Consider the following 110,142-nt stretch of genomic DNA (forward strand, 5'->3'; position numbering starts at 1 on the left):
GAAGTGCCACTGATTGCAGCGTCGGAGACTCAATCCTCTTCATCTCCTCCAGAAAACGAGTCGGCGGCGGAAATATTTAAGTCCGAGAGAACCCGGAAACCGGAAACTGGAAACGAAAGGAAGGGAAAGGTTAAAAACGATGAAATATTTGAAGGGAAACATCAAACATACAGGGGAGTAAGGATGCGCCAATGGGGCAAATGGGTATCTGAAATAAGGGAACCTAAGAAGAAATCAAGAATTTGGCTCGGCACATTCGAAACAGCTGAGATGGCAGCTCGAGCACACGATGTAGCAGCGCTGACGATTAAAGGTGAATCGGCTTATCTCAATTTCCCCGACTCAGCTCACGAGCTTCCCCGTCCACGTAGTTCGTCGCCGAAGGATATCCAAGCTGCCGCCGCTAAAGCAGCCGCCATGAGCTTCACGAAAAGCAGCCATAAACATGATGACGATGGTGCTGATCAATTGATTCCTCATCGAGACTCATCGTCATCAAGCTCACCTTTAATCAATGATGATGCATTTATAGACCTTCCGGATCTGTTGATGCACATGAACCATCGGATTGATGAGTTCTGGGTCTCATTTCCATGGCCGGTCACTGCAACCGATGATGATATTGTTGAAAATGGCTTTGGATATTCAGAGTCGCGCCTTAGGGAGTATTTCTAGGCCAAAGAGATCGTCTCCCAGCTTATAGCTACAACAAAAAGAGTTTAAGCGACGGTTTAAAAATATTTTGTTGCCTAATTAATAATGGACAATTAATATTAAAAAACAATTTGTATTAATATATTTTATCCTATTATAATCGTGTTTAAAATGTATTATTAATGTGTAAATTTTAGGGAATTTGTGTAAATTATACTACATTAATAATTTATACTTGATAGACTTTAATATATTTTTAATGTGTCAATATTTTTCCTTAATTTTGTAACTCTCTCATCGTGTGAAATCTAATCATATTTCTTTTAAGTAAATGGTTAGTTCTTATTTTTGCTAATAAAATTATAATATTAAGCAATGTTAATATAGGATAATAAAATGTGATGTTTATGCCATGCCTTTTCTTTTAATAAATAATCATTTAATAAAAAGGATTACAATGGAGGATTAAATCTTGGACAATTGTATAAACAATATAAGATAAATTGTAAAAATTATTACATTAAATTCGATACAAATTTTAGAGATAGAACAAGACAAAATCTAAAGACCTAAAAAATAATTAAAAAAAGAGTATAGTTCACGTAAATCAAGTCATCGTTGTTTAATAAGAAGAAGCAAATGAGAAAATTCCCACTTATACGTTAATATTTAGACATCAGGGTGTAAAAATCACCGTGATGTGAAAAAAAGAGAGAGAGAGAAAGAGAGAGAGAGGAAAAAGGCAAGGAAACGAGAAAGGATAGAGAGGGGGAGAAAAAAAAGTAAAAAAAAAGGTCGATGAAGAGAGGGGAGGAGGGCCTCCTTGACGTTACAAAATGAAAGAGAGTATTAGAGAGCCCTACTGCACTTTTTTCCCTAAAGAGTTGATGAAAATTTATTCGCTTAAAACAACATATATAACATTATTGTTGACTTGGCTCTATACATTTGGGTTATATTTTTAACTTTGAGTCGATCCGGCCAAGCCGATTTTACTGTTTTAAAAATAAAGATATTTTAATGATTAATTTAAATTATTTTTTAAATAGTAAACAAATTATTTGTGGGTTTAGATAGATTGGCTTTTGGCTAGAATTTTTTTTGGAATTAATTCACAATTAGACCTGACTCATAAATAATTCTAATTAGTTAATATTGTTTTTATTGTAACAATCTAAATGATGTAGATTTGAGTACGTTTAAGTGCATATAATATTTTTTAACCCATACATACTGTATTGTATTGATGTTCTTAATATATTTTTTGAATAAAGTTAATTTTCATGTCTTCTGTGATTATCTTTTCCCATAATGTTATCCCTGATATTCGAATTCGAATTCTCCTCGTGAACCCAACTATTGTTAGTAGGATTAGCTGTTAATATATGTTGACTGAATTTTAACTTGGTTGGCATTGATGTTGTTTCTAATATAGGAGGACGTGAGTTTGAGTGCATCGAAGTGCCTTTATTCACTTATTTAAGGGTTGGGAGAGGTTATGTCTAATTGCAGACATTCTGAAAGTAGATGTATCACATTAAAAAATTAAGTTTAGTTGACTTTTCCTGCAAAATAATGCCACATGACAGTATATGATTGGTCCACGTAGCAATTTTGTCAGTATGTACTAGATTGGTAAATGGAAATTAAGTTCAGGTACCATATGGACATTTTGAAACTAGAGGTACCACAGTAAAATTTTCGTTAAAGTACAGGGGGTTTTTTGGCATTATCCCTAGAAAAGACGGTTGATATTCTCAAACGACGTCGCCTTCTCCTTGACAAAACTCAAACACGACGAGACTTTCGATTGCAACCAATAAGATATCGCCTTGTCAGCAAAAGATTCAACTTTGACCACATCTAGAATTAAAAGGAGTCCTAACTCAGTAATTTGAAACTCCACCTATTTAATGTCAGCTCGTCCATCGCCCGCTTCGATAAAGAACAGAAGTGGAACGGTGAATTTTCAAATAATCTAATTTTGTTTTTTAATTTCATTTTCCGCTTCTGAATTAGATTTCAGATTAAAACCTCGAAAACTTCAAGGATTTGATTTCATATTCGAGATCATTCAATGACTGCCCCTTTTCTTTCTACTCCTTTTCAACCCTACGTTTAACAGGTAATATTTCCTTTTTTTCGAAAACTCTTTTTACTCTTGTATTGGTTTTCTGTTTGTTTCATGATAAATTTGAGGTAAAATTGAAGAGACTCAACCTTGTTTCTTTGCAACTGGCTTGCAGTTCAATGGAATTTAGGTTATGTTATGCCATTTGATCTGTTATGTTTAACTCGCATCGTTGAGAAATAACGATTGGGGTTCCCTTAAATAGACTTGACATTGATTTCACTATTGAAGTTGACCCGTTTGTAAATTTTTTTTATATCACGTTGTTTATTCCTAAGACTTCAGTGATCAAACTGTGAGAGTAGCTAGTATAAGTGCTGAATTCGGTGAACAACAAATATTTTGTTAGCTTTAGTGGAAATTAGAATGTTAATCTTGTGTAGTCTAAATGCCTCAGCATGTGTGTGTAAATGGATCTTATATATATATATATATATATATCCATAATAGTCTCTTTTTGGTATAAAGTTGTGTAGAGTCAACAAGATGCTGTGATCCCATTTCAAATATTGGGTGGTGAGGCTCAAATACTTCAGGTACTTCCATGTTCCAAGCTTTTATCTAGAATATTTCATTGAATTTATGCCTATGAGACCCCATGTCTAGGTTTTGAAACCTTTACTTATTTCAATCTTGGTATTGGTTCTTTCTTTTACAAGATAATGTTGAAGCCTCAAGAAGAGGTTATTGCGAAACCTGGTAGGTGGTTGCTTTGCTCTCTGTTGTAGTCCTTGGTTTTGTTACTGCTGCTCTAGTTTTATGCTTTATAGGAAGCAGGGTCTTAAAATTACTGTGATAGGCGTTCATTGAAGTTTAAATGGGGTGAGTCTTTCAAGATGGTTTATAACTGTGCTATTGGTTGCTTGGAGTTCAGATCTGTGTTCTACAATGTTATGACAATTTTATATTGCCAAGAATGTATTGTAGTACAAGTATAGTGGGCAGAGGTGTCAGAAGTTCAATAAAACCAAGAAGATATTTTACTAACAATTTAAACCATTTATCTCTATCATACTATTCTTCTTTATAGACACAATCATGATACTTCTATGAATTGGATTGTCTGCTAAAGGCGGACAGCTTAGTCAATAAGATGATACTCTTGCTACATTCTGTTAGTTGTTGTTTGTTACATGTAGACGTCAGTTCATGCAAAATTCATATGGAAGGTAACAAAATGCAGGGTCCATGTGCTTCATGTCTGGGTCTATTGAAATGGAAAACACTTATGTTCCTGAACATGAAGTAGGCATGTGGCAATGGCTTTTTGGCAAGAGCATAACTAGTATTGCTCTTCGAAACCCTGGTCCAAATGATGGATTTGTTGGAATTGCTGCACCTTCTCTTGCAAGGATTCTTCCGGTTTGTGTTTCAAACTTACCAAATTTTACATATACTTATTATTATATGTTGGAATTGTTGGAATTGTTATTTTACGATGGGCTTAAGCTTTTTTTTTGTCCCTGCTTCATGTTATTTTAACAGATTGATTTAGCAATGTTTGGTGGACAGCTTTTACGTCAGGTTCCTAACTTATTCGTCAGTCATTCTCTTTTTCTTTCCCCTAAGCATTAGTCTCCTTTCTTTCTACTCATCTTTTGAAGGAGAGAATTCCGATAACTGCATGGAAATTCAATTTTGATGCATAATTAGCTTGTTTTTCATTCCATTAGCTTGAATCTTGATGCCGTTTTGTAAACTTATTTTTTAGCTAGATGCATTTCTTTGCTCCATCAATGATGTGAAGGTCAACAATACAGTTGATCAGTGACCACGGAATGTTGTAAATGGTGTAGAGGTGACATACCAATAAATTTTAACATCTCAGTTATTCTCTTGGATGCATACTGAAGCTGCATTCAAATATATTTTTCTGATATATATTTCTGTTGCATAACAGGGGTGTCTGAGGCAGAAGTTATCTGGCCAGGGGCTTGCATTTATCATTGCTGGCGGATCTGGTATATTTTCTAGTACATCCTTTAATCTTTTGTTAGAATTACTTGAGTTCAAGGGATACCACAAAAAAAGAAAATTGTTTTCTTGTCATTTGGTTTTATAACATGTGTCAAGCAGAGTAACATGCTATAATTTATTCTACGCAAATTAAAATGCCTGTTTTATGATCTCTTTGTTCTCCCCTTCCCTCCTAGGAAAGTTAAAAAGGAAAACAAAAATACTTCTCACTGCTTAACCAATCATTTAAAACATATCCCTTTGCTAGTTTCAAAAAAATATTGCAATTGATTTGATTTTGCTAGGTAAATTGATCTCTGGAATTCTGTGGGGGTTAGGGTTTCTTTCTTTTGCTAGTTGTGCAGAAAAATCTTGAGGTGGGTGAGGTATTAGCAGTTGATATGTCGTGCATTGTGGCCCTTACTGCTTCAATCAATGTCCAAATCAAGTACAATGGTCCTATTCGACGAGCAGTCTTTGGAGTAAGTCGCTTGCAGTTGGTTTTTTATACACTCAGAGATGTAACGATGGTTAAGCTCTCTGAATAACTTGGTTGACAACCTTATTTGCACTGTCTCGGTTACACTGCTTCTTATTCTTCACTTGAGGCCGATGACTTCTTATTGCCTATACATGGCCTTGTAATTCTTTTATGTTCTTTGGTTGTGAAACTGCAGAGTGAGAATTTGGTGACAGCCGTTCTAACAGGACCTGGCATTGTATTCATCCAGAGTTTGCCTTTTCATCGACTTTCACAGCGATTTGCTAGGTAATATCTGATCACAGCATAAATTCCACCGTAAAAAAAAGAAAAGAAAAAAAAAACATTTGCTGAATCATAAGGATTCTGGTTTGCAGGGCGGTTACATCTACAAACATGAGGGGAAATCCTAAGTTTTTTCTTCAGATAGTCATTATCTTTTTTCTGGCATATGTAGTAATCGTATCCTCATTAATATTGACCGATGTATGATATTTTTTCATTCTTTTTTCTTTTTTAGAAAAAGAGTTCTCCTAAAATTTAGATTAAATAGATCACAGTGTTTGATGTAAAACTTCAGGATAAGATATTGAAAGAAAATAAATTTTGGGTAACTAAACTGTTTTGGTTTGAGTGGGAATTTCATGTACTGCCAATTCTTCCGTTGCTTATATACCTATATTTGTGTTTGCCACATCCCTTGTCTCCCACAGGTCAAGGGCCATTGCTATTGGGTACCATGTGTATGTCCAAAATCTTGCACTAAATTTTTTTGAAAAAGACTGAATTTTTATACACTTTTCAATCTATTTCTATCCTCAATTTCTTAATTAGTTATACTCTACAACTATGGAAATTTAACAAATTTTTTTTTGGCAGACTTGGTCCTTAACATTCCATTAATAGATGGACTTTTTCATTTTCAGATTATCATAGGTTTTAATTGTTTTGAGTTTAGATACTTTAAATCGGTTTAATTTAGCTTATTATTAAAATAATATAAGATTATGTCATTCATATTTATACATATATTAAGTTTTGATTGAGTTAATATCTTGACTCAAAGAGTCAATCAAACATTAACCCAATTGAGAAATTATTAAAATATTCTTAAATATATAAAGTAATAAATATGATGATATTTTTATCTTTTATATTTTTAATAAAATAATGCTATGATGGGATTTGAACTCGACATCAAAATTTTAACAAAACAATTTCAATCAAAGCCTTGCTTGAATTTAATTTAAATTTTCATAAATATATTTTTACATATATTATGTCGTATTTATTATGTAGGTGAAAAGTAAAATTTTATGTTAAAACATGATTATAAAAAAGGTATACATTTAGATGAATTAATGGTGAAGTGATAAAGGTTTTGTGCACAAATTTTCATCAATTTTAAGTTAAATTTTTGGACATTGTGTATAAAATGCAATTTTATAATTGTTTTATTTAAAGGTTTTATATAAAAAAGATAAAAAGATAAAAGTATCTTTCTTAATTAAGTTGTGTTTAGTTAACTTGCGGTATTAATTTAATAAAAAATATTATGGTATTATAAATTGATTATAATAATATTTATTACTTTTTAAAAAATGTTTTTAGGGTAGTTTCTAATTGTATATAAATAAATTATATTATTGGGCCTGGGCTGAAGGATGCTGCTGCTCAATGGAGGTTAAAGATACTTGGATTGCCTGTTTGGGCTGGCATCCGTTGCCGCCCATGGGTGTAATAGCGGGCCGCGACACAATCAGGCTTGTCATTTATAAAATGTCATTTACCCCGCTAGCGCTCGCCATCCATCTTCTGTTATTTGAGAAAACCCTAGCCAACCTTTCCGCAGCTCGCTAATGGGTACTCTTCCAAGCTCAATTTATTTCTCTGTTCACTGTTTATAGTTACATATTGTTTCTTTCCTTTTCTATGAATCATTTTCTTCTATGTTTCTCTTAATTTTTTTTGTCACATTTCTACTAAGGGGTTGATCCCCGTTTTATTCTTAACGTGTTTCAAATAAGTTAAAGATCATGTGAGATTTTTCATTTTTTCTTTGGTTATTATCTTTGTTTGAGCTCGTTTTAATAGGTTTTTTTTTCTCAGATTTTTAAAGAAAGTATTTTGCAGATTCATAAAATATATGGGCTTTTATGGCTTAAAATCAGGACCATTGAAGTGTATAGTGATTTCTCTACGGCAAAAAAAAGGCCTTAATTATTTTAATTGTTCTGGTGATTTATGTGGGATGATTGAATGTAGGGGCTTACAAGTACGTGTCGGAGCTATGGAGGAAGAAGCAATCGGATGTGATGAGGTTTTTACAGAGGGTGAGGTGCTGGGAATACCGTCAGCATCCAGCCATTGTTAGGGTCAACCACCCTACTCGTCCTGATAAGGCTCGGCGCTTGGGTTACAAGGCTAAGCAGGTACTGTCGAATTCCGTTTCATTCTAAACAACATAGCTCTGGATCTTGATTTGCTTAGGGCTTTCTCTCAAAATTTAATCAATGTATGTTCTTTAAATTAAACAATTAACTGTTTGCAAATGCCATATGCTATATCTTAATACTTAATTTTGGGTGTAAGGTTTGGGTATTTTAGTTTGTCTAAGCTTATTCATGTATTTGGAAGATGTTTAGAGTATGGTATCCCTAAGCGCTTGTCTAGTGTCGGACATGGGTGTTAGATATGAATGCTTTGAGCTAAATGGTATAAGGGAATAGTAAGGCTCTCTGTACATAATTTGACTTAAATTTTCCCAAATAAAGTAGATGTGTATTTTTACAGGGTTATGTAGTTTATCGTGTTCGAGTTAGAAGGGGTGGTCGAAAGAGGCCTGTTCCCAAAGGTATTGTCTATGGTAAGCCCACAAACCAGGGTGTTACCCAATTGAAGTTCCAGCGCAGCAAGCGGTCTGTTGCAGAGGAGCGAGCTGGTCGAAAATTAGGAGGTCTCAGAGTTGTTAACTCATACTGGATCAACGAGGTTTGTAATAGTTGCTAAATGTTCTGGTTTCTCCATTTACTGGATGATTCCATTGCCCTCATTGCTTTGTGCATGATCTGATCTTTGTAGGATTCTACTTATAAGTACTTTGAGGTTATCCTTGTTGATGTTGCACACAATGCGATCCGCAACGACCCGAGAATTAACTGGATCTGCAATCCCGTTCACAAGCACAGGGAACTTCGAGGACTCACATCTGCAGGTAAGAAAAACAGGGGTCTGCATGGAAAGGGTCACTTGCACCACAAGAATCGGCCGTCTCGAAGGGCTACCTGGAAGAGAAACAACACCCTTTCCCTTCGTCGTTACCGTTGAGTTTAGTAGGCTACTTTCAGACGTATTAATTGCTTCTATCTTTGTGGGATTTTGGAATTCCTTTTACTGAGTCTGAAATTTTTGCAAGTTTATTTGTGTTTGAGTTTTATTCAATTTCGATGAAAAGAAATGTCGAGTCTATTTCAGTCTGAAATATGGTTCCAGATTCTCTAATATCTTTGGGGAAAAATGGTTTTCATTTTTCAAGTGAAGCTAACTTGGAGGGCCTTTTACAACCAAAATTAATACGTAGTAGGCTAAGTATTTGAATTGAGTTTTTTTTTATTTAATTAATTATTTTTTATATTTTTAAGATTAATATTTGATAATATATATTTATGCTGTATGAGTAAACTGTAAATAAAATAATTTCGCCTCACGGTATCATTGCATCATCCTCATTCAAAATTTATATTGGATTATCATCTAATTTAGGGTTGGTCTGATAGAACAACAAACTATATTTTCGGACCGTATTTTTCACAAAATTATGTTTTACATTAACTGAAATTAGACGAGTCTGTTAACATTATCTGAATGGTTCTTCACTTTACGTTGGTTTAATTATGTGAACATATTTAAAGATAAGAGTTAAAATTATTACAATATGCACTAATCTTTGAATAAAATTTGTATGAAAATGTCAAAATTAAAATATATAAAATGAATCTCAATTTTAAAGTAATATAAGGATCAGAACCATAATTATCAATAAAGACTAAATTCTACAACTAGTCACTCAAGTTTTTATTCTGCTTATTTAACTAAAAAAATTCTAATTTGGTGATTAAAATTGTCAAAATTATTTTTTGGTCACTTGATGGTTAAGTGGTATTTTTTTAGTTGGTATAATAATAAATTTAGTTTTCGATTTTATATTTTGTCAATTTAACTCGATCATGTATAAAATGATAAAATTGAAATTATTTTAAAAATTTTAAAATTTAAATTAAAAGTCAATAAAATTTCAAAAATAGATAAGTGAGGAGAAAAATTGTTTTAAACCCTTCAAGTTTTCTCTTTTATTATTTGTATAGAAGTATTTGATACCCATTCGTTAATAAACATAGAAAAATTATGGTATATTTTTGCTTTTTTGCTAAAATATGGTATGAGAGTCGGTTTCACAAGCCTCTATAATATTAGTAATGGATTTTTTAGGTGCATGAAACTTGACTTAAATATATTATTAATTTGGTATAAAAATGTTGAGGAACATATAATGATTGAACTTTTTTTTGTTATATTTTTAATCTGTGATTGGATTCTATTAAATGATAAATTTGTTTCCTATAAATACTAGTTTTCGGTAAAAATATTTTCAAGAATTTATTTTTTAGAATTTTTATATACAAATTTCTATTTTTAAATAAATTCTAGTTTTTATAATTTATATAGAATTAGGGTCAAATTGATAAAACATAAAATTGAGGATTAAAATAATTATTAAACCAATTACATAAATGTCGCTTAACAGTATAGTGAAAAACAATAATTTTAAATAGTTTATGGTTAAATTATAACATTCTTTTGATTAAGTGATGAAATGAAAATTTATAATTTAGTGATTACGAAAGCTTATAATATATATTAGTATTGATTATTTGACGTTTTATCAAGCGCATAAGAACAAGGCAAGTGTGACATTGCGAAACATTGAGGGCCATCTAATGGTCTCCGTTTATTTAGAGCTTTATTTTATTTAATTTATTAAAATTTCAAAATTACGATTCACCATCCCCTCGTTTTCATCATTTTTCTCATTTTCTCAAGCGAGAAAACCATTTCCCTCTCTTTCTTTAACTGACTTTCCTTTTTTTACTCCTATTCCCCGGAACCCTAACTCGATCCGCCGGAGAATTCAAGATTCCGGTGAGTCAGTTACTAAATAATTATTCAATTAATTTCATCCTCCGTTAGCTTAGGTTTTATTCAAGCAATTTTCATTTTTCATTTTTCGTTTTTAACTTTTATCTTCTATTCTTTGGTTTTCTTTTTGTTCTTAGTTTGATTTCGTCTTGTTGTTATGTTTTTGGTTGGAGTGGTGTTGTTCTGAATTGGAGTTTTCTGGTGCATTAGATGACCGTACGATTAGGGAGGAGTTGATATCAAATCGCCTGGGTTTCATCACCGGATGGAGGGAGGTAGCGTCTCTAGACTTACTTGCTCTGGTAACTGTTCATATTCCTACTTGGTTTTTCAATAAACAAATTATTTTTTAGGTTTTTCTTTTGTCATTTTTTTTATAACTTGAACACATTTGTGTATATTTTTGAAATTGTGAGTTTAGTGTGAAAGTTTAGAATGATGTTCTTGTGGGTTTCCGCTTAATTAGATTGAAACGAACTTCTTTTCTTCTCTTTTCTAGTCTGACTTAAGCTCGGTCTGTTATGTTATATCATTTTCGTTCGCTTAGTATAGTTTTATGGTTAATGTGTTCGGGCAAGAGGTTTTGTTTAATTCGTTTCAGAAGAAAGGTTGTGTTTTTTTTACATGTTTACATGCAATTAAAATTTTGCAGACATTATCCTTTTTTGAATTGACTTGCATCAAACTTCATAATTGTAGTATATCAGGTTTTCATGCTATATTGGGAAAGTAAAAAAAAGGATCCATACACGTCATTTATTCATTTTTACTCGTCAAATTTTTTATGGCATTGGGCCATGCAATGTGAACAGTTGGCATCTTTTTCAGGCTTTGCATTAATTAATCCATTTGAATTTATGTTCTTTGAACTGTAAGTTAGTATTCAACTCTATGGGAAGTAGTAAACTGGGTAATGTGGTTGGAGAAAGTTTCATAACTTTACACTTTTTGTAGGCAATTCACATTGTACGAGGATACTCTTACAACCTTAAGGCCTGATCTCATTATCTGTGTATTATTTGAACTGCAATTCCACAACCCATTTTCTTCTTCTAAGTGTTTTCTGTTGTAGGGATACACTCATGGATTATGATGACAATGATTTCCAAAGCCCAAATCTTCATTTAGCTGGCGAAGGGAACAATAAATTTCCTCCTGTTTTACGCCCGTATGCTCTCTCCAAATTTGATTTTGATGATAACCTTCATGGACGCTTAAGATTTGATAGTTTGGTTGAAACTGAAGCTTTTCTTGGCATTGAAAGCGGTGAAGATAATCAGTGGATTGAAGATTTTTCACGGGGGAGTAGTGGGATTGCATTTAGTTCAAGTGCAGCTGAGCCTTGTTCAATTTCTAGGCACAACAATGTCTGGTCTGAGGCTGCCTCTTCTGAATCAGTTGAAATGCTATTAAAATCTGTAGGACAGGACGAAAGTGTTATTGGTCAATCTATTAGTAAGGATTCAGATGCCTGTGATGAACTGGGTGGCATAATAAGGAAGATGGAGCCTAGTTTGGAACATGGAGATAGTGGTCTTTCTAAAGTAGGCTTACAGCCTGCCTTACAGACAGGTGAGATTCCAGGAAAATTATCTGGGTTGGAAGGTGATGTGTTGGGAGATCATGGCGATGTCGCTCAAACACATAAATTTGACCCCTCTGTTGATGGGGCATTGAAAGCTCCAAATATAAGAAATACTGACATATCTGAGAGAGAGAGGTCTAAAGATGGTGAAGAAATTGTTGTTAATGAGAATCAAGTGGAAGTTTCGGTTGATGAATTTGTGGATAACAGGGAACAGGTAGATAACTTTGCTTCTGGGTCTCAAACTGATATTGTGATTCCCTCTGTGAAAAACACCTGTGCCAGTAGTAAGGATTCAGATGCCAGTGATGAACAAGGCGGCATAATAAAGCAGATGGAACCTAGTTTGAAACATGGAGATTGTGGTCTTTCTGAAGTAGACGGCGGCTTACAGCCTGCCTTACAGACAGGTGAGATTCCAGGAAAGTTTTCTGGGTTGAAAGGTGATGTATCAGGAGATCATTTGTTGGTTGAAGATGTTTCTCAATCACATGAATTTGAGCCCTCTATTGATAGGGCATTGGAAGTTCCAAACATGAGAAATACTGACTTACCTGAGAGAGATGAGTCTAAAGATGGTGAACAAATTGTTGCTAATCAAAATCAAGTGGAAGCTTCGGTTGATCAATTAGTGGATAACAGGGAACAGGCAGATAAATTTGCTTCTGGGTCACAAGTTGATACTGTGATTCCCTCTGTGCAAAACACCCGTTCTAGTAGTGCATTTTTAGAGAGTCAAGATAAGATACCTTTTAAAAATGATGTCATTGATGAAACTGTTGTCAGTTTAGCAAGGGAAAATGTTGATTCAAGCCAAGAAGTTCACATTGATAGTGAGAACTTGATTGGAAATGCAGGTGCAAGTGTTACCTTGCATGTGCAGAAGCATTCGGCCTTGGACATTCAATCTAAGGAAGAAGGACATGCTATTGGAAATATTATACCTACTGTGGGCAAGCCATCTGATAGGATATTGAAAGAGAATTCTGACCTCCATATGGTGGAAGGGTGCAGCGAGGCCTTGGGTGTAGAAAGTCCTCCTCGAACTGGCATATCCAAAGATATTGTCTTGTCTGTAGGAAAATTACATAACATATCACCAATGCCCTTTGTTGGTGATACTAACCTTAAGGAGAAGGAAAGCGAAACCAGCAATACTGATGCTCAAATTTCTGTGAGTCGAGAGTCAAAGTTGGATAACTTGGATTCGATGGTGCAGGTAGCATGTGATGCCATTGAGAAAGATTTGTCAGAAAGTCATTGCCACTCTGATTCAAAAATCTTGAGCAGCAAGCCTGAGAAATATTTGTTGTCAGTGCAAGATGTTAAAGGTTCTAAGGGTGAAGGTGATGGTGCCCACAATACTTTGGGAGCAGAACGTACGAGAATAGATGAGGAATTTACAGTCTCTGAACATAATGATGATTATAAATTTGATCAGAGTGTTTCAGCTGCTGCAAAGCAGAACACCCAATTGCCTTCTGATTGTAGTAAAACAGATCACGGGGAGGGTGGGTCTCCGGTTGTAATAAAGGGAGTTGATTCCTCTTCCTTTGGCACAGGTGACAATGTTGCCATCAGTGGGAAGTCAGGTATGTTTATTTTTAAGCTTTAATTTTGATAACTGAGCTTTTTTGTTCTTTTGTTTTGCCGTCTTTTACAGTCCTGCATCATTTGCTAACTTGGTATTACCATGATACAGTGGATTGTGTTCTTTTGCCTTATGGTAAGAGTCTCCCTTCTGCTGCTGTTTTTGATCAGAAAGAGGTTCAAGTGTCATCTCCAGAGGCAAGTCTCTCAATTATGAAGAGTACTGAAATGAAAACAGTAAAAGGTGCACCTTGTGAGACTGGTGAACAGTCCTCTTGTAAGAAAGTTGATCAGTCCTTGTCAAGTGAGGATACCTCTAATGCTGTCGGCCAAAGTGGGGACCAGACAGTTCATGGTGTCAGTTTGGAGGCTGTAAAGAATATGCATGCACCTTCTAATGTCTCTGATTCAATTGTGAGAGAGACTGATGGTGCCGAAGCTGAAGTTGTTTCCAAAAGGGGTTCTTCAGTATCTTCAGGTGACCCTTTATGATTAACATAGGTTTTCTTGGTTTGCCTAGTAATCATCTCAAGTCCCCAACTTATAGACTTTCTTGTTGTCAATTTCATACATATTAATCCTGTAGGGTGTATGCAAATTCTATTTGGTAGTCTGCTATAGCTAGAGCAGTTTTAATGGGAAGTTTTACTGTTATTCATACCTTGCCATTATGGTGCTGTTTCCTTGCTTCATTGTAGTTCGTTCTGCAATGTTTTCTTTTTTTGTGTTGATGATTGTTTGGTTATGAGCCACTGTTTATACTTCATGAAACACATACCCTTGCATTTTTGTTGCTCGAGTCTTCACAAGATTAATGTCCACTACAATAAAATTCCCCCAGGTGCCGTATCAATTCAAGATAATAACAAAACATTAACAAATTCAGAGCCTTCAACTTCAAAGGAACTGTCCCATAACGCTGACCAAAATCATCCTGAAGATGGTGACCACAAATTACCTTCTGAACAGATCAGTGGTCAAATTGTTGTGCATCATGCTGATGGTGAGTTTCTTTATCTTTTTAAAAAAAAAATTGTAATTAGATATTTTAAGCTTTCATGGTGGAATCTTTCATCATTTACCCTCCGAGTCTTTTCCTTTAGATCCGTTCTCTGTCATGTCAGTAAAAGTTGGTTTGTTTTCTTCTGTTGTTGCCACCCCCTTCCATTTCTCCCCAGATTATTGGGATGCATCTCTTTTGCTTATAATTTCTGCTCGTGAAGTTATGTCCTGTTCAAGGGTATTTTATGAAGTCTGGAACTTGTTTCTAGAGATGTACAGTCCTTAAATTAATTGCATGTTTAGCCTCTTCAATGGCTCTATTTCTTTTTGGTGAGACTATTTCATCAGTTTTCCTTTTTCCCTCCCACATTATTTCATGTTATTCTTATGATGGATTAATTTGATGTTGAAGGTGATCATGTGAAGACACATAATAGTACCTTTCCTTCTGCACCTTCATCCGAATCTCAAACTAAGATTCACATAATGGAATGTGGAAGTAGTAGTGCTGATCTAGACAATCCTTCCTGTGGATCTCCAATTCTCGTTAGAATTTCTGAGCAGCCAGAGAGTGAAATCGGAACACCTACTGTGAAAGGATCCAAAGATCTGGGTGCTTCAGTGTCTGGGGTCACTAATGGGGAAGGAAATAAAGAGATGTCTATTTCTCAGGATACTAAAGGACATGTTGCATCTTCAGGAGATGGAAGTTTCACCTTCGAGGTATCTCCATTGGCAAGTTTGTCTGAAAAAGCAGCTGGCAAGAATTGGCAACCTTTTTCTACTGTTCAACATGACAAAACATCCTCTGTAAGTGATGCTTTATTTAAGTGGACCTTTTTGTGCTCTAATAATAGTTTCCTGATTGTATATTCTAGATGATTTTTAGAACTATTTTGTGCTGCTATATATTACCATTTCATCCCGTTCATGCTCTGTCTGTGTTGCATTTGCTCTCTCACTCTTTGTGTTCATACAAGAAGGTTGTTGAGCGAATTCCATCAACCTCTAAAAGGGAAAATTTGGGTGGTGGCTCCAAGGGGACTTCTGAGCGTAAAACAAGGCGAGCTGGTAGTAAGAGCACAGGAAAGGAAGCTGCTAAAAAGGGTGTTGTTGCAAAAGATACAACTCCTGCAAGACAATCAGAAAGAAGTGGTAGAACGAGTAATGTGTCACTCAGTAAATCTGAAATTGGCCAGCTTGTGAAATCCAATGAGATGCAGTACTTGGGACACATGGAAGGTGGTAATATGAAACCATTTGGTGTTCTTTTTACTTCAGTATCTAGTTTTCCAGACTTCAAAACCTCAGCTTCTTCGTATGCAGTGTTTAACCAGCCTTTTACAGACTTGCAACAAGTTCAATTACGTTCTCAGATTTTTGTATATGGTGCTCTGATGTAAGTAGTGACACTTTTGTTCATTTTGGTATATATCTGTACTACATCGACATGTTTTGGCATTATACTGAGGCTCTGTTATATCCTTTTCCTTCCCTCTGGGTTGTTGAAAATTAACAATGATTAGTTTATAGGGTTAAGGCAACATTTAATCCCTGAACTTGACAATTTTTCACTTGGTCTCTGAAATTTTTTTTGGTCCGCATTAGTCTTGGAACTTGGCAACTTTCCCAAATTTGTTCCATGTGATGATGTGGCACTCCAAGGTTGTGCCAACTCATCACAATTTTTTAATAAAAACTTATAATTTTTAGGCAATGATGTGGCCAAATATAAGAGTGCACATCATCACATGGACCAAAACTGGGAAAAGATGCCAACTTCCAGGACTATTTTGGACCAAAAATATGTTCAGAGATTAAGTTGGGAAAAGTTGCTGAGTTAAGGGTCTAAATGTTGCTTTATCCCTAGTTTATATGTATGGAGCACGTATTGAGATTTTTCATAAATGTACCGTGATATCATTGTCAAATCTAGTTGTCTATGGTGTTTGCTTTTCTCTTTAGTATTTCTAGTCATTTGAGTGTATCCATCTAATACATTGTTTCTGCAGTCAAGGAATTGCACCTGATGAAGCTTATATGATATCAGCATTTGGGGGACCTGGTTAGGTTTTCTTATCTCTAACAATGTTTTACGTTGGGCTTTGCTTTTTTTGTTTTTTAAATATAGATTTAGTTACTATTTTTGTATCTTTTGCAGATGGTGGAAGAACCATATGGGAGAAAGCTTGGCAAGCATGTATGGACAGGGTACATTGTAAAAAATCTCTTGTTAGCCCTGAAACTCCGTTGCAGACACATATAGGTATCTATCTTGACCTTACATAGTTGAATCATTTTCTTTGCTGTTATCTATTAACTGCATACCTCGGTGAAATGCTCAGGTGCTAAAACTCCCGATCAATCAATCAAACAAAATGCACTTCAGACTAAGACTACATCCTCACCTGCCAGTCAGTCCAACAGCAGGGGTACTTCAACAACAATTGTAAAGCCAATGATCCCACTTTCCTCACCGCTTTGGACTATTCCTACACCTTCCAGTGACGCCCTTCAACCAGCTAGTATTCCAAGAGGTGCAGTTGCGGACTATCAGCAGGCACTTTCTCCGTTGCATACTCCACCTATAAGGAATTTCGTTGGACATAATGCTCCTTGGATGTCCCAATCCCCTTTTCGTGGCCCCTGGGTTCCACAGAGTTCTGCATTTGATAACAATACCCATTTTCCTGTACTTCCTATCACAGAAGCAGTTAATTTAACTCCTGTAAGAGAAGCATCTGTGCCTAATTCTTCCATCATGAAACAGGTTTCAACAGTTCCTATGGTCCAGAGTGGTAGTCCTGCCAATGTCCTTGCAGGGACTCCCCTGCTTGACAACAAAAATGCAACATTTAGAACTGGTCAGCATTCTGCTGATCCAAAGCCTAGGAAAAGAAAAATATCTACAGTTTCTGAGGACCATGGGCAGATTATACTGCATTCTCAAACAGAGACTCTTTTGGATACTGTTGTGAATAGTCATGCCTCTACGCCTGCTGCTATTACAACCCCTGCTGCCATTGTTTCAAAGTTGGCCACTGACAAATTTATTACGTCTGTCTCTACTGATTATCTTGAAAAGGGTGACAGAGATTCAGATCCGAAGGCTACTTTGTCTGAAGAGACCCTTGGTAAACTCAAAGAGGCTCAGAAGCAGGCGGAGGTTGCTGCTGCCCTTGCTGCTGCTGCTGTTAGTCACAGTCAAGAAATATGGAATCAGTTGGACAAGCAAAAAAATACTGGGTTGGCACCAGATGTTGAAACTAAGCTGACTTCTGCAGCAGTTGCCATAGCAGCAGCGGCTGCTGTTGCAAAGGCTGCAGCTGCGGCTGCCAATGTTGCCTCAAATGCTGCCCTACAAGCAAAAATGATGGCTGATGAGGTGTTGGTTCCTAGTGGCTGCAGAGATCCTATTCCAATTAATGCTCTGTCTTCTGATAGTGTGAAGAAGCTTGGCAGGGCAACTACTGCATCCATCTTGAGGGGTGAAGATGCTTCTACTAGTTCAAATTCTGTTATTGTTGCTGCAAAGGAAGCTTCTAAAAGGAGGGTGGAAGCTGCTTCAGCTGCCTCAAAGCAAGCTGAAAACATGGATGCCGTTGTTAAAGCTGCTGAGCTGGCAGCCGAAGCAGTATCTCAGGCTGGAAAAATTGTTATGGGGGAGCCTTTCCCATTGACTGAATTGGTAGAAGCTGGTCCAGAGGCATACTGGAAAGTATCCCATGCATCTCCTGAGCCAAATGCTGCTATCAGAGAACACTTAGACAAAGGTGGTAATGTGGAGGCTCCTGGTTCAGTTGTCGGGCATTCAGAAGAGGTTCCCACAGATAAGAACGAAAACCAAAGTAATAACCATGAAATATCACTGGTTCTTAGAGAGATGGCCAGAGATTCCGTGCAGGATCATTCCAGGTTGACAGATGGCATTTTGGGTTCTGCTGCAACAAGTGGAAATGACAAAAAGGGACAAAAGGGTCGCAAAGCTTCAGATATTGCCAAAAGTAAAGAGGTGTCCACTAATACTGAACATGGGAAAGCAAAGGAAACTTCTAATGATAACAATGTGAAGGAAGGTTCCCATGTTGAGGTTTGTAATTTGAGCTTGATATATAAGTTGAGCTTTTTAATCTTTAGTTGAATGATATATCTTTACTGAGTTCTAATGATGCAGCTTTATTCGATGGAAATATGTACATATAGTAGTGCATTTGAAATTTTTTGTGCGTTTCCTAGTTACCTTAGGGAATTGTTGCAGTTGTACATGTTTTTTTTTTATCTTATGTTCATATAAGATCTTTTACGATTTACCATTTCCTGATTTCTAGGTATTGAGAGATGGAGATGGAGGTGGCTTGAAAGTAGCATGGTTCCCTGCTGATATTCTGGAGTTGAAAGATGGCAAAGCTTATGTGTGTTACAATGAACTTCGATCAGAGGGTGAGCTATGACACATAACTTGCTTTGGTTGAATCAACTAAATGATGATAATTAGCAAAGCAGATCTCTATGACAATCCTTGTCCTTAATTTTTAATAAATTCCATGTTGGTGTCTATCCAATTTCACTTTGCTTGCATGATGTGTACTTTTATTGTGGGGAGATAGAAAATATGATTAAATACACCGAAATGAGGATCTCTTCCTGTTCTAATGTATTTGTTTACGCATCTAGTGTGTTCCAATTTTCAGTTTCTCATGTAAAAGCATATTCTTGCAGAGCTGATTAGAAAGTTTGTCGTGTGAACATCTGATGAGGATGCTTTTTTAACTAACTTTAAGCAACTGCTGGTCTCACAGATGGTGATAGGCTAAAGGAATGGGTGGAGGTTGAAGGTGAAGGGGATAGAGCACCCTGGATACGCAGTGCTCGTCCTATTACAGCCATGCCTTTTGAAGGAACGAGGAAGAGACGCAGGGCTGCCATGGGGGACTATAATTGGTCCACTGGAGATAGGGTTGATGCATGGATACAAGATAGGTATGCATTCACTATTTCATATACATTCTTGCAGTGCATCGGACAAGAAAGGAATGGTACTGTTGAAGATAATGGAGGCATAAAAAAATCTATGTGAATTATGAGTATGTAGTGCAAGGATAATTTGTCATGATTTGCTAGCCAAACTAGCAACATGAGTGGTTTGTCATATTGCCCTTAACAATACTACATGGTGAAATCATAATTTTGTATCCATATTCAGAACTCTCGTTGGTGGCACAATTGTGAAAGCTGTTAAAATTGTTTCCTACAAAGGGGTTAGATAAACTATGCAAATAATTTGTCACTTGGATAGGTTTAACAGTTGAAAGTTTCTTGGGAATTCATCTAATAGGTTGTGCTTTGTTGTTGCAAAAGTCATTAAATAAAACAATGATCCAGTGTTTAAGAATCTACATAGATCTTCTTGTGGCATCCCAAGTCTTTTCATTTTTTAATCTGATAAGTTGTTATTATCTTTTGAACAAACTGATGTTCAGCCAAGGTCTTAACTTATAAGCTATACTTTAAGCCCTCTTTTGGGGATGGCTTTGGAATCAAATGCTGTGCACTCCCATGCGTCCTCCATTTTCTTGATCTTTTAGTTAGAGAGGGATGAAGAACGTCAATTGCACGAAGTTCTTCAGCCTTAATTATCAAGAAAATAACCATGTTGAAATTATTATTTTTATTTTTCTTTCAGCTGGTGGGAGGGAGTTGTCAATGAGAAGAGCAAGAAAGATGAAACATCATTTACCATCCATTTTCCTGGTATGTATGATGGTGTACAACATTTTGTTAACAATCTCAATTGCAATGTGCTCAGTATTGAAGTCTGTGCAGCCTCTGCTTTGGGAATAATAAAGGTCTCTTTTTATTATTTTTGTTGCAGCTCAAGGAGAAACATCTGTGGTCAAAGCATGGCTTCTTCGTCCTTCTCTGATGTGGAAGGATGGTAATTGGGTTGAATGGTCCTGTTGTGGGGATAATGATGGCTCTTCCCACGAGGTTATATGTTGTTTAGATTTCTGATTGATGTTCCTCTGATAATACTTTAATGGCTGCTTTGTACTAAGCCTTTGATCTGTTTTTCAGGGTGATACCCCACTGGAAAAGCGACCAAGGATAGGCAGTCCTGTGATACAGAACAAAGAGGATAGTACTAAATGTTTTGACAGTAAGGAATCTGAGAAACCTGACAACACAAGATTGCTGGATTTAACTGCTGGTGAAAAAATATTTAATATCGGTAAAAGCACCAGAGACGAGAGTAAGCCTGGTTCACTCAGAATGAAACGTTCTGGTTTAAAGAAAGAAGGATCAAGGGTTATTTTTGGTGTTCCTAAGCCAGGAAAGAAAAGAAAGTTTATGGAAGTAAGCAAACATTATGTTGCGGATCGGAGCAGTAGAACTCTTGGAACAAGTGATTCAGCTAAATTTACGAAGTATTCAATGCCTCGGGGATCTGAGCCTGGAACAAAAAATAAAACTGAACCGAAGGAAAAAAGAAATGTTATATCCAAGCCTAAGGTTCTCAAGTCTGGAAAACCACCTAGTGTTTCCAGTAGAACTATTCCTCAGAAGGACAGCTTATCAAGCATTGTGGGTTCTGAACCTGATGATGCTGTCACTGCAGATGTATCAAAATTCAAGGATTCTGCTAGCGGTGCTGAGAATATATCAGGAGAGCATAACTTGGAGTTGAGATCTTCAAGTTCTGATGGAGCTGCAGAGGGCCAGGTTTTATTTTCTTGTGCTGCTCTCCCATCAGATGCACCCCCCGAGAAAGCTTCCACATCAAATGCTAAATCCGAATCTATTAGTAAAGGGAAACTGGCACCAGTTTCTGGGAAGTTGGCTAAAGTTGAGGAGGAAATGAAAATTGTATCTGAAGCTGTTGAACCTCGTAGATCTAATCGGAAGATTCAGCCAACATCAAGAGTAAGTAAACAGTTGTGGACTTTTCTTCTTTTGATAAGTTGAAACAATTTATGCATTTAATATTGCACATATACAAGTGGCTGTTGTCGTGCCGCTTAAAGATCTTGTTTGTTGTCCACAGCTCTTGGAAGGTATACAAAGCTCATTGATCATCTCAAAAGTTCCAGTTTCACATGACAAAGGTCAGAAAGGTCAAAGCAGGAGTACTAGAGGTGAAGCTTAATTTCTCATCAATTTTGTATTCTTGAAGTAGTAATACCATTCTTATAGACCTTGTTTTTATTGCCAAATGTACTGTTTGGTGAATGTAACTTAACAGTCTCGGCTATATAACAGGAAGTAACCAAGGTTGAGAAGCGAAAAACGAGCTGTTTTACAACCTGGGAACCCAGTCCTCTCAAGATTTATTGGATGAACAACAGGCGACATTCAACGGTGTAGCTTGTGTAAATTATGACATTGACAGATAGAGCTAGGAACCAAAATTTTTTCTTTGGCTTTTGAGATGTAGCAGTAGATATATATAAAAATATTTATTTTGAAATGAATTTTAGTTTTGTTTACAATTATAATATTATAATCTAATCTCTCTTTGGTCCCCATGCCTTTCTAGGTTAAGTGTGGAAGAAAGTCTCCTTGTAGTTTGGCTTGGCTTGCTTTATTTGCAAGTGAACAAATCCATAAAATTCTCTTGCTACCAACTTCTCATAAAGCTTATTCAGCTTTCTTTTCTCTTTCACTCTCTGCACTTTAAGGATCAGACTTTACCCAAAGACATTTATGATTTTTCTAACTTCATTTTTTAAGACAATATGTTTTGTGATTGCATCTTGATAAGTACTCAATACTATTTTCTCTTTGAATTTAATTTAATTTACTTTTTTTCTTCGATTGAATCTATAAGGTATAAAATTGTTGTTGACTCATTTTCTTTCATTGTAATGATTTATTCGTCAAAAGTTCCTCTTGAAAATAAAACTAAAATAAAATATTATTGAGCTGCATTTTAATAAATTGATCGAAATGAATATAGTCCACCAAACGGAACAATATCCAGTATCCGACTTTAATAAATTAAAAATTACTACTACATACCTATTTAGTATTTTTCCCAGCAAATATATATATGTAAAGAGAATAGCATTTTTTCTTAAACTCCTCTCTCACTGTACAAAGAAATAAATTTTTCATGGATCAAACCGGAGAAAACGAGAAGAAACAAAAGAGACTTCCCTCTGACCTGACCAGGTTTTGGCTCTCAAAATGTACCATTTTTTTCTTAGTCAGGAAATACATCTTCATCCTCTTTGGCTCCTAAAACAGGCTCTTCTTCATTACTTCTCTTCCTTAATCCTTCATTTTCTTTAAATTGTTGTGATTGATGATGATCTCCATCACCACCACCATTGTTGCCTGCTGCAATAATATCACTTGCCGGCTTCTCGCAGATACAAGAATAGGGATACTCATGAAATTCACCGCGTCCGGCTCTCATCTCATCTGGCTCTCCCATGAATCCTCTTTGAACCGCTTTCACCTTTTCCGCAAAGGTATTCCAATCCATCTGATCCCTTTGCATCAACAATGAACTCAACCTCTTAGAATTCGGTCTTATGGTCCTCTTATGCCCCATGTACCTCCTTTCATTAACAAAAAGAACATAGATTCAAGCAAAAAAAACAACATTATACTAAATACGATGGCATTACATGCTGAACCATGTAAAATGCAAAGAAATAATCAAAATAATATTTTAAGATAAAAATTGAGCAAGAAAAATAAAGAACCAATCTGAATATTCAGGTGTGTGAATAGTTTATGAAATATAAGTTAAAAAAATCACAATTGAAATGAATATCATTTTTGTTTTAATTGACAATTGATTAGAACTTTGGTTAGAACACCCTCTAACATTTAGATTACATGAGTTCAAACTCTCTTAGCTTCTTCTCCTTCCTCCAATATTGTAAAAATAAAGTTATAATTAAATTTAAATTATGTAAAATAAATATTTTATATTTAAAATAAAATAATTTAAAATTATATATAATTTTTAAATATATATATAATTTATTGATTATTTTTATTTACCTGAAAAATTATTTTTAAAATTTTAAAATATTTTATCAAATAATATTCAAATGTTATAAAACAAAACTCATTTTGTTAAAAAAGTCCAAAATTTTAAAAAATTATTATGAAAAATCAAGAAATAAATTATAGTAGGTGTTAAAAGAAATTCGACTAAAACATAAACCGAACCGATTTAAATATTAAACGTAAAAGCTCCACAGATATGTCATATAGGTATGTAAAATCAACACATGGTCATGGTTGATATGTTTGGAGCCTTTCTAGATCAACTTAAAAAAATTAGCAAGAAAGAAATAGCTCAGATTTCTCACCTTCGACCTGCAAGAATCTTGGCCATATTTCCATTATTATTGGTGACGAAAACATCGCTTTCATCACAAACAATGTAGTCAATAGTAGCAAGGCAAGAAGAGAAAGGAAGAAAAGGTTTCAGGTCTTCATTAGCAAGTATCTCTTTTGTATACAAGTTTGGAAAGAGATCTTTTAGTGGTTCCAGAGTCTCTTCTCCACCATATATTTCTCCAGATGCAACATAGATGTATGCGTCGTTTTCAAAACCAAGTGCTCTTAACATCAAGCCTACTTCATGAGGAGTAAGTGGACATTTACCTCGCCTTCTCTCTCCAACAGCATCTATATCCTGCATGAATATGAGGATGGATGCAGTTTAACTAAATAGATGCAGGCAATGTTTATAAATGGTTCTGAAATTATAAAAGAGGGAATCTTACAGGCAATGTTTCCCATCGTATCTCTCTAAGCTCGTATCTTTCCTTGTCTCCTCCACCAATCTAACAACCAGAAAATGCTAGCATATCGGGTTCAAGCCAGTAATTAAAAGAGTGAAAACAGGCCCTGCGGAGTTTAAACTTTAAAATCATATTTAAGAATGTTTCTCTATGTATGTACACGAACCAATGTGCTATAATTGAATACGCATACACTCAGAAGTTCAAATGCTGCAGGAGTATGCCTTTGTTTCTACTCTTCATTTTTTGCCATAAGAATCTGTATCTGACACCCGTTTTCAATACATATTCGAACATGGGTATAGGTCATGATTCTCCAAAAATATGGAAAAACTAAAAAAAAAAAAAGCATCTTCATATCTAAAACTCACCCGAGCCTGAGTAACATATAACTTAGTTGGATAATAAGCCAAGACGCATTTCCCAAAATTTGAGGATTGGGCACTTAAGGGAAAGGCATTCTATATCTGGTTTAAAGGTCTTAGGGGTTACCACCTGAAAGTGAAGGAACTTCAAAATAAGTACATCCACTCGTGAATTACTGACAAATCCCAATTTCAGGTGGTATATCAACAAGTTACAGTGTCAAGTTCCTACTAAATTTAGCCCTTCTAGAATTCGGAACAAACCTCAAATGGACTGCCATAAAACGGTTAGCCATCTGACGCATTTTCTTGACCAGTTTTTGTCCAAGTGCTTGAATAGGTTCTGTAAATCTTAAAGCATGAAAATTAGACCGGCAACGCAACTTTTGAAGGTCTTCATCGATGTTGTTGGCCAGTCTGTAATCAAACTTTGTCAGTTGCAGGACCTACAAAATTTTCAATTTAACTGCTGCACTCCCCCATACTAACCATATAAGATCCTAGAAAATGCTCTATAAAAATAATATTCTACGAACATGGTGCCTGGAATGGAGAGATGCAGAGAAGATAACAGGATAAGTTGTTAAAACTATCTTCTAAGCTACTAATCAGATTCTCTAGAAGTGGAGAAACAAAACATAGCTGAAAAATGTGAAATTTTTATTTGTCTTTTTTCTTCTTTTAAGCCGAAAGTCCGAAACAACTAAAAGGGGATTGAAGTTAATAACTTCTATCGCCACTCTTCTTGTTTAAAATCTCTCTTAATGACATGGAAGGCTAGATATTTTGTGGAACTAAATGCATTTAATTTCACAAATTTTTGGGTTTATATAGAACACTGAGGGAATGAACAAGAAACAGAAAGTTAAAAATTGTGGAAACCATTCCTTATAATCAACCTAAAATAGCATTAGTGTGGAGTATCTGCAAGTAGTCTTACGTGTCTTCTTTTAAGTATTGGCAGAACTTGGTCTAGATAATATTCCGGAGGGGATTTCCTTGGGACACGCATAGTGTATGGAGGTTTTTCCATGGACCTCATGAATTTATCAGGAACTCTTCTGACAACAGTAACATCTTTTGCAAGGTAAGAAATGAACCAGTCGACATAAAAAATGTTGACGAAGTCACTGCATGTTAGTAAAAAAAACACTTGATAAGGTAACAGAGGAATACGATGATATCAATTTAGCAGAACTTCTAATAAGTTGATTCAACTTACCTATCATCTTTCCAATAGGAATTATGATCCAACTCAGGTACCACTAAGGTTGCATTAAGAATTCGTGCAACAACTACAGCATCTGATATCTGTGTGGCAGAAGCAAATTATTAATTTATACTTATTCAGACTCGGATGTAAGCAATGGAAATGGAAAAGCAGGCAACGTATGTTTAATGTTTTTCTAAGATTTTTCATGTATTAGAGGATTTTCAGAAGATCATATCCTTATACACATTTCTGGATATACGTTGTATATGGGTGTTTGGTACAAATACTTTAAAGAAAAAATGAAATGTCAAAGTAACTCAGCTTAGCTGGTGACAAATAATTTCACTTACTCCTGTTCTTTGTTGATTCAGTCCTCCACTTGCAGCAATAAGCAAATAACCATTTGATGATTGCTCACTAATAGCATCTAGATATAAAATTATCAATGTAAACGAAGAATCAGTAAACTTAAACAGACGGACTGGTGAAATATAAATGAAAACACTGTCGAATGGGTTCTTTTCTAAAAAGTGAAAACAGATGATACATGATATCTGGTAGTTTGAATCATTTTACAGAAAACTTAAGCTGCAAAGAAAAATAAAGCTCCAGCAAATTGCTCAGACCAAGTTAATTTCATCTTATTCAACTCCTGGAAGAAATCATATAAAATTTAGTTTTAGCCTTCAAAGTTAATACACCAGTAGCATCAGTTGACACATTATACACATAGGCAAATTCTAAGTACTAAGAAAGAGCTAAACATTGTAGTAACCGATTAACTTTCTGATATATTAAGGACTCATCCATTTCAACATGACCAACTACACATATAAATAAGAGTACCATAGAGTCGCATTTGCAAGCTATGCTACTCGTACTCGAGTATGTTCAGTTTTTTAAGTTTTCTGAGACATCTTCAAACTCGTATCCAGAGATACATCAAACAAAGAATACTTCAGGAAAAGAAATAAAAGTTGAAAGTCTAGACGCTGAAAAAAAGATCACATAGCTAAACAATAACATAATGTAATTTTGCTAACCTCAGAACCAAGCATTTTAGTGACTGTCAACAAAAGAATCTAAAGCTGCTGCCATCTTCTAAACTCACAAACTTAAAGAGATGCAGACAATTGGAAACTTCAAACAAAAGAAATGAGAACTTTGCATAACAAAGTAAAGAAACATAAACATCTAAAGCAACAATTTTGCACCAGTTAACACTCTGCTATGAATTGATACCGAAAAACGAGTGTTGAATTACAGATATAAAACTACAAATCCTGTTAGGATTAAAAGTTCAGTCTTATTCCAGTTTAAGTGAAGAATATCAAAATTTCCAAAAATAAACCAAATGCATTTAAAAATAAATAACTAAATACAACGTACCAGGAAATGTAGCACTTCTTACGCTGCATCCATAGAAGTATTTTGCATATTCAGATTCCCATATATCAATCGGTCCTCTATTGTTTTCATCCTACAGAATTTGCATCAAGATAACAAAAAATGTTCAAAAAATGAAAAGAAATTTTCAAAACTTTAAACATAAACGATTAATTTTTACAGTTTACCAAATTGAAGAGACTTTGTTTCATAAATCGCTGGGAGTACCGGTCGAGATCAGACGCCATTTGGCCAGTGAAGAGCGAAAGCATGCCTAAGCAGAAGAGCATCATGCCACAGAGGAGCGGCATTGAGATCGGCTTCCTCTGCGACGCAGCAGAGGATCGCCGCCTGCCAAACACATGCTTGTTGCTTACGACGCTGCCGTTTTGGTAATGAAACAGCGGCTTGTTGGCCATACCACGCTAAACCTCCACTCCTTATCCACGCCCATCACGGACTCAACGAAACCGACTCCGCCATTAACTTCACCATATTAATTACATGAAAACGCCACGTCTCCTGTCACTATCCCCCAAAGACTACGACCATCAATGAGTATACAATAATTAGGGTATGTTCGTAAATAACACGATAACGGAGGTCAAATTTGAAAAACAATCACGGTTCTTCTTTCCGTCCTGCGATCAACATTCTCAAAGCTTTTCCGAAATGCTGCAGATTTTAGAGGTTTCTGATTTTGTTTACAGATAGGGGGGAAATGTGAAAGAAAATTCAAAAATAAAATTGAAGAATAGAGATTAGAGAGAGAGGGAGAGATGCATGGGATTGCTCAGGTTTATAAGGAAGTTGATGAATGAAGAAGAGGATTAACGGTTTTTTAACATAAGCTATAATTATGATAGAAATTTCGGTTAAGACGAGGGTCAATTTAGTAATACCGTTAAATAAATGTGTTTGCCGCCAAAATAAATATGTGTTAAGTAATCTTACTTTAATTTGTTTAAATTATTTTATTTAATTCCATCCAAAAGAAAAGCAAAAATAAACTATTTTTGCCTACTTTTAAAAATAATAATAATTACATATTATTTATAAAATATTAAATTAGTAATAATAAAATTATACTTTGACCCTAAAAAATAATAAAATTTAATTTAACCCTTTAAAAATGACAAAGATATAAAATATTAAAATAATAAAATTAATTTTTACTATTGTAGAAATATACAATTTAATTCCACCTAAATTTTTTTCTAAATCTACTACTGATGTTATATATAATTCATGACTAAATTAAAGTAAACTTGGATAATCAATTTTCTTTATAAGAGAAATGGATGTCATAGTTCATTAATCAAACCCAAATTTAATTATTAATCCAATAAACCCATGGAAGCTAATTTTTTAATCCCAACTTTTTACATTTTGAACAATATCAATTGAGTTTGTTGAAGGGGTCAATTCTTTTGGAAGAAATCTGTTAAACATATCGTTCATTTGGAGTTACTAAGTTCCTCAATAAGTTGGTATTGTCTCCAAATCAAGTGGCGCATTATCCGACCTTGCTAGAGGCTTTTGCTCTATGTACACAGGACTCAAGTAGTCTCTTCAAGTACTTGAGTTTTTTGAAAAGTCGAGACAAATCCCTAAACGGACCTGAGGATGATATCAATCTATTGTGGGATATATTGATTATGGATGAACGACACTTCGCAAACTATTCAAAAAAAAATTAACATTCCCTATCAGTGTTAACACTAATTTAATTGATCGAAAAACTCAAACATTTGGAGATCACTTTGTTTAAGATATTAAAGTTCTCTTTGGATTATTTATTGTCTCGATGTCTAACTGAAATGAAATTTTGAGGTATAATATTTTTCTAAAACCATAATAATTTTTATTGTTCTACAAATTTTTTAAAAAAAGTTATACAACAATATAATAGTTAGATATTATCATTGCAAAATTAAATTAATTAATTAAAACAAATATTTTAATCAATAATGGAAAAAGTATAACATATTATTTAATATTATTTTAATTAATATTAATGAAATTATTATTCAACATAAATATAATTTTATTATTTATTAATTTCAAAAATTAAAACAAATTAAAATTTTGATTGTATTAATCTTTGAATTTATAACTTCTCACTTAATTCATTTTATGGATATCATTGTATTTAAATCTAAATACATGCATCGTTATTAATTTTAACTTTTACCATTATAATATCAAAGTTCACCATTATTATTATTTATAATTTTACCGGAAATAATCTCATGAGTCTAAATCCAAGGTGTATTCCCCAAGAAGGAGACAGCATATGTTCTATAACTACCTTATCTAATCAATGGAATCAAATAAAACCATTCCAAAGAAACCGATATGAAAGGAAAGCAAACACGGGCATTGGACCATTTGGGGTATCTCCAATGACTAAGTGACAAATGAAATAAGCAATAATAAGAACAATTCATAAGACAAGTAGCACCCGCCACTCCCGATTTTTTTCCACGTAACTCAACTTCTTTGCACTTTGAAAATCGAAAATGTCGATGACATCGTTGAACCAAAAAATATATAGAGGTGTGTAAAATTCGGGTAAAACCGAAAAATTTCGGTTAACTGACCGAATTCGGTTAATCGAATTTTTTCGGTCGGAGGTCGGTTAATTATTTTTTGATTTTTCGGTTAACGGTTAATTCAGTTCGAAACCGGTCGGTTAACCGAAAAAATTCGGTTAACCGAAAAAATTAATAAATAAAATTATAATATATAAATAGGTCCACTATTCATCTAAACCCAAGTATTTAACCCAACCCAACCCAATTACCCAACCCAACCCAATCATAAAATTAAATTACAAATAATTTAATAAATAAAAACAAAATTTTAAAACTAAGACTAAAACTAAAGTCTAAAAGTCTAAAAATAATTTAATTATGTAGTGATTCAATTTGGTTAATTCGGTTAATTCGGGTAATTCGGTTAATTCGGGTAATTCGGTTAATTTGGTTAATTTTTAACCAAAAATAAAAAAAACATATAATTTTCGGTTAATTCGGTTAACCGACCGAATTAACCGAAAAATTTCGGTTCGGTTAATTTTTTTGAAAAAAATTTCGGTTCGGTTAACGGTTAAAGATTTTGAAAGGTGGGTTAATTCGGTTAATGTTATTTCGGATCGGTTAACCGATCGGTTAACCGAATGAACACCCCTAAAAATATATATTGATGACATGTTGCTTTGTTGGTAACGAGGAATGCTTTTAAAAGAGTTTAAATATAGTTTTTTCTCTTATTTTTATTGAGTAATTAAAGTTAAAAGTTCTAATACAGTCGTCGTTGTTGCCCGCCCAATTTAGTTTGTGTCCGTGTTAATATGCACCGCCCGTGTTTTGTTTTGAATAAATTTTTTGTTGTTTTTTTTAAAATATATATTTTTCTTTTAATAGTTTCCAATTTTTAAGTTGTTATAATTTTGAAAAAATTTGGCTTCTGGCAGTTAGATTAACCCTGCAAGTTACAATTTTTCCTTTCAGAATGTTCTATAAATTGCTCAATATTCTCTTCATTTCATACAACAATACACAACAATAACTTATCTTTTCTCCCATAGCTCACCTGTTTCTTTTCATTATATTTTCCAATCAATTTTCCAGCTCTATTTTCCAATTATTTTTCTGTTTTTTTAAGAAGAGCAACATCAATTTTGTTCTATCTTTTTTATTCAGATGTACAAATATTAAAGTATTACGTTAACATTGAAGGGCAACGTCTACTATACAATTACACCGATTAAGGGGAGAATTTTCTTCTAAAGCAGTGATTTTTCACGACACAATTATTATTTTATTTATTTACACAATTTATTTATCCAGACAATACTAATGATTTTATTTTATAATAGTATATTTTTTTACAGAATTAACGAGGTTTTTGGACTGCAAATATAAAAAGGATAATGTAGAAAGGAGTAAAAACAATTGAAAAAATTGTCTTGACTTGTTGGGTGGAGTTGTTAAAATAATTAAATGTGAATATTATGATAAATGTAATGTTGTTTAGTCTATTGTATTTTTATATTAGTTTATTTTTTTATTATAGTTAATTTAACTTGTATTGTATTTGTAATAGTGAATTTTAAAAATAAAAGAAAACAAAAAAGCGGTTCATGTTTAAACCAGTCTACAAGGTGTTGAAGTTGATTAGTGGGTCGATCAATAATATTATCATTAGTGGGTCGATAAATAATAATATCACTTATCTCAAACAATCATTACATTTACCTGCCTTTTTTTTAATGCTCGAAGCTGAATATCTCTGTAGATTTGAAAGTGAAACCAATCAACAATTGTAAAAAGTAATGTGTGGGTATAAACCAAATACTACGGAAGACTTCTAGCCTTAAAATGCCATTTGCCATACCAAACTGAAAAAGCAGCCCCCCTCTTCTCTTTCTTTGAAATGTCCAGGTGATGGAGATGTTCATCCCAGGCCCGGCTCACAATTCCTTAATTTTATTAAAGTTAAATAAATATAAATATTAAATAATAATTTGAATTTAGACTTTAGACTTTCGAAAAATATGGTTGTTTTTGGATTATTTAAAAAAATGATAGATTTAAAAAAAAAAGTGATCCAATCATATTAGATTACAAATTTATTGTAAATGTGCCACATGTTATATTTTAAAATTTAAAATAATAATATTGGATTGGACTGTACTCATTTTAAAAAAAATTGTGAAGTATGATACGTATCTTACGCATAATGAACTTACCATCTACATGTTGAGATCACTTTTGGAGAGAAAATCACCATATATTTTCAAATAATCTAAAATCACCATGTTTCTTAAATATTTTTAAAATACAATATTTTTACAATACATTGTTGAATTTACAATTTGGGTACTTTATTATATTAGCACGTATATATTTCTAATTAATTATGGTTTTCCTATGATTTGCTTTAATACTTCTTTAAATTTCTTTGAAAGCAAAAACAATTTTGGCAAATTGAAAAGTTATTTCTAAATAAAACAATTTGAATTAAAAATTGGACTCCTTTTATATTCTTAATAAAAGTGTCAAAATGAACCTTATATGTTAGTCTAATGATCAGCATGTTCATTATTTTAGGTGTGACTTAAATTCCATCGCTAATCATTTTACTATTAGTGTTTTGTCCTCATCTTATAATTCAAAAAATCTAAAATTGCATCAATAATAATTTAGTTGCTTATTTATCTCATTCTAACATATTAATCTAATATCTTTCATTTAGAAATGAATGCTAGCATATGAGGTCAATTAATTATGTAAAATTTATTTGAAAATAGAAAAATACTATAGATAACTTAGTTTGGGCCAAAAACCAATAAAAGCCCCTTCATTTTTAAAATTATCGAAATGGACCAGGTCTTGAATTAATTACCGAAACGGACTATTCCTCTCAAAAACGCGTCCACGTCAGCGCGTTGTCAGGGGATAAAGCAGAAAAACGCTTCCTCAAGGAAGCTCTTTGTCCACGTGGACACAAAGCGCGCCCTCAAGGAAGCGTTTTCTGTCCACGTGGACAAAGCGCTTCCTTCCCCGTTTTTTAGGATTTAGGGTTTTTTGCAATTACAGTTAGGGTTTTGGAATTTCTGAGTTTTTAGATTTTAGGGTTTTAAGGAAAAAATTAAATAAATAAGAGTTTAGGGTTTCTTAATTAAATTAATTATAACTTTTAAAAATTAGATTAGGGTTTAGTGTTTATGGGTTTTAAGGAAAATTCAAATAAATTAGGGTTTAGGGTTACTTGAGTAAATTAATTATAAATTTTAAAAAATTAGATTAGGGTTTAGTGTTTAGGGTTTTAAGGAAAAAATCAAATAAATTAGGGTTTAGGGTTACTTGAGTAAATTGATTATAAATTTTAAAAAATTAGATTGGGGTTTAGTATTTAGGGTTTTAAGGAAAAATCAAATAAAGCTAGTTGTTATTCGTTATATATTTTAAACTCTTCTAAAAAATAAACTAATAAAATTAAATGTTTTAGTAAAAATAAATTTATTAAAAGAATTTTTAATAATAAATTAAAAATAAAATATATAATGAATTTTTGTATTTTCAAATTTTAAAATAGAAAAAAGTTTTTTATGAAAAACAAAAAAGAGTTAAAAGTTTATATATATATATATATTAAATTGATCTTTTACTGTAATTTTAAATTTATAATAAATTAAAAATATTAATATAATATAATATGCAAAAATACATGAAATTTATTATAATACAATCATATTAATAATAGAATATTTTAGGGATAATAATTCCTTAAGGTCTTAAGATAATGGGTAAATATTTTATTGATTGTTAGTGAATGATTTATAAATAAGTATTAATAACTTTATTTAATGGAATTTAACATAAATTTTAATATTTAATATATATTTTAAACTGTAGAAGTTTAAATTCAAAATTCGAGAAAACTATAATAATTGTAATTAATATTTAACTATATTTAAATAAAGTTAGACTTAATAATTAATTTATAATTAATTTATAATTTTTTAAAATTTATAATTAATTTAATTAAGAAACCTAAACCCTAAACTCTTGTTTATTTATTTTTTCCCTTTAAACCCTAAAATTTAAAAACTAAAAACCTCCAAAACTCTAACCCTAATTGCAAAAAACCCTAAACTCTAAAAAATAGGAAAAGTGCTTCCTCAAGGAAGCGCTTTGTCCACGTGGACACAAAGCGCGCCCTCAAGGAAGCTTTTTCTGTCCACGTGGACAAAGCGCTTCCTTGAGGAAGCGTTTTCCTGCTTTATCCCTTGACAACGCGCTGACGTAGACGAGTTTTTGGAAAAAATGGTCTATTTCAGTAATTAATTCAGGACCTGACCTATTTCAGTAATTTTAAAAATAAAAAGACTTTTATTGATTATTTGCCCACCTAGTTTATTCAAACTGAATTTCAGCTATTTTATTTATAAAATAAAAACCGAAACAAACACGACAATTTTTTTAAAATTTCTGGAATTCTTTTTCCTTGAAGTGGGCGTATAGACTGGTGCATGGCGTGAACAATTTTTTTCAAATGCTGAAAATTCGTGTCCACTTTCGTCTGACTTGGAATTTTCTCAGTGAAGGCTTTTAAATTGTGAAGTACGTTAATGGATCTCATTTTCAGGAAATACTACCGAACACTTGTCAAAATGATGGGAGAATGAAACACGTAATTAAAGATGTTCCAGTCAACCGGCTGTATTTGTCTGTCTGTGTTATAGGTAATTTGTACAAAATAGAAAGTTGTCTGAAAAAAAAAATTGAAGTGATGAATGATGAAATCAAGTAATTTGGTCAACAAACAATAATAAACAGTTCATCAACCTAATTTGAACCAAATCAAGTTTAAAATAAGATCATAAATCCGAATTATTAATTAATAAAAGTCTAATTAGAAACTATTGGTTAACTTAACCCACCAATCTCTGCTTTCAAAGTCAATGAGTCTCGTTGAAACGGCCAGTTTAGCTTATGTTTAAACTTTGAAACGTCCTTGCTTTAAAAAAAAACCCGGTTTAATAAAAAATTAACTGGAGTTAAATTGATTGAAGTCATGATTTTGAGTTCAATTACTTTAGCTAAATGATTTTAAGCGTTTATATTCACGTCATAAGATCAAATCATAAGTATTATCTATTACTGATGTGTGATAATGACTTGTTAATTATGCATGAATTGTACATTGAATGGTTTAATAATCTTGAATTTTTTTTAAAAATGTAATAAAATTCAAAGCAGAATATAATTAAACACCGTTTTTTCTTAAAAAACTAAAAGATAATTTAAAATTAATTTTACTTGTAGTTTTGTCCGATTCACTTCTAATGTTTCATTTCAACATATATGAGTGAATTTATAAATTCGTCAAAATTGAATTATAATTATTTGAGAGGTCATTTTTAAAGATTTAAAAATAAATTTTTATTTTTATTTTCTAAGTGTTAAATTGCAACTTCGCCATATATTTATAACAGGATTAAAATAACACTTTTTCATTTTAAGCTTTTGCCTACCTCTTTAAATACAGCCACCAGGATTCTCTTTGAAAAGTCATACTTAATAGGGGTTTGATCCTTTACCCAATCACATAATAAAAACCAACCATTCCACCAATTCCTCCCATTTTTAATTTTCATTTCAAATCCTAAAAAGTAACTAACAACTGAAAACCATGTTTCTGTTGTTACGTTACTGTTCCTTCTTCTTCTTTATTTTCCTCTGTTTTTACCCACGTTCTTGTTTCCCAGCCAGAATCACACCCGAACAAATAACTGTCATAACTACCGATGATACTCACAAGTCCACGTGGTTTAATTTCACTCGTTTTAAAGGCGCCGATAAGGATAGCCACGTCATCAACGGCATGTCGGAGCTCAAGAAGTACTTCCAACGTTTCGGGTACTTGTCCATCCCCGACGGCCAAGACGGTAACTTCACCGACGTTTACGACAATCAATTCGAATCCGCCGTCATTTTATACCAACAAAAGCTCGGGTTACGGGTCACCGGAAAACTCGATTCAGACACGATATCGACGATCATGTCGCCGAGGTGTGGTGACACTGATACCGCTCCGGGGATGATCCATGCAACGAAACACTTTACTTATTTTGATGGAAAGCCGAGATGGAACGCCAAGTCGGGTTCGGATATGCCTATGACATTAACATACGCTTTTTCTACTTCGGACATGATCAATTACATAAGCTCATCGGAAATTAGAACAGTTTTTAATCGTTCGTTTACAAGATGGGCTTCGGTGATTCCAGTAAACTTTATGGAAACAGAAGACTATGAATCAGCCGATATCCGAATCGGGTTTTTCGGCAGAGATCACGGAGACGGGGAACCGTTCGACGGGGTTTTAGGTGTTTTAGCTCACGCGTTTTCGCCGGAGAACGGAAGGCTTCACTTCGATGAAGCTGAAACGTGGGCCGTCGATTTCAATAAAGTGAAATCAAAGGCGGCTGTTGATTTGGAATCGGTGGCGACGCACGAGATTGGTCATATACTTGGGTTGGGTCATAGTTCGGTGAAGGACGCCGTCATGTATCCAAGCTTGAGTCCTCGGAGCAGAAAAGTAGACCTCAAACTTGATGATGTAAAAGGTGTCCAAGCTTTGTATGGGTCAAACCCTAACTTCAAGTTCAGCTCTTTGTGGGAATCTGAAATTTCTTCTAACAAAGGAAATGGTCTCGTTTGTAGATCATCAAAATGGACTTTTGCTTTGGTAGTGCTAGTGTTTTTTATTCTTTAGATGATGATTTAGTTTGTTTTTTTTTATAGGATTATTTATGGGTGAAGGAAAAATATGTTCACACCCATTATTTAAAACAATTCTTTGGTTTTTAAAGATGTAAATTTGTAATTTTACTCTTATTTTTGTCCAGATATGATTCAAATATAGGTCTCTAAAACAAATGTACATATATGTGCTCAAGTTCAGATGTATGCTAGAGATGAAAGGCTGACACACATGAAAATTGACAATTGACGTGTTGTGTTTTTGTTGATACCAAAAAGTGGCGTAAAAATCAGAGTAAATTCACCCTGTATGGACGAAGAGCTGTGAGGTATGCATGAGGGAATTAAGTTAAAAAAAGGGAAGAGCAAAGAGGAAGAGAGAATGAAGTGATGAGATTGGAGCTCGAAGAAGAGTGTGACTTAGGGAGCAAATGGGATATAAATATGGGTTGACTTCCCTTGTCATATGTTGCCTCCTGATATGCCGACTGATCACTCATTGGTTCATTGTTAGATTGAAAACTTGGCATGAGGTGATTAGGCTGTAAGGTATGTAAGTGATAATTGATGAATGTTTCGTCAAAGTAGTCCACCATAAAAAATGGTTGGTTTGTGTGTTCTCTATGATATGGTGGAGCGATTCTTATGGTAGAAGAAAGACGCTTGACGGAATTAGGAGGTTGTGAAGCTCCAGCAAGGGTTCACGCATAAGTTCAACGTTTTCACTTTTCAGACATGGCAAATCCCAGTTTCTATTGGATGATCCAGTCATTCGGGATTTCTGCAATATTGAGCCTAATGCAAAGAGAAGTGTTAAGTGAGTTCTTTTATTGCTTGACATTTTCCATTTCAATCCAACTACAAGCAGCTTCTTTAATCACTCTTTGTTCTCTCATAAGCTTTCGCATTACACTCATTTCCCCCCATTTGTGATAGTAAGCAAAAATGTTAGACATCATTACATAAACATAATCATTGTAACCTTCCAATTCAATTACCTTTGCGGCTGCAATCATTGCGATCTTCATATCAGTACAAACTCCACAAGCACCGAGCAAAGCCTTCCAAACAACAGCACATGATCCGAAACCAAGTTCATAAATCAGCTTCCCTGCTCTCCGGGTCTCTCCTCGTTGACCCATCAACCGAATCAAACAACAGCAATGCTCAATGGTAGGCTGAATCCCATAATCATTGATCATCGACTCAAAGTACTGATACACCTGTTGAAGTGGTGTTTCATTATGAGAACATCCAGCTAACACATTAAGAAATGTGACCCAGTCAGGTTTCAAGTCCCTTTTGGTTTTTAGCTGTTCGAAAAGCTGGATTGCTTTCGCTGAATCACCATTGTGAGCATAACCAGAGATCATGGCATTCCAGGTCACTAAATTCTTTTTAGGTAAAGACTGAAACATAGACTCAGCGTTCTTAATCTGCCCACATTTGGAGTACATGTCAATGAGAGCACTTCCCACAACAACAGATGTATCCAAGCCACGCTTTATTGTAAAACAATGGCTCAAAATTCCCCATGTTAAAGCTGAGAGACTTGCAATTCCACTTAGAATTATTGAAAATGAGAACTCATCCATTTGAACATCATTGGAGTGCATTTCATTGAAAAACCGAAGAGCCTCCCGCGGCCGATTTCGATTAACATATCCTGTCATAATCGAAGTCCATGTAGATGAATTCGGGTTTGGCATATTAGATAAAAGATCGATTGCATCATCTATGTTGCCAAACTGAGCAATGCCACTAATCAATTCATTGTAAGATATAGTATCACGGATAGGCATTTCGCTCCATACACTGAAGGCTTGTTCAAGGTTTCCATTTCTAGCACAGGCTGCTAAAACTGAATTCCATGAAATAATATCATTATCAATCATAGTATTAAAAACCAAAATGGCATCGCCCACAGCCCCACATTTTCCGTACGTATCAATCAAACAATTCCCAACAACAACAGCACATTCAAAGCCAAATTTCAAAACGTTGGAGTGAATTGACTTGCCTAATTGCAAAAACCCCAGCTGACCACAAGCAGCCAAAGCCAATGTAAATGAGTACTCATTGCTACAAACTTCAGACCTATGAAGCTCAAGAAACAAACCCAAAGCTTTACGGAACTTCCCGGTTTGAACATACCCAGAAATCATAGAGTTCCAAGAAATAACACTCGGTTGAGGAATTTCAACAAACAGCTTATCCGCTTCACACAACAAGTCAATTCGCCGATAAAACCTCATCAAAGCATTAGAAACAAACGCATTGGAGGCAAACCCAGATTTCAAAACGTAGCAATGAAGCTGTTGGCAGTAAGAGTCATAACCCAGATCAGTTGAGATCCGAACCAGGTGCACTAGGGAGTAGTCATTTGGTTTAATACCGGAGTGGAGCATCTTTGAAGCCTCGTGTAACGTAAGGTCCATGTCAATGCCTCCATTAGCAAGGATTGAAATGAGGTTGAGCGATGGTTCAAAGCTTTCTTTTCGAACTTGGTTGTAAATATTGTTCCTTTGAGAGACGACATTGGTGCTAATAAGGTGATTTGATAGGAGATTATATGATCGCTGCTGTTGTTTAAGCTGGTAGTTTTGGACTCTCCCCAAGAGTGTTCTTCGCATAGCTTTTATAAATGGCTTGGAAATATAAAGAATCTTTCGGACGCTTTAAACCTTTTAAGAATCTATACTACTTAAGATTTATATTTTATACCGTCTATTTATAATTTTTATGTTATTAATAAATCATTTAAATTTATAAATACTATATTTATAATTTGATATAAATATTCTAAATTTAAATTCATTTAATATATTTAGGTCCATTTACTCATCTATTAATTTAGTATGACATGTTGAAATTAAAAAAAATTCTCGACATAATAGATTTAAATTTAATAGGAATTTTAATGATATTAACCATTCTTAAAAATTCACATACGCATTTTAACTAGAATAAAATGTTTAGACTAACTAGCAACATTATAAAATTTGAGGTATTAAATTATGTGATTAAATCTTAAATTTGAGCAAAGTATATGGATTAAAACTGAAATTTAAACATTCTTATATAATACAGAAAAAATAGAGAGATTGGAATTGAAATTAGACATTATCTTACCAAAAAGAGAGAGAGAAAGCAATTGAGATGTGTGATGTAAGGAAGGCCTAGGTATTCCATATAAACCTTGTGTGGGTAGAAAGAAATTACAACAATTGCCTATAGTTTTTATTTAGTTGTCTATAGCATCTTGATCCCATACTGTAATGTTATTTTGAATATTTAGTTGCTTTTATTTAGTTCTGTATTGAAATGAAAGATTAGAAGACAACGGCTAAGGGATCCTAATGTCAAGGATAAAAAAGATAGTGTACTGATTTGCAAAAATAATATGGTTTTTTTTTTCAATCTATTACTAACAACAACGTTACGTGAGACTCGCATTGCAATTTTCACAACAACTTCGTGTGGTAGCGTGTCAAATTACTTTTATTATTTTTAAAGCGTTGAAAATTATAATTTACCTGTTTAAGGACTGCATTGAAAATTATTAAAATGATTAAATCCAAATGTTTAAAAAAAATATTAAGTGTAATCTAATTAGAATGATTTTAAAAAAAATATATATATATAATTTAAGAAACAATTTAGAAATATAATAAAATGGGTAAACTGCACCCAATGTCACTAAACTATTAGTAAGTTTATGTTTTGGCCACTTAATTTTAAAAAGTTATAACATGTCCACTAAACCATTCAAAAGTTTTCATTTAAGTTACTGAACTGTTAAAATCACTGTCGTATTGCCTTCTCTATTTGCACTGCCTACACACTACACCAATTGAAAGATTTCCTTCACCTTCTCTTTTACAATTTAGGTTTTTTTTTCATGAAACAACTTTGAATGTTATAAATCTACAAATTAAAATTCAATCAGTTTTTTTCTCTGATCTCTGACAATGACTATCAAATCGACTTGAATCTAATGAATGTTCTTCTATTCGTCGATGGGCACTAATCCATAATACCGATTATCAAATCGTCGCTTGGAGCTCGTTAGCTGAAACTTTTTCTTAAAAAAACTTAACAGTCTAGTGACTTAAATAAAAACTTTCAAATAGCTCATTGATTTAAATAAAAACTTTAAAATAATTCAGTGACCATTTTGTAATTTTTAAAGTTAAATAACTAAGGTGTGAACTTATTAATAGTTTAATGACTTTGGCTGCAGTTTACCCAAATAAAAAGAGAACTTTTAAGTTAAGATAATAAGGGGGCAATACTTTACTTTACTTCCCCCTATATTTCTTTCTTTACCTTTCGTGTTCGACGCACGTTCACTATTTCACCCTCCATCACTCTCAATCTTCTTTTTAATTAATAAAATTAAAATAATATATAAAGAAGGTACTGCTAATAAATTAAGTACAGAGAAAAAATCGGCAAACGCCATAATTAAAGATTTTGTTGTTTTGCTCTCGATCTCTCCGCCCAAATCTTGTTTTCCGAAAAGACGCCAAACAGATAAATTTTGTGATTCCTCTTTTCTTTCTCAGATCCCTTCGAAAGCGATTCTTCTTCTTCTTCTTCTTCTTCTTCTTTTTTTATTCTTTTTAAATTGAATTGAAGTTGCTGATTCGAAATGAGTACGGCCGACCTTCTCAGCATCGAGCCTTTAGAGCTCAAGTTTCCTTGTAACTTTCTTTTACCCCTTTTATTTCTCTTGGATCTAAGATTTCTGTTTGTTTTTCCTAGGGTTTAATTTTGATTTTTTTTTTGTGCGTGTTGTGGCTTTGGTGAATAGTTGAGCTGAGGAAGCAGATCTCCTGTGCTCTTCAATTGTCGAATAAAACTGATAATTATGTAGCTTTCAAGGTATTCATCTTCATTTTCTAATTTCTTAATTCGATGGTTGCTGAGTGATATCATGATTAAAGTATTTGAACCTGAAATTTTGAAATTATAATTTTAAATCTCAGATTTTGGAATCTTAGATTTCCTTTTTAGTTAATTGATTCTGTTTTCAGGTGAAAACGACAAATCCAAAGAAGTACTGCGTTCGTCCCAATACAGGGGTCGTTTTGCCTCGATCCACATGCGATGTTATTGGTACATTAAATGAGTTATATTTGCTTGAAAGTTTGCGGCTTTCTTGTTTTTATCGTTGTTGGGTTCGGGATTACTTCTAAAAGAACTGTTGGTTTTAATTTTAGTTACCATGCAAGCACAAAAAGAGGCTCCTCCTGATATGCAATGCAGGGACAAATTCCTCCTTCAAAGTGTAAAGGTAAATGATGGTGCATCCGCAAAGGATATAACTGCAGAAATGGTATGTAATTGTTTGTATTACACTGTTTTGCTTAATACTTACTGCTTTGTTTTTTTACAATTTATGACTTATGGGAGTCTTCCTTTTAAAGTTCAACAAGGAAGCTGGGCATGTGGTTGAGGAGTGCAAATTGAGAGTGGTTTATGTTTCTCCACCTCAACCACCTTCACCTGTACGTGAAGGTTCAGAAGAAGGGTCTCCACCAAGAGCTTCCGCTTCTGACAATGGGCATGCAAATGCTGCTGAGTTTGCTGCGGTGAGAGCTTGCTGGATATGTTTTTGTTGTTCTCTTTTTCAGTGTACTTTATTTTCAAATGCTAATAGTGTGCATTTTGTTCTGAATGCAGGCCGCAAAACAATTCTCTGAGGGGCTTGAAGCTCAAGATAAATCTTTTGAGGTAAAGTTGAATTCTGTATTTTCTGTGTCACTTTGTGCTGCTGCATATGCACGCTTTATTTTGATTTGTCTTGTCTTGTGTCGATAATGGTCATGTTTGGTAGTCTAGATAATAAGGTCCATGCTTTTAGGTTAGGTATTTGTATTCGCTTGCTCAATTGATGGCCAGGGTAAGAGAGTCAGCTTTTATTCCTTTACAAAAAAAATTATTCTAATATTTGAGAGTTAAATATATAAGCTACTAGTTATCTTACTGAGCTTGTGTGTCTAAATCTGTGGTTCTGTAGTCTGTAAGGGCCCAAGTTTTCTCTAGTTAGGTACCTCATCCATCAAGATAGCATTCAGCAATTTGGGACTTTTGGGTGTACTGGAACCAAATGAATTAGTCATATCTTTTTTATGAAACCTTAAGACTCGTTGGAGAGAGACTCAGATCTCTTAGGTTTCTGATAAAAATTCTGCTTACCTTTTATTATTGCATAGGTCCCTTTTTAATAGAGATTACAATAATTAAATAGAGTATATGAACTAAATAAGGTTTTACCAAACACAACTGCTATTCTAAGAGTCCTAAAGCAATTCTTTTATCATGAGAGTCCTACCTAACTTCTAAAAATAATAAAGAAGTTTTATTAAGAGTCCTACATCTACAACATCGACCATATAAATGTTGCAAAGATTGCAGGTGTTGGTGATAATCTGTAAGAGTTCCCATTATCTTAGATATAACTAATGGATTGTATCTGAATGCAAAGCTGGGAAGCTAGTATTTTTAGATTGAATGTAATTATTGGTTAAGAGGAACTAGGATTATGTTGATATTGAAGGATGTGCTGATTCAAACTTGTGTTTAGATGGTTGTCATAGCTTTTTAGGGGCCGAATTTAATGTCTATGATACACTTTTTTGATAAATTGATCATCTAGAAATTATTTTGGGGAGTTACATTTGTTTTATGTTGGAAATTTGAACTTCGTTTAGGGAATATAGCATACACTGTTGTTCATGTACAAAATTTTTTTACTTCTGTTGCAGTAAGTTCGTTTTGCTGCTTATAGTGGAACTAAAGTCTTGGGAGTCTGAGTGAGCTACTTTCTTATTTGACCACCTGTTATTTATTGAGGATTAATCACCACTTTAGTTAATGGCGAAAAGGGAAAAGGAAAAAAAGGAATCCCAGCACTTTAATAAATGATGCGCTAACTCTATATTGCTATCATTCTTCTTAAAGAAAAAATAATTATTTTAAAACATGCTGAAGGTTGCCCACAAGCCCATCGTATGGATTTGTTGTTTCTATGGTGAAACTTCTATTCCATTCCATAAGTTGGACAAAGGGCGAAGATATTTTGGAAGAGATCGACCACCAATTTATCCAGGGCAAAACCAATAATTGTGTGATGGGGACAGATAGAATTTAAAAAATTTTGGGGGCCAAAGATAATAGTTTTGTATGAAAAAGCTTAAATTTAAATTTTGACATTTGAGAGGGACAAAAAATGCAATTTTTTGAATTAAGAAAAATGCTAAAATGATTATATTTAATTATTGCGAGGGACTAAAGTTGGGTAAGGCCCTGGCCCGCCCCCTGTCAATTTTTTCCCTTGTTCATGTGCATGCATAGCCAGCTTTTGCAGCACCAGGGCATGAAGCTCTTTTATCATTTACGTATATTGCATTTGATGTTGATGCATCTGAAGTATAATAATACTTTCTATAATTGCAGGCAAGAGCTCTTATAACAAAGCTGACTGCAGAAAAAAATAGTGCAATTCAACAAAATAACAAGCTTCGCCAAGAACTGGTGAGTGGAATAAACCGCGACTTTACCTCATGGATTGTAGTTATTTTTATGATTAATTTGTAGATCAACAGAAGTGCTCTTTGGCTTTGCTGAAATGTTATATGATTCCCAGCCCTTTTTTGTTCTGAATGACTAAAGTCCATAAATTCATTGATCCTTTATTTCAAAATCGAGTCAATGTCGATCTCTTTTCCTTGTTCTCAGACCTTAGCATGACCCGATACCGACTTCCCTCCCATGAATCTTTAATGGATGCCATCTTGTTTATAGTTGTTTATGATGCAGCTGAAAACTTGGAAATATTTCTTCAACCACTGAAACATGTACCTCATTTTTATTATCATGGAAACTTCTTACCTAAAATGATTTTACAAATGTTAGGAACTCTTGAAGCGTCAAAGCAGCAAAAGTGGCAGTGGCGTGTCGTTCATGGTTGTCATCCTCATCGGCTTGATCGGTATAATTATGGGATATATCATGAAAAAATAGTCAGAAGCAACTATCTCCGACAATCTTACTGCATATATTCCCTCTCCTTTCCTTCATCTGAACAAGTATGGTGAAGGAAAAGGGAAGGGGAGAAAAATGGTCTTGGGCTGGTGCATTTTATTAGTTGTTAGTTTTGTGACATTAGCAAAAACTTGTTAAAAGGTGGGTGTGGATTTGTTAGTCGCACTTTTCATTAACATGCATTCTTTCTATAACTTAAACCAGTGAATTTATCATCACATCATCATCATCATCTTCCTATTCCTTTCTTTTTGTTGTTAAATTTGTCAGATTCTCACTAGAAACTGTTAATGATTGTACTCAGGTGGTCTTTTTTTGCCTTTTACTATTTGTTTCTCATTTATCATTACAGAACATTACCAGATTGAAGTATTGTTTTGAAGACGTTTTTATACTGTTTTCTGATTAAAGAACTCAACAAATGTTGCTGCAATACACTTATGCCTATGTTTTGACTCAAGGGGTTGAAGAGGATTCACTATAACAGTGATCATTACAACATTATAAAAGAGTAACTGAAAATGTAAATGTTAAAAAGTGCTTGAAGAAAAAAATACTTATTTTGCAGTGCTAACAACTAGAATATGTAGCCAATTTCGAATGAACAAAATGGAGCTGGTTGAGATTATGCAGGCGCAAATCCAGATTATTTGTGAGCTTTTCCGTTAAGGTAGGTGGGGATTCAAGTGCTGCTCTTTGCAAGGAATCTGTCTTTCGTTCTACTTGGTTAATTTGGCAGGTTTTTTCAGCCCCATCTAATAACAGCAGAACCCCAAGTTAGACCTGCACCGAAACCTGCAGCCGTGATTGTATGGCCTGGCTTCACCTTTCCACTTCGAACAGCTTCATCCAATGCCAAAGGAATGGATGCTGCGCTTGTGTTGCCGTAATTTGCCAGATTCGATATGACCTTTTCTGGTGGGAATTCTAAACGTGTTGCAACTGCATCAATAATCCTCTGGTTTGCCTGAATTATTAGCAAAGGAATGGTGTATTAGGATGAAAATAAAATCTGTACACTCTCTGTACACCTAAATGATATATACCAACCTGATGGAGCAATAACCAGTCAATATTAGATGCAGTGAGACCAGCTTTTTCCAAGGCAGACTCAATTGATTGCGGCACACATCTGACAGCAAAGCGAAAAACTTCTTTGCCATTCATCTGTATGCAAGCATAAGAGGGCCTATTTGGAGGAAACTCTAACACTGAACCATTTTCATTGTCGTTTATGGGGGCACCGAGATGTCTGCGACAGGAATGACAACTCAGTCAAATTCCTCATACAAAACAATACAATTTTTTTTCTTTTTGAACTCCGCAAGAGAAGCACATACCTTGCACCCTCACCATCACTATGCAAATCAAAGCTTAATAAACCGTCTTCCTCAGCATCACAGGCCTACAGAAGAGAAGTATGTACATGGTAACTACTGTTCTGGAAGAAAATTTTCATATGACAAATATGATAATGGCACAAATGACTGTAAAAGTAACTTCATATTCATAAAGAAGCTAATTAAGCCAATTATTAAGTTCTCTGGAAGACAGAAACACCACACGCAAGTAGAGAGACTAAGCTGATAATCTGTGCATCAGAAACTAGAATGTGTAATACGGAAAAGAGTGAACTTATGAAAGAAGGTATGAAAGTATTACCTGAAGTACAACAGCACCAGCAGCATCTCCAAAAAGAATGCATGTTCCTCTATCGGTCCAATCAACAAATCGAGACATAACATCAGCTCCGATTACTAAAACATTACGGAAACCACCTCCTGTAATTGACAAAGGTAAAACTTTAGTTCTGTAACACATTAATGGCATGGTTTAAGACCTCCTTGCTGCAAAGCAAACAAATTCATTACCCTTAATGTAGCAAGAAGCTGAGAAGAGACCCAGCACAAAACCGCTACATGCAGCAGTAATATCATGAGCTAGTTGAGATTTTGTGCAGCCAAGCTCTCTTTGGACCTTACAAGATTGCCACAACATAAACAAATTACCGTTTAAATAAGCATCTAGTAGTATCAAGACCTACAAACAAAACCGACGACGAGTGAAGTTCACGGAAAAGCAACCTCTGCTTGAATTATAGACTAAATCCAAATAGCCAAACAGTTGTCTTAAACCAAACTTTTTTTAGAAGGGATTTTTGCACTTATCAAGTTTATGCCTACAATGCTTGATAAAAACAATATAAGAGGGACATCTCAATTCTAAATTCCCTGTTTATCTCAGTATATTTAGAAGCAGTCTTCTCTGTAAAATGACATGGAACCATGCAATCCTAGAGTTTTAGAAACCTACATGCAACTTAGGGCATAAAGTATAAAAATTTTATAGGCATTAAAGCCTCCCTAATAGATTCTGTGATAAATATCACCCCATTTCCATATACCTTTGGAGCATCACCGAAAATATCTTCGGGAGTAGATGTGCACAACAAGATTAGGTCAAGATCATCAGGTTCAACATTTGCCATTTTAAGAGCTTTCTTTGCCGCTTCAACCGCTAGGTTTCTTAAATTTTCCTTTCCTGTAAGAACAACAGTTAATAGGAATCTCCTCCACAGTGACATTAGGGATGGCAAATCAGAAGAGAAGTAAGCATCCATCGTTTGTAAATAATTAAAATAATCAAGTTTTACGCTAGGAGTTTATTTCACATCAATGGCAAGCAGGAAATGCTACCAAAAGAGTCTACAATAGAACTGTTACCTGAAATAACCCGACGGTTTCGTATTCCAGTGCGGACAGATATCCATTCATCAGAAGTATCAACTATTTTTGCAAGATCATCATTGGAGACTGAAAGAGATGGCACCGCTGATCCGCAACCAACTAGCTTGCAGCCTTTATTGACAAGCCTGTACTTTTTTGGGAGGTATAAATAGGAAAGTAGAATGCAAGTCAGGAAAGTCATTATCTTTCAATAGGAGAAAAGTAAATAAACAAATAAAAGTAAAGCTCCATCTCAATAACAGTAAACGCCAATAACAGGCATAGATGTTTGACATGAGAATTCCAGAAACTTCAGTGTCAAAAGGGGTTTACATACAACATTTTACTTTATCTTAATCCCCAGACTCCTGAAAGGCTTCTTGATCGCCGTTATAAGAGAAACACAATGCTTAAAATGGGGAACTATCAATCATTAAGGTATCCTCCCAGAGACAAAATAAACCAAAAGATGAATACACCAATCTATATAGCAACTAGGAAACTTATGTATCAGAACTCTAACCATATTAATCTCAAGCTAATCGATGCAAGTAAAGCGTGTGGATATTAACTTGTAACAGAGGAATATTTCTTTATCCAAATACCGCAAACCACAAACATCTCGTGATTTCCTCTATTCTCATCTCATAATCCAAGGCAAATTTTCCTCTATGTATACATAGATAACAACAGACACTACTTCAGCATCAAGCTCTTGGAAGCTGCTGATTATTTCAAAGTATCATTCTTAAGTTTGATGCAAAGCTTCATTAACTGTTAATTAAGCTAGAAACAAGAACATGCAAATCTAAAACATCTCGTTCATACCAAAATAAATACATATATGCAGAGCTACCATTGCATACACTAGGTGGACCAACAATTTCAGCTAATCACCGAATGAGATCCTAATCTTTGAAATTTAACCAAGTAAATTCCTCAAATGCATGAACCCATTTCCTCAAATGAGATCCTAGTCTTTGTTCATCGAATGTGATTCTAGCTAGTGTGCAACAAGAATTTAGCCTTCAACATCTCAACTGTAACATGCAAACCACAAAATCCCAGTAAAATTATAGTCTTCTTCAAAAAGACTTTACAACTCAATTGCCATAGAAATAATCATCCAAGGCAAGAATCAAACAAGAATCAAATGAAATAAGTATAAGAAAATTTACTTGGGTATTCGAGATTGAGAAGAGGAAACATGCGTCCCCGCACTTTCAATACCACTCGAGCACACTACCCTCTTAAAGATTCCTTCGGATAAGCAAAACCCAGATCGAGAAACGCCTATTGAAGGTTGAATCTTTGTCCTCAGGCTCGGTGTGAAAAAACCCGATGCCTTGGCCATTTAAACAAAAACCCACACAAAACACAGACTTTACAAATAAAAAAAAAGGGGGAAAAGAAGAGAAAAAGGTTAATGGATCATTTCTCAGCTAAACTTGAGGGCAACAAAAGCTTTCATTTGAGGTCGTTGTAGGAGAAGATCTTTGGAAAGTCCGAAGATAGAAAAAGAGGGAAAAAAAGGAAGTGGGCAGACCAATAATGAGGAAAAATCCAATGCCAGTCTTTGATTTTTGTCTCACCATAGAAAAGGGTATATGTTAGTCATGCAAAGTAGTTCATCATTACCCATTATTTTTGTTTCTAAGCTGCAAGTGAAGCGATTCAATTCAAGTGTTGGGCAGGAATTAGGCAGATCGAGTATGCTTCTTTTACAAGTAAGTTTTCTATCTAGTTTTTAGCTTTTAATATTTAATTATATTTTATAATATATTTTTATCGAATTAAAATAATATTTTTATTTGAATTATTGAATATAATTAAAATATATATTATTTTAAATATTATAATATAATATTTTTAAATAATAATTAAAGTATTTTTAATATATTCCTTTTATAAAATAGTTTAACTTTATTTAATTAATTTAAAGTAAAATTATACAAAATAATAATTAATTATTATATTTAAAATTTCATTGAGCAATAACTCTATTTTAGATCCATAAAATTAGTCTAACTTTTATTTACTTCAAAATTTTTAATTAATAATTGTAAATTATAATTATAATTGTCACAATATTTTATTATATGTTTTTCCTTAGAGTTCTATTCAAATAATTACATTATTTTAAAAATAGTACGTCCTTCTTTAATTATTTTTAAATCTGTAATAATTATCATAATTTCTATTTTATTTTAACTTTTTAATAATTCTAAATTAAATATTATAGTTATTTTTAAATGTGAATTTAGTGCTTGGTCAAATGTTTATATATATATATATGTATATATTATAGATAGATATTTTAATTTACTCATTTTTAGTTTATATTTTTAAAATTTTAATTTTAATCAATTAAATCCGTTACGTTAGATTCTGTGGTAAATAATGTTTTTAGAACCAATCAAGCCATCAATTTATCGGTCTGGTCGGTGCGATTGAAAATTATTAAAAATAAAAAATAATTCAATCGATTCAATTGTTAGTTCAACTAGTCTATACCAGTTTTCAATCTAACCAAATCAATGCCATTATCCAAACAAATACCCTAGCTAGGTCCTAATCCGACCATCCAATACAGTCTAATGCAAACGTTATTGGTGGTAAACATATTGTAGTTTCACATAATATTTACAAAAAAAACACACACACACACTGATCACTTTTATTTGAGTTAGAATTGAAATTTTGAAAAGTATAAAACTTAAAATAAATAAATTGGTGAACAATGACTAAATCCATTACTTAAAAGATTAGTTGTGAAATTTAATTTAACATATTTAACTACAGTTAAATTCATGATTGAAATTTCTAAGTTAAAAATAAAATTCATTAATCCAAAAATATAAAATTGAAATTGACGAAATTAGAATAAATTAATTAAATTCACTTCAAAAATTAATAATAGAATATGACCAATTATTATAATTTTTATACAATATTGCTCCAACAGTAACTTTTAGGTCATAAAAATATTAAATCCAAATATTAAAATATTAAAACTTATTTTACTTAAGCCCAACCAAGGATAAAATATATATATATATGTATATATATCACTTCAAATGTCACATTATTCTCCTTCTCTTATAATTCAAAAACAATAAATATCTAATCTACGCCTACCGAATCCAACAATAAAATTGGAAGTTTGTTGAGCTACTAGCGTGTCCTAGTTTTTGAACAAAATTAAGGCTAAGGACTTATTTGATTTTGATTTTATTTCTTTTTACTTGTAATTTCTATTGTTTTATGAGAGATTACTCTAATAAACATCATTATTCATACAATAAATTATTTTATAAATCCTTCCCATCATTTCATTTAAAGTTCTTTTCTAATTATTTAATAATATTTTAATAAATTTTTCATGTCATTAACACATAATTTAAGTAATTTTTGCCTTAAACTCTAAACCTGAATTTTAAACCTTAAATTCAAGTGAAATTGGAGTTTGAGATCTGGATTCAAGATTTAGGGTCGGGGTTCTAGATTCGAGATTCAAAGTAAAAATTTACAAAATTACATGTCAATGACATGAAAAGGTTTATTGAAATATTATTAAATAATTAAAGCTAATCTGATGAAAAGATCCAAAAAATAATTATACTAACAGAAGTTTTCAAGTGTATTTAAACATCATTTAAAATCAATTAATATTATTTATTGATATTGTTTTTATTAAAAGTCTAAACGGCAGATTGAGTTTAAAAATAGCTTAATGCATGTTTTAACCATTAAAATTATATATTTTTTCTTTCTATTATGATATTTAATAAAGAAGAAATTACTATTAAAACTATACTTATAAATAACTTATTTAACAACTAAATCATAAGTAGAGTAGTAAAATATTTATAAATGAGTTTTTTAGGCTCAAGTTTAATTTCTAGACATCTCATATTTAGGTATTTTATTTAAATAGTTCATATAAAAATAGTAAAAAGGTAAAAAAACATTATTATATCAATATTCATTTCTTTATTAAAATCTAATTAAAATATTTTTATAACGAGTTGGTATTGAAATGGTTTTGAGGTGGCTTATCGTATCAACTCGATCAAGCACATTATATAAGAATAAATTGTGTTACTTGGTTCAATCTAATAACATTAAAAAATGCCTTTTACTTCATTTTTATGGCTTTTATTTTAAGATTCATATATATATATATAGATAGATATTTAAGTGATGTTCGAGAAACTGAAAAATTAACGCTAAAAATTCGATTCTAAATTTAAATTATCAAAATTAAGTGAGCAATATAATTAAATTGTTATATAAGTGCAAATACTAAATTATGAAAAATTTATATTATATATTTATTTTACTTTTAAAACAAAGTCAAAATTTAAAGGTAAAGCTTTTAAAAGATGATATTATGTTAAAAAATTAAAAAATTCTACATTAAGTGATAAATAACTGATTATTTACTTATCATTTTTCATAACTTTTTTATAATAAAAATTATTATTTATTATTTATTATGTATTATTAAACATATTTAAAAAAATTAAATCACATGAATGCTACATATATTGTAATGGGATATAAGTGTCACATGAGTACATGACCACATTGTAAGCGCAATTGGACTAAATCGAATAACAGAATAAAACCTAAGGTGTTGATAAAAGAAATATATACCAAAATGAAAAAGTGAAGGCCAAATTATTCAATAAAAAAGAAGAAGCAAGGGGTTGGGAAACTTATAATTTTTACAAACCAAATTAAAAGAAAAAATTAATTATAATTTTTACAACTTGTAGATAATAAGAAAGCAAGGCAACACCGCACGCGGATCAAACACGAGCAACTCGCCGTTGTCCCCACACACTGAGTCATATCCTGTTCGCCCATCCATCGACGACTCATACCCGAACCCCATCCGCTTCGACACTCGACCGGCAATTACACGGCAACCAACATCGCCCTCCTCCCCTTCCCACCTCCCGCGCTTTCGTGAGCTCCTCCGCTCCCTGCATACGTGCAAATCGTCTCCCCTTTCCCGTCGGAAAGCAGCCACGAGTCGTTCACCCAACAGTCCCCCGAGGCAGGACCCAAGCAACGGAACCGCATTACCTCGTTCCTGTCCGCTACGCACCTTGCATTTTCCTCGTCACCAAAAACCGAACAACCCGAACCCGATCCGGACCGTGTCTTGACAGTCTCTCGATACTCCTCGAACCGCGTCACCGTCCTCGGCCGACTTTGAACTTTAAAAATCATATCGATGCCACCAGTGAAAGTCCTGGGACTCCAACTCGCATGAAAAATAATCTCTACGACATTCCATGAAGGATGACCCTCGGCTAGCTCGGTCAGTGCAGGCAAGACGGTGTCATGGTTCCGATCGGGACGTGCAGGGGTAGAGCTAGAGCCACTCCGGCGAGGTCGAGGCGGAGGATCACTTAAATCGGGTTCGGGTTTACCGCGGGACCTCGGAACCAGTTTCGGGTCGGATTTCTTGGGCGTTATAACGTCTTTGATGCTTTCAGAACTTCATCTACCACTGGAACTGAGAATCAAATGCTTGGGATTTGGCTGATAAACATCTTCGAATACTCTCGATTTACATTGCAAATATTTGATCCACCCACTTGCTATAATCGCTCTCTCTCTTTTTCTTCTCAAAACTTTGTTTTCAAATTGGTTTTAGTGGGATCTTTTATTAAATGAGTAATCAGTGTCGGGTGATACGGAAATGACGAATATGACCTTATGGAACTACAAAGATTGAGGTCGTGAGGTTATTATTACCCACGTGGGCTCTTGTCTTAAGAAGTGTTCGCTTTGGGTGCAAAGTAGAGGTGCTTATGGGCCGGGCCGGGCCCAAAAAATTTCGACCCGGGTCCTAGGCCCAGGCCTGGCCCGAAAATATGGGCCTAAAATTTTGCCCAGGCCCAGCCCGGAAAAAAATTTATAAGCCCGGGCCTGGACCGGCCCTTTTTTTAAATAAATACCAAAAATTTATTTTAAAAATTAAAACAAAAATTAAAAAAATATTTTAAAAATATTTTAAAATTAAAAAAGTATTTTAAAAAATTTAAAAAAATTAAAAAAGTATTTTAAAAGTATTTTAAAATTAAAAAAATTAAAATATTTATTATATTCGGGCCAGGCCGGGCCCGGGCCAAAAAAATGGTGCCCGAGGCCCAGCCCGTTTTTTAATCGGGCCTCATTTTTTTGCCCAAGCCCATATTCGGGCCTATATTTTTACCCAAACTCTCCCATGTTTTGGGCTGGCCGTCGGGCCGGGCCAGGCCGCCCGGCCCATGAGCACCTCTAGTGCATAGGCAAAGATTCTTTAACGACGTAAGCAAGTTGAACCTTGGACATTAAAAAAATTCAATTTTTTATTTTTTTATGGATAAACTTCCTTTTTTTTTCCAAATTTTTTCATGTGTTTTTTTTGTTTTATAAAATTATGGTAGCTGATGATTAAGTCTTATTTCAATTAGTATAAATATTTTTATCTATGTAAGAGAACGTGAATTTAAGTACATTATATCGTATTATTATATTATTTATGGTTTGAGAAGCGGTTATGAATAATTATAGACATGGTCTCAAAAATAGCAAACACGATTAAAACTAATAATGAACTCTAAGAAAAATCTCATGAGATTGTGAGAATTGTATGACCTAGATTCAAGTCACGCTAGTCGCGTTTGTTGTTCGGACTTTTTTTAATTATTATAATTAAAAAATAATAATTAAAAGGATACTTCCATAATTTTGAATTTTCAAAGCAAGTATATAATAATATAATCCAGTTTCGAAAAACCGTTAACAATTTATTCTTATGTTTGAAAAGTAGTTTATAATATAGTAAATTAGTTAGAGATAGTGTTGGGCATAGACATGCATCAGTCACCGGAGATTTCATTGGCTCGAGCTAGGAGCATGCCGGCGGGGACTTTACCGGTATGTGAATCAGGAACTGCGGCGAGAGTGACGAAGGGAGGATCCGAAGGCACCGTCGCCGGAATTTTCTAGAAGTGAACTAATAACGGCAAAAAGTAATGGAGATCGAGGTGGTTTTCGCTTCGTAATAGTGTTATCTTACTCCAAGATTCACCGGCCGCAGGCGCTAAGCCTCCTCTCTCCGACCGGTGACGTCAGATTGATAGGTGATATGTATAACCAATCGGATTTCGAGAAAAACGAAAATCAAATTAAAAAATTGCAAAAAGAAAAAAAAATGAACCAATAATTATGATGCTAATGTAATTCTTTTTTATTTAGAGAGAGCTTAATATAGTTAATATTTTGATTCAAAAATATTAACTGGTGTTAGCAATTTTTGTCATTTTATACTAATTTTAGTGCCCTAAAAGTTGCATCTGAAGCAATTAAATTGTGAATTGTTAGGCATTTGATATCTTTTATAGCTAAGAATAAGAAAAAAAAAAAACAGGGGAGGGGGGAATTAGGAAATTGAAGAGCAAGAACCGTAGGTTTCTTGCATTTTCTTGTAGTTTTTACCGTAAGTTTCTTCTCTGAATTTTCTTTTTGTTTCTGGGATTTCAATTTTCATGTTTAATCTGATATTTAATAGAAAAGTTGAAGTCTTTTTTGAACCGATCAACGACGATTCAACAGATTGAAATTTGGTCTTTTCCTTTTCCTTCTTTTGCATTTAATCTTTTAGTTTTAGGGAAAAAGAAATGATGAAACGATGTATACAAATTGCATGTTGACGAATTGGAGTTTCAATTCTTTGTTCTTCTGGCGATTCTAGAAAATTTTCAGCAAATTTATACGTACCTTTTTATCTGTGGAAATTTGGTTTTGTATATGTTCCATTCATCCATTTATTCTGCAAATTTATTTGCTGTTATCATGAAATGACTGCATAAACACACACATACACGTTCATGGTGATCATGTGATCTGCTCTTGTAGCAGATGTCGTCATTTTATCAACTGATAGGCTCAAAAAATGTTTGCTTGAGGAGGGAATCAGTGACAACCTTGTAAAGGATTGTGACCAGATTAAGCTCTCATTATTTTTTAGGTCTGCAAGTTCTTTGTGAAGAAATATCTAATTTGCTTGACACTTTTAAGGCAGTTTAAGGTGATGAGAACTTAGTATGTTATTTTTGAATGCAAGTGTTTCATCTTTGGTTGTTCTTGAACTTAAAAGTTCTCAAAATGAATGATGAAATGCCATAATGGTTTGAGATAAACTATCATTGTAGTAATATCTGTTTCTTTTTGTTACTAACTTTTTGTACTGTTTTCTCATAGCCTGATATATATTGCTTTGGGGCTTCTCGGAATTCAGTGCAACTGAATCATCTGATGAAGATGAAACCTCCTTCTATGACACAAAACAGTATTTCACCGAACTCGCTGTTAGTTTTCAATGCTTAAGAAGGGCAGCTGATCGAGCAGATAATCAGAAAGAAACTGAAAATTATTGTGGAAAAGATGCATGGTGATAAAGAAGATTGTGATTCTGGATATCCTCAAATCGAAAGGCGAAAAAAGCTTCCCGATCCAGTTCTAAGAGAGAAAGGGGTTAGCCTTTGGTCTCTGATCAAAGACAATGTGGGAAAGGATCTGACACGAGTTTGTCTCCCTGTTTACTTCAATGAGCCAATATCATCCCTTCAGAAATGTTTCGAGGACCTAGAATATTCGGATCTTTTGGACAGAGCATACAAGTATGGAAAAGAAGTACGTTATTCATGCATTTTATCTTAAATTTCCGGGTTTCTGTTGATATATGCATGCTATTTTCTTCAGGATTTTATAAAGTTTTCAAACAACTATAAACAACATAAAGGAAAATCAGTATTAGCGTTTGTAACAACTATCAAGTGTTCCTTGCTAGCTTTTTGAGGGTGATGTTGTTTCATGTGCCTCTTAGATTTGTTGGATTTTTAGACTTGTTGAGATGATTATTATGGTTTTGATGAACATCAACAGCTGCTCTTGCTTTATATCTGTGCTATCTGATTGTATGCTCTATTTGGAAATTTTCTGTTACTTCCTCAGGGGAACAGCCTCCAACGGATTCTTAATGTTGCTGCATTTGCTGTTTCCGGGTATTCTTCTTCTGAAGGCCGGCATTGTAAGCCTTTCAATCCTTTACTAGGAGAAACTTTTGAAGCGGACTATCCTGAAAAAGGACTTCATTTCTTCTCTGAGAAGGTCAGTCTTCAAGATCTATCAACTCAGCTTGCTTCATATTAAGAAACAGGCACTTATATTGAACTTAAATTTATAAATTAAGAAACATAAGTTAGGTTCCACCTTCCAAAGCAGTTGTCTCGATTTATCTGAATGCGAATGTGCAAATATTTATGTCGAAGTTTCATAGAGTAAATGACTTACCTTCCAAGTTGCAACAGGTTAGTCACCATCCAACCCTTCTTGCATTTCATTGTGAAGGCAAAGGGTGGAAATTCTGGGGTGATAGTAACCTCCGCTCGAAGTTTTCCAGGCGTTCAATTCAGCTTGACCCTGTTGGCGTTCTGACCCTGGAGTTTGATGATGGTGAAACATTTCAGTGGAGCAAGGTATGCACCACTGGGCTACATATTTACTAGATGTGCTATTTCAGGTTTTCCCATGTTCTAGCTTCCACTTCTTTTTACGTGCTATAAATTGTTCGAACTTCATTCTTTGCAGGTAACTACTAATATTTATAATCTCATCCTTGGTCAAGTGTATTGTGATCACCATGGATTGATGCAAATCCGTGGGAACAGCCAATATTCATGCAAACTCAAATTCAAAGAGCAATCTATTATTGAGCGGAACCCTCACCAGGTTAATTGTCAATCTGAGTTCTTCATAAGTTTCTTTCTAGTAGCTCAGTTCAGTTATCTTTAATTTGTACCAATACAGAAAAAATGATAATATGACAGTGCTTTATCCTGGTTCTATTAGTCTACGTTAAGCGTTTTTAAATAGTTATTTTCTCTAATAATTGTTTATCCTGTCCTACATTTACTTAGGTCCATGGATTTGTTGAAGACCATTCAGGTAAAAAGGTTGCTACATTATTTGGCAAATGGGATGACAGCATGTATTATGTCAACGGTGAGGTGAAGGGGAGTGGCAAGCCAAAGGTCTGCTGTCCTTCAGAAGCCACCTTGCTATGGAAAAGGAATGAGCCAGCTCCTAATCGGACTCGCTACAACTTAACATCATTTGCGATCACACTAAATGAGATAACACCGGGGTTGCAGGTAGAGATTATGAATTGAATCACTTTCTCATAAGCATTTTCTTTTTCCTCTTATGCATATATAATTGTTTTCTATAGCTTTGTCTGATCCTGGGTATTTGATCATGGAATTAAGGAGAAGCTCCCACCTACAGATTCTAGGCTTCGACCAGACCAACGTCATTTAGAGAACGGGGAATTTGATGGAGCAAATTCAGAGAAACAACGGTTGGAAAGGAGGCAAAGAATGGTACGTTCCCACCTTGTCAATTTTCACGTATACATCCTGGATCGGTAACTATCTCGTAACTTACAAATCAATTATAGTGACATTCGTTAGAACTAATCAATAACTTGTTTTAGAAACTTCCTTGTTGCAAGAGGCAACTCTTACTGCAGTGAGAAATGAATCCTCAAACTAGTGACATAATCAGATTTAGAGTACTGCTTTTACCAGTGAACTTCACTCTGCATTCTTGTCTTGCACAGTCGAGAAAACTACAAGAAAGTGGCTGGAAACCTAGATGGTTCCGGAAAGATGGTAACGGAAGCTACCACTACGTGGGCGGATATTGGGAAGCAAGAGAGCAGGCGAACTGGGATGGATGCCCAGATATATTTGGTGAATTCAATGAAGAAACTGTTGATTCCTCTGGATGATAACTCGACTCGTATTCAACACTTGCATCCATTTCAAAGTAACATGGTTGAACATCTATATTCTAGCTGCCATTTTTTGATGCAACTCTTTGGTTGTCATTTAGACCTGATTATTCATACATGTACTGATCATGTAGAATGAACAAACATTAAGGGATAATCATGGAGCACATTCAGACAAACTTTGATTCCAGATTACCGCCATTATCTGTTCTCAGAGATTGCAGACCAATTTTCAGATGTTCATCCCATGAGGCAACCAATATTTGGACCTGATGCAGCGGATGAATAAGGTCAGTCCCTTCTGTAACATTCTCTTGTGTGCAAATATTTTTGTGTAATTGTAATTAATTTCTTCATATTCATTTATTCTAAAGCTCCTTCAATCGAGAAAGCTAATTTCATTTGATAATATGATTTGTGTAATATAAAAGGAATTATTTCATTATCTTAGGCTTACCTGTTATATTTGCTTAGGATTTTCTGGATATTGCTTTTTTTCAAAGGTCTGAAAATGGGAAACACAATATTGCAACATTTTGTTTGTATTTTGGAAAAATTTCAAACTTTGAGGGAAAAAAGAGAATATATAAATATAAAAATAATTTTGGTCTTGTTTTCTTTTACGTTTTGGTCTAGAACAAATGCTTATTATTTTATTTATTTCTTTTATATTTTTGCAGAGAAGTTAATGGAAGTTCAAGGGATTCAAACCATATATAATGAAAGTTTTTGTTTTGAGAAAATGTTAATTTTATTGATTCAAACATCGATTTTTAAAAATATAATGTATATAATTATTGATTTAATTGTAATATTTCATTTGTAAATTGATAAATTTCACCTTTTGAATTTATTCATTTATTATGTATTACATTTGAATCCAACAGAAATGAGAAGCATATTAATGAAAATACTATTGGTCTCACCATTTTTTGTTCTTCCTAATTGCGGTAATAATCTATTGGTTTTATCACCATGCGGAATTGTCTCCCTCACGTTGAAGGGCGGCGTTAGGGAGAGGCATGGCTTCATTTAAAAAAGGTAATAAACCCGTGTATTCAATAATTGTAAAATTATAAATTAATATAACCATAAAATTGTATTTTAATTTCTAAAATATATAATTTAATTTTAGTTTCTTTAAAAGAATAGATTTTTTGCTTCACTCTTACTCTTGTTTATCACATGATGTCAAAGTTGGTTAATACGATTGACTTTTAACAATCGGATTAAAACTATATTACATTTTCTCTTAAATGAAATCGATTCCTTTAATACAAAAAAATAATTGCTAAAACTGTTAATTTAAATAATAATACAAAGTAATAGTTGCTAAAAGCTATTAAATTAACTCTTTTAGACTGAAAATCGAGTTCAAACATTTTAATTATTTTATTTTAATTAATTAGTGATTAACATATCAAACATAAGATAAGTATAAAAACCGAGCTCATTTTTCATTAGAAATAGGGGTAATCGCGTGGAACCCATGGTAGGTTCTAAGCTCGCCCGTGACACTCCCAGTCAAATCCAGCTACAAAACATCCATTGACAACATGCCAATATCTCCAACACTTTGCACCTACAATACGCCATTTCTGAACCGAATAAACAAAAAAAAGGTTGGTTGGCAGTAATTATTAATATGGAAGCATCTCGAAATGGTGTGTTTGCTTTTGCTTTCTCATATTATGCTTCAGATTCCATGCCTTATTTTAGAACAAAATTCCTGTACCATCAATGATGTATATTGGAAAATTGACTAAATTACGAGTTTGATTAAATAAGCTAATGGAGAAAACATTTTTTAATGTCGGTAGTAAGTTTAGTACTGCAATATTAAGTTGCATATTGGGAACTTAGAATAAATTATGAGTTTAATGTGAATGAAGTTCAGTAAATCTGTTTAGAGGGTACTAATGCCTCAAGAAGAACATGAAAGGTTTGACAAAGAGTGTAATCCATTTTGTCTCTACTTTGGCAGTTTGTAAGTTGTCACTATCATGCTTATATTTTGGAAGGACATGGAACATTACAATGGGGATATTCATTTAAAGTTAGCCTAAGGCAGATCCACAAATTATTGATCCTATAGGAGCAATGGTAACATGGTAGTGTGTTAATTTCCACCTCACAGATCACAAACATCCAAACTTCACCAGCCAGCTTAAAAAAGAAAAAGAATCAAATTGATTTATTCTACAATTTTGATCAATTAACCTAACATTTAAAAAAAAAAAATCCACTAGCCTTCTTTTAAACACTATAAAACCCCCATCCCATTCGCTCCAAGTTCCCATCCTCAAAACACACTCTAAGCAAAGAAAGCAAGCCACTAGGGTTTTAAGAGAAGATCAAAATGGCTTCAAAAAAATCAGCTTCCATGGCCTTCTTTTTAGCACTCAACATTCTCTTCTTTTCCCTAGTCAGTGCTTGTGGCTCTTGCTCTTCACCCACCCCTAAACCAAGGCCAAACCCAAACCCCAACACCCCCACCCCTACTCCATCCGCACGAGGCAGGTGCCCTAGAGATGCCCTCAAATTAGGTGTATGTGCCAATGTGCTTAACTTAGTCAATGTCACCGTTGGTTCACCTCCAGTGATGCCATGCTGTTCCCTTCTCAATGGCCTTGTCGACCTCGAAGCTGCTGCTTGCCTTTGCACTGCTATTAGAGCTAACATCTTAGGCATCAACCTTAATATCCCTGTTTCTCTTAGCTTGCTCCTCAACGTTTGTTCAAGGAATGTTCCAACTGGGTTCCAATGCTAATTAAGTCATCACTTTTCCCTCCATTCTTTCTCAACTTCCTTATGGTGTTTGTGTGTTTGGTTTTTTTATAAAGTTATGATGTCATAACTCCATTGTTTTAGTTTGTATCATTGTTGCTTTAATTTCCTTGGGAGAATTGATACAGAATAATATTTTTCTTCAAAGTGTTTTTCTTTGAGTGTTTATTATATCTCTAAAGGACATGAAAAAGCTTGTATTATTCAATCCGTTCTTCTTGATTCCTCGTCAAATTATTTATATGATGTCTACAGCTAATTATGGCAATGAATTTTATATCTAATTATAAATAAGTAAAGTTGGGAATTTTTTATTTTATTTTCATCCCGCAAAATATCTCCTTCATTCTTATAATTTTCAAATCCGAAATGGAAACTCATTAAAAAATAGAAAGCACATTTTTTGAGTCCGTGACTCAGGATTTGTTGAATCAGATGTAAGCATTTGAAACTAAAAAAAGACATTACTGCACCAAAAGGCAATCATTCCTTCCACTTTCTGTTAACATTTCCATTTCCACCCAATTCAATACATTAACGTTGGTTATTTTTTATATTTAAAAATAGATAAATTATTCCATTTATATTAATTGTATTTATGTGAATAAAAAATAATGTTTAGTGTTGATGTGAAAATGTATTTATGAAATTAAATCTATTTTTTATTTATTTTGAGCAATTCATTTTTTAAAAGAAAAAATTAGTAGGTATATAAAATTCAAATTTGATTTAAATTTGGAGACTGATAGTTATATGTTCAAGTTTTTTTTTAAATTGTGGATTGAGTTTTAACTCGATTGGCACGGGTATTGTTGTCTATGCAGGAGGACGTGAGTTTGAGTGTGTTGAAGTTTAGGCATTATCTTAAAAGAGAACAGTCATGATCAGAATCTATAACGAGATTGTTTCAAAATTATATTATAAATACCTGTGAAAATAATTTTTTATTAATACATAATCATATCTCGGCGATAAAATAAATCATATAATTTAGTATATTAAATATATTTAACGTAATTTATTATACCATTTTATTCATTAAAACAATAAACTTAACATACAAATTATTCATCAATTAATAGGTGAAAACTTTATACTAAAATTATATTAAATGGACAATCGTATGGGTATGCAAATGTTATTCCATAATGTCATTTTACAATTAATGGTTAATTATTGGGACTGATGGAGAGGTGTACTTATGAGACGGATTGAATTCGAGATGGGTTTAGATTAATTTTTAAATATGACTTTAGTCTAATCCAAAAATAAACTTATTTTTTATTCAAGTCCGACCCAATTGCTCATGTTTAATTTTTTACATTAGTTTTTATTTTAAAATAAACTTTTTAAATAATGTAATGCACTAAATACATAAAAAACACTAAAATAAAAAGTTTTTAACACATTAAAAATATTTATATTAATAAACACTGCCATAAATATAATTAATATTTTATTATATTAAAACACAAATAAATATAATTTTAAAAATTTTATATTTTCGGTTGGGTTATTTAATTGGGTAATTTTTTTTTTAGGTTTTGAGTAATGGGTTTAATTGTTATTGGGTTAGTGATTAAATATAAATATAAATACATATAATTATTATTTAGCATGTATAATTAATATAATTATTTTTATAACATAATATATTCGGGTCGGGCCAAGCATAAGCCAAAAAATCTTGCCCATATAGAAATGGGTCTTAAATTTGACTCAACCCCATTTTTTAAGCACTGTATTTTTGTTTAAACCTTCATATTTTTTTGGTGAGCCTTTAAGCTTGAACGGGTGGTCCGACCCATGAACAGATTTGAATTGATGTAATAACTACATAAGTTGTTTTTAAAAATTTTTAAAAGAGTAAAAATAAAGAATCTTATTTGAGAAAATATTAAAATATTATTTTGCTCTCTGCAGTTCATTTAAATAAAAACATTTTTCTTCCACAGCATTCTCTTTCATAATCGAAACCATCATTTAAAAAACACTTGTTGTTTGTCTGATTGTCTGTCTCAAATTTGACATCTTTGGAAGATGTTAATCATACTAAAAAACTAAAAACATCATAATTAAAAAGAGAGGATAATTTATGGAAAATATGCAATAATGATATATACTGCTGTCAATTTGCCAAAAAACTAAAAGAAATATCGCATTGGTACCAAAAATCTTATATAATTCTTGATTTATGGATGATTTAAAATTTATTTTAAGTTAAATTATTAAGTTGATATATTATTTAAAGTTGTTAAAAGAAGAATTAATATATAAATCATTCATATCTGAAATGTCCATTCGTCATTTCTTTTAATTAGTTATAATCGAGTCATTACAATATGTCATAAATTTATAACTATCAAATATTTATAATTGACAAGTTGTGAATAAATTTTTATTAATCAAATATTATAAAGTTTAATAAACTATTTTCTTATACTTATAATTATTATATTTAAGAAATGATTCACTTACTCTAATACAAAAGTATACTGTCATAATTTTTTTTATGAAATATTTTTGTAACTTTAATTTTTGTATAATCACATCTAGTTTTAATAATAATAATAATAATAATAATAATAATAATAATAGGGTTAAATGAATTAGTCTATATAGACATTGAAATGATCAATTTATTATTCTATTCGGACTATTCTTTTATATATAATTTTTTTCATTAGATTTAATTCGGATAAAATAAGTTTTATGTGAAAAAAATCCGAATCTAAACTAAGTTGTAAGATTCGAGTGATAATATCAACCCAAATCGAACCAAACCGAATACATCGGTTCAAACCGGTTTATTGATTTTTTTCCTTAGCCCTACGAGATATGTTTGACGGCAAAAATGAAATTGAAAATAGACTTCTATTAGGTTGGGTACGAAGTAGGGTTTAGAATTAGCTTGGGTTTGAGTTTTATTGAATGAGAATTGGATTTAGTTGAAGGATTTTGAGTTTAGGGTTAAATTATATATTTATATTTTATAAATATAAATAGTATATTTATATTTCATATAGTATTAGGGTTAGGTCGGGTTCGGGCTTAAAAGATTCTATCTAAAGCTTGACTTGAATAAAAAAATAGGTTTAAACTTGTGCCAAAGTCCATTTTTCAGATTTTGTATTCTTATATAAACCCTCCCATATTTTGAGCAGGCCTTCGGGCTTAAAGGGTAGCCCCACCCTTAGATAACTCTATGCTTACGTTCCTACTTATATATATTTATTATTAGTTTTTATCTCCTAAGTTGCATGTGTTTTTTTGTATATATCTTTTAAAATATACTCATTTAATAATTTAAAATAAAGTTTAAGATCTATAATATTGGACAAATAAAATTATTATAAATAATTTCATATATATATATATATATATATGAATTCTTGATTTTAATATTCATTTATGATATTATAAAGGTTGTAAAATAACATAAATACAGTACGAAAACATAACTAACTGCCGTTTCAAAAGGTAATAAACCTTAATAAACAATGTAAAAAGCATACATAATATTATATATATATATATACGCTATGAAAAGGAGATTAAGTACAGTTTCGAAAAGGTCATAAATTTATTATCATTGAATGCAAACTTAATGCATTAACGCATCGTTAATTTCAATTCTACAACAAACTTACTACAGTTCTAACCTAACAGTTCTGGCCTAACATTTAAAACATCTTTATAAATTTCTTAAAAGACTATTTTTTTACTATTATTAGTTTATAATTTTATACCTTTTAAAGGGTAACAAATAAATTTTTAATTTTAGGGTGATTGTTTTGGTATAGTTCTAGTTAGGGATGAGCAAAATTCTATTTGACTCAAAAAATAAAATAAAAAATTGAATTTTGAATTATTCCAATTGAGTTAATCAAATCAACTTGATTTTTTTTTAAATTTCGAGTTTGAATGAAGTTAATTTTTCGAATTCGAATAACTCGAATAAACCAAATACTAAATCCTTTTACTTCCTTTCTCCCAACCCCCCTCAAACCCTTTTACTTTCTCCCAAAAAAATTACTTTTCCTCAAACCCCCAACTATGGGTGAGCATTCGATCGAATCGAATCGAATCGAATCAAAAATTTTCGAGTTAATTGAGTTTTCGAATCTCATTTTATCATCCTAACTTTATTTGAAGTTTTCTCTAATCGAGTCGAGTGAGATGGAATTCGAATCGAATCGAATCGAATATATTTGTTCGAGTTAAATTTTAAAAAATAATTTTGGGTCCTTATAACCATTGTCACCCATCGTAATAAAATTTGTCTACCTTAATCGATTTTGTTATTAACTTTCATCACCTCATAATTTATTTATTAATTTTTTATATCTTGATTAGCTTCTTTGCTTGCTTAGTTGTTTCAATTATCTTGATTCTTGTCACTATGTATTTTGGAATTAAAAATATATTAAATGTAAAAATATGATTTTTAATAAAATTTATTTTAAAAATAAAATGTGAAATTGATACTAATATAAAATTTTAACACGAATATTTTGTGGCATAATTAATAATTCAATTTTAATATAAATATTCAATATGACTAAACAATTCAATAATATAAATAATATAAAATGTGAAATTTAATTTAATAATATAAATAGTAAATATAAATAAAATTATTACTATTTATGTTTAGTGATTTTTTGGATAATTTTGATTTTTATTTGAGAGTAAAGGGTGATAAGTAAAAGTTTAGGGGAAAATAAAAAGTTTTGAGGAATAAAAGTTTGAGGGAAAGTAAATAGGGGGAGTAAAATTTTGGAGGGAAAATATTAAAAAAAAATTGGAGGGGGGAGGGTTTGGGGTAGGTGGGAGGTGGGAGGTGGGATGGGAAGGGAATAAAAGTTTTAGGGGAAAAGTGGGAAGGAGTAAAAATTTTGGGAGAAAATAAAAGGTTTTGAGGGTTTTGGGAGTAAAATTTTGATGGGAAATAGATTTTGGGTAGATTGGGGGGTTGGGAGGAGAGGGGAGTAAAAGTTTTGGGGGGAAAGTAGGAAGGAGTAAAAGTTTTGAGGGAAAAGTAAAAAGGTTTGGGAGTTTAGGTAAAACTGTCAAATATTATAGTTTGATATTCGAATTATTCGAATTATTCGAGTTATTCAATTGAAAACTCAACTCGATTCGAACTCGAAATTGAAAAAAAATTGAGTTGATTGAATAACTCGATTAACTCGAATAACTCGATTCGCTTAACTCGAAATTCAAATTTTTTTCGATTTTTTCGAATCGAATCGAGTTTTGCTCACCCCTACCCCCACACTTTTTTCCTTTTATTTTTTTCCCAAAACTTTTACTTCCTCCAAACCCCATAAACTTTTTTTCCTTTTGCTTTTCCTCTTAAATTTTTACTTTTTCCTAAACACCCAAAAACTTTTTAAAAAAAATTTATGTCTACTATTTATATTATTAAATTAAATTTCACATTTTTACTATTTATATTATTAAATTGTTTAATCATGCTGAATCTTTATCAATTTTTGTTAAAATTAATTTATTGATGATGCTATAAAATATTCGTGTTAAACTTTTTTGTTGGTATCAATTTCATATTTTTTAATTTAACTTGAACAAATATATTCGATTTGATTTGAATTTCATCTCACTTGACTCGATTTGAGAAAATTTCAAATTGAGTTAAGATGACAAAATAAGATTTGTTAATTCGATTAATTCGAAAATTTTCATTCAATTTGATTCGATTCGGTCGATCGCTCACCTCTACTTCTAGACTAACAATTCAACCTAACATTTAAAACATAGGATGCCTAACATTTTCCAACCTAACATTTATAGCATAGAACTGTACTAGTTTAGTTCTAGCTTAACAATTTCAACCTAACATTTAAAATACAGTACACATAAAATTTTCCAGTCTAATATTTAAAGCATAGTAGTTATTGGAATCACCACTTTCTAGTGTCACGGGCCAAAGTGCAAAGCCCGTGACCATGGCACAAGATGCGCCCCATGGAGGTCTATCGATTAGATGAGGAACATTTAGCCCACGAGAACTGGCCCGATTCAAAGAACTTTTAGAGAAGCCTGGTTGGCCCGATAATGAAGATATGGCGACTTAGGCTATTTTTAGTAAGTAGGGGAATCATATCTTATAGATTTGATTTGATATAATGTAATCTTGCAAATCCCTAAAATCAAGGGATAGACTAATATTGTCCGTCGATGTAATTTGATTTTAACCGCCAATTTTGGGGGAGCTCAACTATAAATAGAGAGCCTCCCCATCATCTGTATATCATCCATTGTATGTTGAATTCTTAAGAGTAATAAAATTCTTTGAGCATTTACTCAAACGCTTTGTGTGCATTCTTTCTTTGGCTTTCTATTGTTCATCTGTAGCTTCTTTTAGCACAATCGCTTCTGCTATACAAATTGGTGCCTTAGAGGAATTCTAAAGGAATCCTCACTTTTGGGAGTAAAGGCTGACTTAGGCGATTTTGGAGAGAACGGATCGCTAAGGCCACATGAATTACGAGAAGAAAGATCTAGCCCCGTGACAAGTGGTATCCGAGCTATTGGTTCAAATGCACCATTGGGATGTCGAAAGAAGTTGTTGATCAGAATGAGCCAATGTAGACTCGTAAAAGGGCCAGAAAAATAAGTCGTTCGAGGGACATACTAACAGCTTTAGAAAATCGAGTGGTTAATCTCGAGGAGTTCGTAGGGAACATGAAGGAGATGCTTGAGTTGGTCGAGGAACGCACAGATGGGATTAACTCAATGGAAGAGCAACTCAGAGATTTTATGTTGGATTCTTTCGGTGGCAATGTGAAAAAGATTATTGAATTAGTCAATTCCACTACGAAATAGCTGGCAGAGAGGGATAATAATCTTGAGGATATGGTGTTAGCCATGAAGAAAGAAATTGAAGAGCTCAAGGGGGAGCTCACGATTTACAAAACTGCTTTGAATAATGGGATGTTGTCTTCAAGACCGAAGCAACAAGCAAGCAATGAACAAAATAATAAAATTGCTAAAAAGGGCTAAATCAAAGTAAAAACAAAAATACTGGGCGAATTCGAAATAAAAAGACGAAAAGGACTAAATTGTGACACACGCCGAAAGAGGGGGACCGAAAACAGTAAATAAACCAAAGTCCCAAAACGCAAGGCTTCAGTGGACCAAATTGAAACAAAAATAAAACATTGTGGCTAAATTAAAATAAAAGAAAATAACGAAAAAGGGCCAAATTGCAACGCTTTGCAAAGTCAGAGGGACTGCGCGCGTAAATATCCCATTTTAAGAAAACACGCGGATCCTCCCCTTAGGGTCAGGTCACCGAGTGGGTCAGGGCCAAAACAGCGTCGTTTTGGCACCTGACCCCTAAGGGCAAAATAGTGCCGTTTAATTTAGGGTATTTAAACCCAAATTTTTCCCAAAAAACCCATTTCAGCCGCACCTTTTAAAAAAATTTTCCGAAAAACCCTCTTTTTTTCTCAATAAGCCTGACTTTTGGGGTTCTAAGGCCCCTGTCGTGCCGCCTCTCTGCTCGCCGCACCGCCACCACCTCCAACGGCCGATGAAACGCCAGAACGGCGTTCGAAGCCCTATCCCCGGTGAGCTTTCCCTTTTTTTCTTTATTATATATATATACAAATAAATAAACAAAAATAAAATAAAAAGGAGTTGAAACAACAAAATAAAGGGACACCCGATATCACCTTTGATTTTTTTGCTTTTATTCCTGTCAAAATGTTACAAAAAGGAAAGAAAAAGAGCCCCCATTTACAAGCATTAGATTTGGCTTTTATAGCCAATGTTACAAAATTTTCCTATTTTTTGTTTTTCTGCTTGGTTCTCTTTTGTTGTGCGTTTGCAGGTAATTGATGGTGGCGGCCGACGTGACAGTGGCGGCGACGGCTACCAGTGCAGGTGGTGATGGGGCATGCAGCGGCAGAAGCAAGTGGATGACCCTAGGTGCGGCGCACCTAGGGTTAGGGTTACCTTTTTTTTTTTTGGTTGTTTTCTGATTTGGGTAGTTGGGCTTTAAATTTTGGGCTTTGTAATTGGGTTTTGGGTTTAAGTGGTTTGGGTTTAGGTGGTTTGTTATTTTGGGTTTTGGGCCTTGGTGCGAGCCCGGGTAAATTTGGGCTGTACAACTTTAACCAATAGTTGAATGTTCAATTCTCGCCCTGAGTATGGAGCAGTTTTAAAACTTGTGGCCAACATCTACTACTTAATGGGCCCTTAAAAAATGTGTAGAATTAGTTATTGGGTTTGCTCCAATAGATACCTTAAGAAATGAAAAAAATGGTAAGTTATTTCAGAGGAAAAATAAGCTTATTTTACGGTGATTTGTAAGTCATTTTATGTATATCAAGCTATTTTCTATAAAATAAACACAGAAAAACTGCATAAAATATTTTTCGTAAAACCTTTTACATGTAAACAAGCCAAGCCTAAATGTTCTAAAATATAAACCATTATTTAATGTGGTTTTGGATCCATTAGCGTATTGTAGCAAGTTTATTACTGCATTGGGTAGTTGAATACATTACGAGTTTAATGTGAATGAAGTTCAATAAATCTCTTTAGAGGGTAATGGCTGAAGAAGAAGAACAAGAAAGGTTTGACGATGAGAGATTAATTATGTTGTTTTGAATCTACAATCCATTTTTCCTGTACTTAGCCGTTCGTCAGTTGTCATTATTATCCTTATATTTTGCAAGAAAATAGAATAGTGGGGATATTTATCTAAATTTAAATTAAACAAAGTAATATTATTACCAATAAATGTTGAATATTGGGTAAGAGAAAAAATTAAATTCATTTTTTTTTCATAATTTGATCAATTAACCTAACATTTAAAAAACAACCCACTAGTCTTGTTGGAAACATTATAAAACCCCATTCCTTCCCTCCAAGTTCTCCATCCTCAAACACTTCTACTTTTTAACTCTAAAGCAAAGAAACCAATTGCCAGCTTAAAATGGCTTCAAAACGATCAGCTTCCATGACCCTCCTTTTGGCACTTATCATTCTCTTCTTTTCCCTAGTCAGTGCTACTTTTCCATCCTCCTCTTCCTCCGGCTCTAACCTCGCCCCCTCTCCATCTGCACAAGGCAGTTGCCCTATTGATATCCTCAAATTAGATGTATGTGCTAATCTGCTTGGCGTAGTCAATGTCACCATTGGCTTACCCCAAGCGACACCATGTTGTTCCCTTCTCGGTGGCCTTATCGAAATCAAAGCTGCTACATGCCTTTGCTCTGCTATTAGAGCTAACGTCTTAGGCATCAACATTAATGTCCCACTTTCCTTTAATTTGGTTCTCAATCGTTGCTCAATCAGCGTTCCTTCTGGCTTCCAATGCGCTAATTAAGTCATCATTAATGTTCTCTACCCTCTTTCTCATCTTTCTTATGGTGTTTGTGTTTGATTTTAATAAGATGAAAAAGATAATAAATCAATAAAAGAAAGTGGGTAGAAAAACTAATTAGAAAGTTATAATTTCTCATATTTGCAATAAATCAGTGTTTTCATCTGTAGCTTTGTTGTTTTAATTTCCTTGGGGAGATTGATACAAAATAATAAATCTAATACTTTTCTATCAAGTGTTTTCTTTTGAGGGTTATTGCATCTTTAAAGGACATTAAAAGACTTGTATTATTCAACTTGTTTTATTTCCTTTCTCCTTGTTTCCTTGTCAATTTATTTAATGCTTTATATAATCGTGGGAGGGATATACTTATAAACAGTAAAACTTAAAGTAATTTTACATATTTCTATAATTATTTATATGATTAATATTTTAATGACTTAATCGTTGAATTCATCAATATAATTATACTTGTCATGCATAAATTTTCAAATCGATCGGTATCTTTATCATATCGATTTAAAATATTCAATATATTAATATATATTCAACAAATGAATTTTTTTACATAAAAAAATATTAATAATACAACGATTTGATTTTTTTACATATTTCTAAAAGTGGTTGTTTTTAATAAACGATTTGATTTTATTAATACAACGATTTTGGTCTACGAAATTCAGAAAAACAGGTTCGGGAGTCAGTTACGCACGAGGAAGGATTAGCACCCTCAATACGCCCAAAATTGGTACCTAGTTGATTACTTAAAGTCTTAATGTCGAAAAATTGAAAACTTTAAAGAAATTTAAAATACGATCCTTAAAAAAACTCGAATGGCATGGATTAAAATTCAAGAGGATATTTGGCAATTTGGTTAAACGAGAAATCGAAACTCAGCACATTAGGGCACGTTTCTCGAATTTCCAAACGCAAAACATTGCCTTATTTTGAAATTTTTAAAAGGATATTAAGCCATTTGGTTGAACGAGAAAAATCGACACCCAGCACCTTAGGGCACGTTTTCTCGAATTTCCAAACGCAAAATATTGCCTTATTTTAAAAATTTTAAAAGGATATTTAACCATTTGGTTGAACGAGAAAAATCGACACCCAACACCTTAGGGCATGTTTTCTCGAATTTCCAAACGCAAAACATTGCCTTATTTGAAAAAATTTCCTTTTTTGAAATATGATATTTATATGCATAATGGAATAATAAACATGATAATGTGAATAAAAAAATGAACAAAAAACGAATAATAAAATAAATCGATCATGCATATACCATAGTAAATAAATAAATAAATAAACTAAAGCATAAAAATGGACATATAAATAAATACATAAATGAACATAAAAATAATAAAGGAATATAGATAAAAATTATAAAATATGGACACGTATGTACATATAAGGAAATATATATGTATGTACATGAAATTATGGAAATATAAAAGATGTATATATGCATTATAAGATATAAAAATATAAGTATTTACATGTATACATATGTAGATTATAGAATACAAAAATATATGAATTATAAGTATGTATGTTGTAAAAACAGGTGTATGCACATGAATTTATAAAACATGAAAATATATATATGTATTCTAAAATTATTATATAAAATATATATATAAGTAAACATGTGCACATATACATATAACTATCATGAAATATAAAAAATATATATAGATATGTAAACAAATTATAATATATACATAAAACACATAAATATGTATATGTACATATATATGTATATGAATTAAAACATAGATATTTATACGTATACATGTGTGTATAAAAATATGGAATATAAAAAATATTTAATAAATAAAAAGTATGTACGTGTATATACATATTATAAAAATGTATGAGACAATTTGAAATTAATAATATTAAACAATTTAACATAGATAATAATATATAAAATAATAATATATATAAACTTAAAACAAATAAATAAATAACCAAAATGTAGGATTAAAAGAAATTAGTAAATTAAGGACCGAATCACAATAAAACGAAGTTTAAGAGTAAAATTACAACAAAATAAATAAATGAGGGTTAAAACAAGGACAACGCAAAAGTCTAAGGACCAAATGGGTAAAAAAAATCTGGACACGTGTCCGTTTTTCTGCGCGAAAATAGGTCAGGGACCTGATTAAAAATCGGACAAAACAACGGGGCCAAATTTATAAAATAGATAAATAACCAAAAGGACAAAATCGAAACGAATCGAAAATGCGAAGGGGCCAAAGGTGCAAATATCCCATGACAGAAAAAACACGCGGATCTTGGAGTGGGTCGGGTCGATTGGATCGGGTTTAAAGGCAAAACGGCATCGTTTTGGTGCCTGAGAGGCATGCCCAAAACGGTGCCGTTTTGAATGCCTAGATAAATCAAATTTTTCTTAAAAATTTCATTTTCTGCCTTTTATTTAAAAAAAAACCTAAAATTCTCTCAAGCCCTCTCTCCCCTTTCCAGATGCTTGGTCGAGATCCGTGACCATCATTCTTGAGTCATTGTCACCATGACCATGCGCCATACCGTCCGTCATAATAGCCGTGAAGTTGAAAAGGTGCGCTTTTTTCTTCTTCTTCTTTTTGTAAATCTTTTTCAATGTATATGTATAATAGTTAAAAGAGAAAACTAAAGAAATATATGTATGTATATAAACAGTTTCAAAAGGAAGAAAAAAATAAAAATAAAAAAAGGAATTAGATCTTATACCGAAAACAAAGAGTCCTTGAATCTGTTTTTTTTACTTTTTATTTCTTGAAATCGTGAAAAAGAGATAGGGCCATTTTACAATACATATTCTTGGCTTTATAGCCGATTTACATGAGATTTCTAGTCTATTTCCTATGCTTTTACATGAGATTTCTAGTCTATTTCCTATGCTTGTCATGTCTGCCTTGATTTGTTTGCAGGGATCAGCGCACGTGGATGGAGATGACAGTGGCAGTTGGCGATGGTTGCTGGCAGAGCAGGTGAGCAGAAGACCAAGGGTGGTTGCGGCACTAGGCTAGGGAGAGTTAGGGGTCTGAAACCCTAAAATTTTTTGGGTTTGGGTCGAGGTTAGGCTATTGGGCCTGTTTAGGTGGGTTTAGTTTGGGTATTTTGGTAATGGGTTTGGGTCTGTTGGAAATGGGTTATTTTGTGTTTTATTTGTTTGTAATAGGCCCGGGTGAAATTGGGCTTCTACAAATGCGATTAGACATAAAAATTAGTTGATTACTTGGTTACATGGTATATGTGGTTAAACATGATTGTTTGGTCGATTAAACATGATTGTTTGAAAATTTTTCTTCTTTGAATTTTGAGTAAAAGTTAGTATAATATTTAACAAGATATAAATTTAATTTATGCAAATTTCGTATGAGGATTAACATTTACTTTATACAATGCAAAGTACAATAATAATAAAATAACATAAAGTAACTATATTAGTAGAATATAAAAAAGTAAATGATAAATCATAAAATACAACAATAATATTGACATAATTATAACAACAATCACCAAATAATAACAATGACCATATTAATTGCTTATTCTAATACTAGAACATAAAAATGAATTAAACATTAATAAGAATGATGACAATAATAATACAATGTATAAGTAAAAAAAGAACGTAATAAGCTATAAATACAAGAAAAATAAATAAATAAATGTAGGGATAACTAAATAAATAAAACAGGACAAAAAGGCATAAATAGATAAAATTAACTTAAAATTAAATGGATAAAGGATCAAATTGAGATTAAAATAAACTTTGAAGTCTAAATTATAATAAAATGAATGAAATAAATATGAAAGGGACCGCATCGAAATCTTAATGAAATTTAAAAGTATAAATTGCAAATAAAGAAAAGAAGAAAAGGCCAACAGAAATACGGTGGAATAAAATGAGGACTACATGGGAAATTATTCCCAGTCCTTTAAAACGCACCGTTTACATCTGGACCAATATGAAACAAAAAATAAAATTGTACCGCAAAATGTAAAGAAAAAAAAAGGATTTCAGGACCAAATTGCAAAGCCACACAAAAGCGAAAGGGAAATATGCGCAAATATCCCCTTCACCGCAGAAACGCGCGAATCCTGGGGGCCATCGGGTCGGGTTTCGGTTATTAGGCGAAACGGCGTCGTTTTGGTCATAAAACTTAAGCCCAAAATGGCGCCATATGATGGCCTGCATAAATAGCAAAAAATAAAGAAAAAAAAATATTTTCATTACATTTAAAAAAACAACAGAGAACTCTCTGTTCTCTTTCCCCTTTTCCGTCAGATACCACAGCCGGCTACCAACGCCGGGGCTCCGCCGTGAGAGGTGGCCTTGGCAAGAAAAGGTGGGTTTTTAACGCCATTCTCGACCCCCCTAAAGATCTACCCATTTAGTCCCGAAAAAACGAAAAAGGAGGGGTTTTTCCTACCCCCTTTTCAGTCCGATTCCAACGCCGAAGGTGGTCTCCGGCGACGGGCTTTCAAGACCAGTAAGTGTCCCTTTTCCTTTCTTTTCGTTTTGTTTTTTTAGTTTAGAAGAATAGTAAAAAAAACAAACAACAGGAGATAGAAATAAAAGAGTAAGAGCAGAGGCAAAAAAGAACTTTGGAATCAACCTTTTTAGTTTTTTTTTTATCTCCTTTCATTAATTGTTGTAAAAAAGGAAGAAACTACAGAAGGGAATTCGGCTTTTTATAGCCGGTTTGTTTTCTATTTTTCCTATTATTTTTGCTGTTTGCGTGTTGATCTTTCTTCTGTAGGTGATTGACATGCGTCGGTGATGGGACAATGGCGGTGACAAACGCGCGGCAGTGGCAGTTGGTAGGTCAAGGATCGGAAGAGTCAGAAGGCCCTAGGTGCGGCGCACCTAGAGCTAGGGTTTTTCTGTTTCTTTCTTTTATTTTGAAAATGGGTTTTGGGCTTGTAATTGTATTGGGCCTGGGTTAATTTGATTGGGCCATGGGGATTTTGGGCTTGTAATTGGGTCAAAATTTTGAAAATGGGCTGTTTGTAATTTGGTTTATTTTCTGATACGGGCCCGGGCAAAAATGGGCTTGTACAATCTACTAGTTTAATCACAATATTTTTATTTATGAACTAACCAATTTACTTTGTATGTATAAGTTTATAAGCCTAAATTTTCTTTAATAAATATTTTAGATTCATTGGAATTATTCCTTTTGTTTAAGCAATCAATTTCAATGATCTTCCTCATTGGATGGAATCACAATTGCCAAAAGGAAATAAACTTAAAAGATCGGGTTTAAAATTATAATAAAATAAAATTTCAATCATCAATATTTATAATTTAATTTTAATTCCCTAAAATGACTTTTTTTGCTCCCATTTATCAAAATATGTCAAAGCTGGCGAAAATTGGATCGAGGTCTCATAAACGAGGTTGATTTTCTTACTTAACAATGCAGTGAAACAATGTCTTAGTATATAAAAATTATTAAATTAAAACATTTTTGGAAATTAAATTATTGAGATAATCAAATTTAGTATTATAATATGAGTTTAATTCATTAATTCTTTTAAGGATAAGTAGGTAGCGGAAATATGTGATCCATCTTGTTTAGGACAAAGGGATGAGTTATTGAATAGAGTGGTCGGAGTAGAAAGAGAAGAAGATGATGCTGGAGATAAATTGGGAAGAGCCAGGCCTTATATTTGTCGTCCCCTGTCTTTAGGTTCCACATATCGGGTTATTATTGGCGAGTCAAGAACAAATGACCTAGTATCATAAGTTTTGGTAAAGTGATCTTATAACGTGTCTTGAGTCGTATCACATGAGACACAATAATTAATTTTTGATGTGACAATTAATAAATATATTTGTTAGTCATAAGTAATTAATATTTAAAATATCAGTTTGGATTTAAAAGCATAAAACCTAAGCTCATTTTTAATTAGAAATAGGGGTAATTGCGTGGAATCCACGGTAGGTTCTAAAGCTCGCCCGTGACACTCCCAGTCGAATCCAGCTACAAAACATCCATAGACAACATGCCAATATCTCCAACACTTTGCACCTACAATACGCCATTTCTGAACCGAAAGAAAAAAAAGGTTGGTTGGCTGTAATTATTAATAATCTCATAATATTATTGAATATTAATAAGGGAGCATCTCAAACTGATCTGTGTTTCCATTAAATCTTGTGCTTTTTAAGGAAAACAAAAACCCTTTTGAGTTCCATTAAATGAGCTAAAGTAGAAACCACTGTTTAATGTCGGTTTTGGATCCATTAGCTCCTTATAGAAAGTTTATTAGTGCAATTAAGTTGAACCTTGGGAACTTTGAATAAATTACGAGTTTAATGTGAATGAAGTTCAGTAAATCTGTTTAGAGGGTACTAATGGCTGAAGAAGAACATGAAAGGTTTAACAAAGAGAGATTATTAATCTGTAACCCATTTTGTCTCTACTTAGCGGTTTGTAAGTCCTTATATTTTGGAAGAACATGGAATATTATGGAGATATTCATTTAAACTTGAAGTAAACAAGATGATAATATTATTAACTACAGCTGTTTAGAAGACTTAAAAGAGAAATTGATATCATCAATAATAAGTATCGGATGTTGTTGTAAGATATATTGTATTTCTAAGAACAAAATATGGATTTAAATTTTGTAAACAATATTATTGAGAAAGGCTATCACATTAAAATTTAAATGTAATAGTTGTATTGTTTTTTATCATTTTTTATGATATTTTTTCTCTTAATAGTTATTCATCGAGTCTTTTACACTTGATTATATGTACAGAGTTTATTCATGATTCATTAGATTTATGTATAAAAAAATAAATTGAAATTGAAATATAATTAATTATCATAAAAGAACAAACTTAACATTATTTGATGTTTTTGAATTGTTACTTAAATGAAAATACTGTTGCAAATAATGTAATTTAGTGAATGATAGATTCACATATTGATCCTATAGGAGCATTCTAACATGGCACTGTGCTAATTTCCACCTCACAGATCATAAACAACCAAACTTCACCAGCCAGATGTCAAATTGATTTTAATCTACAATTTGATCAATTAGCCTAACATTAAAAAATAACCCACTAGCCTTGCTGGAAGCACTATAAAACCCCCCTTCCTTCACTACAAGTTCCTCATCCTCAAACGTTTCTACCTTTTAACTCTAAAGCCAAGAAAGCAAGCCATTCAAGTTTTGAGAAAAGATCAAAATGGATTCAAAAAAATCAGCTTCCATAGCCCTCCTTTTGGCACTCAACATTCTCTTCTTTTCCCTAGTCAGTGCTAATTGTGGATCTTGCTCTTCTTCTGGCTCTAACCCAAGGCCAACTCCCACCCCTACTCCATCTGCACGAGGTAGGTGCCCTAGGGATGCCCTCAAATTAGGTGTATGTGCCAATGTGCTTAACTTAGTCAATGTCACCGTTGGTTCACCCCCGGTGATGCCATGTTGTTCCCTTCTTAATGGTCTTGTGGACCTCGAAGCCGCTGCTTGCCTTTGCACCGCTATCAGAGCTAACATCTTAGGCATCAACCTTAACATCCCAATTTCCCTTAGCTTGCTTCTCAACGTTTGCTCAAGGAATGTTCCTACTGGTTTCCAATGCTAAGTCAACATTGTTCCTACATTCTTTCTCATCTTTCTTATCGTGGTTGTGTTTGGTTTTTAAAAATTATGATTCAGTATTTACGGTACATCAATGTTATCATTAGTTACTTTGTTGTTTAAATTTTCTTATGGAGATTGATATAAAATAAGTCTAATACTTTTTTAAGTGCTTTTCTACGAGGGTTTATTGTATTTCCAATGGATATGAAAAAAAACTTATATTATTCAACTTGTTTTATTTCTTCTTCTTTTTTTTCTTGAAAATATAGCAAACCGAGAAAAAAGTTGGATGAAAGCAACCTCTTTTAAGGACAACAAGATTACAAAACTCGACCTAAGACAAATACCCTCCACTCAAATAGTACTAAAAGACAATAACCAAAATTTACCACCAGGCCTTAAAAACCGAAGGTCTCAATATATCTGCTTTCGTCAGAGCATCAGCCATACCTTTACCCTGCTGGTGAATAACTGCGAATTGAAATCAATCCAGCTGGTTAATGCCGCAGTCAATATCACTAAATAGATTTCGAAATGACCACAATTTATAATTCTTATTCATCAGCCACTCCAAAGCAACACACAAACTAATTTCAATAATCAATGGGATTTTCACCTACTGTCTCAACCCAATAGAAAGCAATCTAGTTTGCCATGTTTCTCGAGAAACTACATTTCGCAGGCCAACACCACTAATATCCCTCGAAAAATTGAAAATTCTCATGCACCATCCTTATCCACATCAAATATCTCATTTTAGATTAATGGTACAACATTGTATCAAGAGTCGTCGATGTTCTGTCGAAAGCTCTATCGATCTCAATTTATTTAATGTTATATATATTATTTTATTATAGACATCATAGCTAATATTTAACTTAATAAATACAATATGAGTTGAGACTCATTAGGAAGCACAGTTTTTGAGTCCGTGAGTGAGACTTTGTTGAGGAAGATGTAAGAAATCTCAAATGGGAAACTAAAAAGGGACATTAGAAAAAGCTCATTTGACTGCAAAAAAGGCAAAGATTCCCTGGACTTGCTTTACATTTTGATTTCAACCACATTATCCTCATAATTCAACACATTAGTGATGGTTATCCCCAAACCTGTGGTCAAAGCTATCATTTTTTTCTCTTGTAATTTAAAAATTATAATGATACGTGGACTATGTTTCATGGTGATATTATAGAGCCGTTTGTGACAATTAAATTATTTATATTTTTGTTGGTATTATAATTTAAGTAATTATTTTATAAAGTATATTTAGGCAATAAATGTAGGTAATTTAGGAAGCTAGATATGATCAAGCTTAATGTTATTTATTGGATAATACTCTTGAAGAGAAAAGAAGAATTTAAAGATGTGTGAACTCCATCCTTATCTTTCAAGAATTCAAACTAACCCAATTGTTTGGAGAAATTTGATGGATAATATAGTTTGAAACGATTGGTGATTAAAGTTTGAAGGCTTGCTATTTGATTTTTGAAAATATGCCATTGATTTGGCACAGGTTGGCAGTTTTTTCAAGTGCTTTTACTTGATAATTCGAGAGTTATTGTGCATTTTGATTCGTATTTGTTGGAGAGATATTCTTGGTTGTAGGCGAGTTTTTTTAGAAGAGTGATTGCAATAATTTTTGTTCGATTTTGGGACTATAATCATCCATTATGTAAGGGTAGGTTAGGCTTAAGACAATAATGGGATCGGGCAGTAAAATCATTTTCTAGGAGAGGCTTCGTAAAGTTGAATTGATGAATTTTAACCGTGTTAACAAATATTTTGTATTGAACTTTTTTCTTACAGAATTGTCTTTTTTTTTTTTATTCTAACTTTTGTTTGAACAACTAATAGGATAATAACTTGGAATAAGTGCAAGCCGCAAATTGATAATTTTAATAGTTAAAGCTACCAAATGATTAATTTTGTAATTTATTAATAACATAATAGAAAATTAACAAAATAATTTTGATTTGATCCAGTATGCAATGTTATACAACACATAAACTTTGATTTTATGCAATTTTATACATGAAGTTTTGATTTGATTCAATTTTTCACAAATCACTAACAATATTATTAAGTTAGCACCATTTTATATTGATATATTGCATGCACAAACAAGTATTTTAATCGATATAAAATAAATGTATATATTTATTTTTCTAATATGTATAATTGAACAAGAAAACAAAATCTTTTGTATAAATAGATATCACAACTTATATTTTATATGTACAATTACACTAAATTAAATTTGATATTTATGCTGGATTTTGCACCATTCATAATGGATATCTAATATTAATAAAAGAGAAGTTGCGATTATGCTTCTGTCCTATATTTTTTGAATTATTATGTTTATTAAAAAAAACTTATAAATATAATTTTTCACGGGATGGCAAAATACTGAACAAACTAAGCAGACCTGATGCAGCCGATGATTAAAGTCAGACCTTTTACACATAATTTCTTCATACTAATCTGTGTAATATAAAAAGAATTATTTCATTATCGCTGTTATATTTGCTTCGGATTTTCTGGATATTGCTTTCCTTTTTTTCCAAAGGTTTGAAAATGGAAAACTCAATTATGGAATTTTGTCAAACTTCAAGAGAAAAAAAAATGAATATATAAATCAATTTGGTCTTCTTTTGCTCTACAACAATTTCTTATTGTTTTATTTATTTATTTTATATTTTTGCAGAGAAGTTTGGAAGATTTTTCAATGGATTCATACTATATATAATGAAAGAGTTTTTGGTTTGAGAAAATGCTAATTTTGAAGGAATTTCTTTTATTGTTTCAAACATTTATCTTTTAAATATATAATTATGTACTGACAGGAATGATAAATACTTTTGTTCTTCCTAATGTGGTAATAATCTGCTCCGTTAATAAATATTTTAGAGTTATTGGAATTTACAGGAGTATACATATTCATAACCTTTTGTTCGAATGCGATGAATATTTGTATTCTCCATAGGAAATTATAGCTTTTGTTTAAGCAATCAATTTCAACGATCTAGCTTCCTCATATGGTGGAATCACATTTGTCAAATGCTGAAGATTGTAGCACGCGTTCAAGGGCGGTCGCCCAAAAATGATAAACTCTTCACAAGTAACTTACGAAAAAAGAAATGATAATGCTGGAGATAAATTAGGAAGAGAAAAGATTCAAGTTATTTGGTCTCGTTCTAAGGCCCCAGGTCATGCCCTATTTTGAGGTGCCACATATCGGGTTACATTAAAAACCTAGGGGTAAGTAGCTTAGTGCCATAAGTTTAGATAAAATAACGTTGTGATGTGTTAAATCATCTAAGATGAGACTTAATAGTTGAAATCTACTTATAAATTTTATCACTTGAACTATCAAAGTGAGATGAAAGATAATTAGTTAATATTTAAAATATCAATTTGAATATAAACATAAGCATCCATTTTAAGTTAGAAATAGGGCTAATTGCGTGGAATCCACGGTAGGCTCTAAAGTTCGCCCGTGACATACCAGTCGAATCCAGCGATAACAACTTCCATTGGCAACATGCCAATATCTCCAACACTTTGCATCCATTTTTGAACCAAATAAGAAAATAGGAGGTTGGTTGGCAGTAATTATTAATAATCTCAAAATAATATTATTGAATATTAATATGGAAGCATCTCAAACTGGTTTGTACCAGATGGTTTTTAAGGAAAACAATTTGATTAAATGAGTTAAAGTAGAAACCATTATTTAATGTTGGTTTTGGATACATTAGCTGCTTATAGTAAGTTTATTACTGCATTGGGAAGTTGAATAAATTTTAAGTTTAATGGCTGAAGAAGAACATGAAAGGTTTGACAAAGAGAGATTATTAATTTGTAATCCATTTTGTCTCTACTTAGCGGTTTGTAAGTTGTCACTATTATGCTTATATATTGGAAGAACATGGGACATTACAAGAGGGTATTCATTTAGAGTTAGGCTAAGACAGATCCACGTATATTATTGATCCTATAGGAGCAATGGTAACATGGTAGTGTGTTAATTTCCACCTCACAAATCACAAACAACCAAACTTCACAAGTCAGCTTAATATTTATTCTACAATTTCATCAATTAACCTAACATTAAAAAAACAACCCACTAGCCTTCTTGAAAACACTATAAAACCCCCCCTTCCTTCACTCCAAGTTCCCCATCCTCGAACACTTCTACCTTTTTAACTCTAAAGCCAAGAAAGCAAGCCACTAAGGTTTTGAGAGAAGATCAAAATGGCTTCTAAAAGATCAGCTTCCATGGTCCTCCTGTTGGCACTCAACATTCTCTTTTTTTCCCTAGTCAGTGCTTGTGGCTCTTGCTCTTCACCCCACCCTAAACCAAGGCCAAACCCAAACCCCAACACCCCCACTCCTACTCCATCTGCACAAGGCAGGTGCCCTAGGGATGCCCTCAAATTAGGTGTATGTGCCAATGTGCTTAACCTAGTCAATGTCACCGTTGGTTCACCCCCAGTGATGCCATGCTGTTCCCTTCTCAATGGCCTTGTCGACCTCGAAGCTGCTGCATGCCTTTGCACCGCTATCAGAGCTAACATTTTAGGCATCAACCTTAACATCCCAATTTCCCTTAGCTTGCTCCTCAACGTTTGTTCAAGGAACGTTCCTACTGGCTTCCAATGCTAAATCATCACTGTTCCCTACATATTTTATCGTCTTTCTTATGGTGTTTGTGTTTGATTTTAGAAAGTTATGATTTCTATTATTTACTCTGTGTTTTCATTTGTAACTTTGTTGTTTAAATTTCCTTGTGGGGATTGATATAGAATAAGTTTAATACTTTTCTTCAAATGTTTTTCTTAGGGAACTTTAGTATCTTTAAGGGACATGAAAAGACTTGTATTATTCAGCTTGTTTTATTTCCTTACTTCTTGTTTCCTTGTCACTTTATTTATAAAATCTCTGCATCTAGTTATGGCAATAAATTTTATATAATTTTATAATGTTTGTGCTTACTTTTTCATATTTAGTGCAAAATATGTCTACCACTTTTATATTTGTTATTTGGGTATAAGTTATATTAGTATCATACTAAGAACTTATCAATCAACTTTTATAAATGTTTTGCGAACAATACAACTTTCATTTGAAATCTCAATTTTATTGGAAACCAATACAACTTTTACATATTTCATTAGAAACCATCATACAATTCAAGAGAGAACATATATGCAAAGGTTTGCTGAAACCCAACCAAATCAGTCAAGACCTGCGTTAATCCCTGAGAGAAAAGTAAAAAAGAGAATGTGTTCGCTGCCCAAAAATTTTAATTTCTAAATTATTTTATAAATAATTTAATCAAGTTAGGGTAGTGATTATATAGACATAATAGTGATCATTTTTTTATATACTTAAAATTAATGACACAGTTTTATTTTATTGATAGTTAAAATCCTTAATTTTTAATATCATCTTAATATAATTTATTCCTTTATTCTTTTAGGTTTTTTTCTTATTTTATTGTAGATACTACTCATAGCTCATATATTGATATCTAGTGATTAGAATATAAAATGGGTAACATTGGCAATTGATAATACGAATTGAAACTCATTAGGAAGTACAGTTCTGGGTCCGTTACTGTAAGGAAGATGTAAGCATTCTCAAATGGGAAACTAAAAAAGCCTGTTTGACTGCACAAAAAGGCAAACATTCCTTGGACTTGCTTTACATTTTGATTGCCACAAAACTGCAATACGCTGAGAATTCAAGACATAAATCATGCTTATCCTCGAAACCTTTGACTATTTGATTTATTGTATATATTTAGTTTTATTAAGTGTCGAATTTTTTTTTTATCGAAGTCGACTTTTTATTAAAAAATAAAAATGAGAGTCGCCACCAATTCTTTTTTTATGAGGTGTGACAGAATCACCTCGTAATTTGACCGTTTTAATAAAAGGTTTGATTTACTGAAAAAACGATTTTTGGTCTACAAGATTCAAAAAATGGGTTCGGAAATGATTAGCACTCTCGAGACGCTCAAAATTAGTACCCAGTTGATTACTTGATATCTTTAGTGTTGAAAATTGAAGATTTGAAGAGAATTTAAAATACAGCGCCGTTTCCAAGCCCTATTTAAACCAAAAAATTCTAAAAAAAAAAATCATTTCATCCATGTTTCTAAAAAAAAAATTTCTAAAATCCTCTCCTTTCTCTCCAAGCCACCCTTCGGGTCCAGCCAAAGGAGCCACAGTGCTCCGCCGACAGCCACCGATGGCCGGTAAACGTAAAAAAGCCCCCTTTTTTGCCTTTTGACTCCCAGAAACCCAAATCCAAAGGCAAATGCCTTTAAAAATAAAAAAGGATAAAAAAATTGGTTTTCCTTCTTGTCGCGCGCCCTTCGCGTCCTTTTTCACCGAAGCCCAGACGATACCCTAATGGGTTTGGCGGCTTTTGGGATCGGGAAAGCCCCTCGACGGCGGTATGAAAGGATAGACAGGTAAACAATTTTGTATTATTATTTTATTGCTTTCGAATCTGAAAATAAAAATAAATCACCTTCTTTTTCTTTGTTTCAAGTTTGTATCTGATTTTTTTTATTGTTTTCGTATATTTTTCTCCCCAAAAATTACATTGATTGTTGTGGCCTTTATAGCCAATATTACATTGTTTATTTTTTCTGTTTTGCGTCTGTTCTTGCACGTTGACTTTGTCCCTTTTTTTGCTCTTTTCTTGCAAGTGGCAGAGTCAACAGAAGGCGATGGGCAGACCCTTTGCTACTTTGGTGAAATGGTGGCAGAAAGGGTGTGTCAGGCCTCGGGACGAGGAACGTTGACGTGGCCAGGGGCAACGGCGCAAGTGGGATTAGGGTTTTTTAGTTTTACTGAGATAGTTAGGTTGTGGGCCTGTAATTGGGTCTTTGGATTTTGGGCCTTTAGGTTTTTTTTGTTTGTTTTGGGCCATATTGTAAATTTGGACTGTTATTATTTTATTTTTATTTGGTTTGGTTTGGGCCTGGGCAAAAATAACCTGTTACATTAAACTGTAAATTTTTAAAAAAATACATATGGGATTTAAATCAAGATATTATAATTTTTTATTATTTTAACTTTACCACATCACAGTTCTTAGTATTTATTTTTTATATACAATATCTAAAACTAATCATAATCCCTCCAACTCTTAAATAAAAAGATAATGCGCTTCAACGCACACGAACCTATGTCCTATTGTACTAGCAATGATATCGATACCAATTGAGTTAAAACTCAATCAATCTATTTTAAAATTTATTACATGATATTTCTTACCCACGTCATGATCGTATCATGTCTAATATAATTAATGATTAACACTCTCGAATTTATCATAAGATAAGATATATTATATTTGGTTGTTGGTTGAGCTCTCCTTTAATTATGTAACTAGTATGAATTCCTTGGGGAACAAATATTTGTCTAAATTAGCTATAGATTGAATATAGTTTTGAAGTAAGAGAATAGAAAAAAAGAAAACAAAAATCATTAAAGTTGAAAAGTACGGTAGAAAATAACTTTTAAAAAGTATTTTAAAAATTTTGATAATGTTTATCATTAATGTTAAAAAGTAATTTTAAAAAATAAAATGACAATTTAGACATAATGTTATAAATTAGAAAACTTTATTAAAAACATTTCTCCAAAAGTCAAACGCTAAAAATTTTGGCTTGGGTTAGAATTGGTTTAAAATTAAGATTTACCTATCAAATATTTTTATTCAAAATCAAAGTTTAAATTAAAAATATTTTTAGTCAAAGCCTAAGTAAATATAAATTGAGTAATTAAACTGAAAGGAGAACAATAAAGGCCATAATTACTTTTTAGTTATTACCCATATTGATCTATAGGTAGTGATTTGTTTGAAAGAAGCCATTAATTAGATTGTCCACCCAACCCATATCAATCAGCATTACTTCAACATCAGTCAATTTTCATCGCTTTATCCCCAAAAATTTACAACAAATGTCAATTCTCAAATTCCAAGTGTTTATACAAAAACAACACTCAAACTTTTATATAATTTTAGTTATATTTCTGTTTATTAAAATTTAAATATATATTTTTTAAAACAATTATTACCATATAAATTAAACCATTTTTTTAAAAACAACCTTTAATTAAATTAAACCATAAAATCATAAAATTAAAAATTAACTTGAATTTTTCATTTATATTACTTTCTTCAACGGTTGAAATCGGAGAATGTCCTTTTTAGTCAGCCAAAAAATTTATTAATAAAATTCAAAGGTTAAGAAATAACCAAAAGTTAGAAACAAATTAAACAAACAAATAAAAGGTGGAAGACCATAAAACACCAAATTAAAACAACTAATATGTATATATAAAAACTTAAACCTATAGTTTGGATAAAGAATCTTCTTAAGCACCAAATCAAACCCGTGAACCCATTATTGTGGTATGAAATAACCTTTTACTTATGACTCATATATTCTTTATTTATTTAGTATTTTTTAAACTGTGGCCGATTGAGTGCGCTGAAGCGCATTATCCTTTTATTTATGGATTGGGGGAGACTATAAATAGTTCTAAGTATTGTGTTAAAAATAACAGATATAATCAGAACCTATAGTAAAATTATTAAAAAAAAATTCAATTATGGGAGGAGAGTCTTCTGGAAATTAGTTTATATGTCCACAAAACAATAGATGATTAGCAGGTTTCGATACTTAACTATATGATAATATATGATTATTAAGTAGATAAAAATTTATTTTATCCTTAATCATCATTGATAAGGTAAAATCCTTAATCAGTAATTATTTGTTTTACCGATATGTTCAACTATTAATGAGATTAAAACACATGGATTAAATTTATACCTTAATAATACATTAAATGCAAACCAATCATTTAACTTAAGGGTAAACTACACCCAAGGTTATTACATTATTAGTAAGTTTATGTTTTGGTCACTCAACTTTAACAAGTTATAAAATAGTTACTGAACTATTCGAAAGTTTTTATTTAAGTCATTGAGCTATTAAATTACTATTGGATGACTTTTTTCGTTCACACTATTTGCACCAATTAAAATCTCTTCTTTCCTTTCTATTCTATAGTTTAGTTTTTCATTTTAATGAAACAACTTTAAACGTTATAAATCAGCGAATCAAAATCTAAACAACTTTTTTCTCCAATCTCCGACACTAGCCATCAGATCAGGTTGGATCTAAGGTGTTTTTCTACTCGTCGATGGGTATTGATCCATCGTACCAATCGTCAAATCGTTGCTTAGAGCTTGCTAGTTAAACTTAAATAATAATAAAAACTTAACAAACCATTGACTTAAATAATTTTTTTGAACAGTTCAATGATCATTTTATAATTCTTTGAAGTTGAGTGACCAAAACGTAAATTTATTGATAATTTAGTAACTTTAGAGGTAATTTACCATTTATTTAATTGCTCAGTACCATAAAACATATATTTAGTAAACTTTGATTCTATAAAAAAAAATCTACATAAATGTAGTGTAGATTAAAACTAAAACAAGCAAGATTTAACGGTCATTAATTCTTCGTGAACCATGGCACAATGTGTTAATTAGTTCCACCTCACGATCATCACAAACATCCAAACTTCACCAGCCACCTCTAATTGATTTTATTTTACAATTTGATGAATTAGCCTAGCATTAAAAAAACATCCACTAGCCCTTCTTGTTAACACTATAAAACCACCTCCCTTTGCTCCAAGCTCTCCATCCTCAAACACTTCTACTTTTTTAACTCTAAAGCTAAGAAAGCAAGCCACTAGGGTTTTAAGAGAAGACCAAAATGGCTTCAAAAAGATCAGCTTCCATGGCCCTCTTTTTAGCACTCAACATTCTTTTCTTTTCCCTAGTCAGTGCTACTTGTCGATCTTGCTCTTCTTCCGGCTCTAATCCCACCCCCACCCCCACTCCATCTGCACGAGGTAGGTGCCCCAGGGATGCTCTTAAATTAGGTGTATGTGCCAATGTGCTTAGCTTAGTCAATGTCACTGTTGGTTCACCCCCAGTGATGCCATGTTGTTCCCTTCTCAATGGTCTCGTTGACCTTGAAGCTGCCGCTTGCCTTTGCACCGCTATCAGAGCAAACGTCTTAGGCCTCAACCTTAATATCCCAGTTTCCCTTAGCTTGCTTCTCAACGTTTGCTCAAGGAATGTTCCTACTGGCTTCCAATGCTAATTTAAGTCATCACTCCCCCTACATTCTTTTTCATCTTTCTATTTGTGTTTGGTTTTTGAAAGTTATGGTTTTCCCTTATTTGCATTAAATCAATGTCTTTATTTGTATTTTTTTGTTGTTTTAATTTTCTTGTGGAAGATTGATATTGAATATGTCCAATACGTTTCTTCAAGTGTTTTCCTTTGGGGGATGGGGTGTATTGTACCTCCAAGGTACATGAAAAGTCTTGTATTATTCAACTTGTTTTATCGTATGTAGTTATGGTAATAAATTTTATATTTTTCTTATGTTTGTTTCTTGTTTTCATATGTTTATCACTTTTACAATTTTCAAATCTTGAGATAGGAGAGAATAAATTAATCCCCTTATTATTGAATCTCTATATTAAAAAATCAATGTTGCTACATTTTAACAGGTTTAATATTACACGCATGTGTCACATGGTTAGAAATTCGACAAGGGTTGATTTGTAGGTCATCGAAACCGACAACAAAAGTAAAAGTTGGTGGTTTGAGGTGTCCTCAATCGCTATAACCAATTTATTGGTTGGAAGGGAAAAACTTTTTTTTCAAAGATTGGTTCACTTAAAATAAGAAAATGGAATTGATAACAAAACCAGATTCTAATTAATTAAGATCTATCAGAACACTAATTAAGGGAAATATTGAAACCTAACAAAATATTATGTGTGAAAACTTTAAGAGTGCTGAAAGTAAATGATCAAACATTCTTTAAAATTAATAATATTATCTTATTTAAATATGGAATATATTTTTATTTAAACTAATTTATTATTATTAATCTATAAAAATTACAAAACGATGACTCATATTTTTTAGTCTATTTTATTAGCTAGGTAATGGAAAATGACACAACAATTCTAAAATTGACATAATAATAAATTAAACCATCAATATTTATATATTATATGTCAGTTTGATCGTTATCTGAAAATCATTAAATCTCAATATTTATACCTTATATAATTTTGTCCTATTCTAAAAATTTATAAAAAAATGTATGGATAATAAATTAATAATTCTACATGGTAGACACTTCATAACATAGTAGTAATCAGTAATTTAATTATATTTTTATAAAATATTTAATAAAATTAACATCTTATGATTTGATAGTATTATACAACTTGTCATCAAAACTAGTATATATAATGAAAATTATCTAAATTATATTTTTATAAGAAGTATTCAATAAATTTAGGAATTTGATGATATTATACAACTTCTCATTATAATAAAATTTTAGATTTCTGCTGAGGCAATAACGAGGAGTGCTTAGAGCATTCTCATTAACAATTTTCACAGTTGTCCTGTACTACTCATTCTCATAATTTATTATATTTGGAGTTGGGTACGTTTTTGAACAAAATTTTTGGGTTGTGATCTTTGTTGATATTTTAGATTTTTGGGTTGTGATCCGCTTAATGAATATTTTGTTATTGTGAGTGTATTGTGTAACACCCCTAACCCCAAACTGTCACCGGAACAGGGTTATAGAGTATTACCGGACATATCGGATAACTTATAACTAATTCACAAATAAATAACAGACATAGCATACTTTAATCAAATATGTCATATTAGTTCCATTTCATACTTATAACCAATTTAAACATCGTTCTAAAACCACAATCACAAAACTCTTATACTTAACCTATATATCACTTAGGTACATGCCACATTATCAAAACAAAAGTACATCACCAAAATTTCTCTGAGGTCGGGATTACTCTGGATGCTGGACCGAGCATCAAGCTTCCTACTAACTCATGCGGAAACAACAGACGAGTATGGGAATACTCAAGTGGTATTACCATAATTCAAATTAATAACATTAATGGATAAATTATATACATTTAATTTATGTCTACAATTATTCATTAATTATCCCATACTTTAAATCAACTTGATCATTAATAACAATAAGCAATATTTCAGTCTTATATTTAAGTGTATTCGAACTTATTTCACTAAAAAAAATTATTAGATTTTTCCACATCTCATTCTAATAACTCATTCCAGTTCATACAAATCCAATCATTTTATCAACTCATTCATTATCATTTCTATTTATATTCAATTTATACTTTTAATCTTTTAATAAACATTTAATATATTAAATCAACTTGTTTCAACAACAATAATAATAACAACTATTTTTCAGTTCGATTCGTTCATTTATAATCAATTTACACTTATAATCTTCTAACACCCAATTTATACATTAAATCCATAAATAAATTTCAATAACTTGTATTCAATTAAATTCACATATTATTTCACTATTTCAAATCATTTTATTTTCATTTTTCATTTCTCATTTCTCAACAATGGCTATTTCAGTTTGCTTCTCTTTGCTTATATTTTTACATCATCTCATACTACCAAAACTTTCATGAACTATATCATTATCTATTTCTTGAACCCATGGTTCATTCATTTCATTTCAATACCTCAATTTAATGTCTTATTTCAATTCGTATTCAAGATCATGCAATAAAATTTATATTATCAAAATTATTCATTTACCCCTATTAACTTGACTCGGACTTTGACGGATACACGGATTCCAACCAATCACACCAATACGGCACATAGTGCCTAATACGGTACATAGTACCGATCAAGAAATGATAATTAGTAGCGATAATAAATAATAAGAATAAAGAATAATATTCAACACACAAAGTGTTGAATCATAATGATATGATAACAATATTCGACACACAAAGTATCGAATCGATAATGATAAGATGGCGAGAGTCGGCACATAAGTGCCTAATCGATGTCGGCAATAACCCGTACTCTTCCATATCCTATGGCATGCCAACTATATCCGACTAGCCCGACTAGTTAATAGGGTATTTAATTTACTTTCCAGTAAAATTTCCATATTAGTTCAAGATCAATTATAAATTCATTATTCCAATCGGTTTCACAAGATTGCGGTAATTCATTGCTTCATATTTTCACAGTTCAATGCAAGACACATAACAATATTAAGTATTCCATAATTCATTCAAGACGCTTTCACATATCAATCTCCACATTCTCAATTTCAATTCTAATAAAATCCATATCAATCACCAATTTCAATATTCCAGTTCAATTCAATAATTCAATTCAAACCATTTCAATTTCTATTCAATAATCACATTTCAATTCAAATTTACTTTCCACTTTCTAATCTACTAATAGATATTCCGACATTCACATGTAATCATACTTGATTCATGTATTCACACTTTTCATATTTTAATTCACTTAATTAAAACTTAATTAATCAGACAACTAACTTCGTAAATATTTTTAATAAATATTTACGAGTCCGATTTATTGGAACAAATTCCGTGAATACTCTTTTTTTATTATTCGATATTTTTAATCAATTAACCATCGAACATTAAATTTTCTTAACGAAACTTTAATACTACCTTAATGACATTCCGTAAATATTTATAAAAATATTTATGACTCGATTTATAATATCGAGGTCTCAATACCTCGTTTTTGACCCAATTTACCTAATAATTTCTTTTAAATTACAAAATTCACTAATTTTAGAAATAATTCTAAAATCACGCTTAACTTATAATTATTAATTAATAAATTTTCTAAATTTTTCATCGGATTTAGTGATCTCAAATTACTGTTTTGACACTATCGAAAATTGGGCTGTTACATATTGAGTGTGAAAACAAGTGAACTAATACTTGGTTTTTAGCCTAAGTTTTCAAAGGAGAGATCTTAAGTACAAAAGTGAAATTACTAATCTGGTGATTGTTAATGTTTATAATCACTTGTTGTACGAGGTGTTGAAGTAGAGGATTATTCTTTAGATAAGGCATCTGGTGTTGAGATAGAGCATTGCTCATAGCATTTGCTTCTAGCACTGCTCAATTTCCTTACAAATATAGTTATTAATTCTTTCTATTTCTCATATTTCTTTTGTTAATTTTAAAGACTTCTCATTTTTTGTAATTTTTGAAATTTATTAAAAATTTATAATTTCTATGATTTCTTTTATTGAAGGTATGAAAATCTTTTAAAATTTTCGAGCTTTCTAGAATTTTTATATATTTTAAAGAGTAAAGGTCAAGTTGACAATATCTATAAATATTAAGGACTAAAAAGTTATTCTACCTTTTAGGAACAAATTTTTGTAGTGTTATCAATTGAACCAAAACTTTCAAATCATTGTAAGTACAACTTGGTAAGAGTACAAAGACTATTAGTATATTTAAAGCGGTTAATATACTATTAGGTACTTGAGGTTGGTTTTAATGTTTAATTTGGTACTTGAAATTTTTCAATTTAATACTTGAGTTTTTGTCCCAATTAATTACCCATATTTGACTTTAATGTTCAATTTAATACCTGAATTTTTATTTTTTTCTCCAAGAAACACTTTCTTTCTTTTTTACTAAAGCACATGTGTGGCTTGATGTGAATAACAAATTTAACATTTAAATCATGTAAATTTGGAGTGTTTTTTAAAATGATATGCCAAAATTGAATGTGAATTGGGAAAGTTTGGTGCGACGTCAGTCTTATGAAGCAAATCAAACCCGTGAACCCATTATTGAGGACTAACATGTATTTGGATTATAAATGCAATTAAATTGATGATTTAATTAATACAGGATCTTCATTCAACTTAACCTATATATCATTCTACTTAATTAACATTAAACAAAACCAAGTTTTGACTAGTTAATTCTGCTTAAATTGTTATAATCTAAAAATAAAAAGCCTGAATAATATATTTATTTTTAAGAAAATAATAAAAATACTATATTAAATAAAAAAATAAGCAATAGTACGAGCATTCCAAAAACATATGTTCTTTACTTCTTTTAACTTCAATTATGAGAAGTGAGTGTTGTGGAAAATTAGTTTATATATCCATAAAATAATTGATGATTAGCTGCTTTCCAGACTTGATCATTAATGAGGTGAAATCTCTAATCAGGAACATGCATTTATCTTTTATTTAAAACTAGTAATAATTTAATTACCTCGTACTTTACTCGTATTCTTCAGCTATACGTAACTGTCGAATGGATGGAATAGATGGGCGAGGAGTCAGTCGGATTTGGTGACTTGCCCCAACATGGCCTTCAGCAATTCTGTTTTAGTAGATTGTTTCTGTGATTTTTGGTGATCGATTGTATTTTAATGGCTTTACGGAATGACGCATTGAGGATGTGGTGGTGTTCTATTTTGACTTAGGAATGATGTCTCACATCAATTTCACATTTATTGGCAAGGGAGTGGGTGTGGTTTAGATGTTTAAAGTGCTGAAAGCTAAGTGCTTTTAAGTTGATCTCTTTGCTTTAGGTGAGTTTTGGTTCTCTTATGTTGTGTTTCTTTGGCTACTTAACTTTTGTATGGTATTCTCTTTGTTGTACCTTGTTTCAATAAAATTGATTCCCTTAGCAAAATAAAAATAAAAGGAGATCATCAAAATTGAAAATTGATAATTTTTTATATTGTTATCAAAAAAAGGAAAATTAAGGGTGGGTTTAGATGGTGATGCGTTTACCTGTTGTTAGTGTAAAAATAAGATGACGGCAAGATTAGATACTGTAACGTGAGATAAAAAGTAAACTAAATGCATTGCACTTAACGCCCATCTAAACCCACTCAAGTCTGGTGTCATAATACAAATCATTAAATATCTTTAATTTGCTGAAACTTCAACATATATAATTTATACTAATAGAATCATTAAAATATTAATGGTGGGTAGGGTTAGAGAAATGAATAAATTATATATATTTGGGGTGGCACCCTATTGAATTTTCTTAAGCCACTATCAAGCAATCCAAACCCGTGAACCCATTATTGTTGCCTGAAATAATGTCACAATAATTACAATGTGTTTACTTAATTTCGTACAAGGGATTATTATTGCAATTAAATTGAAAATACAAAATGTTGAAACAGCTTTAATTGATACAGGGTCTTGATTCTTGAGAGCTGTCATCTTCAACTCAGCCTATATAATTCTACTCTATTAACGTAAAAAAAAGAAAAAACCAACTTTGATTCAATGAAATTTTGATTAGTTAACGTAATTTAAAGATCCAAGCTTATACAATGAACAATAAAATTAGAAAATTATGGTTGAATTATTATTTTTTAAAGTAAAAAATAATTATTATAAATTATAGTGTATTTTTATCTCCTCGAGACCATAATATCATGATTCAATGTGAATGTCACGACTTTAATTATGAGAGCATCAATTCAAAGCCGTCAGCACATTTTTGAATTACAAACACAAAATCTTCAATCAACCTTAATTATGAGAGCTGCCAATTGTACTTAATTAATTAACATTAAGAAAAACACAACCATGATGAAACGCAAATTTCATTGGTTAATAATGTCACAATTTGATTTGTCGAGCTGTATCTACTAATCAGAACTGTTTTTTTTTTTTAATATTATAATTTATTTTTGGAACTTACTATTATATTTTATCGCGGAAGTTTTTTGAGATGATCAAATCATATAATTTATCCTATCGGAGCAGTGGTAACATGGCAATGTTCTAATTTCCACCTCACAAATCACAAACATCCAAACTTCGCGGCCACCTTAATTTGATTTTATTCTACAATTTCATCAATTAACCCAACATTAAAAAAATAACTCACTAGTTCCTTGTAGCCACTATAAAACCCCCGTCCCATTCACTCCAACTCCCACATCCCCAAACACTTCTACTTTTAGCTCTAAGCCAAGAAAGCAGGCCACTAACATCAAAATGGCGTCAAAACAATCAGCTTCCATGGCCCTCCTTTTGGCACTCAACATTCTCTTCTTTTCCTTGGTCAGTGCTACTGCCCCATGCCCTCCCACCAAACCTAACCATAAACCAAAGCCAAACCCCAACCCCAGCACTCCATCTTCACAGGGCAAGTGCCCTAGAGATGCCCTTAAATTAGGTGTATGTGCTAATGTGCTTGGCCTAGTCAAGCCCGTCATTGGTTCACCCCCAGTGATGCCATGCTGTTCCCTTCTCAATGGCCTCGTCGATCTTGAAGCTGCTGTTTGCCTTTGCACCGCTATCAAAGCTAACGTCTTAGGCATCAACCTTGACATTCCAGTTTCTCTTAGCTTGCTCCTCAATGTTTGCTCAAAGAAAGTTCCTTCTGGCTTCCAATGCTAATTTAAGTCTTCATGTTTCCCCTACATTCTTTCTCAACTTCTTTATGGTTTGTGTTTGGTTTTTTATAAGTTATGATGCCATAACTTCATTGCAGTAAATCAGTGTTTTCATTTGTAACTTTATTGTTTTGATTTCCTTGTGAGGGACTGATATAGAATAAGTCTGATACTTTTCTTCAAGTGTTTACCTTTGGGGTTTTTTATATCTCCAAAAGAGACATGTAAAGACTTGTATTATTCAACTCGTTAATTTATTCCCTTACTTCTAAGTTGGGGGTCTCTTGACCCTTTGGGGAAAGAGTTGCTTTGTTTTGGAAGATTCATATTGTAACAATTCTTTGGTATAGAATTCCCCCAATATTTTCATTCGTATTTTCAAATTTAGTAGTGAGCATCTGCAACTTTGATTGTTTTACTGTATTTGTACCTTCATGAGCAGTTTGAAAGATTTCTCAAGCTTCCTTTGCAACTTTGCATTAAGAAATGTGTTTACTAGGTGTGTTTAATGGGAGGCTCTGGTGACAATTGTTGAGTCCAAAATTGATATTTATAAAAGAATCATATCTTTGTATAACCCAAGTTTTTGGTTTACTTATGAATTTTTCCTAATAAGCTCTAAGTATCAACATTTTTAATTTTTTTTTCAAAATTTTGACTATTTATTTTCTAAATAATTTAATCAAACCTATACTGAGTTAAAATGTCATTAGATATGAACAAATGTATAATAATATTTTTATGTCTATAAATTATTGACATGAGGTTATTTTATCGAAACCTAAAACTAATTTTTTAAGAAAATTCTAATATAAATCATTTCATATTATCTATCTATAAACTATAATAAAATCCTTAACTAAGTTTGATATATCACAAGTGACACCAACTCAATAATGACAATATCAAATTTGTTAAACTAAAAAATATATGGGTAAACCACATTGGTAGTCACTTAACTATTGGTAAGTTTCTTTTTTGGTTACCCAACTATGAAAAGTTACAAAATGACCACCTAACTATTCGATTTTGTCTTTTTTTGTCAACATTTGTTAAATGACTAACTGAAAGATGATGTGGTAGCTTTTAAGATTGGAACTTTAACCTTCAACGTTTATAAATCATGTTAATTTAGTCTTGATTCTAAAAAATTTAACTTTGACGTTTACACATTATGTAATTTGATCTTTTTGTAGCTTTGCTTTCATTATTATCCTTTAACCTAAAAACTTTAAAAATTAAAAAAACTAATTTATCAGCTAAATTTGATAAAAAAATATACAAAAAATAGAAATACTCAAAAGTCTAATATAATAATTTTCATCTATTGTCATTCTTTTAGAATTAACTCTCAATGTCACAGAGAAAAAAATTAAAAAATAAATTTACACAATGTATAAATGTTTAGGGTTAAAGTTACTATTATGCCAATCGTAAAAATTATCCCATTAGTAATTTAATGGCTGGTGAAAAAAAAAGTTGAATAATTGTATTTTATAACTTTTCATAGTTAAATGACAAAAAAAGAAGGAACTTATCAATAACTAGATGACACCGGTATAGTTTACCCAATATATATGAGTAATCATGTATCTTTAATTTTTATATAATATATTTTTATTGAATCATTATATATATAAACTAATCCATCTTTCTAATACAACCCAACTTCTCATTACTTATCTACCCTTCTTTTAACTATCACTATTTTTAAAAATCTTTTACCGACATTATAATTGTTACAAGTTCAAGTACTTAAGTCTATATTTTGAGAGATAAAATGTGGACTTTTCAAGCTCGATTCAATGTGAATAAACCCTAAAGATGAAATGAAATGTTAGTATCTCTAGACTACTTAAGCATCAATTCAAACCCGTGAACACATTTTTCGATTACAAACACAAAATCTTCGAAGAAATCATGAGAGTTGCCATCTTCAACTCAACCCTATATATTTGTGTGCTTAATTAACATTAAAAAAACCACAACTATGATGCAACGAAATTTTCATTAGTTAATAATGTCACAACTTGATTTGTCGAGCTGTATCTACTAATCAGAACCTTTTTTTTAAAAATTTATTATTTATTTTTGGAACTTACAATTATATTTTTTAGTGCTGAAGTTTTTTGAGATGATCACTATCGCAAAGCATAAAATATAGGGGCAGTGGTAACATGACAATGTGCAAATTTCCACCTCACAAATCACAAACATCCAAAAATTCACCGGCCACCTTAATTTGATTTTATTCTACAATTTGATCAATTAACCTAACATTAAAAAAATAACCCACTAGCCTTCTCGTAAACACTATAAACCCCCCCCCCCTTCCCATTCACTCCAAGTCCCACATCGTCCACCACTTCTACTTTTAGCTCTAAGCCGAGAAAGCAAGCCACTAGGGTTTTAAGAGAAGATTAAAATGGCTTCAAAACAATCAGCTTCCATGGCTCTCCTTTTGGCACTTAACATTCTCTTCTTTTCTTTGGTCAGTTCTACTGCCCCATGCCCTCCCACCAAACCTAACCATAAACCAAAGCCAAACCCCAACCCCAGCACCCCATCTTCACAGGGCAAGTGCCCTAGAGATGCCCTTAAATTAGGTGTATGTGCTACTGTGCTTGGCCTAGTCAAGCCCGTCATTGGTTCACCCCCAGTGATGCCATGCTGTTCCCTTCTCGATGGCCTCGTCGATCTTGAAGCTGCTGTTTGCCTTTGCACCGCTATCAAAGCTAACATCTTAGGCATCAACCTTGACATTCCAGTTTCTCTTAGCTTGCTCCTCAATGTTTGCTCAAAGAAAGTTCCTTATGGCTTCCAATGCTAGTTTAAGTCAATGATTTTCCCCTACATTCTTTCTCAACTTCTTTATGGTTTGTGTTTGGTTTTTTTTAAAGTTATGATGCCATAACTTCATTGTTTTAATGTGTTTTCATTTGTAATTTTAATTTCTTCGTGGGGGATAGATATAGAATAAGTTTAATACTTTTCTTCAAGTGTTGTTTGAAGTTTTTTATAACTCCAAAGAACATGGAAAGACTTGTATTATTTAGCTCGTTAATTTATTCCTTGTTTATTTATCAATTTATTAATATGAGCCCCATTTCATATTTGTACCGTAATTAAATCATTTTTTCAACGTCCAAAATGTATCTTATTCTTAATTACATTTCTCAAATCTTGAGGAGAGTAGAAATTTAAATAATAATGGTAATTAACACTATGTTTGGATCAAAGGAAAAGAAAATTAACGAAATTATATGATTTAATGTTTTGCTTCACTAACCCTTTGCTTAGTTTACCTCTAATGATTTAATGATTTATCATAAATATCCATAATTGATATTTACCTCTAATGATTGAAGTATAAAATCTATTACAGTCGCAATTGTAATAAATACAATATAAGCTGAAATGCATTTACAACTACTTAAATTGTATTTTGTCATTATTTACTCAATAATAAATAAATTAGTTTTTATATCGTTACAATATCAAACAATAAATTGATCTTTTCATTAAAAATTTAATCCACTTTTATTGTTAAAAATTAGTGTGGTTAACAAAATAACCGACATATATGGACAAATTTTTAACAGTAGAAATGAATGAAATTTTTAATAGAATGACCAATTTGATTCTTTGATCAAACATACAGGGACTAATTTACTCTTTTAGTAGAGATGTAAAATGCAATTCAACTCTTGATATAAAGACCTCCATAGTACTTTTAACACGGTATCACATTAAAATCTAAAAATAAAAAATAAAAATAAAGCTGATTTCAATGCTGATAAAGGCAAAAGATTCCTTGGAATTGCTTAACATTTTGATTTCCACTAAACAGCATTATCACGATAATTCAACATATTGATGATGGTTATCCTCTGAACTTGTTGAATATTAGTATATATATATATATATATATATTCTCGGGAAAGTTCAAATTTACAGCATTATAACATTACAGAATACATAAATAATACAAATGGGCGAAGCATTCAGGAAAGAAAAAAAAAGAAGAAGAAGAAGCCAAGGGCAGGCATAGCCTTCCTCTTTGGTTAATTGGGATAATTTCAATTTTAGCCTCTCCTTTTAATTAATTATACCTTTTTAGCCATTCGACTATTGAAAAAAAATATGGGCAGGCATATCCTTGCTTTTTTTGGTTGATTGGGATAATTTCAATTTTAGTCTCATTAATCAATTATTCAATTAAAACCTTTTTCGCCCTTTGACTAATGAAAAAATTTTCTTTTTAGCCCCTCTGAAACTATTTTAATTTAATTTAATTTTTTATCTTTTACCAATTGACCCTCTAAAACTTTATAATTTTATCTTGATCCCTAAAAATATTTTTGGCTATGACCCCGTTGGTTAAATGGGAAAGTTTAACACTTCATTAATGGGAAATATTTTTGTACAACCCAAAGTTTTTATTTTTATTTTTATTTTAATTATCCATTTTTAAAAATAATTTAATTAAAGATAAGATATGAATGAGTCTACAAAATCAAATCACATCCCATTATTTTATTGATACCTAAAATTAAAATTTGATAAATATTTTAATATAAATGATGTTGTATTTTATATATGTAAATAACTTAAACCTATATTTTGAGAGAGAAAATCGATAATACATCCATGAGAAAGGATTGTATGAAACTAAAAATCAGGAAGAAAAATCTGATTTGTCATTCTCTTGTTATAAAGAAATAGGGATAACATGGAATCATAATTTCATACAATCCCATAAAATTACAACTTCATACCATGCCTTCTTTACATCCATCCATTCTATGTGAATCTCAGGAGAGGTAAGTGTCTCTTAAGCCCCAAATTCAAATTCAAACCCGTGAACACGTTTTTCGATTATAATTAATTTGCAAACACAAAAAGCTTCAAACAACGCTGCCATCTCCACTGTTGATGATCACTGTTGCAAATCATATTATTCTATGTTTAAGCCAGATCCACATGTTGATCTTATAGGAGCAATGGTAACATGGCAATGTGCTAATTTCCACCTCAAATATCACAATCATCCAAATCTCACCAGCCACCTCAAATTTTGATTTTATTCATCAATTAACCCAACATTAATAAAAAAAACAACCGACTAGCCTTGTTTTAAACACCATAAAACCCCCATCCCCTTCACTCCAAGTTCCCCACCCCCAAAACACTTGCACTTTTAACTCTAAGCCAAGAAAGCAAGTTCACTAGGGTTTTAAGAGAAGATCAAAAATGGCATCAAAAAGATCAGCTTCCATGGCCCTCTTTTTGGCACTCAACATTCTCTTCTTTTCCCTGGTCAGTGCTTGTGGTTCTTGCTATTCACCCACCCCTAAACCAAAGCCAAACCCCAACCCCACCCCCACTCCATCTTCACAAGGCAAATGCCCTAGAGATGCCCTTAAATTAGGTGTATGTGCTAATGTGCTTGGCTTAGTCAATGCCACTGCTGGTTCACCCCCAGTGATGCCATGCTGTTCGCTTCTTAATGGCCTCGTCGATCTCGAAGCTGCTGTTTGCCTTTGCACCGCTATCAAAGCTAACATCTTAGGCATCAACCTTAACATTCCAGTTTCCCTTAGCTTGCTCCTCAACGTTTGCTCAAAGAATGTTCCTTCCAACTTCCAATGCTAAGTCTTCACTGTTCCCAACATTCTTTCTAGTCTTCCTTATTGTGTTTGGTTATTGAAAGTTACGGTTTCCGACATTTGCAGTAAACCGGCGGTTTTTCATTTGTAACTTTATTATTTCAATTTCCTTGTGAGGGAGGGATACTGAATAAATTTAATACTTCTCTTCAAGTGTTTTTCTTTTGGGGTTTTTTTATCTCCAAAAGACATGAAAAAGACTTGTATTATTCCCTTGCTTTTACTATTGGATTTTGTATGTGAACAAGTCTAGTTTGAACGAATAATAAATCTTTATTCGTATTTTTATTCTTTTTATTTTTCTCAACATGCAACATGTCTCTATCATTATTACAATTTTCAAATGTTTTAGTCCCTTGTCTTCTAGTATCTATTATTTTTGCAATGATAACAAAATTAACAAGAAAAAGAATATTTGCAAAGCACAGTATTGAGTCCGTGACTGAGAATTTGCTGAGTAAAATGTAAGCAATCTCACATGTGAAAACTAACCAAAAAAAAAAAGAAAAAGACATTAAAAAAATAAGCATTTTCATTTCACTGCACAAAAAAAGACAAAGATTCCTTGAACTTGTCTAACATTTTTTATTTCCCACGTCTATATGCTGAGAATTCAAGATATTAATGAGGGTTTGAGCTCTTTCTTAATTATGTGATTTTTTTTTTTTGAAGTAAAAGAATAACGCGATTTGAACTCATATTTGGAATGGTGAATACTCTGATTATTCTAAATTTAATACATCCTGAATCGGAAGTACGAAAAAAAAGTCGTTAACTAATATAAATTCTTTTAAGTACTATTAAAAGACTAATTGAGGGAAATATTTAACAGTTTGATCCAGCAAATAAGTATTGAAACCTAACCATTAAAAATTATGGAAAGTTTTGAAAATTTGTTATTATATATTAAAATATGATACGTGAAAAAAATATAAAAGTTTAACATAAAACATTAATAAGCCTTAGGTTAGAATAGCAAAATTAAGGATTTGTAGAGCTAGATATTTTAAGTTTATAATTTTACTTTAAGTTTAACTTGTTTTTTATATAAAAAATTAAAACACTGAATGAACTAATGTCACAAATACGGCATCACGAGAATTTCAGTCATAAAACCTGGATTCAATGTGAATCTCCATAAGCAGAATTGGAAAGTAATGTCTCTGTCTTAGAGCACCAATTCGAACCCGTGAACTAGTCTAGTGGTCTGAACACATGAATTTTGCTTAATTATGACAGGATCTTGATTCTTGAGAGCTGTCATCTTCAACTCAACCTATATAATTCTACTTAATTAACATTAAAAAAATCCAACTTCCATGCAAATTAGTTAATTAATTAAGCTTATACGTGGACCAATGAAATTAGAAAATTAAATTGATATCCCTAAAAATGAGATCATAATTTATATATTAATTTTAAAATATTAAAAATAAAAGGCAGACATGATTGAAGATTATTAGCTGGTTTCGAGACATAATCATATTTCGGATAAAATGTAATTTAAATCATTGATGAGGTCAAATCTGTAATCAGGAATGATTTGTTTTACTGATATCCCACATGCATGTATCTTTTAATTAAAACTTTTATGTTTAACTATTAATGAGATTAAAACACGTGGATCAAGGAAATTATACCTAAATGCAAACTCATAACTGTATGACAGTATTAATCAATGATTAACAAGGTTCTAAAATGCCTACATTAAAACTAGAAACAAGAAAAGCAAGATTTAACTGTCAGTAAATAGACATTACATGAAAACAAACCCTAGCAAAACCCAGGCTGGTAGCCATGAGGAGGGTAAGGAGAGCTGCTCCTATCTCCACCTCCGTCGCCGCACGTGGTGGTTTAGGGCCGAGGATGTGGCTGCGTATAAATAACACAAGCCTAAACTGACGGTGGCGACAATATCAACATGAAAATTCAAGAAGACGAAAAAAATTAACGTGCATGGCAATAAACCTCGAACCCTTGAACTTAGGGTTACAAGATTATTCTTCATGAGCTTTTGACAGTGTTAGATCAAAGAAATTAAATATAGCTTAGAGTATATAACAACACGTACTTGAAAAGAAATGGTGAAGGATTCCAAGAGATCTGATTTTGAAATAAGGGTAAACTACAACTAAGTTCACTGAATTATTAAAAAAATTTCATTAAAGTCATTGGACCGTTGAATTCACTACTATACGGCTTTCTTTGTTCACACTATTTACATCCTGCACCAATCAAAAGCTCTTATTTCCTATCTCTTCTATAATTTAGGTTTTATTTTCATGAAACAATTTTGAACATTGTGAATCTGTGAATCAAAATCTAAACAATTTTCTTCTCCAATCTTCAACATTGATTGTTAGATCGACTTAGATTTAAGATATGTTCTATTAGTTGTTGATGAATATTGATCCATCATACCAATCGAATCATTACTTGGAACTCGCTAGCTTTTTTTTTTAAATCTTAAAAACTTAATAACTTAAATAAAAAATATAAAAAAATTTTAATGATTTAAATAAAAATTTTCAAATAATTTAATAACTATTTTATTACTTTTTAAAATTAAATTGCGAAAATGTAAACTTAGTAGTTAAATTGAAAAACTTTTTCTTTCCCTTGAAGATGGTAGGGTTGATTGCAAACTTCAATGTCCAATCCGTGATTCCTGAGCAAAGTTCAGATTTTCACAGATTTCCATGCTTTACCCTTTGTTTGTTTCCAATGGTTCTTAAATTTTCGTTTTCATTTTTTAAAGAATATACCAAATAGTAGAATTATTTAGAAAATGTTAGTTTTAGATAATTTTAAAAGACAATTTTTTAAAATTGAAGAGAGAAACCCTCTTGTTAATTGGTCAATTTTTCATTTTAAAAAATTAATGTCTCTCAATATTATAGTGAACCTATTACCTCCAACGACAAATTCTTTCTCAAAGTTTTGAAATTGGATTAAATCACTTTCAAGACCTAAATTTCACAATTTCTTTTAATTTTAAATTTCAATTTTTTGATTTAAGTTAAATTTTGAATCAAGTGGTAAGTTTTACACATATCATTCTTTTTAGAATAAAAATTAAAGACTTTACGTGTTACGGGCAGGTGGTACTTTCTTAAGAAAATGACAAATGGCATTTGACATTATGAACCCATCACTTAACATGACCTTTTTTCATGCTTTCTTTTGTAATCACTTTTCTATTTATACAATTTTAATCGAGAAAAAACTAAAAATCAATCTAATTTTTAAATACATTTTAATGAATACAGTATTTGTTTAAATAATGCTTAGCTTCATATGTACTCTCATATATGTAATATATGTAATTTAAATTAAGTTTTAATTAAGCATTATTTATTATTAAGTTTACATATGTCTACATTGATTAAAATAAACTTCAATTGTTAAAAGGAAATTGCACTATAATATTTTATAATAAATATATTTATGTCATGTTATAAATTTATAGATATAAAAAAACTCAATTAAATAATGAAAAGAGAAGAAAATCTCATATGTATATTTGTTTAATTGAAAACAAATTTTATGAAATATTTTCAGAAATCATCAAATAATAAAAATATTTTATACTGATTCATCCAAACACTAAAAATATTATTTTTCTGAAAAATAAATCATATTCGTGATTTTTATTTCTCTTCAAATTATTAATAAACCAAGTATGAATAATATAGAATTAGAAAGAAAAAACAAACAAGAAATAGGAGCAAAGACTTTGCAAAAACTCCCTTAATAATAATAAAATAATAATTAATAACCCAAGTATGAATAGTGTGTTTCAAGCACTGTATTTTTGAGTGGACCAAGAGGGGAATGATTCATCTCATAATTATATCATTTTTAGTGCTTTGTATAGTTTCCCTGCCTGCACCGCAACTTTTTTAGACTCTGAAAATTAAGCACCCATTGTCATAATTTCCCGTTGATTTTTTTTTTTTCACTTATCAAGTAATTGAAAAAATACATAAAATTTTATTTTGTTCATTATGTCAAATAAATCCAATTAAGTTCCTTTCATGGATGTTGATCTATGATACATTTTTTTCTCCCTCCTTCAACTTGCTTCCTACATCATCCCGTCGGCAAAACAAAAATCAATGTATCATACAAGCTTTTTATAATTAGATATAAATATTCCGAATAAATTTCGGACCTAAGATAGTACAACTAATTTGATATACTTCTTTAGTTTATTGTTAGAGAGCCACTGCCCACAGATACTGATTTCAAGCACAAGATTTTACAAACCCCACATAATTTCCAGTTGGCTTGACAAAAATGGAACAATAATTGAAGAATGTGGACCAAACCCCAGGCTTACAATAAATCTCATCATTTGGACAAATTTTTTTTTTAATACAGCCTTGTGATAACCTAATCATTTTTCATTTTCTCTAAGTAGTTGACATTTGTGTCAAATACATATTTGATATAAATATATTAAGGAGAAATATCTATTTACATTGGTGTAAAATTAAAGTCATAATTTTTATACGATATATATTTTAAAATTTCAACTGTTGAATTTATCAAGATATTTGTACTTAACTTGCATGATCTACATGAATGAAGCATGAAAATGAAGGTTGGTTTTTAAAGTATTCATCTTATAAAAAATTACGGAAGGGTGTAAAACTACTTCATTTTTATATCAGTGTAAATGGATTTCTCTTCATTAAGTAAAGTTTTCTAAATATATGAAAATGAATATACTTAATATTAATAAACACATATTTATATTCAACATCAATCTTGGGCCGGTAATTGTTTGTTTCAATACGAACCTATCATTCACGATCGATTTTCAAACTGATTAACTTGTTGAATCTCTAGTTTTGAGGTGACTTTGATTTTTTTGGGTAAAAAGATCTCCCCAATCTTTCTTAAAAAAAATCGAAGCAATTTAACCCTTGTTAATTTCAAAAGTAAGTAATTAAGACAATTAATCACAGCATTAATGTTTTTCATCAATTTTACATAAAGTTGACTGGTATAATTTACACATTCTATCAAATTGGTCATGATTTAATAAATTTAGCTTGCAATATTTTTATAAATGTGTAAATTTTGAGACTAAATTTATTGAATTTTTAGAATCAAGACCAAATTAACAAAATATGTAAACGTCGATGGCTAAATTTGTTATTATACCATCAAAATTATGTACAAATGACAAAAAATATTAACGTCGTGGTAAATTATTCTTAATTTACTCAATTTCAAATTGAAAGGAATTGGAGAAGTTCTTTTACCAAATGTGAAAAGTTTAATACTTAAAGAGTTGTTGTAAATTTAAAAATTCATGTTATTTTTTAAGGTAAAATTCATATTATTCTAACTCTCAAATATATAATTAATAATTATATTCTATCTTAATTAATTTATATATAATGAATTATATAACAAATAAAATCAAAATTTATGTTGTATAATCTTTCAACCACCAAAATATATGAATATATATTCAATACAGATTTGTTTAGATGTTTTAAGCTTTTCAAGTATTTATACGAATCTTTACTATACTCATTTTCGACTATGAATTAAGTACAAATATCAAATACAAATATTTTAAAAAAAAATTTGGGAATAACATAAATTTATAGAAGTTATGAAGGTACGTAATTGGGTTAAATTTATCTGAGACAAGCAAGAACTGGCTCGATCATGTCGAAGTCCCAAGACAAGAAATTTCAGACCATAGCATCGCACAATTACATGTCATTGAAGAGACACGCTTATACTATATTTGTCCATGATATGAGGAAAAAAGAAAGAGATTTGAGAGGAAAATGAAACAAATATAAATTAACTTATTTTTTCATCCAATTGTTTCACTGACTTGTAACATACATAATTTATGGATTGGAAGGCGAGAAGCCTTCTTTCTTACTAACATGACAAATATTGTATAAATAGATGAGAATTGAGTATTGGTTAAGGTAAGAGACCTTAACCATTTTATCTAACCCTTGACATATCAAAACACCAAATTTAACACGCCCAGAAAAAAAAAGAACACGTAAAAGAAAAACCCAAACATTGCTTAAGCACATTTGTAACCAGCAGGCATTTGCTTTTCGCAGGAATTGAGGAGCAAAGACAATGAAACAGGAACGTTTAGGTTAACCCCCAACACATTAGCTTTAATAGCAGTGCAAAGGCAAACAGCAGCATCGAGATCAGCCAAACCCGAAATGAGTGAGCAGCATTGGGTCCTCGACGGTCCAACAACAACGCGCACTGAGCCCAACAAATCAGCACAAACACCTAGTTTCAGTGTATCTTTGGGGCAAGTGGCTGGCTGTTTAGGTGCCGAGGGTGGGCTCTTGTGGGTAGGCTTGTGGCTCTTTGGTGGTGGTGGGCAAGGCACGTAGGTAGAGCTAACCAAAGTGAAGAACAACAAGTTCAAGGTAAGAAGAAGAGCAGCGGATGCAACAGTGTTGGAAGCCATGTCTGGTTTTTTTTTTTTTTTCTTGCAGTGATATCTTAGAGACTCAATGCAAGTGTTGTTGAGTGAGGAAATGTTGAAGCAGGGCGAGGCTTTTATAGAGCAAAAGGGCCATGGCAGTGAAACCCCATGTGGGCACGTTGGGTTGGGGTACAACCTGGAAGATCACAACATGCAGGGATAAGCTTTAAAAATAGGGTGATGAAAATATGGATCTGTCTGCAATTTTAAGTCGACAAGTATTAAGCTTCCACAAATTAAAAGAAAATAATTATATAAAGATTAAAAGATAGAAATGAAAGATACACATCTCATTGCTATAAATCCAAAAACTATTCTTGTTTTCACATACTAGTTGTAAGATCATAATGTCAACAGGGTTTTAAAAATATGAAGTTATGAATTTATTTATTATGATAATAATATTGTAATTCTAAGGAATTTTGGAAGAGAAAGGGGACAGACACGTCAACTTTTTCATTTTAAGGTTTGCTATTGTTCAAATTTAATGCCAGTGTTGTCACGACGGCCAACATAGGTAAACTTAGTAGGTGGCTTATGTAGATTTGATTTTCGAAATGAAGTTCTATATTAAACATACTTATTTATGCTGAAAATAATAAAATTATTACATGGAAAAATCATGTCCACGTACAAATTAAGAGAGAAATTATTAGTGGTGATTAAAAAAGTTTAATAATCAACAGAAATATACAAGCTTGAAGCTTTTCTATGAACATGTTTTTATTACTGCAAATCACGTGTGCTTTCCACCGAATAATTGCTAAAGCAATTGTACATATAGCACCTGTAATTATTATCCTATTATCTTTATCACCAAAGTTGAAAATAATTATTAAATACTAAATTATATAAGAAAATTTATCGTATAATTGTATTTTATCGTATTGAAAATTTCAAATATTCTTATCTTATTATAAACGTATGAGTTAATATTTATTTTTAAATTTAAATTCATTTTATTTTATTTTAAATCATGTCTCCTCTTTTAGGGTGGGTTTGGATGGGCGATTGGATGCGGTGCGGTGCGTTTAACTTACTTTTTGTCTCACTCTACAGTATCGCTACAGTATCTAATCTCACCACCACCGCTGTTTTTACACTAGCTGCAGGTAAACACACCGCCCATTCAAACTCACCCTTAGTTTCCTGCATAAAATTATAGTCTGAGTTTATAAGTAGGGACACCCGGTCCGGTTTGAAGGCCCGCTAGAAATGTGAGAGGGTTTGGGTAAAAATATAGGCCCGAAAAATGAGCTTGGATAAAAAAATAAAGCCCGCTTAAAAAATAGGCTGGGCCTCGGGTAAGGTATTTTTTGCCCGGCCCCGGCCCGAATTCATTGAAGGACAAAAAATCTATTTTTTAATATTATTTTTTATTATAATTTTCTCCCTATTTTGCTACCATTTTACTATTATGTTGCTACTATTTTATAGTTAATGTTTGGATATTTTATAAAACTTATTTTATTGTTAATTTTGTTATTATTTTAAAGACATTTGTTAATTTTGTTATTATTTTAGAGGCATATTTGCTTGTTAAGTTGCATCCAATTCATAGTGTTACTTAAGTATACATATTTGTAAAAATTTATTTTCAATTTGTTGGGAAATATTTATTTTGATGTTTTTAGTATTTTTATGTATTATATATATGTTAAAATATATAAAAATTAATATGAGCAGACTGGATCGGACCCAGATTTTAACAATTTTATCCAAATCGGACTTAAGCAAATTTTACACCCATTTTTGGACCGGGCCGGGCCGGGCCGGGCCAGCGCATACACACCTCTAGTGTGAGTTAACATTAATGGTATCATAACAATAATTAAATATAAGATTATCTATAAATAAACACCCCCACAAGGCACGAGAATACAAATGTCTAATTAATGCTAATTCAGTAGCTTCTTGTAGTATACAATCACTGCTACTATATATAAATATATATAAAAGAGAGAAATGATTGTGGAGCCACACACATGTGAATGCTGATGAGGTAGTGTTGTCTCTTAGCTTTCATGGTGAACTGGAAAAAACCAGAACGATGGGGATTTGCAGAGGAAACCTTTCTCTAGCAATTAAGCACACATGGCCCTTCTTAGTTCTATAAGTTACCCACTGTTGGTCCTCAAGCTTTCAATTCAAAGCACAGCTTTATTATTATTATTATTATTATTCATTAATGTCATTTATTTTCTTTTGAGTTTTTCTTGGTTTTATTTTTCCTTTTCATTTTCCCGGAAAAGTCCAACTGAAAGTGAAACCCCATTCGCAACCAAACTTCCTTTAATTCCAAGATAAAACTATATAGAGAAAGTACGAACCATTTTTCTGTCTTGTTTCAGTCTTCGAGGATTTGGTTTATTATAATAACGGTTAGGTTAAAATATAATATCGTTCGTTTATTTAGAATTTAATTTTTTTTTCAAGATTCTTTTAAATTTAAAATATAAGTATGATTAAAATTTTTTCTGTTATGCCACATTTTGAAGTGAACAAAAAAAAAAATTAATAATTATGTGTAAAGAGCACTTTTGATGGTGGAAGGAAACGTTGCGCAAAT

At 32.2% G+C, this 110,142-nt stretch overlaps 18 protein-coding genes, 1 long non-coding RNA gene and 3 pseudogenes across 27 annotated transcripts in view; 16 read left to right on the top strand and 6 right to left on the bottom strand.

Moving 5' to 3' along the window:
* Positions 1-884, top strand: part of LOC105801963 (ethylene-responsive transcription factor ERF038) — a 1,028-nt gene extending 144 nt beyond the window's left edge. Inside the window, exon 1 of the mRNA XM_012633330.2 lies at positions 1-884. This exon is cut by the window's left edge and continues 144 nt beyond it. Within this exon, the coding sequence (XP_012488784.1) occupies positions 1-675 (675 nt within the window). The 3' untranslated portion in view covers positions 676-884.
* A 2,289-nt stretch (positions 885-3,173) lies between these two features.
* Positions 3,174-5,852, top strand: LOC105801962 (uncharacterized; annotated as a pseudogene).
* A 1,137-nt stretch (positions 5,853-6,989) lies between these two features.
* On the top strand, positions 6,990-8,703 carry LOC105801961 (60S ribosomal protein L15-1). The gene is made up of 4 exons (XM_012633329.2): positions 6,990-7,085; positions 7,488-7,654; positions 8,016-8,213; positions 8,304-8,703. The coding sequence occupies exons 1-4, from the start codon at positions 7,082-7,084 to the stop codon at positions 8,547-8,549; spliced, it is 615 nt and encodes a 204-aa protein (XP_012488783.1). The 5' UTR covers positions 6,990-7,081; the 3' UTR covers positions 8,550-8,703.
* Positions 8,704-10,265: 1,562 nt separating this feature from the next.
* Positions 10,266-22,116, top strand: LOC105801960 (uncharacterized). 5 transcript variants are annotated; one of them, XM_012633326.2, is made up of 18 exons: positions 10,266-10,421; positions 10,556-10,720; positions 11,491-13,595; positions 13,706-14,071; positions 14,435-14,596; positions 15,008-15,405; positions 15,579-15,837; positions 15,922-15,994; positions 16,608-16,660; positions 16,757-16,861; positions 16,941-18,685; positions 18,924-19,035; positions 19,395-19,575; positions 20,279-20,346; positions 20,468-20,583; positions 20,671-21,516; positions 21,638-21,728; positions 21,853-22,116. In XM_012633326.2, exons 3-18 carry the CDS (start codon positions 11,501-11,503, stop codon positions 21,867-21,869), a joined length of 6,687 nt encoding a protein of 2,228 aa, XP_012488780.2. In that variant the 5' UTR covers positions 10,266-10,421; positions 10,556-10,720; positions 11,491-11,500; the 3' UTR covers positions 21,870-22,116. The 5 variants fall into 5 exon arrangements, with proteins under 5 accessions (XP_012488780.2, XP_052480008.1, XP_012488778.2 ...); XM_052624048.1 differs by having other exon boundaries at positions 10,556-10,693; XM_012633324.2 differs by having other exon boundaries at positions 10,629-10,720.
* Positions 22,117-22,520: 404 nt separating this feature from the next.
* On the bottom strand, positions 22,521-27,777 carry LOC105801959 (O-fucosyltransferase 29-like; annotated as a pseudogene).
* LOC105800887 (O-fucosyltransferase 29) lies at positions 22,796-25,029 on the bottom strand. Its single transcript, XM_012632254.2, has 5 exons — positions 24,989-25,029; positions 24,520-24,532; positions 24,342-24,401; positions 23,922-24,250; positions 22,796-23,156 (listed from the first exon to the last, which is right to left on the bottom strand). Exons 1-5 carry the CDS (start codon positions 25,027-25,029, stop codon positions 22,796-22,798), a joined length of 804 nt encoding a protein of 267 aa, XP_012487708.2.
* Positions 27,778-35,412: 7,635 nt separating the features above from the next.
* On the top strand, positions 35,413-36,879 carry LOC105801958 (metalloendoproteinase 4-MMP). Its single transcript, XM_012633323.2, has one exon. It carries the CDS (start codon positions 35,529-35,531, stop codon positions 36,612-36,614), a length of 1,086 nt encoding a protein of 361 aa, XP_012488777.1. The 5' UTR covers positions 35,413-35,528; the 3' UTR covers positions 36,615-36,879.
* Positions 36,880-37,422: 543 nt separating this feature from the next.
* Positions 37,423-39,271, bottom strand: LOC105801957 (putative pentatricopeptide repeat-containing protein At5g47460). Its single transcript, XM_012633321.2, has one exon. It carries the CDS (start codon positions 39,232-39,234, stop codon positions 37,429-37,431), a length of 1,806 nt encoding a protein of 601 aa, XP_012488775.2. The 5' UTR covers positions 39,235-39,271; the 3' UTR covers positions 37,423-37,428.
* Positions 39,272-40,985: 1,714 nt separating this feature from the next.
* Positions 40,986-45,045, top strand: LOC105801956 (vesicle-associated protein 1-2). The gene is made up of 8 exons (XM_012633320.2): positions 40,986-41,307; positions 41,418-41,488; positions 41,641-41,722; positions 41,827-41,942; positions 42,034-42,198; positions 42,290-42,340; positions 44,066-44,143; positions 44,525-45,045. The coding sequence occupies exons 1-8, from the start codon at positions 41,256-41,258 to the stop codon at positions 44,630-44,632; spliced, it is 723 nt and encodes a 240-aa protein (XP_012488774.2). The 5' UTR covers positions 40,986-41,255; the 3' UTR covers positions 44,633-45,045.
* Positions 45,046-45,102: 57 nt separating this feature from the next.
* On the bottom strand, positions 45,103-49,092 carry LOC105801955 (beta-ketoacyl-[acyl-carrier-protein] synthase III, chloroplastic). 2 transcript variants are annotated; one of them, XM_012633318.2, is made up of 8 exons: positions 48,558-49,092; positions 47,377-47,525; positions 47,058-47,194; positions 46,525-46,693; positions 46,316-46,434; positions 45,994-46,058; positions 45,704-45,905; positions 45,103-45,620 (listed from the first exon to the last, which is right to left on the bottom strand). In XM_012633318.2, exons 1-8 carry the CDS (start codon positions 48,731-48,733, stop codon positions 45,399-45,401), a joined length of 1,239 nt encoding a protein of 412 aa, XP_012488772.2. In that variant the 5' UTR covers positions 48,734-49,092; the 3' UTR covers positions 45,103-45,398. The 2 variants fall into 2 exon arrangements, with proteins under 2 accessions (XP_012488772.2, XP_012488773.2); XM_012633319.2 differs by having other exon boundaries at positions 46,525-46,630; positions 48,558-49,091.
* Positions 49,093-52,035: 2,943 nt separating this feature from the next.
* LOC105800886 (uncharacterized) lies at positions 52,036-53,046 on the bottom strand (annotated as a pseudogene).
* A 1,172-nt stretch (positions 53,047-54,218) lies between these two features.
* LOC105801946 (oxysterol-binding protein-related protein 2A) lies at positions 54,219-59,146 on the top strand. Of its 4 annotated transcripts, none has more exons than XR_008190787.1 (10): positions 54,219-54,524; positions 55,645-56,076; positions 56,398-56,553; positions 56,754-56,921; positions 57,034-57,174; positions 57,363-57,596; positions 57,711-57,824; positions 58,064-58,280; positions 58,372-58,527; positions 58,918-59,145. XR_008190787.1 is itself a non-coding variant. In XM_052623396.1 (9 exons), the coding sequence occupies exons 2-8, from the start codon at positions 55,828-55,830 to the stop codon at positions 58,232-58,234; spliced, it is 1,233 nt and encodes a 410-aa protein (XP_052479356.1). In that variant the 5' UTR covers positions 54,757-54,880; positions 55,645-55,827; the 3' UTR covers positions 58,235-58,280; positions 58,372-58,798. The 4 variants fall into 4 exon arrangements, 1 of the variants encoding a protein (XP_052479356.1); XR_008190788.1 differs by lacking the exon at positions 54,219-54,524 and adding an exon at positions 54,754-54,880 and having other exon boundaries at positions 58,064-58,272; positions 58,918-59,146; XR_008190786.1 differs by lacking the exon at positions 54,219-54,524 and adding an exon at positions 54,757-54,880.
* A 1,373-nt stretch (positions 59,147-60,519) lies between these two features.
* Positions 60,520-61,171, top strand: LOC105801947 (14 kDa proline-rich protein DC2.15). The gene has a single exon (XM_012633310.2). The coding sequence runs from the start codon at positions 60,597-60,599 to the stop codon at positions 61,005-61,007; it is 411 nt and encodes a 136-aa protein (XP_012488764.1). The 5' UTR covers positions 60,520-60,596; the 3' UTR covers positions 61,008-61,171.
* An 8,754-nt stretch (positions 61,172-69,925) lies between these two features.
* LOC105801953 (lipid transfer protein EARLI 1-like) lies at positions 69,926-70,617 on the top strand. The gene has a single exon (XM_012633316.2). It carries the CDS (start codon positions 69,993-69,995, stop codon positions 70,383-70,385), a length of 393 nt encoding a protein of 130 aa, XP_012488770.1. The 5' UTR covers positions 69,926-69,992; the 3' UTR covers positions 70,386-70,617.
* A 3,893-nt stretch (positions 70,618-74,510) lies between these two features.
* Positions 74,511-75,513, top strand: LOC128034636 (uncharacterized). The gene is made up of 2 exons (XR_008190757.1): positions 74,511-74,887; positions 75,158-75,513. It is a non-coding gene; the product is annotated as an uncharacterized LOC128034636 (long non-coding RNA).
* Positions 75,514-77,537: 2,024 nt separating this feature from the next.
* On the top strand, positions 77,538-78,168 carry LOC105801952 (14 kDa proline-rich protein DC2.15-like). The gene has a single exon (XM_012633315.2). It carries the CDS (start codon positions 77,605-77,607, stop codon positions 78,001-78,003), a length of 399 nt encoding a protein of 132 aa, XP_012488769.2. The 5' UTR covers positions 77,538-77,604; the 3' UTR covers positions 78,004-78,168.
* Positions 78,169-82,191: 4,023 nt separating this feature from the next.
* LOC105801949 (14 kDa proline-rich protein DC2.15) lies at positions 82,192-82,969 on the top strand. The gene has a single exon (XM_012633311.2). The coding sequence runs from the start codon at positions 82,260-82,262 to the stop codon at positions 82,668-82,670; it is 411 nt and encodes a 136-aa protein (XP_012488765.1). The 5' UTR covers positions 82,192-82,259; the 3' UTR covers positions 82,671-82,969.
* Positions 82,970-87,743: 4,774 nt separating this feature from the next.
* LOC105801954 (14 kDa proline-rich protein DC2.15) lies at positions 87,744-88,502 on the top strand. The gene has a single exon (XM_012633317.2). It carries the CDS (start codon positions 87,823-87,825, stop codon positions 88,213-88,215), a length of 393 nt encoding a protein of 130 aa, XP_012488771.1. The 5' UTR covers positions 87,744-87,822; the 3' UTR covers positions 88,216-88,502.
* Positions 88,503-94,942: 6,440 nt separating this feature from the next.
* On the top strand, positions 94,943-95,794 carry LOC105801950 (14 kDa proline-rich protein DC2.15). Its single transcript, XM_012633312.2, has one exon. The coding sequence runs from the start codon at positions 95,011-95,013 to the stop codon at positions 95,413-95,415; it is 405 nt and encodes a 134-aa protein (XP_012488766.2). The 5' UTR covers positions 94,943-95,010; the 3' UTR covers positions 95,416-95,794.
* A 1,977-nt stretch (positions 95,795-97,771) lies between these two features.
* On the top strand, positions 97,772-98,541 carry LOC128034938 (14 kDa proline-rich protein DC2.15-like). Its single transcript, XM_052624427.1, has one exon. It carries the CDS (start codon positions 97,837-97,839, stop codon positions 98,239-98,241), a length of 405 nt encoding a protein of 134 aa, XP_052480387.1. The 5' UTR covers positions 97,772-97,836; the 3' UTR covers positions 98,242-98,541.
* A 2,028-nt stretch (positions 98,542-100,569) lies between these two features.
* Positions 100,570-101,362, top strand: LOC105801951 (14 kDa proline-rich protein DC2.15). Its single transcript, XM_012633313.2, has one exon. It carries the CDS (start codon positions 100,665-100,667, stop codon positions 101,064-101,066), a length of 402 nt encoding a protein of 133 aa, XP_012488767.1. The 5' UTR covers positions 100,570-100,664; the 3' UTR covers positions 101,067-101,362.
* A 5,543-nt stretch (positions 101,363-106,905) lies between these two features.
* On the bottom strand, positions 106,906-107,641 carry LOC105801945 (14 kDa proline-rich protein DC2.15). The gene has a single exon (XM_012633308.2). The coding sequence runs from the start codon at positions 107,553-107,555 to the stop codon at positions 107,148-107,150; it is 408 nt and encodes a 135-aa protein (XP_012488762.1). The 5' UTR covers positions 107,556-107,641; the 3' UTR covers positions 106,906-107,147.
* Between the last annotated feature and the right edge of the window lie 2,501 nt (positions 107,642-110,142).

Source organism: Gossypium raimondii, chromosome 11, assembly GCF_025698545.1.
Source record: "Gossypium raimondii isolate GPD5lz chromosome 11, ASM2569854v1, whole genome shotgun sequence".
Taxonomy (NCBI): Eukaryota; Viridiplantae; Streptophyta; class Magnoliopsida; order Malvales; family Malvaceae; genus Gossypium; species Gossypium raimondii.

Excerpts from the sequence above, each read along its gene's own strand:
- LOC105801951 (XM_012633313.2), top strand. The coding sequence starts at position 100,665 with ATGGCATCAAAAAGATCAGCTTCCATGGCCCTCTTTTTGGCACTCAAC.
- LOC105801946 (XM_052623396.1), top strand. The coding sequence starts at position 55,828 with ATGCATGGTGATAAAGAAGATTGTGATTCTGGATATCCTCAAATCGAA. Across the intron at positions 56,077-56,397 it reads CATACAAGTATGGAAAAGAA|GGGAACAGCCTCCAACGGAT; the intron begins GTACGTTATTCA and ends TTACTTCCTCAG. Across the intron at positions 57,597-57,710 it reads AGATAACACCGGGGTTGCAG|GAGAAGCTCCCACCTACAGA; the intron begins GTAGAGATTATG and ends CATGGAATTAAG.
- LOC105801949 (XM_012633311.2), top strand. The coding sequence starts at position 82,260 with ATGGCTTCTAAAAGATCAGCTTCCATGGTCCTCCTGTTGGCACTCAAC.
- LOC105800887 (XM_012632254.2), bottom strand. The coding sequence starts at position 25,029 with ATGCGTCAGATGGCTAACCGTTTTATGGCAGTCCATTTGAG. Across the intron at positions 24,251-24,341 it reads TACGATGGGAAACATTGCCT|GATATAGATGCTGTTGGAGA; the intron begins GTAAGATTCCCT and ends ATATTCATGCAG. Across the intron at positions 23,157-23,921 it reads AAGATTCTTGCAGGTCGAAG|GAGGTACATGGGGCATAAGA; the intron begins GTGAGAAATCTG and ends TGTTAATGAAAG.
- LOC105801954 (XM_012633317.2), top strand. The coding sequence starts at position 87,823 with ATGGCTTCAAAAAGATCAGCTTCCATGGCCCTCTTTTTAGCACTCAAC.
- LOC105801953 (XM_012633316.2), top strand. The coding sequence starts at position 69,993 with ATGGCTTCAAAACGATCAGCTTCCATGACCCTCCTTTTGGCACTTATC.
- LOC105801956 (XM_012633320.2), top strand. The coding sequence starts at position 41,256 with ATGAGTACGGCCGACCTTCTCAGCATCGAGCCTTTAGAGCTCAAGTTT. Across the intron at positions 41,308-41,417 it reads TTTAGAGCTCAAGTTTCCTT|TTGAGCTGAGGAAGCAGATC; the intron begins GTAACTTTCTTT and ends TTTGGTGAATAG. Across the intron at positions 41,943-42,033 it reads AGGATATAACTGCAGAAATG|TTCAACAAGGAAGCTGGGCA; the intron begins GTATGTAATTGT and ends TTCCTTTTAAAG.
- LOC105801961 (XM_012633329.2), top strand. Across the intron at positions 7,655-8,015 it reads TGGGTTACAAGGCTAAGCAG|GGTTATGTAGTTTATCGTGT; the intron begins GTACTGTCGAAT and ends GTATTTTTACAG. Across the intron at positions 8,214-8,303 it reads ACTCATACTGGATCAACGAG|GATTCTACTTATAAGTACTT; the intron begins GTTTGTAATAGT and ends TGATCTTTGTAG.
- LOC105801958 (XM_012633323.2), top strand. The coding sequence starts at position 35,529 with ATGTTTCTGTTGTTACGTTACTGTTCCTTCTTCTTCTTTATTTTCCTC.
- LOC105801950 (XM_012633312.2), top strand. The coding sequence starts at position 95,011 with ATGGCGTCAAAACAATCAGCTTCCATGGCCCTCCTTTTGGCACTCAAC.
- LOC105801957 (XM_012633321.2), bottom strand. The coding sequence starts at position 39,234 with ATGCGAAGAACACTCTTGGGGAGAGTCCAAAACTACCAGCTTAAACAA.
- LOC105801955 (XM_012633318.2), bottom strand. The coding sequence starts at position 48,733 with ATGGCCAAGGCATCGGGTTTTTTCACACCGAGCCTGAGGACAAAGATT. Across the intron at positions 46,694-47,057 it reads TTTTCGGTGATGCTCCAAAG|GTCTTGATACTACTAGATGC; the intron begins GTATATGGAAAT and ends TTTTGTTTGTAG. Across the intron at positions 45,621-45,703 it reads ACTGGTTATTGCTCCATCAG|GCAAACCAGAGGATTATTGA; the intron begins GTTGGTATATAT and ends CTAATAATTCAG.
- LOC128034938 (XM_052624427.1), top strand. The coding sequence starts at position 97,837 with ATGGCTTCAAAACAATCAGCTTCCATGGCTCTCCTTTTGGCACTTAAC.
- LOC105801947 (XM_012633310.2), top strand. The coding sequence starts at position 60,597 with ATGGCTTCAAAAAAATCAGCTTCCATGGCCTTCTTTTTAGCACTCAAC.
- LOC105801952 (XM_012633315.2), top strand. The coding sequence starts at position 77,605 with ATGGATTCAAAAAAATCAGCTTCCATAGCCCTCCTTTTGGCACTCAAC.
- LOC105801945 (XM_012633308.2), bottom strand. The coding sequence starts at position 107,555 with ATGGCTTCCAACACTGTTGCATCCGCTGCTCTTCTTCTTACCTTGAAC.
- LOC105801960 (XM_012633326.2), top strand. The coding sequence starts at position 11,501 with ATGGATTATGATGACAATGATTTCCAAAGCCCAAATCTTCATTTAGCT. Across the intron at positions 14,072-14,434 it reads GGGTTCTTCAGTATCTTCAG|GTGCCGTATCAATTCAAGAT; the intron begins GTGACCCTTTAT and ends AAATTCCCCCAG. Across the intron at positions 16,862-16,940 it reads TCCGTTGCAGACACATATAG|GTGCTAAAACTCCCGATCAA; the intron begins GTATCTATCTTG and ends TGAAATGCTCAG.